This window comes from Symphalangus syndactylus, chromosome 9, assembly GCF_028878055.3.
Source record: "Symphalangus syndactylus isolate Jambi chromosome 9, NHGRI_mSymSyn1-v2.1_pri, whole genome shotgun sequence".
Taxonomy (NCBI): domain Eukaryota; kingdom Metazoa; phylum Chordata; class Mammalia; order Primates; family Hylobatidae; genus Symphalangus; species Symphalangus syndactylus.
Window position 1 is genome coordinate 117,624,061 of NC_072431.2, and position 126,251 is coordinate 117,750,311.

At 39.4% G+C, this 126,251-nt stretch overlaps 4 protein-coding genes, 1 long non-coding RNA gene and 1 pseudogene across 8 annotated transcripts; 3 read left to right on the plus strand and 3 right to left on the minus strand.

Moving 5' to 3' along the window:
* Positions 1-33,672: 33,672 nt before the first annotated feature.
* On the minus strand, positions 33,673-91,621 carry LOC134731463 (uncharacterized). 3 transcript variants are annotated; one of them, XR_010113754.1, is made up of 10 exons: positions 90,961-91,260; positions 90,649-90,762; positions 90,129-90,206; positions 74,984-75,077; positions 64,800-64,867; positions 48,736-48,795; positions 40,548-40,697; positions 39,925-40,108; positions 38,224-38,338; positions 33,673-33,859 (listed from the first exon to the last, which is right to left on the minus strand). It is a non-coding gene; the product is annotated as an uncharacterized lncRNA (long non-coding RNA). The 3 variants fall into 3 exon arrangements; XR_010113755.1 differs by lacking the exons at positions 48,736-48,795; positions 64,800-64,867; positions 74,984-75,077; positions 90,961-91,260 and adding an exon at positions 91,415-91,621; XR_010113753.1 differs by lacking the exons at positions 48,736-48,795; positions 64,800-64,867; positions 74,984-75,077; positions 90,129-90,206; positions 90,961-91,260 and adding an exon at positions 91,415-91,621.
* Positions 72,754-75,422, minus strand: LOC129490316 (ubiquitin-like; annotated as a pseudogene).
* CDKN2B (cyclin dependent kinase inhibitor 2B) lies at positions 76,170-81,892 on the plus strand. The gene is made up of 2 exons (XM_055294076.2): positions 76,170-76,874; positions 79,451-81,892. Exons 1-2 carry the CDS (start codon positions 76,719-76,721, stop codon positions 79,709-79,711), a joined length of 417 nt encoding a protein of 138 aa, XP_055150051.1. The 5' UTR covers positions 76,170-76,718; the 3' UTR covers positions 79,712-81,892.
* On the plus strand, positions 91,351-97,571 carry LOC129490317 (tumor suppressor ARF-like). Its single transcript, XM_055294078.2, is given in 3 exon segments — positions 91,351-91,435; positions 91,438-91,665; positions 95,819-97,571. Coding segments are annotated over 3 exon segments (339 nt in total). The 3' UTR covers positions 95,845-97,571.
* Positions 97,572-110,729: 13,158 nt separating this feature from the next.
* LOC129490314 (cyclin-dependent kinase inhibitor 2A) lies at positions 110,730-117,751 on the plus strand. The gene is made up of 3 exons (XM_055294074.2): positions 110,730-111,092; positions 114,534-114,840; positions 117,502-117,751. Exons 1-3 carry the CDS (start codon positions 110,967-110,969, stop codon positions 117,513-117,515), a joined length of 447 nt encoding a protein of 148 aa, XP_055150049.1. The 5' UTR covers positions 110,730-110,966; the 3' UTR covers positions 117,516-117,751.
* A 232-nt stretch (positions 117,752-117,983) lies between these two features.
* LOC129490318 (putative uncharacterized protein CDKN2A-AS1) lies at positions 117,984-120,819 on the minus strand. 2 transcript variants are annotated; one of them, XM_063609831.1, is made up of 2 exons: positions 120,808-120,819; positions 117,984-118,600 (listed from the first exon to the last, which is right to left on the minus strand). In XM_063609831.1, exon 2 carries the CDS (start codon positions 118,546-118,548, stop codon positions 118,309-118,311), a length of 240 nt encoding a protein of 79 aa, XP_063465901.1. In that variant the 5' UTR covers positions 118,549-118,600; positions 120,808-120,819; the 3' UTR covers positions 117,984-118,308. The 2 variants fall into 2 exon arrangements, with proteins under 2 accessions (XP_063465901.1, XP_055150054.2); XM_055294079.2 differs by lacking the exon at positions 120,808-120,819 and adding an exon at positions 120,626-120,758.
* Positions 120,820-126,251: the final 5,432 nt, after the last annotated feature.

Sequence of the window (126,251 nt, forward strand, 5' to 3'; positions counted from 1 at the left end):
TGAAAGCATCTTTAAAAAACTAAGGATTATTTCCTGATTGTTCCAGGGTAGATTCAGTCAATGGTTCAATGTCATCAGGGATCCGGTTTCTTGCTACAGTGTCCTCTGCCACCAGTAGCATGTAATTGTGTCCTCAGACTTGTCCCCTCATGGCCTCAAGATGGCTTCCATAGCACCAACTCTTCACCCAACAGTGACCAGAGTCAAGAAAGTATAAACCACAACTTGTTGGTCCCTTTCAAGGGGAAAGAAAACTTACCTCAAAGTTTTCCATATTTGCCCTCCCATTTCATAAGCAAGGTTGCACCTCTTCTCCATATCCAAATCAAACATTTCCAAGAAAAAGGGGAGTTACCACGATGGCCTTAGCCTAATCCTGATTCACCTACGGGGCTAAGGAGGGGCTAAAGAACATCATGTGACTAGTAACTGACCAATAATGGGGTTCTCTTGGCAAGGAAGTATGAAGAAAACTTCCTTGGGTAGGCAATTCACATGGCTTGCCATAGTGTGCATTAACATAGGTTGTAACAATTCTGGGGGGACACAGAGAGGCTGATAATTAATGTTGGAAAAAATATTATTCAGAATCACAAATAAGTAATACAAATCTGGGCCATATTGATAAAATACACACAGTAGATAGAGTTTGGAAACTAATCTTTTTTTAAGGTTCCAGATAAAATATGATCTCAAAATAAATAAATGGATAGATAAATAAATAATCTCCGGGGTTCAAAAAATATTGATTGGCTGGTAATCCTTCTCCCCTATCCCAGCTGCCTCAGACCCTGTGAGCAGGAGAAAGATACGATAGGGCAAACCAGGGCAATAAAAATGTGGGTTAGTGTTATTGTTTTTAAGAATTTCATATTTTCTAAAAGCTTCAGAGAAGTCATGGGAAAAAAAGAATATTCTTGAACTCTAGTAGACATTTTCACTTTTTAACTTTTAACTTACATGTGAGATAAGTGGAGGGGCATCTTCATCTCACATGTGCATGGGACTCGTAAATGTTTTAATCTGGCCCTGACAGGTAAATTTCTCTCCAAAAAAACCTGAGATTAGATATAAACCTCTAACTCACCTTTCTCAAATTACTTGTGTTTTAAATACTTTTAATTATGCTACTTTTTAAGCATAATTCTTGGTTTTATTCCCTACTCCAAAAGGAACAGAATAAAATAAATGGCTGAGTAGGATCTGAACTGAGATATGAGAAGACAGGAAGGGCCATTAAACAAATACTGATCAAGCTCCTTGGGGCTATCAAGTTCTTCGTATCTATTCTGATTTTCATCTCAATAATAACTCTACCACACTGAGATTTTTATTCCAATTTTAAATATGTAGAATTAAGGGATAGAGTAGGAGAGTGATTTGATAAAGTTTATAAATCTAGTAATAGTAGAACGAAGATTTAAATTCTGGAAGTTTAAATCTTCTGACCCCCAAGGTTCATCTTCTTTCTGTTGAACTATCCTGCCTTTCAAGGGTTTGTGTTGCCAAATACTTAAGGACAAAATCAAGAGATTGTGAAATTGAATCAAAGAAATGGGCTGTGAGATGCAAAGAAATAAAAAAACAAGTCAAAACCTAATCCAGGCAACAAATAGACATTTAGCACAGGATACCTGGACACTTGTCTAGACATGGTCAGAGAAAGGAGGGAGGTCAAGGATCAGTAGTGACTCCAAGATACCCTGAGATCTAAAGAGAGGGACCTTTTTTTTTTTTTTTGAGACGGAGTCTCGCTCTGTTGCCCAGGCTGGAGTGCAGTGGCATGATCTCGGCTCACTGCAAGCTCCTCCTCCCGAGTTCACGCCATTCTCCTGCCTCAGCCTCCCGAGTAGCTGGGACTACAGGGGCCCACCACCACGCCTGACTAATTTTTTGTATTTTATAGTAGAGACGGGGTTTCACCATGTTAGCCAGGGTGGACTTGATCTCCAACCTCGTGATCCGCCTGCCTCGGCCTCCCAAAATGCTGGGAATTACAGGAGTGAGCCACCGTGCCCGGCCAGAGAGGGACTTTTATATGTTCCTTGGTGTGGGGCCAGAACAAGATGTAGGTGTGGCTAGGTCCGTGGGATAAACAGGCACACCTGAGGAATAAGGAATGCCCTTGGCAGGGTAGGGTTGGGATAAGCATACCTTGAGGGTAAGCTTGCTTTTTCCCAGTTAGGTGAGATTTCCTTTACCTCATACAAATTAACCTCTGGGCAAACTAGCTACCTAACTCTTAATTAACTGATAAACTTTTTTCTCCTTGATCATAACCCAAGTATTTCCATGTTTTATACATGGAAATGTATAAACAAGTTCTTTATAGATAGAAGTTCTTTTTGTCATGCATTTTAGTAACCACAGTTTATTGGGGATTATCAAAGCTAGGAGAGTGTTACCATATTTGAGTTCTCTGCAGAAAAATGTTCACTCTACTAACATTTCTCCTCTTCTCATACCAAAACACTGTGCTGGTGTTGCCTGAGTTGTCGTCTGAGTGTTCGTATTATCTTAGATATCTGTCACTTATGGAGATTAAGTATCATATTATAGCTGCTGGCCCAGATGATTCCACAATTTCAGCTGTATGACTCAGCTTGTGGAAAAGAATGCAATTTCTTTAGTGTATCAGTTTTAACCAGCCAGTCTTCATAATGAATGCCCTGTGCATTTTTCATAGCCCTACTCATTCTTACAGTGCTACCAAGAAGACATGGCAAATGTCTGTATTTACCTAAACCTGAAGATAAACAATGTTACTGCTGAGACATATTTTCAATCTGGGATTACCAATAACCCATTTTAGTTTCAACCCAAAGTTGGATATGCCCCACAAAACAAGTTGGGAGGTCAAATCATGCAACAGAACTCCCAGAGACAAAAACCAATATCACACCCCTGCCCACCCCCTTTCTCTGAGAGTAAAAAAAATGTAGCCTACCCACATGCTGTTAGACAAAGGCTGAAAGGTGCTTTGATCAGGCCAATACTCTGCTCCCTGGGAAGTACACAGACTCTTTCATTAAATATAATGTACTACATACATGGCCAATTTCTGAAGAGAAATTCAACTGAGTTTTAAATAAACTTTTCTGTATTTAAACATAATATAAAATTAACCTGCAAAATTTAATAGTGGTAGATTATATTGCTTCTTTTACAAAGGTAGTATAGAAGTTGTCACGCCTGACCTAGGAACAGTCCTTTTGTGAAATAGCCCAAAAGCTCTAAGCCTAGAGTCAGAAAGAGACTTGGGCTCAAATCCTGGCTCGATTATTTGACTATATTACCTTGTGTGTGTTACACAACCTGCCTAAATCTCTTCATCTAAAACATAGGAAAAATAAATTTTACTTTAACAATTGTTGATTTGAATCCAATGAGATGGTGCAAGTAAGTACTTATAACAATGCATGACTCTTAAGGAACTGTCAAGAAAGGTAATGTAAATTTTAAAAGCAAAAGTTTCAATCAATGGTCAGAAAGAGATTTAAGATCACAAAGACATAAAGTGATTAATTATTGAGGGAAAACTGAAGTTTTGAGTAGTTTGAAAATTCCATGTAATATATAGAGCAATCACCACCCAAACACCAGTGTCCTCCATATCTAAATCTACAGCCTTGACCTCTGTTCTAAGCGTTAGACTCTAATATCCAACTAAATCCAAAGGACCAGTCCATCTCAACACATCCAAAACTGAACTCAGCATCTTACCTACCCTCCAAAAACTTCACTGAGTCACAAAATTCAGAAACCTGGATGCCACCCTAAAATCTTTTCTTTCTCTCACGCTCCACCCCAAACATCTAAATATAGGCCGATCGAGCTGTGGTTCTTGAAACTGGCAGAGCTTCAGCATCACCTAGGGTGCTTTATAAGAATACCAAGTTGTATTCCAGAGATTCTGATTCAGAAGATTCAAGGTATGCCATGGGAATCTTCATTCAAAAATAAATAAACAAAACCTCCATGAGAATTGGCTACTCATTGAGATTTGGGAGCCACTGTTGTAGTATACCTTCTTACCATATCTCATATACCTTTCTCTCTGTCCCAGCGGCAGCATTCTTACCACTGACCCTCCTGTCTCTCTTGAATGAAATCATTCCGTAAGTGGACACTCTGCATCCCCTACACTCTATCCCATTAATTCATCCTTCCCAGTGCTTCCAGATCCATTTATCTAAACCCAGGCTTCAGAGAAAAATACATCTAAATTCAAATCCCTGCTTTGCTAATTACCAGGTCTATAGCCTTGAGCAAGTTAGTTCATCTCTGTATGATGCAATTTTCTCATGAGAAAAAGGGAATCTATTAAATGTGATTTAGATGGGATGACATATGTATAGTTCTTAGTACAGGGCATGGCATATAACAAGCTATTAGTGTTATTATCATTATTGTTTTTGTTATTATGACACAAATCTAATCATGTAATTCATGTTACATGTCCTCTTCCGGCTACCAGCCTTCTTTTCCGTGACAGAATCCCAGGATTAGGCCTTCTTGATTCCAATTGGCTTTCTCAAGCCTGAACCTCTAATGATCACTGTCATGAGCCATCTTCTAATGTTGCACCTGTCTTTCCAGATTTCTTTCCGTGGCTTACACCTGATTATATGGCTTAGTCAAATGGAAATAGTCTAATTTGGTTTATCCCCTGCCCAGGTCTGACTTACCTAACTACCAGCAAGCTAGAGTCGGGTATCCTGACTCTACATGAAGTTGGTAAACACAATCCTCTACATGTTTTCTATAGTTCCCAATTTACTACAGGTATAAAACATACATAATTATATGCTCCTCCTTAAAAATAAAGTTCTGACTAATTCCTAGCCAGTACTTAAAGCTTAAGCTCTGATAGCAGTAAAGTACTGGCTAGGAATTAGTCAGAACATCAAAATCATGATACGTTTATCTATTCGTTCATTCAACAAATTTTGGAGTGCAGTGGGATTGAGATATAATGGACTCAGTTCCAGGTCTGGCTCTGTAGCTTTCCACATGTGTGATCTTGGGCAAGTTACCTAATGTCACTGGGCCTCTATATCATGATCAATAAAAGGAGGAAATAACATAATGAAATTGATGTGAATAGTGAGCCACTAGCACACTTTATGCCTTGTACAAGAAATCAAAACACAGTTATGCTGCTACTGTTATATAAAGAGTAATCATGAAGGTGATGACAATGTCATAACATATCACTGCTTTCAAGACCTGCTGTAACTAGCAGACCAGCAAAAAGAGAAAAGTACAACCAGACCAACAGGCCCAAAATTATAAAAATCAACTCTGCAGTAAGACTGGCCTGTAAGGGAAGTGATTAATCTTGTGAATTAAAATGTTAGGGAAAACAAGTGACCTGGGGACCAGTTTAAAGAGATGTCATTTTCTTAGGTATAGGTAGGTCTGGAGGATGAGACCAACAAGAGGTCAGTATCTTTATCAGGGAGTAAAACTTTTGGGTTTCAGAAAGGTGCATGGTGGTTGAAGCAAGACCCCAGCCACAGGCTGGGGGCATACGAAGGAAAAGAGGAGACAGAGTAAAAAAAACTCCTGGGAAAATACATTTGTAGAACACAACATCAAAAATGATGATGATAGCTAACTTTCACTGAGTGTCCATTATGGATTGGGTGCCATGTTCTTCCTTTCTACATCTTCTCTATTTTTCACAACACTGTAAAAGATTGTGTGCCAGATGGAGAAACTGAGTCAGGGGAAAAAGTATTAAGAGATTTTTCCAAGATTACACAACTAATAGACAAGCTTCCTAGGCAGGAGTCTAATCATGAAAGCACTTGAAGGGGGAGTTTCCGCTCACTGATCATGGGCCTGTCCCAGGGGCTGTGTTGAATTAATTTGCATGCTGTGCTCAGACCCACAACTTGTTCCCATTTCTGTCATCCCTAAAATCTCTTTTCCTTGGATCAGGCCAGGCAGGGCCAAGCCTCTGGAGTAGAGAAGAACTTAGGTGGCTCAAGTGTCAACTTTGGGTTGGTAATACCTAGCCTAAACAACTCTATCTTTCCAAATCAGACAAGAGTTCACTCATAAATCTACTAGACTCTGTCCATCACTTCAAAGTGAATAACCTCCCTGAGAATCAATTCTAGAGAGTTAATTCAAAATACTCAAGACACATTGCCTCATTAGTTATAATGCAAAAAAAAAAAAAAAGCTAAAGAACAAAATATCTGACAACATGGGAATGAATTAGTAACTTGGGGCGCAACCCCATAAAAACAGCCATTAAAAACTTGTATGACAAAATGTACAGGACAACTTCAAAACAACGTGAAACAGACTTATGATATAAGCTACAGTTTTAAAAGGAGTCAAAATTATATTGCCATATGGACATAATTATATTTTTATTTAAAGCATAGAAAAGAACTAAAAGAAAGAAATGTACTGCAGTATGAACAAGGGTTGACTCTAGGTAGTGGGAGTGCAGATTAAACTGTTTATTTTTCTACTAGCTGGCATTTTATGATATTTTTAAGAAGCATAGGCTAATTCTCTTGCAAAAAAAACCACAAAATATTTCAAATAAAAAGAACTAGCTTTCTAAAAAGTCATAGTACGTTTAGAATAGTTTCTGAGTTTGGCTCAGCCCACCCTCCTATTTTCTTTGTCATGTAACTATAATTCCATGAACCAGCAGTCTGGTGGCCTGTGGTCATCAGAACTATCAAGTAATTTCCCTTAAGTTTTAAAGGTTTTGTCATTTTCTCCACTACCTTACAAAAAGCCTTCAGCAGGTTTTTGGCTCTGTAAACTGTCGGAAATACAGTCTGCCTTCCAACAGCCCATTTCCATAGAGTGATGTGGTAAAACACAGGACCACACAGGCAAAACCTGGTTTTAATTGTTAAACATTTCCCATTGTGTTTGATTTTCTTCTCCCTGATGGGCTCCACTGGAACTCATCTGTAAAGCTCTCCTTAAGGACTCTCAACCCAAATAGGGCTGCCTCCGCTGCCCTTCCACAGTGTATTCTGAACAGAAGTAGCTAGGTCACAAGCTCACATCAGCCAATGATAGCTCAGAATCTTTAGCTCAGAAGGAAACAGATGCCAGCTTGATCATAGTGAACACGGAAAATATCAAAGGACCCTTGTTACTCTCTTCTAGTGGTCGGTACATTTCTAAGTTTCTGTTCCAAAATACTTTGGCAGCCATTTTACTCCAGGGAGCCAGGGAGGGGAAAGTCTGTTCTTGCAACATTACCAAACAGCTTGGGGAAAACCCAGTCCTTTCACACATAAACAGGGCTGGCTACATCTGACTGCAGAGAGCCAGCCAAACTGGGATTCCTTAACAGCTCACGCCTTTGGTGATTATTCATTCAGTACCATCTGAGATTTAGTCAAGAGCACAAGACACCCCAAAAGGCTTCATTGAGACTGGTGTGGGACACACCTGGTTTTTCTCACCTCCTATCTGGCCTCCTTTGATGAACAGACGGATTCTGTAAAATTCATTTTCATAAGGCATTGCTGCTCTGTATGACTCTACCGAAACCACACCAAAGGCATGGGGGGAGAGGTATCTGGATTACTAGAAAGACACTTTGACAAACAGTAGGTTTTCAAAGAAGTGTGACAAATGCAATGTGAGCTAGATGAACACAAGAAGATTAAGAAGAAAACAAGCTATGCCAGTGGAGAAGGGACATGGGCATCCGAGGTGACTGTCGATCAAGGATGATGAAGGAATCAAGAGAAGAGTAAGAAAATCTGGAGTAAAGTCCTATTCTGAAAAAAAGGAAACACTCACTTTTTACCTCACTTTTGGTCTGTATCTCAGAGTGTAAACAGTATTGAGGAGCCCCAAACATTCCGATAAGCCTCAATTCACTTTTCCACAGGTTGTTCCCTCATCCAGGACAGGACCCAGCACACCCTTCAGCTTTTCTTTTTTTTCTTTCCTTTTTTTTTTTTAGATGGTGTTTCGCTCTGTCACACTCTGTCTTGCTCTGTCACCCAAGCTGGAGTACAGAGGCACAGTCTCGGCTTACTGCAACCTCCACTTCCTGCATTCAAGTAAGTCTCCTGCCTCAGCCTCCCCAGTAGCCGGAACTACAGGCACGTGCCACCACGCCCAACTAATTTTTGTATTTATTTTTAGTAGAGATGGGTTTTCACCATGTTGGCCAGGCTGGTCTCGAACTCCTGACCTCAGGTGATCCACCCGCCTTGGCTTCCCAAAGTGCTGGGATTACAGGCGTGAGCCACTGCACCCAGCCTGTTTTCAGCCTTTCTATCCTTTCCAGCCTCCAATGAAATTAAATGATCTCCAATATTTATGTTTTTCATTTGTTTCTTTTTAATTGTGATAAACTGAATTAGAACTGAGGAAAATAGAAATGAAATATAAGGCCAAATAGAAAAATATTTTTCAGATATTGACAACTGCTTTGGGGTGAGTTGTCCCCATCTCTCTGATAAGGCTTCCATAATGGTGACGTTTTTCAGTTCTCTGGGGGGTCCAAACAAACTCAGTAAAAGTGAGCGCCATTTAGTAATGCTCCTCATGTTACCAGACAGTGGGGAAACCCAAAAGAAGATCATACATGGCTCCTTCTCTTAAGCAAATAAGAGTTTCAAAACTCTGCATACCCAAACCTCAGCTAAGATTATAGAAGAAATCAGAGCTGATTTACAGAGTGAAAAGATGTATATTTTACTACAAATGAAGAAGATGTTGAAGGGAAATCAGTTATTTTAAAAACCTTTCAGACAGTCTAAGAATTTGTTGCTCAAAACATAATCCATAGAAACTTACTAGAAATGTAAAATCTTGCCTACTCCAGACCTGCTGAATCCGAATTTAGCATTTTAACAAGATCTCCTGCAGATCTGTTGTTTGTTTGCTAAAGCTTGAGACGCACTTCCCTAAGATTTCTCAAGCCTTTTTATTCCTCTTGTTCAAATTGAATGCAACACTGCTTAAAATGTTGGAAAGAGTAAGTAAAGGCCTAACTGCCTCAAATAATATAGACACAGAATGAATGGCATTTGTTATTTTTTTTTTTTTTTGGTCAAAAACAAGTGAGAAACATTTCAGAAAGCGCAACAAAACTAGTCAAATAAAAGTACAGGAAGAGGGAAAATGGGGGTTTTAGTTACTGATAAGTTTGATACGAGTCAAGTAACTGTGGTTACCAAAATCTGAAAAAAAAAAAAAAATTGATAGCAAGCAAATACAAAACTAGCAACTGCATTAATAGAAGGATAGCATCTAGTCTAGACCAAAGAAGATGACCGCCCTATTCTATCTTACGCTAGTCAAGTCATATCGTAAGTACAATCAGTTCAAGACATTAAAAGAAATATAGACACAAACAAAACATATTCAATAGAAAGGGACCAGGATAGTAAAGTTGAAGTCATGTCTGAGGCAGAAAAAAAGTTTCAGGGCTTGGAGATGGTAAAACAAAATATTTGGTGAAAAAAAACCTTAAAAATATGAAGCAGTGTCATGTGGGGAAAAATAACGGTCTATAGTTAAGCATTTGAGAATCACTGGTCAAGATATCTGAGGACCATTTGAGCCACAGAGATCTATTGTTTACAGATTTTATTGAACTTTCAATACATCATCTGTAAAACCCAACAAGATAGAGAAGCAGGTATCATTCGCCTCAAATTACAGTAGAGACAAATATAATACAGCTAATCAGTGATGGATCCTGGTATATAATGAAGCTATCTGTGTTTTTGTCCAATGTGCTTTTATCACCCAACTTCATAGGAAATTCCTAGCTCTGTAATCATCCTAGAAGAAAAGGAGCTAAAAGTGGCCAAGAAAAAATTATTTTGATTTTTTTTTTCTCTTTCCTATGATCCAAAAGGATTGTCACTAGCCTCAGGTGACTATTCTGCTCCTGAACCATGGCTAATGGAACCAAAGAACTGAAATTTTATTTTCATTTACCCTAAATGTTTATATTAAACTGATAAACTGATATTTAATTCAGTTATTGGAAAACTTTAAGTACGTTGAGAGCAACTTGGATACATGTATCTACTTTTTCAACTGCAAATGTTATAAAATCTAAATATTATTTCCATTGGCAATTTAATGTCCTAAATGGCATGTACTATAACATATACCCCAAATTTAAGTATTTACATGAAAAAAGTGCAAAACATTTCAATATTTTTACACTTATTATATGTTAAAATACTTTAAATATATCGAGTTAAATGAAGTATATTATTTAAATTATATTAAGTAAAATATGCCAGATACAAAAAGAAAACTATTGCATTATTTTACATATATGTAGAATTTTTTAAAAAGTCAAATATACAGAAATAGAGAATAAAATAGTGATTACCAGAGGTAGGGTGGGTGGAGGAAATGGGGAGATGTACCTCAAAGGATACAAAGTAGCAAATATGCAGGATGAACAACTCTGGAGATCTAATGCCCAACCTGCCAACTATAGTTAATATTAGTGCATTGTAAGCCAGGCATGATGGCTCATGCCTGTAATCCCAGCACTTTGGGAGGCTAAGGTGGGCAGATCACTTAAGCCCAAGGAGTTCGAGACCAGCCTGAGCAACATGGTGAAACCCTGTCTCTACAAAAATTAGCCAAATGTGATGGCCCGTGCCTGTGGTCCCAGCTACTCGCAAGGCTCAGGTGAGAGGATCACTTGAGCCTGGGAGGTGGAGGTTGCAGTGAGCCAAGATCGCGCCACTGCACTCCAGCCTGGGTGACAGAGTGAGACCTTGTCTCAAAAAAATAAATTTAAAAAATAATAAAAATGGTGTATTGTGTTCAGGATTTTTGCTAAATGAGTAAATTATAGCTGCTCTTGCAATGAGGGGTTTGGAGTGGGAAGGGAAGCAGGTAACTATGTGAGATGATGGAGATGTTAATTTGTTTCACTATAATAACCATTTTACTCATAGCATCATGTTGTATACCTTAAAATATATTTTTAAAATTAAATTAAATTAATTTCACCTGTTTCTTTTTACTTTTGTAATGTGGCTATTAAAAATAAGTAGTTATAGATATTGATTAGACAACCCTGTTCTTTGCTATTTTGAGAGATTATATTATTTTTAATTCTTTGTTTATGTTAAACTCAGGCCAGGTGTGGTGGCTAACACCTGTAATCCCACACTTTGGGAGGCCCAGGCAGGTGGATCACCTGAGGTCAGGAGTTCAAGACCAGCCAGGCCAACATGGTGAAATCCTGTCTCTACTAAAAATACAAAAATTAAGATGGGCATGGTGGCAGGTGCCTGTAATCCAACTACTTGGGAGGTTGAGACAGGAGAATTGCTTGAACCCAAGAGGCAGAGGTTGCAGTGAGCTGAAATCGTGGCATTGCACTCCAGCCTGGATGACAAGAGCAAGACTCCATTAAAAAAAAAAAAAAACCTCTCCAATCTGAGGATGCCAGTACTTGACTTTCCTATCAATCATACCTGACTTTAAAAGGACAGACACAAACTCTTCCAAAAAGAGCAAGATCACCACTGCTTCCTGCCCTCACCCTTCTTTGTACTGTAGTACAAAGATTTGAGCAGAGCCCCCATTCTTAGAAATATATAGTTTCTCTGCTCTAACAGTCCCAGAAAATAAAGTGGTTCATTTCTGGGATGTATTAAATACAAAGGGGCATTTCTTCTCATCCCTGCTTCATTTCATGTGAACAGTTGTCCCTTAGGTGTCCCACCTCCTTTGCTGTTGCACCCATAAGTGCAACTGATCATACAGGCACCATCACCCTTTCCTTTCTTCTTTTGCAGAGGAAATTGTAAATGTCAAGTTGCATGCACTTGAAAGCCCGTGTCAGCAAAGAAGTCACAGATAGACTGGTGCTTCCCATCCCCACCAAATTAAGACCTAGAGCTCACAGTTTGGGGGTTGTGGTTTTAAGAAACAAACTTGGCGTATGTCATTCTTCTCCTCCTTTTTTCCACAGGATAATTCCTGTTCATCCTTTGAAGCCCAGTTAAGAATTTGTTTTTACAGGAAACCCTCCTACATCCCAATCGCTGAGTCTCAAAGTCTTCTCTACTTTGGTCATATACTATGACTCTTTCTTTCATATTCACCACCACTCTTTAAGTTAAAGGTCTCCTACAATCTCCTGAGGTGTGATTCCTCATCATTGCCTGACATTCTTAAGGTAAAGGCCAACAGGCAAAGACATCCTGACTCTTGAGAGAATTCAATTAGTTAACTGGCCTGGGGATAGGCCGGGAGCTAGGCTAGAGTCTATAACATTGCAGTGCTTTCTAAACCTCACTACTCACATGTCACCTTCATGTTTTTTGTCATGCCTGAGTTTCTCCAGAAGTCTTATTAATATTTCTCTTTAAATCAACTCACATTTTTAAGTACATATATTTAAAGAAGAAACTGTATATTGCTACCATGAATGGAAAACATTTTTCTCATATGAATTAAAAATACATGACAATCATAATAAAAACATTTGTCTATGTACCACCTAAAATTCTCTCTTCCACCACCAATGGTATACTCATTCATTACTTGGAGAAACAATAGTCTAGAATGTCAGTAGCAGACCAGTTGGAAGTCTAAAGTGTGGACCAGACCCTATGAAAGCCTTCATGGCAAGCTTGTCTGTCTGGCTTAGGAGAAACCAGATAGAGCTTTCCAGGACAAAGGCTTTCACTTAACCATAGTCCACAGATATGCATCTCACTTGCCTGGAATCAGTGCCCAGGAGAGGTAGTGGGTGGGGAAGAACAGGAACCTAGTAAAGTGCAAGAAAAGCAGAATAGTCCCAAGAAAGTCACTCCCCAGCCCACTCTACCCTCAGCTTCCACCTCTCAGCAGTGGCATCTACATGAGCAGTGTACTGTGATTGTCAGCTTGGATAAAGATTTTCAACAGGGAAACAAAAGGAAACAAATATGTGAAGTCTGAAGTTTACTTGGATATGTATATTTATGTGAATGTGTTATGTATTTGAGAGTGACCAGATGCATCTCTGAAGTACTCCCTACATCTCCCTATGTCCTCTTCATCAAAGAATTTATGTGGTGGTAGTTTTATAATCCCCCTTAAACCAAGTCCTGCAGATAAAATAAATTGGGCTTGACTTTTTCTTCTAGTCAAGGGACTAGACTACTAGGGACTAGTAGGCCCTCTTTCTTATTTGGGACTACTAGTTTTACCAAAACAATATAGTTGCTCATTGTCCATGCATTTGAAATGAAGCAAAACTCCTTCCTTTGGAAATGTGATCTTAAAATTATAGGACCTCAAATTTTATCGAAATCCTCTAGGTGCCAAGCACAGTGGTTCACACCTGTAATCCTTCTCATTTGGGAGGCCAAGGTGAGCAGATCACTTGACCCTAGGATTTTGAGACCACCCTGGGCAACATAGCAAAACCCCATCTTTACAAAAATACAAAAATTAGCCAGGTGTGGTGGCACACACTTGTAGTCCCAACTACTAGGGTGGCTGAGGTGGGAGAATCACCTGAGTCTGGGAGGCAGAGGTTGCAGTAAGCTATGATCATAACACTGCTCTCCAGCCTGGGAGACAGAGCAAGATCCTGCCTCAAAAAAAAAAAAATTGTCTAGGTATGTACAGTGACTTTAGATTTAGATTGCATTGTATTTTTATTTACATGATCTTATTTCAACCAACTCTCAAATAGAAATAGTAAGAACAGTCAAAGGAACACTGGTTTTAAAAATAAATCTGAACTAAAATAAACAGATACTGCCTAATTTATCCATAGGGATTTAGGCAGTTAAGGTAGTAAATAGAGTTCCTAGTAGCTAAATGGGTCAAAACAACAGGCAGTTTCTTCATATCAAATAAAACTAAGGGTGCTGCAAAACAGGTTATTTTGGAGGGCAGATTTCCACGAACTGTCAATCACTCTCAGTTAACAGAAAATTACACCCATATATTCTTAGAAATCTCTCTGTCTCACCTCACTCATAGTGCTAGGGCGGTAATGCTCCTCTTTGAGGTGGTGTATATTAAATACACATGGCTTGGTGTGAAAATTCTAGGGGATTTTTGCTAATTTTGCATACTTCCCAGCCTAGATGCACAGTGCTTTTAGAAATATTTCGCAGGGGTCAGTTATGGTTGGACACATGCTCAGATAATCTTTTTGAATCGTGAAAATATTGCTCTAAACAGTAACAGTTCTTTATAGAGAGGGAATTATTTTCTTGGTAGTAAAAATATTGACAATAGCCATCTATTTTCAAGAGTATACCTATTCCTTTTTACTCTTTAGCCCAAAACATTAGACAAATATTGATTTCCTAGGTCCCTTTATAAAAGTATGAAGACAGTATTACTCTCATAGAAATTAATAAGAGAAAATAATATTTTAATATGTGACGGGGCCAATATGGATATAAAACAATTTTCACTGTGCAAAAAAGGAATGGCCTGTAATATTAACTTTCAACATCAATTGTGCCATAATAGCATGAACTTTCACACTCATGATTTCTACTCTCATAAATGCTGTCATACTTATCTCTTTCAATTTCTACGAAATAAGAAAGGAATATTATTCCCGATTTAACCATGAAGAAATAGAAGTCTGGAGAGCTTAAATATTTCCCCAAAGACATAAAGTTAAGACAGTAGTCAACCAGGGACAAATTCTACCACTTATTCTTCTAGTCAACTGAAATTCTAAATCTGTTGTGCATCTTCACACTGTACATCAACTCACAAGTTAGGCTGTCTTGTGCTCCTAGCATTTTGCTTCTTTGGAGTCTAATATGTCACTAAAACATGGTCCAAGGAAAACCTGACTGAGACTATATTATCTAATAACATTTATTCTGGCTGTGCTATAAATAACCACCATGTTGTACAACCCTTGGAGGCGATATCACTATTCCCCTTTGATTGATGACAAAACTAACTAAGGCTTAGATAGCTTAAGCTATATGTGGAGGCTCACACAGGCAAAAATTATTAGAGATGAAATGGAACCTGGCTTTAGTAAACTGCATAACTAGTGTCTCTGTCTGTCCCCTGGACTCTTCAAATGAGATTGAAAAGCTCCAGGATCATTTTCCAGCAATGGAACTACTCAAATGTAGACAAGCTAAGAAATAGGCCAGATCTGGTCTTTATATAAACTAGAAATTTACTTTGGTGAATCAAATTAATTGCTTCATTATAAAAATATTATCTAAAAGAAACTATCAAGGAATTAAGTGCTTATGATAATGTCATTTAGAGAAAATTGCTAGCAAATTTTTGTTTCCCTCAGAGGCAAGTACTCTAAATGGGCCCAAGTTACCCACAGTGATGGTACAGATCTTCTCAAGGCCTATGATCCAAATGCAATGATATTTAGGCATGAATGTGCTTTTGTAGGCATATTTAGTTCTTAATCCACCTGCACTGCTCAGGACTTTCCTCTGTCCCTTCCTCTGGCTGCCGAACACTTATGGTATTGCCTCTCAGAATGATGCAAAGTGGCGGTCTAAAACTCTTTGTAATTCTGCTCTTATTTGAAGATTCCACATGTCCTAGATTAAAAGGCATTGTTTAATGCTTTGGAACTACAAACAATATCAAACTGCACTATGGAATACAAAAGTAAGTAAGTAATACTGACTAGAAATAACTATTCACTTTTACATCACCTAGCTCATAACTGGTGTTCAGTAAATATTTGTAAAGTTGAACTAATTAATATAAAAATAATTCAGAAGGAAGATTTTCTCAGGATACATAGCAGTACATAAAATCCACAATGGATACTTGAAAATTGAGTGTACTTTTTTTTTATTTTATTATTATTATACTTTAAGTTTTAGGGTACATGTGCACAATGTGCAGGTTTGTTACATATGTATATATGTGCCATGTTGGTGTACTGCACCCATTAACTCATCATTTAGCATTAGGTATATCTCCTAATTGAGTGTAGTTCTATTTAGAATCATAGAAGTTGAAGAAGATTTAGAGATACTCATATCCAATGAACAGAGTCCCAGAAAGAAATACCCAGGGTCACAAAAATAATTAGTGGCAAAAGTGAGCTATGAACGCAGAATGCGAGATTCTTGATTCAATGCAATGCTCTTTTGACAGCACTACCACTTAGAAATGTCATCTTTAAACTAAACTCAGTCACGCTATCAAATATATAGTTGCTGCAAAATAGATTTCTAGGTACTTGTATACTTAGGCCCTCACATGTAGATGCTTTAAAAATTTGCAGTGAGCCAAGATCGTGCCACTGCACTCCAGCCTGGTCGACAGAGCAAGACTCCATCTTCAAATAAATAAATAAATAAATAAATAAATAAATAAATAAATAAAGCAAGCTAGATATTTCTAAGCCTGGCCTCTGAGTCATTAGATCTGGGTCCTAGTCTCAGTTTTTAACCAGCCATTTGGTGGCAAGTCACTTTGTCATATTAGATATTAGTCTCCTAGGCTGTAAAATGAAGAGGCCTGATGTATCTCCTAAGTTGCAATTGAATTTTTTAAAAACTGACTTAAGCAAATAATTCAAACTAACTTATCTCTTATAACTGAAGAGTACAGAAATAGACGTTTCAGATGTGGCTTAATCCAGTGGTTTGAATCACATCACCAGGACCTAATCTTCCCCCATTGGTCCGCTGTGTCCCTCTACCTTGCTTCTAATACCCATGTTTCCCAAGATAACTGACAGCTACTCCAGGCTTACATCTTCCCAAATTCAAATCCTTTGGGTCAGGCAAAATCAATAACTATGCTGAACAAAATGTCTCTTAGGTCACTTACATTTGCATTAATTGATTCTATGAGCTTCTGTTAATGTCTATCTTAATTTATAAAATATATGAACTATTTTGAGGAACCTTAATATCTTGCTGTGCATCAGAGGCAGGCATTTGTTACACTACTGCCATAGCTGGGACCAGTAACTAGCACTTCACCATGTGCCAACATTTCAGCTCTGCCTGATGGTAGTTTCCTTCATGTACGGTGTTGTCTTATGTCACTTGGCCTTTGTACTATCCTTCCTTGTCTCTCTGTAAAATGCTTACTTATTTGCCCAAGCATCACTTTCCCTGGGAAATCTTCCCTGATCATTGCCCTTCCCTGAAGTGAAATTGACCACTCAATTGTACTTAGACCTTCCTACCTACCTTGACTGGACTATGTATCACTTTATATTCATTGTTTACATGTCTTTTCCAAGGACTGCTGACATTTGGAGGGAAAAAACTATTTTATTAATTTATAATAAAATTATATATTATTTATCTGTGTTTTCCCAGGACCAAATACAGTGTCTGAAACAGCAGTCTTTCAATAAATTTGACTGAATCTAATCAATCAATTAACCAATTAACTCTAATTCCTCCAAACTGGAACATTACTGACTCCTGTTCTGTCATCTAAAACACAATTTAAAATAATGCATCTTTCTCTCAACTCCATTCCAACCACTTGGCAATAATAAATGGTTTTATAGTCATATTTTCATGAAGTTGAGCTGATCTTGCTTTCTAACCATTGCGAGGATAGTGTTTGTTTGCTTTTCATAAAATGAGTGAGATTTACCACCATTAAATCTGAGGCACCTGAGTATTAGATAATGCACTTTCCCAAAGAATAGAAAGAATCACTTGAACCTGGGAGGCGGAGGTAGCAGTGAGCCAAGATTGTGCACTGCACTCCAGTCTGGGCGGCAGAGCAAGACTCCGCAAAAAGAAAAAAAAAAAAAAAGGAATAGAACAGTGGTTACCAGAGACTGGGGAAGCAAGAAGGAAGGGGAAGAAGATGGGGAGAGGTTGGTCGATAGGTACAAAGTTACAATTCAATAGGGGGAATAAATTCTAGCATTCTACTGCACAGTAGAGTGACTATGATTAACAGTAAGATATTGATATTATGAAAGAGCTAGAAGAGAGGCTTTTGAATGTTCTCATCAAAAAGGAATAATAAATGCATGAAGTGATGAACACACTAAACATACCTTAATTGGATTATTATACAACATAAAAATGTATCGAAACATCAAATTGTATCCCATAATTATGTATAACTATAATGTCTATTAAATAAACAAATAAAAAGCAAAAAAGAAAGACTGTTTCTCAATACTTACACAGTAATATATCTCTCAGTGAATCATTTTCCTAGGAGTTCTTTCACGGGAATACCAAAACACTTTTAACGGAGTTTGTTGAGTGCACAATTTTGTCACTAATCTATATTCCTCAGCCATAGTGGTTAATTCGAGAAAAAAATTTCTATGTACTTTGGGTATTTGTTAGCTAATCATAATATTCCTGCTACTCCTCCATTCCCCACGGGTTTTGCTACTCCTCTATTACCCAAGGGTTTGCCAGAGGTTATTATGCCAGAGGAGTGCCAGGCGCAAAACTTTACTTAGGGAGCTGCAAGACAGGGGCCCAGAAATGAAATTATCGCTCTGCATGACCTACCCATTTCCCACTCATTATTTTCACACAGGAAAAGTAATAATGTAAAAGAGGCATCTGAAAAAGCCTAGAAAATGGAAAGAAAGCTAACATGCAATGACAAGGGACTAACTATTGCCCTTATCTTGGTTATAAGAGTGTGCAAATGAGTTTCTGATGGCATCTATAGCTGCCAGCAAGGATGAGTCCCCAAGGCATAGGTCCCTGGGGTAATTCCCATGATTCACTGTAGTCCAGGGGCCCTGATTGCCTGTACTGTTGACTTGGATGTGGCTACTACTTGTTAAAGCCCATTGAATAGGTTGACCATCAGTTTACTGTCAGTCTTACTTAAGACCAAGGAAATTAGTGGAAGATACTATCCAAGCTTGATTATGTTTCATTTGCTTGATTCACTGTTTATGACTTGGAAAAACAAACAAACAAATAGATTCAGAAAGCATGTATCCACATTTACTAAAGGAGCTCGTTCAGTAATGCAATGCTGATGTTATTATCATTGCAAAGCCAGTTAAAGACCACACACTACGTCACTGGAAAAGAGTTCAATAGAGGCCTCCTACGAGGAACACCCTTACACTTGTGCTACGGAAACTACACCTTTTAGATTCCTTCTGTAAACCATGCTCTCTGTCAAACTAGGGCTTGGTACATAGTGTCTCATCTGCCGGGACACTCTTCTCCGACTGACTCCCTGATCCTTCAATTTCCCCTAGTCAAATCTTATTTTTCTTTCAGTTCCAAATTCCCCAGTGATATTTCCCATGATCTCCTAAATTAGATTGTATTCCCTTGCATTCTGAGTTTTCCTGCCCTAACACTTATCACACCGGACATTATATGTTCAATGTTTGCGTTCCCAGATTGATTGTAAAGTCCTTGAGGTCCAGGACCTTTTCTGTCTTGTTCATGGCTGTGAACAAAGATGTATGTATGTGGAGTTGTCTGATTAAACTGGGAGAGAATGAAAAGAAAGCTTTCTTCATGCTTATACAAATAGGGGAAAAGGGAGGTCTCTGAGAAAGAGAAAAAAGTGAGGACAAAACTAACAATTAAGTGTAGAGTAAGCCCCTCTTATGTGTCAGATATTGAACTATGGAGCTTGGGGGCTACGCAGACCCACAAGTCATGGCTTGTGCTCAATAAATTATTGTTGTTATCTTGAGTCAGAGAACAAAAGATTGATGAAACAGGACATTTGGATTCCTGAAATAGGGAGAAGAGAATGAGAGAAAGACAATTTTAAGAGAAAAGGCAAATTTGGAAAGCTTTTACAATTTCATTGATTCCTTTGCCTTCCTCACGTGAACCCTAATGTACAGATTGCCTTCAAATTTGTGTTTTGCTGAATTGGAACATAAAGGTCTACCTAAGATTTATGAAAACACTTTAGGCTCTTTGCTTCTACATTATTGCTTTCAAAAAAAAGACTTTAATCAACAAGCATTTATGAAACCCCTGCTATGTGGCCAGCTCTGTGCTAACCACTGTAGGCTCTATACTTTGAAAGAGATGCTTTGTTTTGCCTTCATATTTCAACTCTCCACATCCTTCCTAGACATGTAGCTACACATGTGTGTGCATGTGCACATGTGTGTGTGTGTGTGTGTTCTTTTTATTTTTCTTTAAATCAGCACTCTGTAATGACAATAACACATTTTGGTGCTAAGTTAGGTGAGGAAGCTGAAACATTGCTTACATGACTCAACCCTGCTCTTGTTCTATGAAGCTTCATTTATTTGACATCCTATCCTCATTCTGAACACACAGCCTTAGCAGCACTAAGTACTAAAGATAACAGTGATTAAGTCCAGTCTTCTGAATAAAAGATACAACATTCTGATCTGCTCTTTTATAAGAAAAATCATACTTAGTCTCCATCTGAATACTAGAGATTGTGCAGTTTTTTTTGTTTGTTTTATTATTATACTTTAAGTTCTAGGGTACATGTGCACAACGTGCAGCTTTATTACATATGTATACATGTGCCATGTTGGTGTGCTGCACCCATTAACTCATCATTTACATTAGGTATTTCTCCTAATGCTATCCCTCCCTCCTCTCCCCACCCCATGACAGGCCCTGGTGTGTGATGTTCCCCACCCTGTGTCCAAGTGTTCTCATTGTTCAATTCCCACCTATGAGTGAGAACATCAGTGTTTGGTTTTCTGTCCTTGCGATAGTTTGCTCAGAATGATGGTTTCCAGCTTCATCCATGTCCCTACAAAGGACATGAACTCATCCTTTTTTATGGCTGCATAGTATTCCATGGTGTATATGTGCCACATTTTCTTAATCCAGTCTATCACTGATGGACATTTGGGTTGGTTCCAAGTCTTTGCTATTGTGAATACATTTTCTGCCTTAGTAATGCTGCTTTCCTAGCTTCTGAGAATTTCTAAGACCCGATGGTAAGTGTATGCTAAAATTAAAATACAAATGTTCTTTTTAAAACTGCACAATCTCTTTGCTATTGTATGTTTATTGAGGCACTATTGACAATAGCAAAGAGATTGTGCAGTTTTAAAAAGGACATTCGTATTTTAATTTTAGCATAGAGTTACCATCAGGTCTTAGAAATTCTCAGAAGCTAGGAAAGCAGCATTACTAAGGCAGAAAATGTAATTTGAACAAGAGTTTTTGGCTTAGTGCAGTGGCTCATGTCTGTAATCCCAGCACTTTGGAAGGCTGAGGCGGGTGGATCTCTGGAGGCCCTGAATTTGATATGAGCCTGGGCAACATAGTGAGACCCCCTATCTAAAAAAAAAAAATTAAAAACTAACCATGCATGGTGGTGCACCTGTAGTCCCAGCTGCTCAGGTTTGAGCCTGGGAGTTCAAGGTCGCAGTGAGCTGTAATCATGCCAATACACTCCAGCCTGGGTCACAGAGTGAGACCCTGTCTTAAAAATAAAAAAAATAGAATTTTTAAAAAGCTAATGTTTACCTAGAAAATTTCAGCTCTTCATCACCCACATTGTCCTCACTCTAGGACAAAGTAAAAGAAACTTGCAGGTAATTCAAATGGATATAATCAGACAGAGGGAGATAATTCAATATGAGCTATTAGAGAAAGAAGGCACCAAGGTTAATCAGCCTTCCAGGGGAACATGAAGGATTAAACAAAATCAATGCTAATTCAAAGAACTTCTGTGTCCAGGGAGTGCTTCTGAGGCAGAGTTTCCACCTGAAGCCAAAAGGTCACATTTATGCTCAGAACAAAGAGCTAAGGGTACAAAAACATGCTGAATAGAAAAGAATACATCACAGTACGTTGTAAATCAAGTGAGTAAAAAGAACATATAGCATAGATTTGTTTCTCCCAAGACTGACTCACATTTTCTAAAAATAATGTGCGCACCTCTTAATAGCTGACCTGGAGTATCATACTGCACTGAATAATTGAGGTAGGTGTAGCTCATTCTCCAAGACTGCAGAAAAGCAGTCTCCATGTCCCAGGCCTTGAAAGGAAAAAAATCACTATCAGTAGAAAAGTGATAATAGAACAAAGCTACTGAAACTGCTTGGGAGCTACCTTAACAAAAAGTTTGTTCAATCACAGAAGCTTCCTTCCCCCTTCCAAGAAATTGTAACATCTCAAGTACAGTCTCAGTTACATTTCAAAGGAAGTAGGAGGTATTAATACATCTTGGTTAGAATCATATTTGCCTATCTTCTTGAAAGTCTGGAAGACTCTGGACAATGTAAAACTGCAATTCTCAAAGTCTAGTGGTTACTTTATTGTCGAGTCAAGGAGAACCTGGAAAACCAGACCAGGCTGGCAATCTTTGCTTAGGGCATGTCAGTCCACTCCATCTCACAAATGAGCCAGGAGCTAAAGATGTCCTTAAGACTGGAAAGAGGAACCTGGTGGGTGGCCTAGATGGGAGTCTGGGCTTTGTAATAGAAAAACACAGAGATGGAACTTCTGGACGGGAGAAGCTGCTGAGGGAGGTACTCAAACTCCAGGGAAGAATGCCAGTCCACATCAAAACTACATAATCACTAGAGAGAATCAGCCCAGGTGCCAGCTTACCACTATAAATAAAGAGTCTTGGCTTTGTTAAAGGGTAGCCCTAATTATCCTAGGGAATGTATTACAGATACAGTGAAGAGTACAAAGAGAAATACATCAAAGTTGTGGGTAACAATAAAACCTAGCATATATATCGTAATTTAGAGTTGTTAAAGTGCTTTCCCACAAACAATTGCATTAAATCCTCACAACTCCAAGGATGGGAGAAATGCAGATGTTTTATTAACATTATTGTTATGCCCACCTTTTAGGTTTGTTGTTAGGCTAGAAATGAGATGTTAAATGAAAACCATTGTGTGTTTGGCCACTCAGCTGATCGTGAGTCCACCCCAGGGAGAACAGGCCAGATGTCTCCACCGTGCACACAGGAGGCAGCCCATGTTCAGATCCTCAAGACCCCAGGCTCCACACAGTGAACCTACCCATACATGACTGGGCCAAATCCTACTTCAGACCCTCAGACCCTCAGGTATCTCTGTCTCTAACTGATTCACTCTATCTTTGGAATATTTGTGGTCAATTAATTCCAATTAAGGTTTCCATTCCTATAATCCTCATATGCTGAAAAAAAGTCAATTCGCCTCCCCTCATTCTTAACCCTTTATTGACCTTCTTCCCTTTGGCTTCTCCTCTTTTCATACCACTATGCCTTCTGAAATCTTCTTCCTTTATGGGAAAGACCCCATCCCCAATAAGCTCAACATTTTCTGCCCACACTATGCTGTGTATTTCATCTGACACAGAGCTAAGAGTAGGAATGACAATTTATTGGCTCCTTAATGCCACTTTAGGACCACCACACTTCCACCTTGGTACTCATGCCATCTGACTATACCAGTGTGTATACTTCTATGTTTGTGTCATTAGAAATACCTCCTGATCACATTCTTCAAGACACAATAGAACTCTTCTCCCCCTCAACTCCAATTTCTGTCATCATGCTAGAAAACCCAGTGTCTTAGTGGGCAATCCACCCAACACCCTCAATCTGTTCCTAGACTTTAAATACTCAATAACAAATCTCTTTCTACTCAACTTATACCCCCTGCCACCTCCAGGGATACATCCTGTGTACCTCCAGTGTCATCTCCAAGGTGGCCACAGGCAACATCACCAGTGGTTTCGTGGCAAAATAAAAAGCCTCCATCACCTATGGGAATAATAAAAAAAATACATACTGAGCTTCACTGTCACCAAAAATAGCTCCACACCCAATATCATAACTGCAAATAACACACTCTCTGCCTCAGCCGCCTGTCCTCCAGTGCTCACAAAACCCTCACTTGCACACGTCTGCTCTCCAAACTCTTTGAGTCCTCCAGCTCTGGGGTCTTCATTTCCTCACAGGCCACTAGCCTTTCCCAAAACAGACAGTTGAAGTTGAAGAAAGAGTTGAAGAAAGAGTAGTTGTCATCTGAACTGGTCACTGATCAGCAACCTCAAATCCCTTCATGTCTCTCTCACTATTGCACACACCTGGCAAACTCCCAACACAGGATCAATGCGATCTTGGTACCTACAAGGCTAAATACTCCTAAACACATTGTTACAATAATTCAGATTATTGTCACAACAAACATATGGTCTCTGATGTTAAGATTTCAATTAATCTCTTCAACTTTTTAGTTGATCAGTTCTATCTCCTACTCCTGTAGGTATTTTAAACCTCTATATTTCTATTAAGGAATCCCACCAACACCTGCCTTCCTTACTTTAAGCAGACAACATAATTTTCTTCTTCATTAAAAAAATGGTGTCTCAAGAGGTAAGAGTAAAATCAGGGGAATGTGGTGTCACAAAACTGAACTTTTTGTGAAGAATCCTCCATCCCCTCTATGAGGACACTAAATAGCAAAGTTCTCAGAGCTACCCTAGGCTTTCTTCTTTCCTCATCTTTACAGGTGTGCCTCATCTGCTCCTATAGCTTCAGTTATCCTCTTGATGTAAAGGCCTTTGGAATCTCTATTATCAGTTCAGATCTCTCTCCTAAGCACCATTAAAACTTCAACTGAACATTTACACTTATGCATCGAGAAAAGTGCCTTGAAACCATATGTCCAAAATTCATAAATCTCTCTCTCTCTGTATATATATATATATATATATATATGTGTGTGTGTGTGTGTGTGTGTGTCTGTGTGTCTGTCTTTCACATACACACACACACACACAAGTCACTTTTCTTATCTCCTCAAAGGCATCATCACCCACTTGTTTGAGACAGAAACAAAGGTAGTCAACCTTGCCCCCTCCCTCTGTTCGCCCAATTCATCAACAATATCTACTAATATTATCTCCATTCCTTCTCTCAAGCACAATTTTTAACCCTGTTCAAATAAGGAAACTAAAGCTGAGAAAGGTTTAAAAAAAAAACTACACAATGTTACCCAACTGGTAGGTGGTGGAGACAACCCAGACACCCCTCAGCTTCCAAAACCCATGCATGAGATAACAGAATATCACCTCACTTAGGGGAAATTTTAGAGTCAACGATATCTCCAAGAAACACAGAGACTACCTCAGAACCCCAGAGAAAGACTCGTGGAATCATGTAAGGAAATGTCTTGCTCATGTAGCCCCAGTAAGGGCTGCCAAGTCACAAGTGACACAGCCCACAGCCCTGGCTCTAAAAGAAAAGAGAATAATGTTTCCAGCAGAGCTAGCCCAAAACATAACCCCAACCTAAATTTTCCTCAGATTAAACACAAACTATAGCTTCATATCAAGCTGTGCCCAGAAATGAGGTATTAGTGCCAGGGACCTGCATGCTGTAAAGATTTCCTTTTCAAGAATGTAGTATCTTCAATTGTATACCTAAAGACCCTTTTGAAAACTATTAACTTTTTGTAAGCCAAACAAAAATAAATTCATTCATCACGCTAATAATAGCATGGTGCATTTTTATTGTCCAGAGGTTATGGAGGCTTCACTTGAACTAGCTCTAGAACTGACAGGGAGCCAGCAGAGATATAGAAATATCATGGTCCTCTGCAAACACTGGCCCAGTTCCACCTATATCTTCCCTTCACCGACCCATTTCACTCACAACGTCAGTAACAGATGTCTAGAGACTCTAAAAAATTGTTCCAAAATTTGTTATCTTGTGAAAAGACTATCTTCTTTTAATTTATGAGTTCTTTGTAGGCTTTTGTTTAAATTATGAATGTGTCATATCTGATAATAATATGAGGATAAAAATAATAGCTAGTGTTTTTTAGTATTTAATGTCAGGCACAAGCCTAAATATTTTACATACATATATAAGTGCATCTATAGATATAGATATATATCTATATATGTACAAATTTAATCTTCACAACAAAAGTAAAATCAGGTGCTATTATTGCCTCCCCCTTTTTATAAAGAAGAAAACTTAGGCATACAGAGGAGAAATACCTTAACCATTACCACATACCTTGTAAGGGCTGGGACAAATAAACACATGTATTTTCAAATATATTAATAATAATATTCTGAGTATTAATTCCTGTTTCCAAATAGATTACTCCTTTAAACACAGCACTACTACTTACCTAATGAAATGTAGTTGCTATTAATGGATGAGTTTTGCATCTAACAGGCTTGATTATGATTATGCATTTTAAATGTCATTCAGATATATTAATAATGATCTATGTTTGTAGCTAATAGGCCCAATTATATACTTTTTAAAGATCTTTATATTTTTCTTCATGATGCTCAACCCTCACTTTCTTATAAACATACAATTGGTTATCAAACTTAAAAGTATAAATGGGAGGGAATTGAGTTTATTTGCTTATTGTTCTCCCTTTTGGCTAGTAAAGGAAAAAATGTCATCAGATTTTGGCTAGTAAAGGAAAAGATGTCATCAGATTTCTGGATTGTTGTTCTCAGAGTTCCAGAAATGGGAGGCCTGGGGAAGGAGTTCCAGACTGAGAACTTCCAGCTGTGATGGTCATGCTGTTTGCCAAATATTTCAGTTCTCCCCCAATGTTGGCTTGGTGGGGCCATCTAGCTGGTTTCTGGCCAATCAGTTGCAAGAAAAAGAAATTTGCTTCACTTCCAGACCAGATATTAATTATCAGTACAAGATTCTCAAAAGTTTGGTTTTTTAAAAAAAACTTGTGGTATAGTAATATGGTTTGCCTGTGTCCCCACCAAATCTCAACTTGAATTGTATCTCCCAGAATTCCCACGTCTTGTGGGAGGGACCCAGGGGGAGGTAAATGAATAGTGAGGGCCGATCTTTCTCATGCTATTCTCCTGATAGTGAAATAAGTCTCATGAGATCTGATGGGTTTATCAGGGGTTTCCACTTTTGCTTCCTCCTCATTTTACTCTTGCCACTGCCATGTGAGAAGTGCCTTTCACCTCCTGCCATGATTCTGAGGCCTCTCCAGCCACGTGGAACTGTAAGTCCAATGAAACCTCTTTTTGTTCCTAGTTTCAGGTATGTCTTTATCAGCAGCATGAAAACGGACTAATATAGTAAATTGGTACCAGTAGAGTGGGGCTTTGCTGAAAAGATACCCGAAAATGTGGAAGTGACTTCGGAACTGAGTAACAGGCAGAGATTGGAACAGTTTGAAGGGCTCGGAAGAAGACAGGAAAATGTGGGAATGCTTAGAATTTCCTAGAGATTTGTTTAATGGCTTTGTCCAAAATGCCAATAGTGATATAGACAATAAAATCCAGGCTGAGGTGGCCTCAGATGGAGATGAGGAACTTGTTGGGAACCGGAGCAAAGGTGACTCTTGTTATGTTTTAGCAAAGATAATGGTGGCATTTTGCCTCTGCCCTAGAGATTTGTGGAACTTTGAACTTGAGAGAGATGATTTAGGGTATTTGGCGGAAGAAATTTCTAAGCAGCAAAGCATTCAAGATGTGACTTGGGTACTGTTAAAGGCATTCAGTTTTAAAAGTGAAACAGAGTTCAGAAAATTTGCAGCCTGACTATGCAATAGAAAAGAAAAACCCATTTTCTGGGGAGAAATTCAAGCTAGCTGCAGAAATTTGCATAAGTAGCATGGGGCCTAATGTTAATCCCCAAGACCATGGGGAAAATGTCCCCAGGCCATGTCAGAGACCTTCATGGCAGCCCCTCCCATCACAGGCCCAGAGGCCCAGGAGGAAAAAGTGGTTTCATGGACCGGACCCAGGGTCCCTGCACCATGGGCAGCCTAGGGATTTAGTGCCCTGTGTCCCAGCTGCTCCAGCTGTGGCTGAAAGAGGCCAATGTATAGCTCAGGCTGTGGCTTCCGAGGGTGGAAGCCCCAAGCCTTGGCAGCTTCCATGTGGTATTGACCCTGTGGGTGCCCAGAAGTCAAGAATTGAGGTTTGGTAACCTCCACTTAGATTTCAGAAGATGTATGGAAATGCCTGAATGCCCAGGCAAAAGTTTGCTGCTGCGGTGGAGCCCTCATGGAGAACCTCTGCTAGGGCAGTGCAGAAGAGAAATGTGAGGTTAGAGCCCCCACACACAGTCCCTAGGCACTGCCTAGTGGAGCTGTGAGAAGAGGGCCACCGTCCTCCAGATCCCAGAATGGTAGATCCACCAATAGCTTACACTATTCATCTGGAAAAGCCACAGACACTCAACACCAGCCCGTGAAAGCAGACTGGAAAGAGGCTGTACCCTGCAAAGCCACAGGGACAGAGCTGCCCAAGACCATGGCAACCCACCTCTTGCACCAGCATAACCTGGATATGAGACCTGGAGTCACAAGAGATCATTTTGGAGCTTCAAAGTTTGACTGCCTCGCTGGATTTTGGACTTGCATGGGCCCTGTAACCCTTTTGCTTTGGCCAATTTCTCCCATTTGGAACAGCTGTATTTACCCAATACTGGTACCACCATTGTATCTAGGAAGTAACTAGCTTGCTTTGATTTTACAGGCTCATAGGCAGAAGGGACTAGCCTTGTCTCAGATGAGAATTTGGACTGTGGATTTTCGGATTAATGCTGAAATGAGTTAAGACTTTGGGTGACTATTGGGAAGGCATGGTTGGTTTTGAAATGTGAGGACATGAGATTTGGAAGGGCCAGGGGTGAAATAACATGGTTTGGCTGCATCCCCACCAAATCTCAACTTGAATTGTTTCTCCCAGAATTCCCACATGTTGAGGGAGGGACCCAGAGGGAGGTAATTAAATTATGGGGGCCAGTCTTTCCCATGCTATTCTCTTGATGGTGAAATAAGTCTCATGAGACCTGACGGGTGTATCAGAGGTTTCTGCTTTTGCTTCTTCCTCATTTTCTCTTGCTGCCACCATATAAGAAGTGCCTTTTGCCTCCCACCATGATTCTGAGGCCTCCTCAGCCATGCGGAACTGTAAGTCTGGTTAAACTTCTTTTTGTTCCCAGTTTTGGGTCTTTATCAGCAGGGTGAAAACAGATTAATACATATAGTGACCAAAAAGTGTCAGTTCCATCAGTCCAAGTTCCTAAGTGACTTCAGTGAGCAGATCCCCTGCAGATGATTGATGGATATGTGCCATGAGTAGGAATAATTCTGTATATTTTAAGCCAATGAGATTTTGAAGTTGTTTGTTACCACAGCATAATTGGGTTTATCGTGACTGATTCAACCTCTTTCTGTTTACATTTGGACTTATATGATAGGCTCATTTTCAAACCTAGAAAGAAGCAAAGATTCAAATGGCAACAGAATAGTGTTCTTCTGCTAGAAAATGTTTCTAATAATTCCATTTGTCCTGTGTTAGGTCTATGTTTTCCCCTGGTGTGTCTCTTCACGCTTTGGATATCAGTGAAGGCGTTCATTGGAGACACTGAGAAGTAATGAATGTAAGGGAAAAAAGTAAATAAATGGAAATTTGTCAGTACCCACCAAAATAAACTTATCTTGAAAATTACATAAGAATAGACCATGAAGCAAGGGAGAGGCAATCTATTTTCAATACTGGTTTTCACTGGGTTTGTTTGTTTTGTTTCGTTTTTGAGATGGAGTTTTGCTCTTGTTGCCAGGCTGAAGTGCAATGACGCAATCTCGGCTCACTGCAGCCTCTGCCTCCCGGATTCAAGCAAATCTCCTGCCTCAGCCTCTCCGGTAGCTGGGATTACAGGTGCCCACCACCACACCTGGCTAATTTTTTATATTTTTAGTAGAGACAGGGTTTCACCATGTTGGCCAGGCTAGTTGCAAACTCCTGACCTCAGGTGATCCACCCGCCTTGGCCTCTCAAACTGCTAGAATTACAGGCATAAGCCACCTTGCCCAGCCTATCATTGGGTTGTTTTTTTTTTTTTAAGACAGGGTCTCACTCTATCACCCAGGCTGGAATGCAGTGGCACTATCTCAGCTCACTGCAACATCCACCTCGCAGGCTCAAGCAATCCTCCACCTCTACCTCCTGAGTAGCTGAGACTCAGGTGCCCACCATCACACCTGGCTAATTTTTGTATTTTGTAGAGATGGGGTTTACACCATGTTGCCCAAGCTGGCCTCGAACTCCTGAGCTCAAGCAATCTGCCCACCTTGGCCTCCCAAAGTGCTGGAATTACAGGTGTGAGCCACCACACCTGGCCAAAACTATATCACTTTCTACAACTATATTTTTATGTCTTCCTGAGTGTGGCCAGCAGAAATATCCTTTTGACTAGATGCTACATCTACCTTTATTCTTTGGCTTAGAATATTTAATTAATTTTGATTAAAAATATGAGCTTTGGAAGATCACAATCATAATTGTTATGTTCACTACATAATAGATATACAGGAACATGTACTTGTGTATCTAATCCACAGCATCTGAGTCTGCAAGCCAAGAGAATGTGAAGGCTCTTTTGGAAGATGGAACAAAATTATAACATATTGAAGAATACATAGCTCTGCTGAACAACTTATGAGTTAACTTTTGGAAAGAAATCAAGAGACAATTCCTGTAAAATTAATATTTTAAAAATAATATTTATTTTTATCAAAATAATTCACATACACTCAGAGGCAAATATTACTATCTTATAACAAAAACAGCAGTTACCTATTTGGGGTTGGGTAGAGGTAAACTCAGAATAATACGTTATTATATGGCAAGAGTAAGAAAAATGACTAAATCTAGATTAATCCCTAGTTTTGAGGACTAAGCTACTAGGTGAATGTCAGGTTCATTAATTAAGATGGGGAAGACTGGTAAGAACAGGATTTCCAGGAGAGAGGGAAAGCAAAGAATCAAGAATTCTAAATTGGACATAGAGATTTAGACATCAAAAGTGAAGATGTTGAGTAGACAGTTTTATATACAATCTGGAGCTGAGGAGATGGGTCATGGGTAAAATTACTGGTTTAGAGGTCACTTCGATGTAGATGATATTTAAAGATATTTAAATGATAGCAACTTAAGAGAAGAGAGGTTAAGAAAACTGAAGCTGACATCACTCAACACGTAGCATTCAGGCCAACGAAGAGAAGCCAGAAAAGAAGACTGAGAAACCGTGGCCAAGAAGATTGGCAGAAAGCCAGGAGAGGTGGTGACTCTGGAGTAAGCAGGGGTTCAAAAAGGAAAAAACAGTCACCTGTGTCCATGCGGCTCACTGTTCACTATATAAACTTAGCCGTCCTTTATTTTTCTGCCTCTAATCTATGTGGCAATTTTCACAGTTCCCCTCCAATTTCTCACCACTGTGCTTTTGCTCCTATTATTCTTCTGCATTGGAATACCTCCTCACCTGTCAAAATTCTCTCTATCCGCCGGGCACGGTGGCTCACACCTGTAATCCCAGCACTTTGGGAGGCCGAGGCGAGTGAATCACGAGGTCAGGAGTTCAAGACCAGTCTGGCCAACATGGTGAAACCCCGTCTCTACTAAAAAATATATATATATACAAAAAAAGATTAGCTGGATGTGGTGGCAGGAACCCATAATCCGAGCTACTCAGGAGGCTGAGGCAGGAGAGTCACTTGAACCTGGGAGGCGAGATTGCACCACTGCACTCCAGCCCGGGCGACAGTGCAAGACTCCGTCTCAAAAAAAAAAAGAAAAAAAAATCTATCTATCCTTCAAGACCCATCAAGAATGCCATCAACTTTGTAACATATTTGCTAGCTCCACTAATAAAATATGCTCTCTTTCTCCATACCATCTGATAGCCCATTGCATGCCAAATTTTATTCTGATTTGTACTATAATTGTTTGTATTCTTTATTCATCCTCCCTATATGACAATATAGGCCCCCCAAACCTCTCATAATGTAGCTGAGTGTCTGGTATGCAGTAGGTCCTCAATAAAAATTTTCACTAAATCAAATCCAAAAATATAAAACCCAAGCCAGGAAAAGTATCTTCAAAGGACAACCTCTTTTGTCCCTTTAGATTTCTGTCTGCCAGCACGTGGATCACCTGCACCCAAGCCCAAGAATCATTTACTCATATTCCTGGCCCTCTATAAAAAATAGTGAAAGAGATCAATCACAGAAAACAAAGGTTTCTTAAAAGTTATCTTTTTTAAAAAGACTGTGGCAAAAAAACAAAAACAAAAAACAACCAACCTACCTACAGGAGAATGCTGGCAAAACTACTTATCCTGCCTGGGCTGAATATGTCTTGAGCTAATGGCTATTTTAAAAACCATTTAAACTAATTTTTCCCCCAGATCTTCATTATGAAAATGGCAAGTTGCAAAAGCCTAGAGGATAAAACAACTTTTGTTATCCCTGAACCTAAAACTAAGCTACAAAGGCTGTCCTAATCCAAGCCTTGGGTTAAAAGTCAAACAGCAGAATATTAAAAATTGCTAAGAGAGTAGATCATAAATGTTCTCACCACAAAAATATGGCATGCATATGAGGTGACAGATATCTTAGTTTGATTTAACCATTTCACAATGTATACATATATCAAAACATTCCACTGTACACAATAAATATATAGAATTTTTATTTGTTAACTATACCTTAATAAAAATAAATTTTTAAAAAATAAAGTGGCAGAGGCATCTGATAAATAATAAATATGAGTTTAATAATTTTAAAAAGTCAGGCAGGCCAGGCACGGTGGCTCATGCCTGTAAATCCCAGCACTTTGGGAGGCCAAGGCAGGCAGATGACTTGAGGTCAGGAGTTTGAGACCAGCCTGGCCAACATGGTGAAACCCCATATCTATTAAAAATACAAAAGTGAGCCAGGCATGGTGGCAGGTTCCTGTAATCCTAGCTCCTTGGGAGGCAGAGGCAGGAGAATTGCTTGAACCCGGGAGGCAGAAGTTGCAGTGAGCTGAGACAGAGTGAGATTCTGTCTCAAGAAAAAAACACCAGCAACAACAAATAAAGTAAAATAAATAAAAATAAAAAGGCAGCAGGGCAGAAAGAACACAGGTTTTCACATAGGAAGGATATGGATTTGATTTTCAGTCCTATCATTTGATATTTTTGTAATCCTAAACAAATTTGTCAGCTTTTTTGAGCCTGTTTTCTCACTAGAAAAATAAAAATAAGAATAAATCTCTTGAATAATGACTGAATTACTACGAAAAGAAGTGCCTGACACAAGGTACGCTCATAATCAGTTATAACTATTAGTATTATCACAAATCCTAAGAAATTGTTTATGGCCTTTCAAGTATTGCCTGGTGATCATTTATAGTCTGATTTAGTAATAGATACCACTAACTGAGCACCTCCTATGTGTCTTATGTGTTTCAGATTTGTAGACAAATGTAGCGACTAAGAGCATGCACTCTGGCGTCAAACTGCAGAGATTTACATTCCAGCTCCATCATATGGTAGCTGTGCGACCTTGAGAAAGTTACTTAACTTCACTTTTTATATCTGGATTCTTCATCTGTAAAATAGAAATGATAATAGTACCTATCTCACAGGATTGTTGTGAGGATTAAATGAGATAGTGTGTATAAATTATCACCAGCTTATAGTATGTGCACAATAAATGCTAGCTAAGGTTATTATTATAATTTCCGTTTTACAGATTAGGACCCTCAGCCCTAAAGAGGGTCAGTAACTTATCCCAGGTCACACAGTTAGTTATGAGTTAACTTTTTTTTTTTTTAATTCAAGGCTGCCTTATTGCAAAGCCTATGCTTTTTTGCTAAACCATCTCTTTTTCTGTTATGTATGTCCTAAGTAAAAATCCTTATTTTTTCCTTCGATGGCTATAACAATTAGCTAGTGACAGTCTACAAGACATCAAGGAGGACCTAAGGAATAAAAGACAGCAATCAGGTCTAAAACAAACATACGTTGTTATTTCTTCTTTGTATGCACCATAGTAGTATACTGTATTTCCATTAGAAGTTACGTTAATAAGAAAATTTTTGAATGTTCTTGCTCCAAACATCAGCATATACTTGCATTCTCTTACACTGGGAAGAAAGAAAGTGGTAGAAAGAAGTCATCTGGAAGGTAGCTGTGGCTACGAATTGGAGGAAAAGGGAAGAAAGAGAGAGAAAAACAAGTTATCAATGGTACACATAGTCAGGGCCAAAACTTTATAAACCAAATAGAATTTCCACAGACCTAATGATCACTGAGAATTCTCTGCCAAGCTGCTAGGTGAAACATGCTGAAAAACAGCCTGGGCCTATGGCAAACATGTTCAGCTTCATGATTTTCTTCATCCCCTCTTCTGTCTTGCACAATGTTGCCCCCAACTGTCTTCTAAAACTAATCACTCTCTCATGGTCGATGGAAACTTAGAAACCTAGATTCTCAAACTTTTGCTAAAAAAGCCCAGGTCTTTCTAGACATCTGTAGATAGATAAATAACCTAGTGATAAAGAATATACATTCTGTTCAGGTCCATACTCCAGCTCCATCCCATATTAATTGTGTGATAATCCAAACTGGTTGTTTTGTGCTAAGATTCCTACTTCCTGCACTTTCAGACTCATATACTCAGAGCTAGAAAACTTTTGAGAGTACAAGTTGATAACTACTGCAAATTCACAGAAGATTACATAAGTATAAATAATCAATCTAACCTCCCTCTTCCTCTAACATTTTCTCACAAAACTAAAAAGTTTGGAAACTCCTTTTCTTAACGCTGGCGCCAGTTCAGCCACACTCTACAAGGTATTGGTTTCATGAACTACAATATGGAATCGTCAGAATAAAGGGGCAGGATGAGAAAAAAATGACAGCATGGGCCTTTGTGGTGTATAGATTTAGTTGCTCATACAAGAACCTGGGAGGGGGAACCCCCCAAAAGATTAGTCACTTCATTTTATGTTGCAGAACTCAATTCAGGTTAACAAAGTGTTGCCAACAAAGGAGATGAGAGAATGGCAGCATTCACTTGCTCTGGACTGAATAAACAAATGCGGGATTTGTGGGCTGACTAATGTCCTGGGATAAACCAGGCAGTCAGCCAAATTCTACGAGTTTTGATGAAAAGACAGCAAGCCCACACTTTTCTTCATGAAGAGTGCTCTGTGGGAGTATTGATGTCCACATGGGCAGCCTGGGTCTTCAACTTGCCTTAAAGATTCGCCCTTATCCAGCCACAGGAAATTCTCAATGCTTCTGTAATTGAAAACCTAGATCAAATGACAAAAGCTAAATTCCTTCTTCTAGAGAAGTGTTATCTCACGCATCTCTTTGTAGAAACGTGTTATCATTGTCCTTTTATAAACACTACATTACTCTGAAAATATACAGTTAGGTCACTAAAATGTGACTCTAGCTTTTCATTCATTCAGTTCATTCAGTGAATGCCTACTATGCTCTAGGGACATAGAACACTTAATGAGTCAGACATTGAAGCCCCCCATCCAGCCTTAAAATTTCAAGGGCACTGAAAAAAGTAATATAGTGCTTGTAATTTCACTGGGGGAAACTATTAAAATTTGCAATATTTTGGTGAGAGAGGCAATAAGTTTTTCAATTAAGATCTTAATACAAGTTTGTAGGGAAGTCAGAAATGAGAATGTGGAGTTTCTTTAATCTGGCCACCAGGATCCCCCCACCATGATGTGAGGACCACAATCATCATTTAACCTCAGGCTAAAATAGATTTTATTACAAACCGTGCAGCTAGTGAAATGTCAAGGGTTGTTTCACAGGATCTTAACTAACACAAGAAAAACTTCCTAGCAGCAGCTGATGCAAACTCCTTCAAATGTATACGTCTAGTTTATCTATCCAGATAATAAATATACGTGGTATATGCAGGCTGAAAACAAAATCCCTGGAGTGTTTCGATGTGAGTATAATATACCTAGAAGCAAAAACTTCACTGATATAAAGGATGCATTTTATGAGTCTCCACAAAAATCTCCAACTTTTTATGAAATGTAAGGCCTTCTTAAGTAGTGTTCACTACATAGAGCTTTCATAGTTCCTATATGAATACCTACTTTCCATGATTTATCAACCCTCTAGAGTCCCAGTAGGATGCTGCCAAATTGCAAATTTAGAGAATTAGTTTTAAGAAACATTGTATATAACTGCCTTTGGAAGAAAATTCAGGTAGATTAGCAAAGATTTTAAGCAAGTCCTTTCACAAAAACCTGCAGAATTTCAAGGAGTCTGGGGTTTATGAAATCATCAAATCAATACCAAGTTTAACACATTTACGTTATTCTTATAAGCATAACTCTTTGGGAATAAAGGTATTACAAAAACAAGATTTGGAAAAGGAGGCTAGCTCTTGTTTAATTGCTGTGAAGAGCAGAGAATTGAAAGAAAAACTACACACTAGTTGGAAAAGTGCTACTTGGGTTTGAAAAATAGGAAAAGAAAACCTGAGATTGGGATTGGATGATAAGCAGGTAGCAGAAGCAACAAAAAGTCTCTTTCATTTTCAGCTCAGGGGGCCCCTTAAAGGAGCAGGCTGAAATGTACAGCCCACAAACCAGAGGAAGGCCTGCACAGGAAGTAGAGTGGAAATTACAGTTGAATGGACTCTGAAACAGGATGAAGCCAGTCCATGTGAGGTTCATGAAAACCAAGTAGACAATATGAACATCCAAGTGTTTCCTTGTGTCATTAACTCAATATTACATTCTGATTTCAAACACCATGGAACCACAGTAAAAAAGATGCAAAAACGGTAGCCGTTTTTTCAAAACTTCTTTCTGCTGTTTGCTTGTCAGAGCCGATCAGACTCTTCCCTGAGCACTTTGCAGGGCACACACTGGATCCCACTGAGGTGAACTATTTGAAGGGTGATATCAGATTTCCCAGCAAAATTAGATAAGCAGATTGACATGACAAGAAGCATGAGGTAGCATAAGGAGCTTCCCTAGACAGTGCCAGCGAATTAGGTGCCAAAAGCCTGAGGTGGTTATTAGAAAATGATTACCACCTCCAATTGTCTTAGTACAGACTTTTCACCGCCAGAAAACTGCTACAGCAGAAGCTAGCCAAAGCAATCACTGCTCCCCTAGGAAGCATTCACTGGGAGCTCTTGCTAACATCCCCACTGTTTGAAAGTGGCTAGACAGGACAGTGACAGCAATTCCTGTTGTCAGTTAAGGAGAAATTGCCCAACGAGATTTTAACTGTTAATTGGATTTCAGCCATGCTGCTCCCAAATACTCCTTCCCTTTGGTTACCTTTCAGCTGGGACTTCCTTGGCAGCCAAAGAAGTATTTCACTTCCACAGTCATCACAGCAGTACAGAGGAAGAAAAACTGAAAAGGGGTCAGGACTCCCTGGCTCTATACGTAATCAATTGCAAGGCCTCTGGCCAAGCCAGGCTGCTTTTCTGTGTTCCCTTCTCCCTTAATCATACAATAGGATAATATAAAACCTACCTCACAGGATTATAGAAAAAGTCATAGGAAAGAACAGATGAGCTAAGTGCTATCAAAGGTATATACACATTTATGTACTTTAGTCTATGTGTGTACATGTATGTGTACAGTATATACACTCAACTTTTTAATGTTTCCCAATTGCATAAAAGAGAAATACAGACTTAGCAATTAGCTGGTTAAGTGATATGGACAATCTGGATATTTTAGAATAAAAATTCACCCCTTGGTTTGAGGAAAAAAAGGCAATGTCTAAATTGTTCAGTCCATTTTTAATTCTGCAAGTCCTAGCCATGGAGTCTACACAAGACAAAATTTTATGATTGCTAGGAAGGCAGAAAAAAATATTTTAAGGAAAAATAATAATAGCTACTAATTATTAAATGTTTACTATATGCTGGCCAATCTATGAAATGCTTTACAGATATTATTTTGCTTCCACTTAGTTACAGTCTTGTAAAGTGTCTTTTTAACAATACTATACATGATGTCTTAAGTGTGTAAACAAATTTATTGTTGGAATTGAGATTCAGACTCAGGTCTGTCTTACTTCAGGGCCCTTGATCTTAATGTGAGTCATGCTAGCTCTCTGAAGAATGCCATTTTTCTCATCTGCCCCTACTCTAGGATTTAGCATTTTCTTTTGCTGTTAAAAGTTGGCCCATGTGCCCTGGCTGGTGTGTGGGCCAGTCCCTGTGGGGCCCCTTGTGTAAGAGCAGATGTACTGGAGGGTGACATAAAGGATGCAGTGTGCAGAAAGAGTTCTAAAAGCAGAGCACAAAAGAAGCTTCATGAGGAAAGCACCTTTGGGACTTATACCCAGCTTTAAAGGACTGCATTTCTTTGATAAATGTCACAGAGGCTTGTGTTTAGACAGAGTAGGAAAGAACTCTTCCTGTACTCTCCAGCCATTCCATTTAGACTAAAACTCTTCTTCAGATGTTTGGGAATAGCTGTTTGGCAACTGTTATTCAATTAGAGTTCATATCTAAAAGGTTGTTTCATATCCCTCACCTATTACCTCTGATGGTTTCTTTGGAGTAGATACATTCCAAATAGATCTCCCCAGTTTTGTTCTAGAAAGCAGTACTGACTCGGGAAAGGATTCCAGCACACCTAACAATAATGCTTGAACCCTAGAAGAACCACATAGTGTATTAGCCTAGTCATTAGATATTATTTAGAAACACCACTGGAAAATATTTAAATAATAGAATTTTAGAATTAAGATTGATACTAATAGGTAAAAAGCGAATATTTGTTGAGCTCTTAAAGAATGGCAAGCATAGTACTATACCTCTTACATGGATTATTTCATTTGTCTCACACTATCCCTATGAGGCAAGAACTGTTACGATTTCCATTCTCAAATTAGAAGACTAAGTTTGCCATTAAATATTTCTCATTGTCAAAACAGCCACCAACATGACAAGGAAGAGTAGATCTCAGGCAAGAGTAATATAAATTTTCACAGAGCCATCCCTCCTTAACCTCCCCACTTCTCCTGTGTTCTCCCAAATGTCTTACTCCATCATCCAAGATGGTTACAAATTTCATTCATTTGTTGTACTTTCCCCCTGACATGGATTGGATTGGTGACTGGTTATCTCCCACGAAACTCGAAAAAAAAGAAAGTAAGACCTTAAAAGAAGAAATGAAAGATATTTAACTCTAAAAAGACCTGAGAATGAACTATGACTCCAAGAAAAGTATGTATGTATATGTATGAAACTGATTGCAAAATGAAAAAATCCAGTGGAGACCTCTTAACTGCCAGACTAACCCCATGAACAGCCTCTTCCATGCAATTCAATGGAAATTATCCCATGGGAGTTATGTGAAAGAGAAGAAGAAAAAGTTTTGTTGAGAAATGCAGGATTGGGAGAGTTAGGCCAGCATGATGAGGAGCTTTGTTTGGTATGAACACTTTAACCAGATCTCTCCCTTTCAGAGCCTGCCCCAGCTGAGATATTTCATACCAGCATCCACCTTAGAGGCACACACTTCTGCTGAGTGCATGGGCAATGGCATTAGGACAGAAAGACATTTACAGGATGACAGTGTTGAAAAGTTGTTGAAATCCAGCTCTAAAATATACCAATTATTTATGTCATATTTTGGGTTTCCAACTCAATATTTTCTCATCCAGGTCAGGCGCACTGACTCACGCCTGTAATCTCAGCACTTTGAGAGGCTGAGGCAGGTGGATACCTTGAGCCTAGGAGCTCGAGACCAGCCTAGGCAACATGTTGAAAACCCATCTCTACAAAAAAAAAAAATACAAAAATTAGCCGGGCATGGGAGTGCACACCAAGTAGTCCCAGCTACTCAGAAGACTGAGGCAGGAGGATGACTATAGCCCAAGAGGTTGAGGCTGCAATGAGCCATGATTGTGCCACTGCATTACAGCCTGGGCAACAGAATGATTCCCTGTCTAAACAAAAAAAAAAAAAGAAAGAAAAAAAAGTTTTCTCATCAACAGTGTCTAACCACGCAAAGCTGGATTGCAAAACCTCCTTAAAGGGAAAATATTTAGAAAAGAGTTATTTGGTTCTATATTCTTTGTATCTAATTAGCTAAGTTTTGTTATGTATATGTGTAACATCTTCATAAAATGATGGAAGGAATTTTGTACAGTATAAATGAGCTATAAGAATCATAATAAATAATAATTAATATATTTCAGCATTTGTAATGTACTATAATGTTATAGATTACTCACTTCATAATTTTTGCTTGACTAATCCATCACAAGTGCTAAGTTCTTCAGCTCATTAGTTCTTGGAAGCACGGAGTTACCAATAGTAGTGAAAGGGTGCCTCTTTAATGCTCAGGATGAAATTAAATCACAGAAATAGTTGCTTCTTTCTCACCAAATCACCAGCATCTGGTATTTCCCTCTGAAACTTGTGAGGATGAAATATTTATATCAGCATATAAATGGATGCAAATAATGAGTGTCTCCTTTATACATTTTGCTGCAACAATATACCTATACATAGTTTTAAGGCTTGGGAAAAGCTATTGGGTACAGACAAAATAAAGAGGAGAAAAGAAAAAGGAAGGGAAAGGAGGTGAGAAGAGCAGAGCAATGCTTGAGCAAAGGAGGGAGATGAAAGACTATTTGTTTCATGTCTATTATTGTCATGAGTTTACCTGTATCACATGGATTTAATCTTTATTACTACTCCAGATGCAATTTAGATCACCTTCATTTTCAGAAAAATAAACTAGGGCTCAAAGAAATGAAGTAGGCTACATTACTAAAAAGTGTTAATCGTAGGATTTGATCCTAGGTCTCTGTGATTTAAAGAATCTCCATTCTCTTTCACTGTATCTCATTACCTCTCCTTCCAAGAGAATTCTCCTTTGATGTGTGTTTTTCAATTCTTTAAGCACAGATAACATATATCTGGTGGCCAGAAAACAGAAGTCTTTTCTTTGATCTCTGCTGTTGAATCAGAATGAGGCTTACTCTTCTCATCAAAAGGGAGACTGGATGTAGAACAAAAAAGAGGCAAACGTTAATTAATCCTTTGGTTGGACTATGACCCAAACACAGCAGATATTTCCTGATCCCTCTTCATAAACACTTTTATTACCTTGGATAGCGTATGAAGCAGAGAAATACATTGAATATGGTATACCTACACTCAATAAATAGAACACAATAATAGTCCCACCTTTCAATTCTAGTGCAGATGTCAATGCCTGATTTAAACCTATGCCCCAGATCCTCCTGCCTTTTTTCTCTCTTCAAACAACTATCTATACACAGTCAAGACTCTATGACAACCTTAGCAGTTCCTCGACAGGGCAGGCAGGTAGTCCAGTGGTTAAGTACACAAGCTCAAATTCTGGCTTCATCATTGATGTGGTCTTTGACAGGAAAACTATTTAACTTCTCTCTTTCTGTGGTTTCTCAATATCTGAAATAGTGATTTATCATGATGATTTATTTCATGAAGTTGCTATTAAAATCAAACAAAATGATATGCATAAAGTTCCTAGCATAGTGCCTAAGACATAATGGGAGTCGCTGCATTTTTCTTGAATTATGGCTAGATATAGCCCTCTACTTTGTGAAGTAGACAAATTACAGTACTTTGAGGTAGCTAGGGAATCATTTGGATGGCTTCCATTTGATACAGAGAAATTTATTTGGAGGAAAAGAAGCTGAAGGGTTTCTCAAGAGACCTCAACTATTCAGGTTGTCCCAAATTTTCTTCTTATATTCTAAGTCCAGTGCAAACAAAGTTTCTGCCTACTTAATGTTTAATATTTAATATAGCAAGTGAATTCATTTAAGGTCCAATTTGTTTAGTATAGTATTGTATTATTATAGGTACATATAAAATATTGTTTAATAAATGCACCTTCTGATTTATGAGCATTTTGAAGAGCTCGGACCACAATCTTGAACAATTTACTTTATGGTAGAATTTTATAGTGCTATATCTTCACTTTTATAGCATACTGCTAAGTCTATATGTTTGTTTAGTTTTCGGTGAAGAATATGACCCCCAGGATAACTTTAGACTTTAAGTGATCTACTTTTTGACCTTCATTGTGACAAAAAGCATGAGCAGCCTATGCATTGCACCACTTCCTCCATCAGCACCACAGCTGCCACCAATACAACTACTGTTCCCCCAGCCCATTTTGCTTCCTAAGCATTGATGTTTAGAAAAAAAAAATTGACTAGTTTAGTGAAGCTAAACTATTTGTACATTTGCTGAGATAATACTATGCATTTCCATTAATAATGAATACTTGTGCCAAAAGCAAACTATAAGGGTTATAGTGATGATGTGCTGGATGAGAAAACCAGAGGATTCAAATTCTACTTTCACCAGTAATTAGCAGTGTGGAGTTGAGTAAATAAACCTCTCTAAGTCTCAGTTTCTACATCTACTAAATCTAAACAAATTCAAAACAGTGACTATTTCATTAGATTATATATTTTGATTAGTGTTAAATGTCTAATATATAATAAACACTCAACAGGTAGTAGCTATTCTATGTTAGAATACAAGCAATTCATTTTTACCTTATCATGATGCTCATATTTCCCCTTCTCCTATTTTTCCTTTATCCTCTTAATCCTATTGCTTCTGTTTATAAAATCAAATCCTTTGTGTAGGGAGACCACATATTAAAAGAAAATAAATACATACACACACACACACACACAAATAAATAATATTTTTCCAAAAGAAAAATACTTCTCCTCAAAGAAAAAAGTTATAAAATAAGTATTGATCATGTGAAATGTATGCATGGTGGAAATGGATCATTTAGCCCTTTATAACTTGAATATAGAGTAGTATTCTCAGGAGAAAGTCAAAAAGGTTGTGTCAGCATCCTAGTGAAACATATTCAGGTACCTTTTGCCTTCAAACTTCTTTCCCAGCCAAGATGACAAATGTGGGTTAAACATTTCCTCTCTTACTGACTCATTTGGCAGAAAAAGAAGTCCAGATACCAAGAGGAATAGAAAAAAAAATGGTGGGGATACAGGCACAGGAAGGAGGGGGAGGGAGGAGAAGCATGTCATATTTCATCAAGCTATACAAAACCAATGCAGAGGATTAAAAGAAGGATGCATTGACTTTCACAGGTAAAAACCAGGTTCTGGAAATATAACAATTTTAATGTGAATTTCACACCAAAGAATATTAATAACTAAAGTGTTTTTTACAGAATCACTACTATAATTCAGTATTTACAGGATAATAACAAAAATATATATATGAACTTACACAGGAAAGCCAAAGATCAAATCTCCAGAGCATTCACACTCATGTATACTAACAGACCCAAAGTTACACTTTAATTGAACTACTGTGAAAAATAATCATAGTAATTGTTTGATAACTTAATTATAGGATATTCTAGGATATCCTACTAGGATATTCTACTCTGTTTCTAGGCATTTTACAATCTTTAACTAATTTGTCCCATAATAATTGCTAAAAGTAATTATGTTAATCTGCCACCATCACATCCAAATTTTTGTAAAATAGTCAGGTGTGAAATCTGAGCCGACTAAAAATAAAGTACAAATACTAAAACATCTTGTCATGTTAGTTATAGCTGACCTAGGCCAAAAAAAAAGTTTGACTTCCACTGTTCCTTCTTTCCTGCCCTTTTGCCTCATATTTATCTGATATTCATGCCTAAAATTTGTTGTGAAGATAAAATAAGATAAAATTAAATGACATACGTAAAGTCCTCAATAAATAATAGCTCTTATTACCATTGCTATGGTTACTATCATTATTTCTGTATTTTCTTTTGCCATTCCTCACGCTTGAAGGTGAATCTCATGGATAGAGTTTCCCAAAGCATGATAGGTGTAGTGCTACTAAAGACAAGATTTGGGGTGCATACAGACAAAAAAATAATTTAGTAGTAACATATTTATATTAAAGTATATTTAAAAATTTTTAACTAGCACATCAACCTAGCGATGTAACAGATATTGTTATTATTAAACAAATTTAATTAAGTTGAAAATCATAGTATATTTTCAGAAGCATAATAATACAGATGGTATGTGAATAGCACAATCATGAAGATGGTACATAAATAACTAAAGTTTGGAAAACAATGAAATAAAGCATAAACAACTGCTTTCACAACCTAAGGAGTGGGGAAGTAGAGTCACATTTTGAAAGAAGCAAATCTTTCACCTGCTAGATTACAAATTCCTGAGGACACATAGTCTTCATCTAAGCAAGTGTATTAATATGTGCCCAAGAACTGAACACTGGATATATTTGAAGAAAATCAAAACAGTGCCTGTGTGTCTGTGTGTGTGTGAATGGATTCTGATGAAGAAAAATAATCTTATAAAGGCAGCGAATGTGGAAAAGCCTTAATTTGTAATTCATACCTTATTCAACATCATATGTTTCTTACTGTAGAAAAAAATCTATGAGTATAAAACAGCCTTTACCAGTAACTAAAATCCATGGAGAAAAAAACTCTCAAATTACTAATAAAAGTGGAAAAGTTTTAGCCAATTATCCTTCACAACATTGGAAAAATCTAAGCACATAGTAGCATTCAGTACATGTTTGCTAAATGAATAATTGATATGCCTATTATAACTACAAATAACCTAAAACTTCAAAACCAAATAAAATACAGACCTGATAGCTCCTTACAGTTTGGGGGATGGAGAGAAAAGACGCTAAAAATAAAAACAGATAGAATTGCAATTCCTGCATAAACAGTGTTACAATGACAGCCTGTTAATAGGAATATCATAAAACTCTATTGTGAATAGATTTTCCAAACATGTATACATTTCATAGTCATGAAAACACATCACTCAGTCATACATATTAAGGATATAATTGACTAGAAGGGTTTAAGTATAGCCATTCTTGTGTGATTGTGTGACAAGAGTCAGAATTCAAGAAACTTTTGCAGGAATGTAAGGTTTTTTTGAGAAGTAAATTCAGTGATATCTGTTTTGCTTTCTTTAACATAATAATGTGAAGGTTAATATTATGGACAATTTTTAAAATCTTACTGTTGGGTCTGAGTACTTGTGAAACAACATTCTGAAGACATCCAAAGACAGCACGAATGAAGACCCCCTGGACTGGTGCTTCCATTGGGCCACAGTGGTGGCCATGGGGCAAGGTGGAGTCTGAGTACTTCAGGGATGATGGGATTTATTCTTGACTCACAACCAAACAGATGAACCAGTCTTCATGCATTCCTTAATTTTATCTGTTGCAATGCATAAATACATTTCTATGCCATCCTCTTTTAAGAGCATTTTTCACTTTCTGCTTTTTAAAGACAGAAATAATAAGGATTTGGATTACTGAGCTCTGTGAATTGTAATATTTTTCAGAATATTATAATTGTTCATAGACCCTTGAAGGCAGAAAATGTCTAGTTCACTATTATATTTCTAGTGCCCAGTGCCTGAAACATGGTTGGTAAATATTTGTTGAATTAGTTAATAAAGGTATGAATAAATGTTTTGGCCCCTAGATAGCTGGTAGAAGAAAGGGTTTAGGAAAGAAAATAGGAAAGAGAACTTCTGAAGCCCAAATTCACATTATTTATTTCTTGGCCTCTTGTGCCTACCAGGCCCAGCAGTGAATGAGCTAGCAGTGATCTCACCCGTAGAACCTGCTCGGCTAGTCCTTCAGCAAGTGAGGTGAGTCTGTCAACTCATGTAAAACATAGTAAACTTGGCTAACATATTCCCAGAACAGTGTGACTGCTCTCACCATCCAAATCTGCCCTGGTAAGCTAGATCTAATTATCCACCATGGAATTTGGCCAATTACACAGAGATTATGGTATGTTGAGAAATATGAACTTTAGCTACCCATAAATAAAAGAACAGGAATCAAGGCCACTCCCTATTGCTTCGGTGATTTCTGAATTTTTTTTCAAAACAGACAACAGTTGCTTTGGAGTCTGTGAGTTTCCTTCTCAAGTAGATGAAAACATAAGTCAAATTGCTTTAGATTTTTATGTAAAGTATCTTCAAATGTAAAGAAAATACAGTCTGTAGTGTTTTTTCAGTAAGATTTCAACCGAAGTTCAAAGCCCTAAGAAAGTGTTTTCACCTTTCAGCAGTAGATTCAGAGAGCTTAACTCTTTCCATTTACAACAGAAGGTCACCATGCACATTATCACATGTTTATGCAGTAGAACTAGACAAAGTTTAATGTTCCCTTTTATGTTTTCCTGGTAAACAAAAATTGTCTCAGGGTTATTATGCATGTGTGATATTGTCAAGAAACTTTCGGGGTACAGTGGGGCAAAGTCTTCTCCATAAATAAGCTAGGGTTGATTGGAGTTTTCACTTCGAAAAATATCGCACAGTAGGATCTCAACAGCTAGACAATTTCCACAGTACATTTTATTTTTGTTCATTGTTGTTATACACAACTCTTCAGGATCACACCTACTGAAGAGGTTCAGGTACATCTGTAGCATTTGCTCTTCTCACCACTTCAGATTGTCTATTTTTCTCTCTTTTCTTTTACTCCCAATATACTTTTCTGTTGCATTAAAGGACACCACTTTCCAACACATTTTCTCTTTATCCCAGTTTTATCTCTTATACTATCAACATTTCTGGTACATTTGTTTTCTGTTTTCATGGAAATTTTTACTTTCGCAGGCAGTTATTTAGTGAGAGAGGGAGTGGTACAAAACCACAGAAGTGACTAAGAAAAGTCAGAGAAATCAAATCTGATTCTACAGGCAGTGAGCAATAGTATAATGAATGCTGGGTTGAGATGAGAAAGCCTAGAGATACATTCTGGCACCAAAGCTTACCGTGTGGCCTGGGAAGTCAGGGAACCTCTTGAGTATTTCAGTTTCCACATTTATATAATTAAGATGCTAACACTTAATTTCTGTCTGTCTGACAGAAATGCCAATAAGATGAAATCAGACTGCATGAGAGTTTTACGTTACATTAATTTGTAAATTGTATATCTCTATATTCATGTGAGTGTGGCTATCATGATGTTAGACATCCAGCTACAAAAGAGGCATTCGTGCACACACAGTCTCCAATCTTCTGTTTACCTTCTGTTTACTCTTGCCTAAATGGGACTAACTCAGGAATATCAAGGAGTTCATTCCTCAGAAGACGGAATCCATATACATGAACAATCTGACCATCTCTACTGTACCTTGCACAGCTGCTTGGCTTCATAAAACCTCTCCCAGTCTGCTTCATTGACAGTCTGATGTTGATTATGATCTCCTTCTAAACCCACCACCCACATCTCCACTATAGTCTGGTTGTTTGTGAACATCTGGATTGAACTAGAATTGAGTAGAGTAATGATGTTTTGGAGTCAAATTGACTTGTGTTCAAACAGTGGCATTATAATGAAATAGCCATGACACCTTGAACTTGTCATTTAATTTCTATGAGGCTCCATTTCCTAATTTGTATATAGATGGCACTAATATCTACACCATAGAATGCTGATAAGGAATAAGCAAGATAATACATGATCACAGGCTCTTGCCTTGATCAACAGTTAGAGTGGTGCGTTAGTCGGCTAGGACTGCTGTACAAAGTGCCACAAACTGAGTGGCCTAAAAAGAGAAATTGTCTCACAGCTCTGGAAGCTAGACGACTGAGATTAGCAGTTGGCAGGGCCATCCTCTCCCTCAAGGCTACAGGGAAGAATTTATTCAAGGTCTCTTCCCTAGCTTCTGTTAATTTTGTGACTTTTAGCAGCATAACTCCAGTTTTCAGACAGCATTCTCCCAGTGCATGTTTCTATGGCCAAAATTCTCCTTTTTATAAGGACACCATGATTAGGAGCTTCTCCTATGTCAGCAAGATTGCATCTTAATTAATTATATTTGTAATGACCATGTTTCCAAATAAGGTCACATTCTGAAGCACTAGGAGTTAGAACTTCAACATAGTCATTTCGGGGGAACACAATTCAGCCCATAACAAATGGAATGAAAAAATTTTGAGGGCCTGAAGTTTCAGTAAAGTTTATTTAGGAGCTGAGAGGTCAGAAAAACCATGCAGAGTGCGATAGCTAATTGCTCAGCCACTTCTTACTATAATCTGTTTTTTTAAGAGACTATATAAATTATTCAAATATCTACTATCAGCTGCCATTCTACTTTGATTGTGGTGATCTGTATTTTCTCATTCCAAAAATGGAGAAAATAATGCTGGCCTCCACCTCCTGGAAGCTTACAGTCAAAATATTACAACAACAATGCTATCCACACAGATGTTAAAACACAGAGTAAACAGATGTTGCACAATTAAGACACAGCTAAAACAGTGGCTGAGTATTTATACATGGAGAATTGACTCTTGTTGCCACAGGAAGGTGAAGGACAAGAGCAAAAAGAAAAATTATACCGGTTTCATAAAGACAGGACTGCTGAGGGATTTGAGGTGGTCCTTGCAGGGAGAGAACATGGGAAGCTCACAGGAAATTAAACCGCTAAGTTGACATGGCTTCCCCTGACTGAGATATTAATGATTCTAGTTCCACCCAGCAACAAAGTCTAAAGTTTTGGATCTCTTTTTAATGATTCTTGGCCTTAAAAAATTAGATGTCGTTTTAAGTTTTTGTCATTTTGAATATTTTTAAGGTACTGTTCCCTAGAATTATTTAGTAAAGAAATTTCTAAATCCCTAAACCCATCTTCTAAAATTCTAAACCCACTAAGAATAACTATTGACAAGGAAAAAATTTCCATGTCCTAATTGGAAATTTTCTCAGATAAATGAATGTTAGGATCTCTTCCAGAGTAAGTTCCACTCCAATATAATCAAGTCAACAATGAAATTACTACTTCTAGAATACTTACTATGCATACACTATACCAGATATTGCTTGTAATACAAAAGGAGATAATTGTTTTTTAACTTTAAAAATACTTGAAACAAAGGAATACATATGCATACTTTGTTTTTACCAAATAATGGATTTTTTTTCTAGACATTATCTCCGTCATTAAAAATGCATCAGCATTGTTGGTCTCTATCACTAACCTATTATCCTGTGGGTTCCTTGACAGAAGAAATTACATCTTGTCCATATCCAACTTGTTTCTTAAACATTAAAAAAGAAAAAGTTAAAGGACTGAATTAGTACAAAAGAATAAAGTTTTATTATAGTGCAAGAGCTCAAAGCAATATCCATCCCAAGTATGGATATTTAGAATTGTTCAGATATTTGTGCTATACTCTCTTAAAAGTAAAAGATTTTTCAAAGAGGCAGCTGAGCAATTAAAGTAAGATGCACTTTGTGGTTTCTTTGAGCCCATAAATCTTGAACAGATTTATCAAATCTGCGCTCGCAAAATAGTTAAGCTTGGTTGATAATTATTTTTGAATAATTAAATGAGTAAATAATTAAATAAATTAATGAATTATACTAAAGAAATTGGAGAAAAGTTGAATTTCACCTCTCTCCTCTAGGTGGCAAACTCATACCTCCTAAGTGTTTCACATTTCCTGTCTCCTAGAACTGACATATGAAAATTGCATTAAAAAAAATCCATAATTTTATGTCTGTTGTAGTGTAGAAGTATGCAAATATAAAGTATTTTCTCCCAAAAGTGCTTCCTTCAGTTTTGCATCTTTAAGCTTCTTGTCAAGAACATTGTTTATAGCAAGTCATTATGAAATATGATTGTGTAAGTACTATAAAGAAATAAAATTGTGCAAGAGGCTTTTCAAAGTACTTGTGCAAGACTGCTTTGAGTACCTTCAGATTTTCATTGCCTACTCTTAGGAAAACATTATTTTCCCTAACATTTATTATTATTCTCTAGGGTATTCATTTTCCCCTAAATATGAAAGCTAAGCCCCAGATATATTTTTTTCCAGATTCACTGTGACCATAACAGATAAAATTGAATAAAAGCTTAATGTGTTATCCTCTAAATTGAATATAGAACCAAATGAGGTAAGTTAATCCAAATACCTTGCTTTAATTTCCATTCACACTAAAATATGAGTTCCCTGAATGAATTAAATTATGCCCCCAATCTCCACTTCCCTTTGTGGTGACATAGCCTGTATTTTCTTATACAGGAAATATGACTGGAAAATGTCTTGAAGTGTCATGAAAGCTGAAGAGCAAAGCTAAAATTAATCTAAGAGCACACCAAACAGGAACAGCAAGTATTGAAGATGCCTGCCCTGTTTCCAAAAGTAAGAGGAGATAAGTAAAAAGAACAATGACATGTTATAGCCCAAGAGCTAAAATTAAATGCATATAAACAATTCTTGTGGAAACTAGAAGCCGATGTAGATTACGCAAACCAGGTAGAGTCTTGCCAGAACATGCCAGGAGAGAGTCACCCAGCATTGAGACATGGCTAGAGATAGAAGTGAGGTTAACACTGGGAAACTACAGAGGATTCTGCACTTGGATGGCAGCTGTTAAATTCTACATTAATACTGAATAGTATGTACTTTAAACCCCATTTTTCTTCTTTATCCCACTGAAGAAGCTGAAAGTTAGTTGTTCAGATACAGGAATCCAAATAAGAATTTCTAGTTTATGTATGATTTCTCTAACACACATTTCTTGAACAACCACTTTAGGCCAGGCCCCATAATAGAACCCAGAGTAGAATCCTTGAATAACGCAAATATGAATAAGGCATGCATGATCCTTGCCATCAGCGTAGTGACGAAACCAGACATGTACACAAACAATTATATGAGGATGGTAAAGGGAGAAGGGGAGAAAGAATGCACAGAGCCAAATTGGTACATTGATGTCAGGCTGTGGAAGAACCACCTTTCAATCCCATCCTACATCTGGATTAATGGCAACTTGTTTGACCAGAATCTAACCACAGTATTAGTTTTGGTGGATTTTGAGTTACACCTATACAGCTGGGCCTCTAATGCAGCTAAGTCATGGAAATAGGCACAAAGTAGATATGATCACCTATAATACCTCTCCAAAGGCATTTTAGCCTTGTTTCAAGAGATCATTCTCAAAGGTTTGCATGAAAGCAGAGGAGTTACACAAGAAAACACCACCTGTTAAATGGACACATGACTCCTAACTTTGACATTAGAAGGCAAACATAAATCTTTTTAAGTAAACTAATAAGCTAAAAATATATTAATAGGGGAATACAAATAAATTATAGAATATCTCATAATTTTAAAAGAATGAGGTAGCTCTAGCATGGAAGTAAAAAAATACGCATAGAAGTGAAAAAAGCAGGACAAAACAATTTAGGCTGTAGACTAACTTTTCTATTTGATGCAACTTATACACTGTTATTATACCTCTAGAATTATAATGACAATTTTTTTAATAATTTTGGGGGGCTTAGATTTGCTATTTAACCTATCAACAAATTGTGTCTTACAGTATTGTTCAAATGTAGTGTGTAAAGACTTATACTATTGGTCCTAAGCACTACTGGTTGTTTTAGGCTTTTTCTCTTTCTCTGTAGCTACTTTGCAAGCATTATGTTCATGTTTACAGCATTCAATCCAATTAGCCCATGCACAATATAATTTCAATTCAAAAGGAGAAAAGTGAATTTTGACCCACCTTTTGTTATTAAATGGATTCCCTGCCCCATATCAGCCTAAGGTAGATCTGTTATCATTTGTCTTTATTCTTCACGATAAGAAAGGAGAGAGAAAAAGAAAGGTGAAAAACGGGGCTCAAGAAAATAGAGGAGGGAAGGACTGACCATACCTTCCAATAGTGGAAACTGAAAGTTGTCTGTTAACTGTAGCCCTTACATCTGTGGCTAAGCCAACACCCCAGGCCCTGTCCTGTGGCATCTCCTTCACTGTGATTGATGCAATTCTCCTTTAGTCAAAAAATTCTCTTTTAATTCAGTACATGTCTACAATGACTCAGGATCCTCAGATGTGATCATGGCCTCTTCTCCATCTAGAAAAATCTATAATGATAAAAAGCCAGAGTCTGACTTCTATGAGGCAAACTTATCTCTAGAAACACCACAGAAAGAAAGCCAGTGTGGCATGCACAGGATGTGGCATAAACAGCCCAATAGCTCAAATGAGCCAGTGACCTTTCACAAAGAAGACAAAGGCAAATACTCAGAGAAGCAGCCACTATATTGGTGCCAACATTCCACAAGTAGAACAGGTGCATCCAAACCCTCCTGGAACCACAGACCAAGCTAGACACACCTAGACTTTCCCACTCACGGGGCCACCAGGACTAGTCTGAATTCAAATCAATAGAAGCTTATTGCCATGGGGATAGGTGAGACCCATGTTTGACGCCAAGCAACATATTCACGATTACCCAACAAGGAAGATAAACACATGCACCCATATCTATGTAATTCTTTTCAAAAGAACTTGAAGTAGAGCAATAAGAACTGAGAGAGAATGGTATTAGTTCTCTCGTAGTTCTTGTTGCTCTACTTCAAATTCTTTTCAAAAGAATTAGTTTCATAATTATGAAATAAGCACCAACAAGAACTAGAATTTCAGTGATGAACCGGCAAAACAGTTCCAGCTGCCCTCAGCAGCACTTATTTTCTCTAAATACATTAGTTAGACAACAAACAACCTAAAAAAAAACTAAGATAAATGTTTCAAATAATACAGCAATGATAAGAATCATTGTAGTCACCATTTATTAGGCATCTATTAGATGCCAGATATTTTGCTATATTTAGCTACCTAGCTTACTCTTCATAGTAGTCTTGTGAAGCAGGTTTTATTATCCCCATTTTACATATAAGAAAACTACATCAAATCTAAATTAAATAGCTTTCCTAAAACTACCCAACTAGAATGTCACAGCCATAATCAAACTGTAGTTGAACTCCTTTCACTATACCACAGGTCAGCAAATTACAACCTTTATGTCAAATCAGTCTTGCTGCCTAATTTTATTTTTAAAAGTCTTATTGGAACATAGATACTCATTTATTCACGTATTGTCTGTGGGTGAGTCTTTATTACAACAGCAGAGATGAGTAGTTGTGACAGAAATTCGATGGCCCTCAAAAGCGAAACAAGCTACTATCAGGACCTCTATAGAAAAAGTTTGCCAACCTCTACACTGCAGTATGCCTTAAGGATTTTTAGAAGATTGAGTATGATAAACACTTTCAAAGAATGATGAAATTCTGAGAAATGGGAGTTGTCATCAATTTCTTTGTTAACAGCTACCCTAAGACATTCTGTCCAAAACCAAGTTGGAGAAAGAATAGTTGCATTTCAGAATACAAGAATTTGAATTTTATTGACTATTTCATCTCTTCCCCAATCCTAACTCGGGCTTCTTTTCACCTCAATTTCTCCCAGGATATCTCACCAAAGTAAACACCTAAGGCAGAAAGTCAGGGAGGAACACAATGAAAAAGTAGTGCTATAGCTTCACAAAACTTTTAATTCCATTTTCATTCCCACCACCTATCATAGAGGCACCCTGAAAAAAGGACATGCCAAATTTCAGGGTTTAATTAGTTTAGGCAAGCCTGGGTGGGTGACTTTATAGACCAGAATAATAGAATTTTAATATGGAAAGCACATAAAGTAATAACCAATTGAGAACCAGGTAACAACAAAGAAGAACCTTCTCTTATCTATCCCACCACATGTTCAACATGATCTGGCCTAAGGCCACATTGTATCTATTCACCAGCTTTCATATATTCATTAACTTCATATCTTTTATACTTTTTTAAAAAGCATGGTTTGGGGAATCAAGCATACTTGGGTTCAAACCCTGCTGTAGCCACCTACTACTTGTATAATCTTAAGCAAGTCAGTAAACCACTTTAAGCCTCAGTGCAATATAAATGTAGTTGGTTTTTCATTGAGTATAAAGAAACTGGAATGAGATAGCACATTCAGTGCCAACAAAGCATCTGGCACGTAGTAGGCACTCTGTCAATAGATGGCAAACACCAGTGTTGTTCTTACAAAACAGGTGAAATTGCATCACCTCAGTCTCTTCTTGGACCAAAGTCAGCAGGTGTTGATTGTTGGAGCAAGTGGCATCTCACTACTCAAACTATGGATGATAATCTGCTGGCTGCATACTGTATAGGAAAAGCACTTTTACCTGAGAAAGATAACTTTCAACTTTCTAATCTAGCCTTGTACCAGTTGCAAATAATTGTTATTATATGTTATGCTTTATAGACAGCCTTGTTTTTAATTATGAGGTTTTTATTGGAGTGGCAGGTTTCGGGGTAAGTCTGCCATCTGACTTGCCAGTACTTGTTAAAAGTTTTTATAGTGTGACTCATTTACATATGCATGTGTATGTTTAGGTGCTATTATTAAATTTTGCTGGCATACAGTGAGGAAATTGTGATTCAGATTTGTCTGTATGTACTCCTCCCCCACCATCTGCTCTGCCCCTCCATTTACCAGAAGGCTAGCTTTAGCTACTTGTGCATGTAAAACAGAAGCAAGCAACACTGTGAAAGTGAAAATCTTTTAGGTAGTGTAGTGCAGCGGTGGTCCCCAACCTTTTTGGCACCAGGGACTGGTTTTGTAAAAGTCAATTCTTCTGCAGGTGGGTGGGGGGTGCTCTGGGTTGAAACTGTTTCACCTCAGATCATCAGCCATTAGTTAGATTCTCATAAGGGGCATACAACCCAGATCCCTTGCGTGTGCAGTTCACAATAGGGTTTGTGCTCCTATGAGAATCTTATGCCGCTGCTGATCTGACAGGAGGCGGAACTCAAGCAGTAATGCTTGCTCACCTGCTGCCCACCTGCTGTGCAGCCTAGTTTCTAACAAGCCACAGACCAGTACAAAATTAAAAACACTGGGCATGAGGAAATAATATTCATGCTTTAAATTGTCTTTTCTATTCACTACACTAGCGCCACAGTCTGTGTCCTAGTGGTTGGGGACCCCTGGTGTAGTGAATAGAAAAGATAATTTAAAGCATGAATATTATTTCCTCATGCCCAGTGTTTTTAATTTTGTGGAGGGAATCCCTGCAGGAAAAATCATCTTCACATCCAAGACAGCAAGTGGTATTGATGACAGATTAGTGCTATAAATAGCCTGTGGAGGAAAAGAGAGAGAGAGAAAATGAGTATACAAACAAAGCTCTTTAAAAGAATAAAGACACTTCCATAAATAAAAAAATGAAAACTCAAAATGGCATGGACAACAATGAATAAACTCCACAGTGATTCAATAATACCAACAGCCAAGGCTTTGTTGAGCACCTTCTACAGATGCACCTCAGGCATGAAGCCCTAGGCAGCGCATTGTGGATACAAAGTATAAATAATGACATTTTGTAGATACAGACATTGCTTTTGTGTTTCCAAATGCTCTATTGATTAAAAGTACGTGAAAAAAGTAGAAGGAATAAAGGGAAGGAAGGGAGGAAAAGGGGAAAGGAGAAAAATGCGAGAATAAGAGAGAAAGAAAAGGTGTCCAGTGTTAGAAGTCACAATTCTATCAGAACTCCAAGTACCTGGGGCTCACAGCCACATGATTCTACCTCCACTGAATCACTTCTGGAATGACTTTTGGAGACTTATGTATAGCTGAATCACAAATGACCACTCTCCCCCTAAAAAAAATCTCATAGCTTAAAACACCCATGAATTCTGAGAATAGCTCTGCTTCACAATCTCTCACAAGACTGCAATCAAGGTGTTTACCAAGGCTGGGGCCTCATCTGAAATCTCCCTTAGGGAAAGATTTGCTTCCCAGCTAACACAACTGACTGTTGGCAAGATTCATTTCTTTGAGGGATGTTGAACTGAGGGCATCTGTTTACTGCTTGCTGTTGGCCAGAGGCTGCCCTCAGGTCCCTGCCATGTGAGCCTCTATGGCAGCCTGCTTCATCAAAACCAGCAAGAGAGGAAGTACTTTGGCAAGAACGAGGTCGCAATCTTCTGTAAACTTATCAGAGAGGTGACGTCTACTCTACTACCATATTCTATTGGAAGGAGCAAGTTACTCAAGTGGAGGGGATTACACAAAGCTGTGAATAGTAGAAAGCTGAGAAAACCAAAAGCTATCTTAGGCTAACCTACTGCAACTTGGTGATCTGTTCTCAGTTTCTTTGTTTCCTCTTTTATTTTTTTTCATATTGACCTATATTCAAGTTACCACAAAATAATCAGGTCTAAATACAAAAAATTTTACTTTTAGCTCTAAGTTTCCTTAAAGAATTTGGTATTAATTACAGTAAGAGCATTGGGTTGATCTAAAGAAAGCATGAGTATCAGGACCAATTCTAGCAATTTACTATGAGATTTTATTCATGAACCTGCTTTTCTCATCTTTAAAATGGGTATAGTTATGCCTTCTCTATTCACCTCATATAACTATTATAAAAAATAAGGAGAATAATGTATGTTAGTGTTTTCCAAAGTGCAGTAACAAGCACTGGAGGTACTTGAGATGATTATGGGTGGTATATGGACTGTAGGTGTAACTCTTTTAAGGTATTTGTTTTACAGTGTATTAGAAAAACATAACTTGCACAACAAACCCATGATTTTACAAATTATGTGCTTAAGTGAGACTTCGGTGAAGTTTTTAAAAAGGTGAGTGAATTTGAAGAAAAATGTTAAGAAAATAACATAATAGGTGTCTGAGAATGTGGCATGCATTGTGAAGGTGATACATACAAATGATTGCATAAAAAATAAAATGCCCCACAAATACATTGAATTCTGTTTATTAATTAACGTTCCATGATGCTGGTTTAAGAAGCTAAACAAACATATTCATTGTTACCATAAGAGCAAACCTAACTACACCTGGTGAAAGAAATGACCCCTTGAAAATTCAACTCTAAATTTTTTTGTCCACAAGAATCCATCCCCTCTTATCAATAAGACAGTTAAATCTTTTTTCCCTGATGTGTTTTTCTTTTTTTTTTTTTTTTTTTTTATTATACTTTAGGGTTTTAGGGTACATGTGCACAATGTGCAGGTTTGTTACATATGTATCCATGTGCCATGTTGATTTCCTGCACCCATTAACTCGTCATTTAGCATTGGGTGTATCTCCTAATGCTGTCCCTCCCCCCTCCCCCCACCCCACAACAGTCCCCGGAGCGTGATGTTCCCCTTCCTGTGTCCATGAGTTCTCATTGTTCAATTCCCACCTATGAGTGAGAACATGCGGTGTTTGGTTTTTTGTCCTTGCGATAGTTTACTGAGAATGATGTTTTCCAGTTTCATCCATGTCCCTACAAAGGACACGAACTAGCCATATGTAGAAAGCTGCAACTGGATCCCTTCCTTACACCTTATACAAAAATTAATTCAAGATGGATTAAAGACTTATATGTTAGACCTAAAACCATTAAAATCCTCCAAGAAAACCTAGGCAATACCATTCAGGACATAGGCGTGGGCAAGGACTTCATGTCTAAAACACCAAAAGCAATGGCAACAAAAGCCAAAATCGACAAATGGGATCTCATTAAACTAAAGAGCTTCTGCACAGCAAAAGAAACTATCATCAGAGTGAACAGGCAACCTACAAAATGGGAGAAAATTTTTGCAACCTACTCATCTGACAAAGGGCTAATATCCAGAATCTACAATGAACTCAAACAAATTTACAAAAAAAAACAAACAACCCCATCAAAAAGTGGGCAGAGGACATGAACAGACACTTCTCAAAAGAAGACATTTATGCAGCCAAAAAACACATGAAGAAATGCTCCTCATCACTGGCCATCAGAGAAATGCAAATCAAAACCACAGTGAGATACCATCTCACACCAGTTAGAATGGCCATCATCAAAAAATCAGGAAACAACAGGTGCTGGAGAGGATATGGAGAAATAGGAACACTTTTACACTGTTGGTGGGACTGTAAACTAGTTCAACCATTGTGGAAGTCAGTGTGGCGATTCCTCAGGGATCTAGAACTAGAAATACCATTTGACCCAGCCATCCCATTACTGGGTATATACCCAAAGGACTATAAATCATGCTGCTATAAAGACACATGCACACGTATGTTTATTGCGGCACTATTCACAATAGCAAAGATTTGGAACCAACCCAAATGTCCAACAACGATAGACTGGATTAAGAAAATGTGGCACATATACACCATGGAATACTATGCAGCCATAAAAAATGATGAGTCCCTGATGTGTTTTTCTTTTCCTAGCAATGTATTAATGATAAGTTCCATTTATTAGGGGATCACTGTATGCTAGAATCTACATATACTATTTCAATTAATACTTACCTCATAAGAAAAATAGCATTATTATATCCTATAATGAGGAAACTAAATCTTAAAGAGGACTAAAGTCACTTACCTAGTAAGTTGCAGAGCTAGACTTGAATTTACATTGAGGTCTACTTAATTGAAGCCTGTGTAAAATCTACTCTGCCAGTAGTTTTAAAGGGCTGAACTTCATTCACTATGTCCATACCTCATCTTTTTCCACCTTTTACAATTTTACATTGTGTCATTGTAACATTTCTTCTCTGGCATATGGGAAAATTTTTCCACACCAGGGCAAACAAAGAGAATGAGTCATTTATTGCCAAATACCCAGATAGGAAGTACAAACTAAATAGAATAAAAGAAGCAATCTCTTCCTAGCCCAAACTCTTTTACATTCACCCCCTAAGGGCAAAGGAACAACAGAAAAGATGAAGTTCAGACACTTCCTAAGGTTCCTGGTATTGGCTACATTTTTCACTACTTCCCCTGTATAACTTCCATGCCAATGATAATTCTACAAGCAAAAAGCTGAAATATACACTACAAAAGAGGAAGTGATTGTCTATGTACTCTAAATGTGGTGAGCTGTTTAACTACAGAGAAGTCTCTCCTCAAGAAAAGACAACATCTCCCTTCTGTTTTTCAGTATGACACGTGAGTTTTGACTAAAACCAGATATTTCAAGTTATAAATGTAGCTGAAATGTGCTTCTCTTCAAGAAGAACTTTTAGCTTTATGTCTTTAGATCTAGCAAAATAGACTTAAAATCAATTGTAAGAAAACTGATTAGTAAAGTTATAACTCAATACAGTGGGAATTAGAATTCAGGAGAATACAGAGAGTGAAATAGTCCCATATAGAAAATATTACTTTCTATACTTAAATTATCCACTATCCATTTTGTAAAAGAAAACACATTTTTCCTAATTTAAATCATGTAATATTAATATTACAATACTAACACCTTAGTGATTACAAATACAAGATAAAATAAACTGTCAGAATAAATACATGCAAACGGAAAATTATAAGAAAATATTTGAAAACAGGTCATCAAAATATTTTCTAATAATGCAAAGATTAAATTTGGAAGAGATATTTCCCCATGGCTCTTCTTTCATCACACAGCCCTGAAAGATGATGGTTTCCCAAACAGCACATACAGCAATAGGTGTGGGCCTCAGTGGCACATACCACACCCCAACTACCACAAAGAAAGTCATGGAGGCTAGGACGGAGATCAGATGAGAGGAGCTGAGGAATCATCATAGCATGGACACCAATATTCTCTCTTGGAATCCTTTGAAATGTCATGGCAAATAGTCCTGCAAAACATCCAAAAAATCTGGATTTGTCAGACAAGTCTCTATGTGATTAGATTCAGACTAAACATTCCATCAGGAATCCCATTTAGATAAACTTCAGACCACACATGATCAGGCTCTCCTATTTGATAAAGACAGTAATAGCTTTCTCTCTCTCAAAGCACATTTTCTCTTTTTAATTAATGAATAAATCTATGGAGTGATGTCCTGAGACTATTCTGTTTCCCAACCACTGTCTACCAATGGTTTTGTCACCCTTTGGGGAAGGGGATCAAAATATAGTGATTTTCTAATTCTAAGATTCATTCTATGTATATTAGTTGCTATTCTTCTAGAAAGAAGACTTTCACTACTATCCCTTGGATTATCTTTTTTAATTTTTGTATGGTTTAAATTGCATCATCATTCTTTTTGATGTCCAAATTGTCCCAAATTAAGCCAGTTAGAGAAACAAGTTCATTTTCAAAGATATGGAGATGCTAAATTGTATTATACCATAATCAATCTGTGTTTCATAGTAATATGGTGGTATTGTCACTTATATTTATCATTGTTACTATTATTCTTTAGTAATTTATTTGTATCATGCCAAGGAGAGGAGTGGATATCCTTAACCAATTCAAGTCTGTAATGGCAGAGTTTTCTGAAGTGACACTGCATAAATGTTTCACAAACCATACATAAAGATCAGTCACACTGTTTTATAAGTGAATCTGATACTTTGCTGTTAAGTTTCCAGTACTATTTTGAAACTACAGTGCCAAATTAAACACCTTAAAATTGCCTTCATATTTTTTTCTTAACTTTTGATTTTAATTTGTTTTGAAACTTTCACTTCAGTCCTGCCTAGCTATATAACCACATTAAGTACAAATTTGAGACTAGGGTGTCAACATTAAAATCCTAAAACTGCCATCATGATGATACTGAAGTTTATGATTCTTTTTTTAAACTTTCATTTTAACTATGTCTTGTTTAAAACCCTAGCTAGTATTAGCTACTGAATTTTGAAAATTCATTTAACATGTGAATAGCAAAATTAGAAACCTAACACTGCCTTAATTTTGGTACTAAGTTCTGTATTTTGAAACTTTTATTTCAACTCTGCCAAGGTTTTTCTGAGATGAACAATCACTTTACAATCAGTTTATGATTATTGAGATGGTGGTTTTATTATTGATTCACTCATATAACAAAAAATATTTTAAATGTTTTTATATGTTTTATATTTATAAGAAATCAATATTTTATCAGATGGGAGGAGCTGAGGAATCATCATAGCATAGACACCAATATTATTTCTTGGAATCCTGTGAAATATCCTGACAAATAGTCCTGCAGAACATCCAAAAAATCTGGATTTGTCAGACAAGTCTCTATGTGATTAGATTCAGAGTCATCTAATCTAGATTAGTCTAAATGAAGATATTGATGAAGATATTGATTTCTTAAAAGCCAGATCTTGTATGTTTTATGATATAGTATAAAACATGGAGCATATTCAATAAAACATAGCCTCTTTTATTTTTATTCAATAAAATGTAGCCTCTTTCAATTATTCTCTCACATTTCTTTTTTTATTTCATTTATTTTTCCTTTCCTTACAGCATTAATATTATTTCACATTTCTGTTGTGTGATTAACTTTACAAAAGAAATTGCTATCCCTCCTGGAATGTAAGAGCCATGAACAGGAATCTTTTACTCTTTGTCACTGATGTATTTTAAGGACCGAAAAGAGTGCCTGTGACATAACAGACACTCAATAAATATTTGCTGAATGGCTATTTGATAAATTGAATAAATCAGCATATAACTGTACCCCAAAAACAGTAACCATGAAAAAAGCAGTCTTCATTCAGAAAGGTCATTATTTTTAGATGTTTTTTCTAATACTAATATTGTTTTGTTCATTTTCTACATTTGGTAAGAATGAATAGAGAGAAAAATTTTCGAGAGACTCTTATCGGCGACATTATGTGATAAACGCCTTCTCCTGGCATTTTTTCTGACTGCTTTTATCCTGTCCTCTGAGTTTTTTCCAACAGATTCTTCTGCATTTGAATGTGAATTTTATTCATTTCTTGAGATATGTTCCTTATTAGTCCCAGCTACTCCAGAGGCTGAGGCAGGAGAATAGCGTGAGCCCGGAAGGCGGAGCTTGCAGCGAGCCGAGATCGCGCCACTGCACTCCAGCCTGGGCGACAGAGCGAGATTCCGTCTCAAAAAAAAAAAAAAAAGAGATATGTTCCTTATATAAAAGCAATCCAGGAAGAGCTGGACGTAGAATTTTTAAAATAAAACACCTTAAAAATGTAAAAAATTTTTTTAAAAGTTCAGAATGATTAAATAAATTTAAAGAGAGAAAAGTGGTAGATCAACACGTTATTAATTTTTTTTTTTTTTTGCTGGAAACGTTTAGGGCAGGAGTGGCCAAGATGGCCAACTAGAAGCAGTTAATGTGTGTGACTCTCACAGGGAGGAGAGAAAGGGGTGACTAAATACAGCACCTTCAACTGAAACATTAAGGTACTCTCATTGGAAGTAATCAAGGAAACAACTCAAACCACGGAGACCAGAGCAAATCAAGGCAGGAAGACAGCCCACTTGGGAAAGACATGGAGTCAAGAGAAGCTCCCCTTCCCAGAGAAGTGGTAAGTGAATGCGCAATTCTGGGAACCCACACTGCTCTCACAGATCTTTGCAACCCTCAGATCAGGAGATGCCCTCGTGAACTCACTCCATTAGGGCCTTCAGTCTGACACACACAGCTACGTGGAGTCTCAGCAGAGCAGCCACTCAGGCATGCACGGAGACCCAAGAGCTTTAGATACTCCAGCTTCCTGAGTGTCTGGGCAAAAGTAGCTGCGACTCAGGCAAAGCTGGAGGTTAGACCCCCAAACATACCCCAGGAGGTTAGACTCCCATACATACCCCAGAAAAGAGGCTGAATCCAGCGAGATCAGCAGAGAAGGTCTATAGGCCCCACTTCCACAGCGCCTCACAGGATAAGTCCCACTGGCTTGGAATTCCAGCTAGCCACCAGTAGCAACATTGTGCCTCCCTGGTACAAAGCTCCCAGGAGGAGGGGCAGGTCCCCATCTCTGCTGTTTGGGCAACTTAGCCATTATGGCCTTTGGGCTTTGGAGAGTCCAAACTAACCAGGGGCAAAAGAGATCCCCAAGCATAGCACAGTTTCTCTATTAAAATGTGGCCAGACTGCTGCTTTAAGTGGGTCCCCGATCCCATTCATCCTTACAGGCGGGACCTCCCAACTGGGGCCTCCAGCCACACCTGCCAGTGTTCTCCAGCTGACAGAGATTTGAAAACTCCCTGGGACAGAGCTCCCAGAGGGAGGGGCAGGCTGCCATCTTTGCTGTTTGGGCAACTTACCCATTCCAGCCTTCAGGCTTTGGAGAGCTTAAGCAGGGGTGGAAAGGGTACCCCAGCACAGAACAGCTGCCTGATAAAAATGTGGCCACACTGCTTTTTTTTTTAGCAGGTTCCCCAATCCCGTTCCTCATCACCGGGTAGAGTCTCCCAACTGGGGTCTCCGGCTACCCCAACTGGTGTTCTCTGACTCACAGAGGTTTCAGACTTCCATGTGACCTTTGTCCCAGGGAGAGGAACAGCCCACCATATCTGCTGTTAGAACAACTTAGCCATTCCAGCCTTTGGGCTTCAGAGTGTCTGAGGCAATCAGGGGCTAAAGCACACCCCCAGCATGGCACAACTGCTCTATGAAAATGGGGCAAGACTACTTTTGAAAGCAGGTCCCTGATCCCATTCCTCCTGGCTGGGTGAGGTCTCCCAACTAGTGTCTTCAGCCACGTCCTACCGGTGTGTTTGGGCCAGCAACAGGCCTATATTTCCCAGGAATGGAGCTCCCAGAGAGAAAGGAAGGCCACAGTCTTTGCTGTTTCGCAGCTTTCACTGGTGATACCTCCAGGTACTGGAAAATCTAAAGTGACTAGGGACTGGAGCTGGCCCCCAGCATACTACAGCAGCCCTATGGAAAAGTGAACAGACTGTTATGTGGGTGCCCATTCCCATATCTCCTCAACGAGCAGGTCCTCCAGGCCTGGACCTCTAGCCACACCCCACCAGAGCTATCAAGCCAATAGCAACTCAGCAACTCCCTGGACAGAGCCTCCAGGGACAACTGAAAGCCTGTCTGCCACTACCTCTGCAGTGGAACTGTCCTTGCTACCCTCTGACTAATAAAGGAGCAAGGACCCTAAGTGTCTTATCCACACCTCCAATAAGCAGCAGTTGACCCAAGGAGAGGAGGCCAGTCCATCTCCCACAGGTCCCACCCCACCCCCCAACTGCTCGTCACCAGACAGAGAGCCCCTGGCTTGGGCCCACAGCATAGACTCTCCATCCTGGGCTGATTGAACTGAAGGATTGCTGACCCACATCTCTCTGGGGTGGAGCCCCCAAGAGACAAGCAAAGTGGTAGAGCAGCAAGCCAGCTGATGTGGAGCCCAGAGGGTTTAGTGCAGGAGTGTCTATAGCAGAGCATGGACAGGGATGGCGATCCCTCTAGGCTCAACTTGCTCCCATAATAGACTTTGGCCCTAGGGGAATTTTCAGACCTGATCTCTGCAGAGTGGTCTTGCACATCAGTCAAGACTGGTGCAACCTGAGCACTCCTTGGTCCGCTGGCCTCTTCCAGGGCCATCTTGGGTGCTGTAGTGGCCCACAGAATAGCTTCTGCACCAGTGGGCCATGCCTGACCAGTGGAGAACTCCAGCAAGACAGCCCTTACTGCCGCACACCAGCCTGGGTGTTCGCTCCCCATACTGCAGCTTCCCCTGAGCCCATGGCAACTCCCCACATCACCTTGCAGGCACATGTCTGCACAGGTGGATTTTGCTTTACTTGCCCCACCAGCATACAGGAGTGAAGTATGCCCCTTGACCTCTGTCAACCACCATTGCAGACAGAACCTTAGCGGCACACAGCCAGCAAGCCCTGCTGCTCCAGTGCCTCACTCTTGTGGTAATGCTGCATGGAGAATAGAGGATCCTCCCACACCCTAAGCAATCCCTCCTGCTTGCAGGTGACCAAGAAGGCACTCAGATCTGCACTGGCCAGTGCCTCTCCCCAAACCAACACCATCACCAGTGCAAAAGCACACAGAGTATATAGCAGGAGCCCCCTGTTCCCCACAAAAATGCCTTGCCTTCACTAGCATGGTGAATGCCCGCAGGGAGGCAGGCACCCCTGAATCCGCTAGCGTTCAGCTGGAGCTGCCACACCTTAGTCCTCCAGCAAAGTAGACTCCAAACCTGAAGGAACCAGAGAACAAAGTTGGGGCCCAATACAAGTCATCCAGAGTTAGAGCATGCAGTCCAGGAGTTGGGAGCTGAACGATGGCCTCCCAAAATCTTCCAGATACAAAGCCAGTTGGTTGAATTGACCTTATACCACAATCAAACCCTCAAGGTCATCAAATAGGATAAAAGAAAAAAAAATCCAAATGTCAGCAACCTCAAAGATTGAAGGTAGATAAGCCCACAAAGATAAGAAATAATCAGCACAAGAACACTGAAAACTCAAAAAGCAAGAGTACCTTCTTTCCTCCAAAGGACCACATCACCTCTCTGGCAAGGGTTCAGTACCAGGCTGAGGCTGAGATGGCTGAAATGATAGAAGCAGGATTCAGAATATGGATAGGAATGAAGTTCACAGAGCTATAGGAGTATGTTGTACCAAAATGCAAAGGAACTAAAAATTATAATAAAACATTGGAGGAGCTTACAGATAAAACAGCTAGAGTATAGAAGAATGTAACTGACTTGATAGAGCTAAAAACACGCCACAAAAATGTGTAGGTTTCTTTTTGATACAGAGTCTCAACTAATCCAGGCTGAAGTGCAGTGGCATGATCTCAGCTCACTGCAACCTTCATCTCCCAGGTTCAAGCAATTCTCCTGCCTCAGCCTCCCCAGTAGCTGGGATTATAGGCATGTTCCCCCATGCCCAGCTATGATTTTTTTTTTTTTTGGTATTTTTAGTAGAGGTGGGGTTTCACCACATTATCCAGGCTGGTCTCAAACTCCTGACCTCAAATGATCCACCGGCCTCAGCCTCCCAAAGTGCTGGGATTACAGGTGTGAGCCACCACTCCCAACCCCTAAAATTTCATAATGCAGTCACAAGTATTAATAACAGAATAGACCAAGTGAAGGAGAGAATTTCCAAGCTTGAAGACTACCTTTCCAAAATTAGACAAGCAGACAGGAATAGAGAAAAAAGAATAAAAATGAATAAACGAAACCTCCTAGAAATATAGGATTATATAGAGACCACATCTACAATTCATTGGTGTACCTGAAAAAATGGAAGATAGTGGAACCAACTTGGAAAACATATTTTAAGATATCATCCATGAGAACTTCCCCATCCTAGCCAGAGAGCCCAACATTCAAGTTCAGGAAATGCAGAGAACCTCAGTAAGATACTCCATAATAAGTTCATCCCCAAGACACATAATCATCATATTCTCTAAGGTCAAAATGAAAGAACAAATGTTAAAGGCAGCCAGAGAGAAAGGCCAGGTTACAAAGGGAACCCCATCAGACTAACAACAGACCTCTCAGCTGAAACCCTACAAGCCAGAAGTGATTAGAGGCCAATATTCAACGTTTTTAAAGAAAAAAACTCCAACCCAGAATTTTATATCTGGTCAAACTAAGTTTCACAAGTGAAGGAAAAATAAGATCCTTTGCAGACAAGCAAATGCTGAAGGAATTAGTTACCACCAGACCTGCCTTACAAGAGCTCCTGAAGGAAGCACTAAATGTGGAAAGGAAAGACCATTACCAGCCACTATAAAAACACACTGAAGTGCACGAATCAGTAACACTATAAAGCAACCACAAAAACAAGTCTGCAAAGCAACCAGCTAGCATTATGATGACAGGATCATAACCTTAAATGTAAGTGGGCTAAATGCAACAATTAGAAGACAGAGTGGCAAGCCGAATAAACAGCCAAGACCCATTGGTATGCTGTCTTCAAGAGATCCATCTTACATGCAATGAGATAGGCTCAAAATAAAAGGATGGAGAAAAATATATCAAGCAAATGGAAATCAGAAAAAAGCAGGGTTCCAATCCTAGTTTCTGACAAAACAGACTTTAAACTAACAAGAACAAAAAAGACAAAGAAGGGCATTACATAATGGTAAAGAGTTCAATTCAATGAGAAAATCTAACTATCCTAAATATATATGCACCCAACACAGGAACACCCAGATTCATAATCATGTTCTTACAGACCTTCAAAGAGACTGACTCCCACACAATAATAGTGGGAGACTTTAACACCCCAGTGACAATATTAGACAGATCACCGAGACAGAAAATTAACAAAGATATTCAGGACCTGAACTCTACACTGGATCAAATGAACCTGATAGATATATACAAAACTCTCCAGTGAAAAACAACAGAATATACATTATTCTCATTACCACATGGCACATACTCTAAAATTGATCACATAATTGGAAGAAAAACACTCCTCAGCAAATGCAAAAGAATGGAAATCATAACAGACTGTCTGCCAGACCACAGCACAATCAAATTAGAGATCAATACTAAGAAATTCACTCAAAACCATACAATTACATGGAAAGTGAAACGCCTGCTCCTGAATGACTTTTGGGTAAACAATTAAATTAAGGCAGAAATCAAGAAGTTCTTTGAAACTAATACTTCCAGCATTAGTTTCTATTCAACACTTCTATTCAAGATAGTATTGAATATTCTGGCCAGGGCAATCAGGCAAGAGAAAGAAATAAAGGCATCCAAATAAGAAGAGAGGAAGTCAAACTACCTTTGTTTGCAGGTGACATGATCCTATATCTAGAAGACCCCATTGTCTCAGCCAAAAAGCTTCTTAAGCTGATAAACAACTTCAGCAAAGTCTCAGGATACAAAAAAAAAATCTCTACAAGGAGAACTATAAACTACTACTCAAGGAAATCAGAGATAACACAAACAAATGGAAAAGCATTCTATGCTAATGTATAGGAAGAATAAGTATCGTGAAAATGGCCATGCTGGCCAAAGCAATTTATAGATTCAGTGCCATACCTATGAAACTACCACTGAATCTCTTCATAGAACTAGAAAAAACTATTTTAAAAGTCATATGGAACCAAAAATTGCCCTAATTTTCCAAGCCAATCCTAAGCAGAAAGAACAAAGCTGGAGGCATCACATTACCTGACTTCAAACTATACTACAGGGCTACAGCAACCAAAACAACATGGCACTGGTAAAAATAAATGAATGAATAAATAAATAAATAAATAAATAAAAGTTAAGAAAACAAAAAAAACAGGCACAGACTAAGGGAACAGAATAGAGAATCCAGAAATAAGACTACACACCTCCAACTATCTGATCTTCAACAAACCTGACAAAAACAAGCAATGGCGAACAGATTCCCTATTCAATAAATGGTGCTGGGATAACTGGCTAGCCATATGCAGAAGACTAAATCTGAACCCCTTCCTTACACCATATACAAAAATTAACTCAAGATAGAGTAAAGACTTAAATGTAAAACCCAAAACTATCAAAACCCTGGAAGACAGTCTAGGCAGTACCATTCAGAACATAGGCACAGGCAAAGATTTCATGAGGAAGACACAAAGAGCAATTGCATCAAAAGCAAAAATTGACAAATGGAATCTAATTAAACTAAAAAGCTTCTGCACAGTAAAAGAAACTATCAACAGAGTAAACAGACAACCTACAGAATGGGAGAACATTTCTTTAAACTACGCATCTGACAAAGGTCTAATATCCAGCATCTATAAAGACCTTAAACAAACTTACAAGAATAAAACACCCCTATTAAAAAATGGGCAAAGGACATGAACGGACACTGTTCAAAAGAAGACATACATGTGGCTAACAATCATATGAAGAAAAGTTCAACATCAACTGATCATTAGAAAAATGCAAATCAAAACCGCAATGAGATACTATCTCAGACAAGTCAGAACGGCTATTATTAAAAAGTCAAAAAAAATAACAGATGCTATTGAGGTAGTGGAGAAAAAGGAACACTCAGACACTGTTGGTGGGAGTGTAAATTGGTTCAGCCATTATGGGGGACGGTGTGATGATTCCTTGAAGACCTAAAGACAGAAATACCATTCAACCCAGCAATCCCATTACTGGGTATGTACCCAAAGGAATATAAATCATTCTATTATGAAGACACTTGCATGTGTATGTTCATTGCAATAGTATTCACAATAGCCAAAAAAAATTGAATCAATATAAATGCCCATCAGTAATAAACTGGATAAAGAAAATGTGGTACATATATACCATGGAATACTATGCAGCCATAAAAAAGAACAATAGCATGTCCTTTTGCAGGGACATGGATGGAGCTGGAAGCCATTATCCTTAGCAAACTAATGCAGGAACAGAAAACCAAATACGACATGTTCTCACTTATAAGTGGAGGATAAATTATGAGAACACATGGACATGCAGAGGGGAACAATACACACCGGGGCCTATCAGAAGGTGGAAGGTGGGAGGAGGGAGAAAATCAGGAAAAATAACTAATGAGTACTAGACTTAATACCTGGGTGATGAAACAATCTGTACAACAAACCCCCACGACAGTTTAACCTATGTAACAAACCTGCACATGTACCCCTGAACTTAAAAGTTTTTTTTAAAAGGGTTTGGAATTAATTCCTAGGATTAAATATTATTCTTTATACTTTACTATTCTTTTTCTGAAAAAAGTAAATCTTTCTTCTATATTCAAATGTCTGCTAATTTTCTGTACTCAAATGTCTGCATTTCAGTATAGAGAAAATTGCATTACTACAGCTGTTAGTGTAAATTAGTCTAAATTAGGGATACACACTCCTCTCTGAGCTCTAGACCCCTCTCTCTAACTTTCATTGGATATCTCCACCTTGATAGTTCACCACGCCTCAAGTTCAGGTTTGCTGAACCTGAACTCATAATCTTCACCTTAAACTGCATCCTCATCCAGCATTCCCTATCTTGGTGACCATGATCACAACCTCTCATTGTGAAAACCTGCTTAACAACTTCCCTTCCCTCATCTTCCATCTCCAGTTCATTGCTAAGCGCTGATGTTATTCTTTAAATATGTCTTAAAGCAGTCTACTTCTCTCCATCTTGGCCGGGGTTTCGCCATGTTGGCCAGGCTGGTCTGAACTGCTGACCTCAGGTGATCTGCCCGCCTCGGCCTCCCAAAGTGCTGGGATTACAGGCATGAGCCACCACACCCGGCCCATGGCATATGTTATCAGTAATATGTAAGTATGGCTTCAGTCAAGGCAAGGAAGTTGAAAGTAACAATAAAAAAAAAAGTCATCAGGATCCAAAGCTGTGGAGAAAATTCAACTTGTGCCTCCTGGGTTCAAGCGATTCTCCTGCCTCAGCCTCCTAGGTAGCTCGGATTACAGATGCCTGCCACCACCCCCAGCTAATTTTTGTATTTTTAGTAGAGACAGGGTTTCACCATGTTGGTCAGGCTGGTCTTGAACTCCTGACCTCAGGTGATCCACCCACCTCAGCCTCCCAAAGTGCTGAGATTACAGGTGTGAGCCACTTTTAGAAAATGTTTTCATCTATCTCAATACCTCACTACCCCTCCTGATATTCCATCTATAATAGCAACAGTTGTGAAATGCGCTAGATTCTAACATTAACACTAGATCCATTAAAAACAGAGCAGAAGAGAGTCTGGATACACAAATTTAACAAGTAATTATTGGCTCCATCAACATATCTAATTCAAGCATAAAGCTGTTTCAGCAGTAGCTTAAGTTACTAATGCAACACCTCTTTGCATGCAATGGCCCATTAAATTATCTTCAACTCTAAAAGATTCCTTTGTTTTTAAATGCTTATAATAAACAAATATATACCAATACCTTGGCAGAATTCATTAATTTAATAACTTCAATATGTCGTTCATATAAAAATTTCTGGTAAATGAGAACTGTACATTACTGATGTGACAAGGTACACAAGCCAATGTTGACATAATGTTTTCAAAATGGGGTCTCTGCTGTAACTGAACTATATATAATAACTTTATTCAAGAATGAGTTTCAATGATAGGACAAAACTTGATAAAATGAATAAATAAACTATTATATGCCAGAGTTCAGTAAACCCTGTGTGTACACCTGAAAAAGCTCAAACTTGCCTAGCACATATAGAGTCCGAATTCAGTTGGGTTTGTGTGAAAGGGGTAGGTTGAGCCCTAAAAAAGAGGTGGATAACCCATATAGACAGACTTCCTTATTTTATTTATTTTTTTCTGCTTCAGCTTCCCGAGTAGCTGGGACTACAGGCGTGTGCCACCATGCCTGGCTAATTTTGTTTGTTTTTAGTAGAGATGGGGTTTCACCATATTGGCCAGGCTGGTCTCGAACTCCTGACCTTGTGATCTGCCCACCTCGGCCTCCCAAAGTGCTGAGATTACGGGCGTGAGCCACTGCGCCTGGCTGACTTCCTTATTTTAAATACCATTTCCCACTAAAAATAAAACCAGTAATTCTTTGAAAAATAGTTAATATTATGTATAGGACTGGAAGTGTATAAGATAAAACTGGAATATATTGTCATACCAGAAATCAAAGATTTTGTCAAAGACTAATAGTTCCATGTCAAAAAGATTCAGTAATCAATTTGCAGAGGCTCCCACTGGCCAAAGATAGAGCTTGATCATCAACAGGAATAATAACTATAATGGGTTGAAACATAGCAATTATGTTTAAATCTATAGGTTTATAGTAATAATGTTAAAATCATTAGTCACCTTTGAAAGATGCTAGAGACTCAACTCATTATTTTGAAAATTTATAAATACATTTCAAAATCTAGTGGTTTATCCTGTCTTTCTTATATATACCTGAAAGCGATGAAGTAGATAATGAAGAGAACTTTCTATATAGAAATATTCCAGGCCAGGCACAGTGGCTTATGTCTGTAATCCCAACACTTTGGGAGGCTGAAGCAGGAGGATCACTTGAGCCCAGGAGTTCGAGACCAGCCTGGGCAAAAAAGCAAGACCCTCGTCTCTACAAAAAATTTAAAAATTAGCCAGGTGATGCGTGCCTGTAGTCCTAGCTATTGGGGAAGCTGAGGTGGGAAGATCACTTGAGCCTGGGAGTTGCAGGTTGCAGTGAGCTATGATCACACCACTGCACTCCAGCCTGGGTGACAGTGCAAGACTCTGTTTCAAATAATAAATAAATAAATAAATAAATAAATAAATAAATAATTTAAAAAGACATTCCAGCTAGTAAATGAAGGGATAGTAAAATTAGAATATCACCATTTTGCCATCCCCAGGAAAATAATAATCTATGAAATAATTATCCATGGCTGCTAGAATCATAGAGACAACCATATTATGTGTCTCTTGGTGAAAGTACGTAATACCACTTATTAAATACTTTTGCCCAAATATCAAACCTGAATCACATACAGACTCTAGGCCTAAATAATAAATTATGAGAAATACAAATGACAAAGAAAAATGTTAAGTATCATTATAAAGAAGCATTCGGCAAAATCCAAGCTTTAGAAAACTACAGATAAAGCCAATTTCTGCAATAGATAAATTGAAAGAAAAGAAAAAAAGAAGGTGAAAGGGGGAAACTGTAGATTAAGAGGAAACAAGAGGCTAGGTGCAGTGGTTCACACTTGCAATCCAGTACTTTGGGAGGCTGAGGTGAAAGAATTGTGTGAGCCCAGGAGTTCAAGACCGGCCTGGGCCAGATGGCAAGACTTCATCTCTTCAAAAAAGCAAAAATATTAGCCAGTCACGGTGGCCAACACCTGTAGTCCCAGCTACTCTGGAGGATCCCTTAAGCCCAGGAGTTCGAGGCAGCAGTGACCCTTACTCACAGTACTGCACTCCAGCCTGGTTGACAAGGTGAATGAAACCTGTCCCTTATAAGAAAAAAAAGAGAGAGAGAGAGAGATAAGAGACTGGTAGCAATTTCAACCAATTTCAATGTCCTAGCCTTATTTTAATCCTTATTCAAATGAATAAATTATTAATAACAGTTTTAAAAGAAATGAAAAGTAAAATGTGTAATAATTTAGATGCTGTTGTTATGAGTTAAATTCTGTCACCTCAAAATTTTTATGTTAAAGTCCTAACCCCAATACCTCACAATTTGACTGTATTTGGAAATAGAGCCCTTAAAGAAGTGACTAAGTTAAAATAAGGCTATTGGGGTGGGCCCTAATCCAATCTGACTGGTGTCCTCAAAAGAGGAGGAAATTTGGACACACACAAGAGATCCGGGGGCATGTGTGCACAGAGGGATGACTATGTGAAGAGGCAGCAGCAGGATGGCCATGTGCAAGTCAAAAAGAGAGGCCTCAGGAGAAGTTAAAACTCTGAGAAAATAAATATTTGTTGTTTAAGCTACTCAGTCTGTGGTATTTTGTTATGGCAGCCCTAGCAAACTAATATGGATGCTAAAATGATGAACAAGTCCACCATTTAATTAATCTTGAAAAACACATGGGAATATAGAAGTGGATATACTGTGGATCATGGAGCAATAAATCCCAACTCATAAAATGGAGAAAATCAAACCTCATGGTGGGAAGGTGTGACATAAAAAATTTGAAAAAGCCCCAAAAGTGATTATGAATTTCCTTCTCTTCTCACTTATAAACACTATCTTAGACCTAACCATATGCAAAAGTGCGCATAAATGAGGGCAAGGTTAGGTCACTGTTTCTCTTGGCCAGTCAACTAGTTGTATTCATACTTTTCTTTTTCCACTCAATGAAAGGGACACTTTATTGAGGCTCCAGAGCCATGGGGCCTGGGCAGGAGGCTGCCCTCTGAGGAAGGAAGAGCCTTATTTGACCTTCTTCTTGGGGAGCACGTTGTTGGTGTGGCCACACTTCTTCTTGTGGCAACTGACAGCACAGGGGTGCAGGCGAGCATAGCACTTATGGCAGATCATCTTGTTTCAGTTGTATTTCTAGGCGAGCTGGCAGAGTGAAGGCTCAATAATGCCACCTCACAGGCGCAGCACCAGGTGCGGGGTGGGCTGTTTCTGGATGTTGTAGTCTGAGAGAGTGCGGCCATCCTCCAGCTGTTTGCCAGCAAATATCAGACGCTGCTGGTCAGGTGGGATACCCTCCTTGTCTTGAATTTTGGCATTGACATTCTCAATGATGTCACTGGGCTCGACCTCAAGGGTGATGGTCTTGCCCATGAGGGTCTTCACAAAGATCTGCATCTCTGTGTTTGCAGCTTGGCCGCCTCGCTGAAGAAAAAGAGGATGGCGGATCTATTCATACTTTTATATCAAGGTCATATACAGACAATTTCACCAAGTAGAATATAAAAACATTATTACTAGTGATCTGAGTTACGTGCAACATTGGAATGGATACCACTCATTCCCTTCTACGGACCTCCAAAATTCTATGCCAATTTACCATTAACTTTCTCTTTCTTCTCAATTATAAATTCTCCACCTTATTAAAAGACATGGCTCTGACAATTCCACGTTTCAGCTGCCCAGTGTGTTCCCATCCACTTCACCTTTTAAATGTGTTTAAAGCATTAACAATAGATTGTGTTTCACCCTAGAGACAGCTGGGTTTCAAAGAGAGGTAAAATGTTTCATAATCTCACTCTATTGTCCAAGACAAATGTGCTATTGTATTACATGTGAAATGTCATCTTTGAAGTCTGTTGAGGGTGTGCTGTGAGGTGAGCCATCTGGAAAACACAGTGTAGACCGAAAAATAATTATAAGCCAGTTTATTACTTTTTTCCAGTTAAGCCTACCATGACAGCTGATAAAAAAAAACACTATGTAGTATAAAGGGTAAAAAGACTCTGAAATCGCAAAAGTTATACCCACCTCCAACAATGATTAGCTAGTATACAAGTCACTCAACTTCTCTGATCCTTTTGGCTTGTCTGTAAAATTGAAATATGGACACATGCCACAGAGGAGTTTTATGAGTGTTAAATGAAACAACAGTTGTAGAGCACTTGGTACAGAGTACACAATAAGTTTGATTTCTCTTCTCTTCTTCCAAATATAGACTATAGAATATTCTTTATACAGAGAATATTAGATAAAATCCAATCATATTTGAAAACCAGGTTGAGCAGGTTGGTTTTTCAAAGAAATTCACTGAGCTTCCATAATGTCATTTCTATCTGACGGGAGAAAAGGGGCTTTGGAAGATCAAGTGTGAAGCTTTAGAATTCTGTCTGGAGCTGGTTAGGACCACCCAGGCATGAGTATAAGTAAAGCGCTGTCCGTGGTGCTAGTAAGCGCGAATGCCCCCGGCAACATTTTCCCTACCCAAAGCTGTTTTTCATTCAGTCAACTTGCTTCGCGAAGCTCACACATCTGCCTCGTGGAAGATTCTCAGTCATTCTACTTAGTCATTGGTTCTTTCCCTATCACCATTCTTTATGTCCCCCTCAAAGAAAAACATTATCTTCCATTTCCTTATCAACTCCAAACAGCTTTCATTTTTCAGACATATTTACTACCTAAGAAAATGACTCAGGAATTGGCTCAGATATCTTGTCCTAACTTTTCTGATAAGTTTCAGAGAAACTCAAAGGTCAAAGCAAGAGCATAAGAGTAAAAGGTAGAGAAATTAAGAAACTGAAGACTAGGAAATGGGGGTTGGATGGCAAAGAAAAAGAAATTGTTATTCATGCTACCTGGTTCCCTTCCCTGTCCAGGTGGATTTCAGCTCTGTTGAAGCTCTGTCAGTAGATTTTCAGCCCTAACCACCACTTCCATGGGCCCCACTGCCTTTAAACGAAAGAGATTTCTTTAATTCTACAGGGATTTAGGGGATGAGGAGTCAGAGCCAAGGTATCCTAAAAAAAACATGTGAAGACTCTCATTTTGCAATATACAAGCAATTGCCCTCCTGTTAAGACTTTGTCTTCCTCAGCACTCTGAACCAAAATGATTCTGTAAACAAAAATTGTTCACTTTTAGGAGAGGTCCACTTATGCACTTCCTTACCAAAGTTTTTAGGCAACAAATCCATAACTTGTGGTTCTCTTCCTATCCAAGGTAGCATGCGCTGAAATGTTTTAAATATTTAAAGTAATAAATGTTGATTCAAACTCACCTAGGAAGATTAGGAAGGGGAAAAAAAGCACTTGGCATTTAGATCTTCAGAAGAGAATTTAATGACAGGTTCAGCCTGTTTAATGACAAGCCCAGCACCACACCCCTCTCTTATGATGTCTCATTATTTCCGCATAAATTTCCTTTATTATTCATGATAAATAAAAATAAGATACTTGACAAAGTGGGTTTAAATAGGTAAGAATGCAAACAAAGATTTACTGTACAAATATGATGAAACTCAGATCTCAGATTCTTAAAGTATAATTTTTTTTTTGTCTTATGTAGCCAGGTTGCCACTCTCAATCTCGAACTAGTTTTTTTCTCTTTTAAAGGTTGTATCCATAATGCAAAAATGGAAAGAACTAAAAAGCACATGCAAAACATGATTCTCGGGATTTTTCTCTATTTTTATGGTTGACTAATTCAAATAGAAAGACACATCCAAGAGAAAATTGCTAAGGTTGATACAAGTTATGAAACTTGTGAAGTTCAAGTACTGCCTGGGAATGAATTTAACTTGTATGACAGGTGCAGAGCTGTCGCTTTCAGACATCTGAAGAAAGACGGAGTTATTTTGAATGCCTTTCTCTCGGCCACAAGGGAGCCACCAACGTCTCCACAGTGCAACCAACTGGCCTAAGGCTGAAGGAACAGAAATCCTCTGCTCCGCCTACTGGGGATTAGGAGCTGAGGGCAGTGGTCAACACTCCCAAAATATTAGCCTTGGCTTTACTGGACAGCCAGCAAGCAGTGCAGCCGGCATTTCTGGCGGCTCCCTGGCCCAGTCTCTGGCGCATGCGTCCCAGCACCTTTGGGCAGGCTTCCCCGCCCTCGTGACGCGTCGGCCCGGGCCTGGCCTCCCGGCGAGCACAGCGGACAGGGGGCGGAGCCTAAGGGGGTGGGGAGACGCCGGCCCCTTGGCCCAGCTGAAAACGGAATTCTTTGCCGGCTGGCTCCCCACTCTGCCAGAACGAGGCGGGGCAGTGAGGACTCTGCGACGCGTCCGCACCCTGCGGCCAGAGCGGCTTTGAGCTCGGCTGCGGCCGCGCTAGGCGCTTTTTCCCAGAAGCAATCCAGTCGCGCCCGCTGGTTCTTGAGCGCCAGGAAAAGCCCGGAGCTAACGACCGGCCGCTCGGCCATTGCACGGGGCCCCAAGCCGCAGAAGGACGGCGGGAGGGTAATGAAGCTGAGCCCAGCTCTCCTAGGAAGGGGAGAGTGCGCCGGAGCAGCGTGGGAAAGAAGGGAGGAGTGTCGTTAAGTTTACGGCCAACGGTGGATTATCCGGGCCGCTGCGCGTCTGGGGGCTGCGGAATGCGCGAGGAGAACAAGGGCATGCCCAGTGGGGGCGGCAGCGATGAGGGCCTGGCCAGCGCCGCGGCGCGGGGACTAGTGGAGAAGGTGCGACAGCTCCTGGAAGCCGGCGCGGATCCCAACGGAGTCAACCGCTTCGGGAGGCGCGCGATCCAGGTAGCTGGGGCCCCAGGGCCTCGCCGGCAGGGGGCGCGCGAACGCGGGGCGCCGCCTCGGCGGATCGGGGCTGGAACCTAGATCGCCAATGTAGATTTATACAGGAGCCTCCGTTGGCCGGAGGTGTGCATTCCACGCGTAAAACAGGCTTTTACCCAGCAAAAATCCTAAAGAGAGACATTGAAAAACCCACTGTTTACGCTTTTTTTAGTGGTTTTTGTTCTGCCATCTCATGATCAAGGAATGATGATCTCATGATGCAAGGAATAGACTAAATTGGGGAGAAAAGGAGAAAAGGAAAGGTTATTTAGGGAGGAAGATTATCTTGTCTGTCTGCTTTCAACGATAAAGATAAGTAAACTATAAGTTACACATTCTAGATTGGATTTAAGGAATTCCACAAAATCATAGTACATGGAAAAAAATCAATGTAAACTTCTAAGCTACTATATGAAATCTGTTGTATTGTTTTCTCATAGAGGCTAATTGAATTCAAAGGAATGAGACGGGATTCCTCAACCACAGTACTTAGTATTTTTTATGTTAACAGCGTCTTATGAGTGATGCATAAGAGAAAAAATACATAGTTCTATAGGTTTCTCATTCTTTAATTATCATACTCAGTGCCCATATTACAAAAATATTCCTGCAGCAACTGTTAGGTCCTTTTTGAATGGCAAAGGATCTTCATAAATAATGCATCCTTATCTTCATTGTTAAAATACACTTATTAAATGTTTAACTACGAATCCTGCTTTAATAAGTACTGATATTTTTAATTTCTTTTACAATCTAGGACAATGCTTTTGTACTTTACCGTTGGCTACTGGTCATATTCAGTACTCACCTCACTATCACCCTCCAAAACTAAGCTAATATTAAGGGATCTTGTTAATAGTGTAGATTTTGAAGAAGTGTTCATTTCTTTTGAATTCTTAGAATAATGATATAACAAATAAGGGATTTTTAAAGGAGCAAAAATATTGTAAAGTGCTTCTTAAAAACTTAAAATTCTATTAATTATAAAAACAAGTTATATATGTAATTCACCATTTTCTGAAATACTAAGAACAGCTATTTTCCCCTCTTTTTTCTATGTAAAATATCCTGACATCACTAGTAGATATAACTTACCACGGTTTTTAAGAGATGAAATGAACATTTCTAATATTAATGAAACACGCCAACAAAACATGAGAAGTATACTGCCTTTCAATTAAATGGTATATTTTAGAGTACATAAACCCATAACAAATGACTCGATTTTAGACTTAGACAGTTACCAAAAATTGTCTTATAATTAACTTAAAATATGACAGCAAATGTTTTCATAATGTTCATGTACACAAATGGCTGCTATAGGATTACTCCTGCAAAACATCATTTTTTCTAAGTTATGCATAATCCTGATTGACTGCTAACATCCGAGCTCTATTTATTTATTTATTTATTTATTTAATGTTTTTGAGATGAGGCCTCACTCTGTTGGACAGGCTGGAGTGCAGTGGCGCAATCTCAGCTCACTGCAACGTCTTCCAGGATGCAAGCAATTCTCCTGCCTCAGTCTCCTGAGTTGCTGGGACTACAGGCACGCCCCACCATGCCCAGCTAATTTTTTTTTTTTGTAGTAGAGACGGGATTTCACCATGTTGGCCAGGCTGGTCTCGAACTCCTGACCTCAGGTGATCCGCCTGCTTTGGCCTCCCAAAGTGCTGGGATTACAGGCATAAGCCACTGTGCCTGGCCCAAGCTCTTTTTATATAGCAAAATATTTACTGTTTAACATTTTTAAATCTTAGCTATTATAAAATCCTGTAGTGTATAAATATAGCTTTATGTTACATTAAAAATATTACAGTCTAAATTTAAAATGATAGAACTGTTAAGGAAAAATCATTTATTATAATTTTACAAGATTTTGCATGATTTAATTTACTTTCCCTTCTAATCTCCAACTTTGGCTCAAATTATCACACTACAATCCAGTTATGAGCACAGACACATGACAAACAGAAGCCTTCCACACGGGATTTGCTATGAGAACTAAATAAATTAAAAAAAAAAAAAGAAAAAAACTTAGTTGTTTATTTTCTCCCCTAAACCATTACTCCCAACTTCTAACAAACAGTAGTTGACTACCTAATAAATATTTGTAGACCTGGATTATGGAGAAGGGGTCAGCAAGGCAAATAATTTAAAACTTCAAAAGCCGAATAAATTTAACTCTGCCCATAAGTCATTTAACAAAATAGATTCCCATGTTCCAATGGAAATCAAGATTTGTTTTTCCACAATGATGATCATCACTTTACCATCAACTTTCTTGTCTCTGCACGTTTAGAGAATAAAATGGCATTTAATTTGTACTGAGTAGAGTATAACCTGAAGGTGGGGTGGGAAAGCGGATTGCATCAGCAAATGAAGAAACACCAGACACCAGAGACCTGAACACCTCTGCACTGGGTGAATACTTTACAAATAGGTGTTTCTTTAAATGGCTCCACCTGCCTTGCCCCGGCCGGCATCTCCCATACCTGCCCTCACCCTGGCTCTGACCACTCTGCTCTCTCTGGCAGGTCATGATGATGGGCAGCGCCCGCGTGGCGGAGCTGCTGCTGCTCCACGGCGCGGAGCCCAACTGCGCAGACCCCGCCACTCTCACCCGACCGGTGCATGATGCTGCCCGGGAGGGCTTCCTGGACACGCTGGTGGTGCTGCACAGGGCCGGGGCGCGGCTGGACGTGCGCGATGCCTGGGGTCGTCTGCCCGTGGACCTGGCCGAGGAGCGGGGCCACCGCGACGTTGCAGGGTACCTGCGCGCGGCCACGGGGGACTGACGCCAGGTTCCGCAGCCGCCCACAACGACTTTATTTTCTTACCCAATTTCCCACCCCCACCCACCTAATTCGGTGAAGGCTGCCAACGGGGAGCGGCGGAAAGCCTGTAAGCCTGCAAGCCTGTCTGAGACTCACAGGAAGGAGGAGCCGACCGGGAATAACCTTCCATACATTTTTTTTCTTTGTCTTATCTGGCCCTCGACACTCACCATGAAGCGAAACACGGAGAATCAGATTTCCAGGGATATTTCGGAGTGTGTGACATTCCAGGGGTCGTTTGCTTTTCAGGGTTTTCTGAGGGAAAGTGCATATGAAATCCTTGACCGGCCCTGGTGGCTACGAATCTTCTGATGGATGAATCTCCCACTCCAGCGCTGAGTGGGAGAAGGCAGTGATTAGCACTTGGGTGGGGGCAGTCGATGCATTCACTCCACTGTCTGCTGAGGAGTTATGGTGAACCCACAACTTAGGCCCTGGCAGCAGAAAGGAAAACCTGAAGACTGAGGAGTAAGTGGACGAGGGCCGAGGTGGGCTTCAGTAAGGGCCCGGCGGCGCTTTAGTTTGGGCGCATGGCAAGTCACATGCGAAACGACACTCTGTGGAAGCCCTGGAGACCCGCGCCCAACTCCACCAGATAGCAGAGGGGTAAGACAGGATGTGCAAGCGACGACAGATGCTAAAATCCCTGGATCACGACGCTGCAGAGTACCTATGCACAGGGTGCTGGCCTTTGCTCTTACTACACTGAGGAGAGATTCCCGCGGGTTCCGGAGGCAGACTACACAGGATGAGGTGGTGGAGTGGAGTGAGAGCAATTGTAACGGTTAACTGTAACGTTTTCTTTCATACACACACACACACACACACACACATGCTAGGATGCGGAAATCCCCTTATGACTTGCTACTTTTTGATTTTGTGATATTTTGTACTTTTTAGTTGTTCAGCAACTGTCTTATTTAATGGGGAGATTTTAAGTAATATTATAACTAGTGGCTCTCAGTTAAAATGTGAGGAAGAACTACAGCTCTTAAATGTAGCAATAGCACTGTTGCAAATTCAGTGCAAACGCCTAGATTGCTTTCTTCTTAACCTATTTATTTCTTTGTTAAATTTTTCTGATTGTTTCTTTTATAGAGTGTCTCAGGGTGCAGAGGTCAGACTAAGAAATATTCCAAATGTCTTTTAGAAGATAGATGCACTTATGCAGTAAATTATCTTGGGATATTTCCCAAAAGATTGCTGAAAAAATAGATTGAGTATAAAAACTTGAAAATATATGATGGCTCGTGGGACGTCCTACTATCACTGAACAAACTAAAGGTGCACTGCTTTCGGATTTAATTTCCAGGATTGCTTGATCATTATATCATTGGAACAACTGATACTTCACTGCTTTAATAAAGAATTAACAGAGATTGAACTCCAAGAGGTGGGTAATTTAGTTTAAAAATATATGTTCATGTTAGGAGATATACCTAATGCTAAATGACGAGTTAATGGGTGCAGGAAATCAACATGGCACATGGATACATATGTAACAAACCTGCACATTGTGCACATGTACCCTAAAACCTAAAGTATAATAATAAAAAAATAATTAATTAAAAAAATATATATATATGTTCATGGATTTACCACTAACTCCTGAGAAATGTTAAAGGTTCACAGGGGTTCCCTTCTCTCAACGTTTGTAATAATTGCTCATAAGCAATACCAGCAATTCATAAAAACTGCTTACATATGCCATAGAAAATTAAACACAAAATGTATACATGTATTATGCTTCTAAATGCTCATTCTACTAGATACACATTTAAAAGAGAAAAAAGGAACAGAAACAAGTAATTCGAGAGTGGAGACTTATAAGAAGGAGTACATTTGAGTTGAATACACAAATCTTTACTTCTCTACCAATTCCTATTCCCAAAATGAACATATTACTGGGGAAAGTTAGTTGAGAATCAGAGCATATGTTATTGGGGAAAGGATATGTTTATTGACACATAATCTGTGCCAGGTATGCATTAAAATATATTTGCTAATTTAATATTTAAACCTGAGAGATAAGTATTGTTTCCCAGATGAGGACAATGAGGCAAAGAAATATCAAGTAACTTGCCAAAGGTCACAAGATATTCATTCCATGGATGCACAAAGTAAGTGCATCTAGTTCCAAAGCTGATTATGGTTGTCTTGCTTTTCTTCCCATTGTACCAGCTTGTCATCCAAAATCATGAATGATACACATGAAGATAACTTAAAAAAAAAAAAAGCAGAAATACACAATGATCTTTCTTGTAAGTTCCTAAGGTGGCTTTTCTTTCTCTAACTTCTAGTAAATATAAACAGCTTGTTTGAAAACTATTTTAAAATGTCAACAATATGGAGAATAACCCCCCCCAACACACCTATAAAAACCCAAATTTTTGGAACAAAGATAATGGAACCTCCATTTTCAAACTGAAGCACAGGGACAGAAAATATATTTCTAGTTATCACTTAAGCACTCAATCATTAGAGGCTACAAGAATAATATTTTTAAAGTTACAGTATTTTACAATTACTAGAAAACATTCTATATAAAAGAAGTCAGTTGATAATTTAAAATCTCCTGTTTGGCTTATAAAATCCCTTAATTTGACCTCTATATCTTAAATTCCAAGATATTTAAATTTGCTAGTTGCATTATACTGGGTCATGAAAAATTATCCCTTGAAATAGATATGGAACATGATACTTCATTTCTAGTTTAAATAACTTGTGGAATCTTTCCTAATGACAACCTGATATTAAGGGAAACTAAAGAAAATGTTATTGTGGATCCCACAGTACTATATTACACTTTTTTTGTTTTGTTAGTTTTTTTGATATAAAGCAAACCTAAAACATTATTGGGTATCAATTACCACCTGGTTGTATTGAAATAGTAACTTACCAATGCCATGTAAAAATTAATTCCATTTTCGAAGCCACCTGGCAGACAGGTTTAGCTGTTTCATCAGAAGCCTAATATATACTGTTAAATTTGTTAAGGATTTCACTTTGAAGGATACATGCAAAAACATATGGTTACTATTTTCATGAGTCCTGCTTCTGGCTCCATTGTAGAATTACAGAAAATTAAGTATACCTGTTAAGTTCATATCTAAACCTAAGACATTACCAAGGTTTGTACAAATTCTGCTACCTGACATTTATTCCAACAAGATCTGGAAAGTTAAATAAATTTATAAATTTAATAACATTCATTTGGCTTCATTTTTGTCTTTTATTTTTCACCTAAGTGGATGAATTTTTTAAAGGGTGTTTTGCTGTTAAAGCAAAATCTATGTAAAATTTCCTGTGCCTTAAATGGTTAAAATTAGTAATTTCATAACTAAGGAATGAAATAGTTTCAAGAGGAGAGCTCGAGACTGATAAAACCCCAAACGCCTCTGGGAAAATGTATACTTAGGAATACTTTCATGACATTTTATTTCCCTAGTATGCAAGCACAATACTGTGTCCAGCACCAAATAATTTATTGTATGAAGCTAGGTAACTGACCTTCAGCAAATGCATACAAAAACTAATTTCATTTACACTTATATTGAGATTGCCCTCCCTTTTTTGAAAATATTAACACACTGTGTGCATTGATATGTAATAGTCAGTAGGGTTCTTTTTTTTCTTTTTGCTGATTCTATAATTACTCCCTCAATTATTTTAAACAGTGAAACATAAACTCATTTTCTTTTTATGCTTTACCAGAGACGGATTTTTTAAATCATAGAGCATAATTTTTACAATGTTCAATACATTGCCACTCTCAAAAGTGGAGCAAGTAGAACTCATGATATGCAAAACTTAGAGACATTATCTGAAGAAGCACTCATGTGAACTGCCTTCTGGGGCAAATGTGAAAGCCAGTATCTTCTAAAGTACAACGAGGTCTGCCCTTATGTTTTATGTCAGCAACTAATCATAACCAAATTCTGACACGTTTACTACATTTTCAGTATTAACAGAAACTGTCTAGTTATTTGATGAAAACTTGGAGAATAATGCTTAGGTTGGTGTAGTTCACAGTGTTCAATTACTAAGCTACAAAGAGATACCTAGATACACAATCACATATATGAAAATAAGACAATTTTAATTTTAGAAATTACTTAAAAGGGCAACAACAGTTGAGCCTCAGTACTTTCAATATCTTCCTAGTCTACTTATAACGACAGGAAAGAAAGAGGGAATGAAGAAAAGTGAAACTAGGACTTGACTGGAAGATAGAAGACCTAGATTCCCACATTGGTTCCTTAACTAATTCAATATATGAGTGCTAACTCATGTAACTTTACTACTATCCTTCATACCTGAAAAGTTTCTATAAAACTTTTCTCAATTTCAGCTATCCAAATGAACTTACTCCTTTCTTACCTCTTAAATTCCCTACTCAGAAGATTTTAATGTCATTCCTTGCATAAGGAAAAAAATACTTCATTTTACAGAAACACAGTAACTTTCACATATAGGCCCTATTAATTACATAATAAAAGAAAATTTGAAATAACACTAGTGCCACTAATTAATAATATGCAATTGGCACGGATTGTACATTAAGCACAGTAATGTAAATTAATGTATGGGTCAAAAAGCAACAAGCCTGACTTACTAATTTGCGGTGTGAACTAAATGTAAAACAAAGAGTTTGCTGGAAAAAGAACTAAGAACAATGTATTAAGATGACACGCTGACTACCTCGCAGCTATTCACATTACACTAGAGGTTTACAAAGGACCCCAAACACCTATTAATCCACTTCACACTCAGAAGCCCCTGGCATTAGACTTCCAGTAGATACATGGAGTCAGCTCTGGCACAGAAAATATTTTACAACAGAGTTCCACTCAAAACTTTAAGACCAATTACAGTAAGTAAACCATGTCTTATTTCTTATATTTGGCCTCCTCCCCAAATGCATAATCTATCCTCTCATTATCAATGTTCTCTATTTATCATGTTGTTGGGGCTACTTCCTCTGAACCCTGTCTTATGTGACCTCTGGGTCTCCATTCCATTTTAAACAAATTCCCATCTGCCTTCTATCTGTACACAAATGCTTCCATCCCCTTGGCTAAAACCTTTTAGTCTTGGCTAAAAACTGGGTCTTCCTGATAATTCCATTCCACTTCTTTCTGCACCAGATACTAGGTACTGAGCTATGGATAACAGAGTAGGAGTCAGGACCAAGAATGGGTGTCTGGTATCTAGGTAGCTCTCAATGTAATCCCAAACCAAATATGTAAGGATAATCCAGATTGTTCTTCAGGTTTCTCTCTTCTCTTAGTATAAATAAGATACTTGCATTTTTCTTTAATTAAGCTGCAAGTACTGTTATTGTTTATTATATATTTTAGAATATATTTATAAGCAATAATACACAAACATAAAAGAAGAAACAGTTTCTTCTGTTCACAAACCCACAGACAAGTCAGCAGATTATTGTCAACACAGAGTTTTCTTCTGGAGAGTGACTATTGGAAAGATGTATATGGCATGGCTTCTCATTCCATCTGAGTTCTGAGTTTCTAAGCTCTATCACCTTTCCTAGGGCACAGAGGTACCCTTTCACCATTCTCAGAATCTCCTGCCAAAGTGCCACCTATAATATTTTCTGAAAAACATTTGATCATCCTCTATTATTTGCTAATCTCTGGACTGCCTTTGAGAGTTAGACTTATCATAATAAGACTATTCCAAAATTAGTAGTTTCTAATATGTTTAAATGCCACCATAAACAGAAAGATTTAAGGTTGTCCCCTTTCTAGGGAAGCATACCACTTTATTACACATTTGCTCCCAAATATGTCTTATGTCTACAAGAATGGTGTTTGCCTCAGTAGTCATTTGAGGGCAACAAGTTTAAAACCCCTTCCATTTGAGAAAATTGTTTCTCAATCCTGACTCCATGTCAGAATCACCCATGAGGATGTTTTAACATTTAGACTTGTTGATCAGCTCCAGGTCTACAAAATTAGAATCTCTAGGTTTGAGCCCCAATATTCCTGTGGTTGTTATTTAATAATTCTTGCTCATGGTAAACTTTCAAATAGTCCAGAAAGCAAAAAGTAGTAAGCAAAAATCTGAAATTTTTCCTACCCTCATTCTTACTACCCAAAGGTAACCACTATTACAAATATTTAATCATCCTTCCAGAAATATATGTACATATAATTGCAAACATCTCTCCCCCAGCATGCATATTTGGAAAACATGAATGGGATCATACTATTCTGTCATTTGCTTTCTTTAATTAGCAATAGATCTTTGACAACTTCCATTGTCAATGCATATAGATGTACTTCATTATTTTTTATGGCTGCACAGTTTTGTATTTTATGAATGAGCCCTAACAACAACAACAACAAAAACAGTCTCCTCACAAGCATGTCAATCGTTTTTCTCTTTCTTGCAGTTTGTTTGCTAATACACACTGCTATAAAGAAACATTTCTGCATACTTATACAAGTTATCTGTAGCAATTTATATAGGAGTGAATTGCTTTAGCTGAAGTTACATATCTAAATGTGTCTGTGGGTGTAAAATCTATCCATATATACATATGTATCCATACATAAAATACATATACACATATGTATGTATATATATGTGTACATATGTGTGTACATCTTCCCATACTTACAGATATGTGTGTACATATGTGTATATAAACATATGTATTATATATGTTTCATACATGAGTTATAGGAATAGAATTGCTGAGTCAAAGGGTGTATATAAGTATATAGATATATACACAAACATATACATATGAACTATATATACTATATAATATATATGTGTATATATATTTCCATACATTATTTGTGTATGTCTTTACATACTTAAAATAGTGGAATAGCTGAGTCAAAGGGTACATATATGCACATACAGTTTAGATAGATATCTTAATGCTGCCTTTCAAAACAATTATGCCAGTTGTAATAGTAAGAGTGATTGTTTCCTGACAACTTTGTCAAAGTAGTCTTTTTTCTTTTTGCCACACTTGTGGTTATATGCCATTGTTTCTATTTACATTTGTTTATTAATGAGGAAGATTATCTTTTCATTTATTTTTTACCATTTGCACATATTCTACTATAAATTATTATATCCTTTGCCTTTTTTAATGGATTGTTGTTTTACTGGATTATGTGTTTATTTATATAGTCTAGTAATTAATCTTTTGACATATATGATCAAATAATTGTTTTTTATTCTTGCTTATGGTATCTTTTTTCTTATGACTTTGGGGTTTTGAGCTTGAGCATGTGCAATGTTAGGAAAGTTTCTCATGAAATTTGGATAATCAAGAGTTACCTAAGGGATAAAGCTAGCGTCATAGGACATTAAGTTGGGGGAGGAGGAGAACAAGACAAGGGATATTCAGTAAGATTTTTCTCTCCTATCTCTGCCTATGCAATGAATTTGCTGATCTAAAACAGAAAATTGTTTACCCCTGTTAAAAAAAAAGCTCAAAATTAACTCAGGTTTTTAGGCCAGTGGAAGAGAACCCCAAAAACTTCCAATATTCAGTGATTTTGTCTGCATAAGTGACCCACGATAACTCACTCCCCCGTTGACCCTGGCCTTTGGGACAACAGAAAAGGCACAAGGCTTGTAGCCCAAAGGCCTGCCTGATGATTCCAGCCCTGGCTCTTGCTGGCCATGAAGTGTTCAAGATTGGAGCCTTTCTAGGCCTCATTCTTTTCACCTGTAAAACAGGAGTAATAATCCCAATTTTGAAAGGCCACTGTGAGGATAAAATAAGTAATATAAGTGAAAGTACATGCTCAGTTCTTCATTATTAATTTTTTGAAGAGCACATAGCCAAAAGTCACTCTGAATTCCAAAAGTATTTGGAATACCACATACCCATTGTTATGCTAGAGAGTCATCTTCACCATTGTATTTTGCTGAGACTAATATTAAACTTAGAATTCCTCTGCATACTGCAACTGAAAGAGAACAGGTATTGGGCAGTGGCAGTGGGGGAAACCAAGATGGAATTTAGATGTTCAAATTTTAATATTTACATTTTTTGAACAGAGAGCTTACTATGTAATTATCCTCTTATTCAGATGGCATTCCTCTGAAATAAGCAATTACCCTTATCCCTAGGTCTAGTTCCTTTGGGGAGAAAATGATTATACTTTGAGCTATATGGGTCCAATAAATAAAGATAGATCCCTCAATTTAAATTTGATCCTCAGAAAACTGAGGGTCAGAGAGCCCCTCAGGCATGATGGGATAATGTGACGGTTAATTTGGTATGCCAACTTGGCTAGGCTGTGGTACCCAGTGTTTGAGTCAAACACCAGTCTAAATATTGCTGTGGAGGTACTTTTTAGATGTGATTAACATTTAAGTCAGTAGAGTTTAAAAAGCAGATTATCCTCAATAATATGGGCGGCCCTCATCCAAGCAGTTGAAGAGCTTAAGAGAAATGACTGAGGTCCCTCAAGGGAGAAGAAATTCTGCTTCCAGATTGCCTTTGGATTCAACAACTCTTCCCTGGGTCTCCAATTTGTCAACCCCCACCATCTTCTGTGATAATTCCTTAAAATAAGTATTTTCTCTCTTTCTCTTTCTCTCTCCCTCCCTCTCTTTCTCTCCCCCACATATGTGTGTGTAGACATATAATGTATGTGTATATAAAATTGTATACACACACACAGTCATGTGCTGGATAACGATGCTTCAGTCAACCACAGTCACATATTGGTGGTGTCCCATAAGATTATAATGGAGGTGAAAAATTCCTATTCCCTAGTGATGTCATAGCTGTCCTAACGTTGTAGCACAACATACTACCTTTTCTATGTTTAGATATAAAACTACATTTTGTTACAATTATCTACAGTATTCAGTATAGTAACATGTTGTACAGGTTTGTAGCCTAGGAGCAATAGACCATACCATACAGCCTAGATGTATAATAGACTATACCATCTAGGTTTGTATGTGATGTTTGCACAACAATGAAATCGCCTAAAGATACATGTCTGAGAATATATCCCTGTTGTTAAGCAACCCCATGACTGTGTGTATATACATATACATATGTGTGGCACGCACACACACACAATTGGTTCTGTTTCCCTGGAGAACTGACTGATATAGATAGCGACTTCAAAAGATGTTTAATAAGTGTCTTTTCTCCTTTCCCCACCATGCTTTATTGCAAAAACTAGTTACATTGTCTAGGCCCAAGAAACTCCTCACCGCCCCCACTCCATTCCTCCAGTATCTTTAAATGACACTATGCTGGCATCCGACATCGTTTTTCTTCCAGGATGAACTAACCCTTTCTAAAGCGCCCTTCCTCTGTGGGACAGAAAACTTAATGCCCTCCTACAGAGGCGGAGGCCGGGTGAAGGTGGTGGTAGGAGGGGAATGCTGGGGGCGTGGCATAGGTGCACAGGAAGACATAAAAGGATCTGGTTCCCATGGAGCTGACATTCTACACAACAAACAAGTAAACAAATACATAACTAAAATAATCTCTTCATCCTAAGTGCTATAAAGGAAAAAATCACGGTGGTATGAGGGTGCCTGAAAAGGGAAGCATTTCTGAGGAGGGGCTACTTCAGAAGAGACCTGAAGGAAAAAGAGCTAGATTTGTGAAGAGGGAGAAAGAGCAGCCATACTATACAGACAGGTGGCATGTGGCCCCAGCACAAAGCACGGTGTTGGGTAAATTCTGAGTGAACTCTACCTACCTGGGAGATGAATTTGTAAATATCTAGATAGGTACTTAGAATGGCTACCTAAGAGTGATCGCTAAATCTCACTTTTTCCAAAGGGCCCCGTTTTGTCTTGGGTTTGTACCGAGGTCCGGCAGCAACGTCAAGTGATGGGGCGGCGGATGGGGAAAGAGAAGTCTGCCGCTCCTCTAGGCTACCGCACCGCCTTAAGTGGGTGGCTCACCCAGTGCAGGCCTCACTTTCCTCCCCTGTAAGGTCGGGGGGCTTGACGTCTGATCTGTAAGGCCCTGTCGGCTCACGCTGTGGTTCCACTTCTTCAACTAGGCCACTAGGCCCAAGCGCATGAACAGGAAGCCACTGAGAAGCGGGCCACATTTCCAGGTTCCCGGAGCTGGGCCTAGTCCCGTATCCTCTGGCACACACCCAGCCACTCAGGCCGCGGGTCCAGCCTGCGAGGTTTAGGACAGATTCAGGCAGACCACAGGCTCCGGGTCGGGGCACCGGGTCAGCGCGCCGGCCTGAAGGCGGCGTCCTGGGCTCGACTTCCCGCGCGCGGAGAGCCGGCGAGCCCGCGTCCGAGTTCCTGGACGAGAGCCGAGCCTCGCTTAGACCGCGCTCAGGACCCGGCTCCTCCGCATTCTCGGGCTGCCCCTGTGTCCTCGACTCACCCCTCCTTTCTGCCGCTCCTTCCTTTCCTTGCCCTGCTTTTACTGTTCTCAAACAGGACCGCTTTTCCTGTCTCCCAGCTGGAAAGGAGGAAAGGAGAGAGTCCAGAAAGGATCGGTGATGTGGAAGAAAAGGGGAGGAGGGGACATGGAGGGGGAGACCGGAGAGACAACGTACGCCGAGGAGTCAGGCGGCGGGATCAAGGGGTGTCGGGGTGTCTGGGCGCGGGGCAGAGCGTGGAGGCGGCTGCGGCCAACGGTCGCCAAGACAACCATTCTACGCGAGGACGCGGCGACAGGAGGGGAGCGGCCCGCGGGGGAGGAGAGCGCGGGGGGAAGAGGAAAGAGGAAGAAGCGCTCAGATGCTCCGCGGCTGTCGTGAAGGTTAAAACCGAAAATAAAAATGGGCTAGACACAAAGGACTCGGTTCTTGTCCCAGCCAGGCGCTCTCGGCGACGCGGGCAGCTGGGAGGGGAAGGGGCGCCCGGACCCAGCTGGGACCCCAGGGTGCGACTCCACCTACCTAGTCCGGTGCCAGGCCGGGCCCGCAGCTCCGGCGGCGCCAGCGCCACGCCGTGTCCAGATGTCGCGTTAGAGGCGTGCAGCGGTTTCGTTTAATTTCGCTTGTTTTCCAAATCTAGAAGAGGAGCGGAGCGGCTTTTAGTTCAAAACTGACATTCAGCTTCCTGATTGGCGGACAGAGCAATGAGATGACCTCGCTTTCCTTTCTTCCTTTTTCATTTTTAAATAATCTAGTTTGAAGAATGGAAGACTTTCGACGAGGGGAGCCAGGAATAAAATAAGGGGAATAGGGGAGCGGGGACGCGAGCAGCACCAGAATCCGCGGGAGCGCGGCTGTTCCTGGTAGGGCCGTGTCAGGTGACGGATGTAGCTAGGGGGCGAGCTGCCTGGAGTTGCGTTCCAGGCGTCCGGCCCCTGGGCCGTCACCGCGGGGCGCCGGCGCTGAGGGTGGGAAGATGGTGGTGGGGGTGGGGGCGCACACAGGGCGGGAAAGTGGCGGTAGGCGGGAGGGAGAGGAACGCGGGCCCTGAGCCGCCCGCGCGCGCGCCTCCCTACGGGCGCCTCCGGCAGCCCTTCCCGCGTGCGCAGGGCTCAGAGCCGTTCCGAGATCTTGGAGGTCCGGGTGGGAGTGGGGGTGGGGGTGGGGGTGAAGGTGGGGGGCGGGCGCGCTCAGGGAAGGCGGGTGCGCGCCTGCGGGGCGGAGATGGGCAGGGGGCGGTGCGTGGGTCCCAGTCTGCAGTTAGGGGGGCAGGAGCGGCGCTGCTCACCTCTGGTGCCAAAGGGCGGCGCAGCGCTGCCGAGCTCAGCAGTGGAGGCGGCGAGAACATGGTGCGCAGGTTCTTGGTGACCCTCCGGATTCGGCGCGCGTGCGGCCCGCCACGAGTGAGGGTTTTCGTGGTTCACATCCCGCGGCTCGCGGGGGAGTGGGCAGCGCCAGGGGCGCCCGCCGCTGTGGCCCTCGTGCTGATGCTACTGAGGAGCCAGCGTCTAGGGCAGCAGCCGCTTCCTAGAAGACCAGGTAGGAAAGGCCCTCGAAAAGTCCGGGGCGCATTCGGCACTTGTTTTGTTTGGTGTGATTTCGTAAACCGATAATACGTCTCTAGCCCAGACTAGGAGGAGGAGGAGATAACCGGCGGTGGAGGCTTCCCCATTCGGGTTACAACGACTTAGACATGTGGTTCTCGCAATACCATTGAACCTGGACCTGCCTTCACACAGCCCCTCAATCGTGGGAAACTGAGGCCAACAGAGCTTCTAAACCCACCTCAGAAGTCAGTGACTCCCGAATATCCTGGGTGGGAATGACTAAGACACACACACACACACACACACACACACACACACACACACACACAGTAGGAAAGGTGTATTTCAAGCACACTTTCTTTCTCCTTGGGGAGAATTGTTGCTAACCATCTAAATTTTCTGGAGGAGGCCTTTTTTCTCCCCAGCCTCCCGGCGAGGTCACCCTCTCCCACCTTCCAGGAGAGTGGAGGACCTGCGAGAGAAGGGGCACGCAGGCAGCGACTTCCTGAAATGCTAACAAGGATCGTAGGATCAGTTACTGCTGCGAGGAGCAAGCACTTGCTTCTTGGGGGAGTTTTGCAGCCAACAGGGAAATGGGCTTTCTTTGTGAGTTAGAGGTAGAGGTCCGGCGGTCTGAGTGATTGAAACTGCTCGGGACAATGCTCGTATGTTTAGCAAACGACAGAACTGTAGAACTGTTCCTGAGAAATCCCAACTGATAGTATTTTAGTCATCTCAGACGACAGTTAGCACAGTTTAAAAATGAGGCCTACTTCTTGAAAAACAGAATCCGAGGTAGTTTTGTCCTCACATTGACAAATGTTGACACAACCAGTGTAATTTCCTATAACCAGGAAAACTGAAAGAATATATATACAGTTAAAATATGTACAATGCTAATTAAAACTTGTATAATAAGTGTAAAAGTAATTTAATGAGGCTTCACTTTTATGACCGTCCTTGTGGTATGCTTCGCCAGGAATATATAGCTTCAAAAAGGAAAGGCCAGCGGAGGGGTAATTATTTTTTTACTGCAATGTTAATTGTCTCTTTGACATGGAAATATAAACCTGTTAAAACTATCAGTGTTTAATTTAGTGTCTCAATTTCTATTAGCAAAAATTTATAATCTATAGGATAAATGCACATTTTATTTTTTACTTTTCATATTATGCAAGTTAATTTTTTTTAATTTAGTCAAGGAGCTTATAAAGGATTTCGGGGCCTGTTGCTGGATTTGATTTTAATTCATTTTGAAACATTGACAAGACCCTGGTTGTTGTTGTTTTTAACAGTGGTTTATCCGTATCAGCAAAAGTTTAGCCACTGTGATCCGTAACTCTATGAATATAGTTCTTAATATTATTGTCTATATAAAAATATTTGTTACTCTAGTTAGTATTATTCTATATAAAATCATTTTGTTTAAATTATTAAGTTGCCTCTGAAAATCTATAGTAACAAAGTAGAACATGTCAAAGTATATAAATGCCATAATTATGTATTTTTTAGTTTAGGCCTATAAAACATAACATTGTGGTGATTTTAAGTTAGAGAAAATATTTTATAGTATGTTAATGTATATGCATGAAATGCAAAAATATTTAAATGATATTGAAATAGATCATTTTTTGTTGTTTAGGTATAAATCAATTTTCAGGACGTATGTGAAAAGTCCAATCTTCAGGAAGTTTCTGAAGATAGAACACACAGCTTGGATAGAATGTTTGTCTAGAAATATATGCGATTTTCCAATTTCATATGTAAAATGATACACATAATATAAAATCTAGCAGTGTTAATTATAATGATATGTAATTATATATTTCACATTAATATATTTTATGCCCATGGTTATATTGATTTGGCAATATATATGGATACTAACTATGTTAGGGTTCATACAATTCCTTGAGAGGCACACGTGCTAAAAATTACTTGTGTGAATTATTTACTATCATTGCAAATAAGATGTTATTTTAACTTTTTTTAAGTTTCTGCAAATATGTTTATTATGACTTTTTATTTTTAGATGATTGGAAATATGTATACTAAAATTCCACGTTACCAGTTTCTTAACCACAGAAACCTGATAAATTGCCTCAGTTGATTTGTTACTTCTACCTTGGTGCATTTACAAAATAGTCATATTTTTATTATGAGGTTAAATATTCATTTGTTTATAGCTACTTCAGAAGGCTCAGATTTTTTTTTCTTTAATAGCATAGAGTCCTCTCAAGGGTAAGCACTGTGCAGTTAGTATAAACCATTATTGCCAATGTGTACATTATTCACAGTTTGTATTGTGTTCCAAGTGAACCATAGCCCTTTCAGAAATCAAGAGTTAATATTCATTTTACTTCTTTTAGTACTCTTGAATTTTAGGAAGTCCATTATGATCCTAAGGTAGCAACAACATAGCCTATTACCGTCTATGATGGTTTACAGATTATTATTCCATGTTAGTTCATCACTATCAACTACCGTGATAGTTAAGCTAAACCGTTTTCCCAACATATGAACAGCTCCTATTAGTAAAGTGATACAAATGGTATCAAAAATACTTTTTTACAGCAAGGTTCAACATCAACAGTGGGCCCAGTGCTTTTACACTTTTTCAAAAGTCCTTGGAGAAACAGAGAAAATCTCACTTGCCTTCTGTACTGAAACATTCTAGGCCGAACTAAAACTGAAACTTCATAGTAGAACACTGTAGGCCAGGGATGTTCAATCTTTTACCTTCCCTGGGCCACATAGGAAGAAGAAGAATTGTCTTGGTACACACATTAAATACATTAACACTAACAATAGCTGATGAGCTTAAAAAAAAAAAAACTCATGATACTTTAAGAAAATGTATGAATTTGTGTTGGGCGGCATTCAAAACCATCCTGGGCTGCATGTGACCCTCGGGCCCACAGGTTGGACAAGCTTGCCCTAGCCCCTCTATCTGCTGCAAAGCCAAGCCTGATAAAAAAACCAACCTGATAAAAAGTCTTTGTGGTGCTTTATTTCGGCAGTTTAAGTTATATAAACAATGGGTACAGTTTCATTTTCTAAATATAAAATTATTACATTGAATATGAATTTTTAAGACAAATTATCTGAATTCTGATTCTCATATACCTAACTACTAATATCTTCTCTATTTGTTGCCCAATGAGATTAATCCACCTCTTAAACACCTCACCATCAAGAAAAACAATTTTGTATTTTAAAATGAACCCATTCACTTTCATTCAGCTATTTTATATTCAGGCATCATCCTAAGGAAAGAAAGGTTCTGAGAAAGATTAATACACATGGATAAGTAGTAGCAAGAAATCAAAGACTGAATAAAATTCTAGCAATAAAGTGTTAAATTATGGTACAGTTACATTCTGGATCATCAGGTATCTGAAGAATATTTCATAGACTGTTAAATGATTGCATTATAAAGTCAGGTTTTTTTAAAGCAAGATTCAAAACAGTGAAGTTTCTCTCTCTCTCTCTCTCTCTCTTTCTCTTTCTTTACCAAATTAGTTATAATGGTTTCCTCAGGATGAGAGGGGTTGGGGAAAAGGTTGGTGATACTTATTTTCTTCGTTTCACTTTTGAGTTTTTCAAAGTGCTATGACCATCACCAGTAAAATATACATTTCCAAAGCCTTTGACACGGTAACAATCCTACGCAGTGGATGAACTAAGAGCTTCTCTAGCCTTAGGTGGGTAGGGAGGGAGGAAAGACAAGGAAACTGAGTTGTTTAAGTGTCATACACGAGAACGTGGCTTTAAGGTCTGGGAAAACCTGCGAGGGCTGTGACTTCAGACTGTGTAATGCACGCTATGTCCATTCACCAAGACGTTCCATTTTAAAACCCATAAATCCGTAGCTATACCTGTTTCCAAGGTTCCTCGTGTTAGGCCTCTGGTCACAGCACTTGGCGCCCTTCTTGAGATCCCTTCTCTCCGCCCCCACTACCCCACCCCACAAGCACACTCTAGTCCCCTCCAATCAATTTCAGGCAGGTCTTGCCTCCTCCGGAGCCACGCTGGGGGTGCAAGGGCCCTGGACGACAAGAGATGAGATGCACGCTGCTCCTCCACTCCTCAGCCCCCACCATCCTCCTCCTCAATCCTAACTTCCCCACTCTCTCAATTCCTAGAGACGCTGCGGATCCCAGAGGCTTAACTGGCAGCTGGAACGAGGTCCTCCATCAAGAATTTAGACGCTTGGTCCAATTATCACTCCACCGCGCGCACTTTCCGCAGGAGCGATGTGATCCGTTATCGTAACTGCGGACCTGGGGTTCCACGTGGAAGACGATTGGGATTTCACTGGCCGCGGTGGGGGTGGGAGCAGGCAGAGTCTGAGTGGGGTTAGTGGACTCGGAACGAAAGGCAGGACATGACAGAAAGCAACTCTGGGTCACCTCTCCAGCTTGAAACACTGGCTAGGCCTCGTTTTGGAGGGGATGGGTAGATGAGAAGTGAATCAGGGTTACTCGGAGGAACCACGAGGAAAGTGCGCTTCTGAGACTCTTGACAGCCATTTCGTTCCCTTCCAAGCCAGATGGAGACCCAAGAGTGTTGAAAGGCCACGGCTTCCCTCAGTTTCTCCATCTGGGGGTGCAGGATGGTATAGAGAGTGGCCCGTAGTATTTTTCCAGTGATGATGTCTCTCCACTGTTTTCTTCTTATATTGCAGCTTTCCCCATGTTTGAAAATTTTCTTTTCAAATGAAATCATTGATTAGAATTTAATGTCAGTAGCTATTAAAACAAGATCAATTTCCATGACAGTAAGCCAACCGATGGAGAAAACCTTGGGAATGAATAAATGAAGGATTTGTCTGGTAGATGATAAAAGGTCCTTTTAAAGGGTCTGACTCTTCCTAGAAAAACCCACCAACTTGGGACCTCAACAGATTCACCATATCCTAATTCATGCTATTTTAATGGGATTCAGCAAACCCACATGTGTTTACAATTGTCGAAGCTACCAAATGTCAGTAGCCTTTTTTTTCTATTTGTTGAATGTGAATCTCATGTACGAAGCCATCTAAACAGAAGAAATTACAAGAATGATTTTAAATCACATACAAAACCAATAGTATTGCTAGAGGAGAAATAGTCAAGGACGGCATTATGAAGAAAGTGAGGGAGAATTTCCAAAGAGCAGAAAGATAGGGCTTGGTGGACCAACGAACGTTTCCATCTAAAAGGAATGGAAAATACTTAGAGTCTCTGAACCCACTGAGTCTTGAACTGTTTAACTAATATTTGTAGTTCCAGATATAGCACAGTGCCTTGTACATAGTTGTATTTTTAAAAATATAGTGCCTCGTAGATTTTTTTTCAACTTTTATTTTAGGAGGAGGGGGCACATGTGCAGGTTAATTACAAAGGTATATTGCACCATGCTGAGGTTTCGAGTACGACTGAATCTGTCACTCAAGTAGTGAGCACAGTACCCACAGTAGGTAGTATTTCAGCCCTTGCTCATTCCCTTTCTCCTCCATCTAGTAGTCCCCAATGTCTATTGTTCTCATCTTTATGTACAGTTAGCATTTGTTTTTTTAAAAAGGGTGGTTGAAGAAATTCTCAGTGCTTGTCAGTGTCTCTCAGTGCATTCATTTAATTCACGAGCCCTGGAATGATGGTTGCATTTCGGCAGAACTACACAATCAAAAAGAAGTAATAAAAGGAAAAAAAAAGTGAAAGCCATCAACTACAGGATTGAAATTCCCAAAGCATCAGAGGGCCTTTCAAAAAATAGTATGTTGATTTTTAATTTTTATGACATATTGGCTTTGTTCATGAAAATATAAACATGTTATCACAAAGGAGTTTTTAATTCTTCAACTATTTCTCAGTTTTCTCTTTCCCCTTCAAAATAAAATATCATAAATTATTTAAACGGTTGTGAAGGCAGTAGGATTTTTTTAAGAGCGAAAGGTTTTATAGAGGTTCAGAATTACATGAACAAAGACATGTAATCTCTTAAGCAAATTAAAACTAATAAAATCATACAATCGAGGTAACGTAAATAAAAAAGCCTTTGCTTTCTTAATTGAATTATGTGAGTAACTGGAAATTTTAAAAGTATGGCAAAGGTTAACAACAACATTATTACTTGGGCTGCCTTTAAAAATACATATTTCTGGGGTTCACGTTCAGAAAATTTGATTCAGATTTGCTGTGGGTCCCAGAAATCTGCATTTTAAATAAACACTTGAAGGAGATACTATTACAAGTGGCCCATTGGGACATAATTTGACAAATATGACCAATTTTACTTTTTAAACCTTATTTCTGCTTATTTATCTTTGAACTGAGGTCCAGGATTTTAGGTAAGATTTTAAGTTTAGAGTCAGTTTACTGGATCCCAGGGAGGGGAGTCTGAGTAATCAGTGGAGGAGTTATTTCACCAAATGAAGGAGACCCTTTATTATTATGTGACCCTTTGTCTGAATTGGAAAAGAATGTCTTTTAGATACCACATTTTTACAATCAGAACATAGTTTGAGAGAAAAAAATATAACAAGATATATTTGTGTTTTAAAGCTTACAGAACCAGACAGAAAATTTCCACATAGGCTATATAAGATACATTGTCTTTTTAAAACACTATATACACTTACTTCTGTTTGTGCAGGATGAATGGATCTCTCTCTCTCTCTTTCTCTGTGTGTGTGTGTGTGTGTGTGTGTGTGTCTGTGTGTGTGTGTATGTGTGTGTGTTGTAGTAAGGGGTTTCTTTCATTTTATGATCCAGACCAGGCTCGTAATAAACATGACAACCTAAAATTATGTAAGAAAGAAAAATCAAAGCACAAGTGTTTCACAGGTTTAACTTGTGCTTATCTAAGATCAGGGTAAGATTGCATGAAAATGTAGCCATAACAGAATAAAGCATTTATGGACAAAATGATGGGTCTTTATGTCTCTGTAAAAGCACAGTGATGAGGGGGGAAATATAGATGAAAAATATAAGCTAAAAAGTAACAATTATAAGAAAAACTAAAATAACATGCCTTTCAAATGATCATTTTTCTGCTTTTAAGCTACAATTTGTTTAATATTACACCAGTGACTTTGCTGATGTATTAGGAAAAAGCTTGTTTTGCTTTCTTTTCTCGAGTGCCACCATTTTCTTGCTCTCATTCTCTTTCAGGCTGCCAGATCATCTGACTCAGCAATTGTATAACTCTCTCACCCAATTTAAAGAAACAGCAGCTATCTAGAGAACAATGACTCCCCCAATTGAAAATCTAATTGTTAAATGTCCAACATTGGACACTTTGAATTTTACTCCATGCGATTTACATGCTGAATAGTTGAAGTTGAATATATTGTATTTAACATTTAATTTTTAAAAGAAGCTTATTGAAACTTCCTAAATCACATGGTAAAGTTATCGTTTTCTTCAAAAACAATTAGGAGGAGCTTAACAATAATAGAACACTTCAACTTCCATTATCTAATTTAATTATCACAATATCCTTATGTTTTCGATGTTTCATTTTTTCATTTCGTAGATCTGGAGACTGAGGCTCAGATAGGTGGCATGGCCTGCCAAAAGTCATTGACTAGTAATTCATATACAGTTGAACTTGGTTGCCCATGGAGTGCTATAAATATGTATATGGTTTCAGTTCCATCTCTTTTAGTTAATCATTATTTTGAAAGTAACTTAACCCCTTTGGGCCTCTACTATACTCAAGCATCAGCCGTATAAGTCACAGTAAATATTTATTGGTTGAAAGGAGGTTAACATCTTTCAAAAATTTATTGTTTGACCAAAATAAAACCAATGAAAAATTCTCATATGACTATACATATAAATTACTTATTCCTACCTTAATTTAAAAGCAATAAATGGGATATCTATTCACCAGCACAGGAACCACTTGAAGCATGCAGTTGAAAGATTACTTTCTTTAGCATTCACATGACCTGTGAGCAGATTCTATTTCTTTTACTTATTAGCTGTCATGGTACCAGAATGAAGTATGAAAAACTCTCAGTGCTTTCATGTTCTCATCTGTAGACCTGAGACCCTATGGTAGTCCCGTAATAAGAGGTAGATAAAATAGTACGTGTGAAGATTCACTGTAAACTTTTAAACAGCGTATGTTTGTCAGTTATTATAGTGCCTAATTAAACTATGCCCTTAAGAAAGCACATTAGTTTTTTACAGTAAATACCTACTTCATTATAATTTTTCAGTGTAACTAGAAATTTCTAAACTCCACTTAAAAATATACATATCATAATAAAAATATATTTATGTATTCAGACTCCTGGTATGTTCCAAGGTGTTAGGTAAAATCAGTGTAAATTTGCATACTTTTAAATTCACATCTGTACAGAAGCTCTATATGGTGGCCTTTAGGGTATGCCTCTAAGCTCTTCTAGTATTTATAATCATTAAAGAGATATTAAGCAGTGTTTGTGAACCCCTGTTTTCTAAGGCAGGAAATCAAGGTAGCTTTAGAAAACTGGAAAAAAGTTATTAGTCTATCTATCTAATAACCCAGAATAATAATTTCCAAAGGAATCACTGAAGATAACTGGATTTTTAATTCCTTCAGGATGGTTGTCACAGTCTGAATATCTGAATCAACAGTTTTGACCAAAACAATTTTCTAAAAATTCTTTAGTATAAAAAATTATGTGTGTGTGTGTCTGTGTGATGAAAGGAACAATAGGCAGAAACATTACTGTCATCCTTAAGACATTCAAAATGCCTACCTTGGAGGGTGAACTTCAGTTATTTTTATGCAAATGTGAAGAAGTTATTTAGAAGTAGGATATCAAAGAATAACACAAAATACACTAAATAGTATGCTTTCTTAAGGCTAAATTGACTTGGGGGTTTTAAATCAGTAGAGAGTAAACATACAGTATATTCTGTTATCATTGCCTTTTTGAAAAATTAATTATGGAAGTTATCATCTTAACCGTAACAACACAAAAGATAAAACTCTACCCTCAACCCAGAGACTCAAAGGAAAACATGAGTGGAAATGTTAAATCTGTATGTGAAAAGTGCTAAAACATGAATAGGAAGCATTTAACTTATTTAATCAAAGTTGATTACATTTCATCAAGAAGTTGATTCCCTTGAGTGGAGTTGAATCACATATCAGGTGAAGAATGTGATTTGGGGAAGAATGGTCTAACACAAGAAAATTTTCGTGCAATCTTTAATATCAGAGGGGAGATTGGCTTCAGAACTCTCCTAAGTTCAGGAAAGGACACAGAAAATTGAACATAACAGTAAGACTATAGAGTCCCAAGAAAGCAAGCTATTTTTAAAGGATAGTGTTTTAGAGGGGCAAAAGGGGGACAACCATTCTCCATTTGATGAGAAAAGCTTCCTTGTAGATGGTCCGCCTGAAATTAGAGTATCCTAAACCATTGTTAAACCTATCAGTGAAACATGAATATTAAACTTCCACTCCCAGGAGTGAAAACCGAATGCATTATTATTTATCTGTGACTTTCAACATTATCTCAGAACTCTAACAGCACATACATACATCAGCAGCATAAGCAGAAATGAGATATTATATATGCTTGTGTTAGCAATTAAAAAGGACAGCAAGTTTGAGAGGGGAAAATCTGTCCTATCAAGAATGAAAAAAGGGAGGTTAGGAAAAGTAGTTTAGAGAAAGTAAATTTTGCAATTCCTCAGTTTTAACTGTAGTTTCTCCATTGTACCTTCCACTTGAAATGCACTCCAAGCAGTGGCGGTGGGTAGCAATGAATGCAGAGGAAACACTGAACACAGTGAGTGTCACTTCTCATGGTTTAATGAGGGTTTTTTTTTTGGAAATTTTTCTGTCATAACATGGGAAACTTTGTTACAAAGAAGCTGTTTTTTCAGAGGGTTAGAATTCAGAGGTAGCATCATACCTTTTAGAAGAGAATTTGCTTGTTGAAACCACAGATACCTGCTAGAATGTACAGGAATTAATGAAAAATTTCTCAAAAGGACATTTATTTTGATGACCTAAATGAATAACTTGATAATAAATGTCATATATATTCTCAAAAAAATTAAAAAGCACCATTTATTGAGAGCCTACTGTGCACCCGGATTTTTATATATCTGACATTCTTTATTCCTCACAGTAACCTTATGGGGTAAATTTTATTTTCCCCACTTTGTGAGGTGAGGAAATAAAGGCTCAGAAAGTTTACATAACTTATTCAAGCCCACAGAGCTGGCAAATGAGAGGTCAGTTCTATCTGAGTTTAAAGACTAGGCTTGTCCCACTTGCATATGTGTCATTTCCAAAATTATGATTAAGGATATGGTTGGCATTTCCCACCACCCACATTAAGTCCAATTAAGTAGCTGTGGCCATAGAAAGAATGGAGAATGGAGAGAGGAACTGAGTTCAACAGCTACAGCAAACATTTATTAGCTGAGTAACCATAGCTACATAGTTCCTCAATATGTACCACTCCTCCATTTTGTTATCTATAAATCAAAATGGTGGCTTTTTAAAAAGCAGTTTTGCAATATATTCAAGAGCCTTCTACCCTTTGAAAAACTGCAATACTATTTTTAGTAGCAATTAGAAACACCTTAAATATCTGACAACAGGGACATCATTAAGTAAATTATAACTATTTTTCCAGTGGGATGTGTTACAGCTGTTAAAAGTGGCATTTATGAAGTGTTTTTGGAGAAGTTTGGAAAATGCTGTAATAAGTTAGAAAAAGCTCATTTCAAAATTGCATAATATTCACAATGTAAAGATTAAGCAAAGAAAAAGGAAGAAGTATTTCAAAATGTTAATAATTATTGCTTTGTGTGGGGTAGTTTTTCATTTTCTATGTGCAGCTAATTCCTTAATTATCTTTACATATGTGAGCTTTAATCAGGAAAGCAAATCATTCAAAAATGAGGGGACTGAATTAAGTGACTTTCAGGGGACTTTGCGTGTCTTTGAGTTCCAAATTTCTATCACTAGGTATTACTACTGAAGAATAATCGTAGAAGCACAGTAGTTTCTGAAAATGGAGAGTCAGTAATCTTGGCCCAGGTTTTGCAACTTGCTCTAGAGCAGAGTCCTCAAAGAAAGGGAAGCATTGATGAGTTGTCCACAATGTACTGGATAAATTATCATTAGGAAAACAGGTATTGTAGTAGGGAGAGTGAGGACCTCTCAAACAGAACGGAGAACCTTAAGTTTGAACTTTATCTTCTTTTCCTTATTACTCAATAAATTAAAAAAGGCACTCTGAGCCTTTTTTTTGTCTGCATTATGAAGAAAAAATAATACTCTCTATCCCATGGGACAGCTGTGGAATTATAAATTACACATATAAAACTGCTCAGTGCTTGTCACATAGTTGGGGTTGAAAAAATGATAGCCATTATTTTCTTGGCAACTTTTAATGAATTTTTTATTATCTCTATTTCTTTCTGCCTATCTCCTCTAATTATGTTTATTATTTGTTTTGTTCCTCAGGATGAGGCCAATTCTCAATATCTGTGCTGTACATAATAAACATATATACCAAATATGTGCATATAGTATGTACATACATACATACTGTGCTAATCTTTTAGTGTTCTCAGCTGATCAAATAGCTACAAATAGATATAAGTAATTCGCCACAAGTAATTTATCAACATAAAAAATATTTACAAAAAAGTTAAGGAATAATTGTTTTCATGAGCTGCAAAGAGTCCTCATTTCACAAGAGTATACCGAAGAGATATTTTAATAGTAAGTTTCTCACATAGATTTAAAATCACATTTGTTTTGCACATAATTTAGAAAAGACACCTGCTATATAATAAGTAATATACTTTTAAGTTTCCTTCAAAATATTCTTGGGAAGATGATAATAGGTACTGCTAATTCTATACCCAGTTAACATTTTGGAAACTAAGGTTGAAAATTGTGACTTAACTGTAATTATGCATTAAATCTACAACACATCAAAGAATTTTGCATTTTGTACTCCTTACTAAGATCCAGTTTGAGTAGAAGATAAATTTTACAGTAACTCTGAATGAGCGAAGGTAGCATAGAGTTTCTAAAAGAGTACCTTCCTTATAGCAAATACTAAATAATTGTGCTATATTGAATTTAATTAAATAGAGAATAGTAAAAGGGAGAAAGAAACATCCTCTATCTTGAAACTTCTAGAGGTCTACTCCCAGGGACACATTGTTTTTTCCTAGCAAATCTGTTTGGAGGTCTGCTATACTTTCTCAGAGGTCTCCCTTTCATGCTGAAGCTATCTTTTTTCCTTGTGGAACATAAACAATTAAATACCTTGCAATTATTTACCTAAGAAAGTGCTTCTTTCCCATTTAAAATGCTCTTACCACCCACATTGGACCTTGATTATCAGAATTTTTATCCGGGGCAGCTTCAGGAGCACTTTGGCACTTCGGGGCTAAACCACAATCTGTTTTTACATGTTTGTGATTATACCCATTTTGTAGATCAAGACATTGAAGCTAGTAAAAAAAAAAAAAAAGTCATTTTTTCAGGGTAACAAAGTAGGTTGTAGAGCTAGGACAGGGACTCTAATTTCCTTACATTATTGCTTTTCTAAATTAAAGGGATGCATGGAATTATTCCTCCATTGCCTTTGCCTTCAAATAATTATCTATTGCACCCAACATCCTATTCTAGAACTCATTTATGAAGGCTTAACACAGCTGTACCTGGGAGCTCCATTACAGGGCATATATCTCGCTCTCATAAGCTACTTCCTAAGGAATTCTCTTTAATTATGGGATCTTCTCCAGACTCTGAAATCTTTTTCTCCTGGTAACTAACACAAGTGTGAGGTGTCATTTATCAGAATGCATCACACCAGTCTTCCCTCCTCAAATGATTACTGTAGGCTCCACTCGAGAGCTCATCCCAGTTCAAGACCACCTTCCTCCTCCAGAGAAGCAAATATATAAATATATTTATATATATTTTATATATGTGTAAAATATATATATAATATGTTATATATGTATAAAATATATATGTATAAAATATATATGTATAAAATATATATAATATATTATATATGTATAAAATATATATGTATAAAATATATATAATATATTATATATGTATAATATATATGTATAAAATAAATAAATATATATATATATATTTTTTTTTGAGACAGAGTCTCGCTCTGTTGCCCAGGCTGGAGTGCAGTGGTGCGATCTCGGCTCACTGCAAGCTCCGCCTCCTGGGTTCACGCCATTCTCCTTCCTCAGCCTCCGGGGTAGCTGGGACTACATGCGCCCGCCACCTCGCCTGGCTAATTTTTTGTATCTTTAGTAGAGATGGGGTTTCACTGTGTTAGCTAGGATGGTCTCGATCTCCTGACCTCGTGATCCGCCCGCCTCGGCCTCCCAAAGTTCTGGGATTACAGGCGTGAGCCACCGCTCCTGGCAGAGAAGCAAATATATTGATGGTTGTTACCAATACATGCTCTTGACTAAGAAACCTTCTTTCTTAATTAATATTGACAACTTTAAGCCAAGTGCCTGACATATATTAGGTACTCAGTTACTCTTTTTCAAATAAAGTTATGAATGATGATTCAAATAAAAGTAACTCTTATTTGTCTACTAGTTTTATTATGTTTATTTAATTCATTAGAAAGGCCATGTACATAGTACAAAATTCAAACAATACAAATCATGGAATGTGAAAAGTAAGTCACATGCCCATCCCAGTTCTTCATTTCCTGACCTCACAGGTAACAGCTTTTCCTGTATCTCCCCAGAGATATTCTATATATATTTTGTTTTTAACACCAAGCTATATTTAAAACAATTATCTTTAATAATAATGTTAATATTGAAACTGGTAAAGAAATATGTGTGTATTATCTCACCTCAAGCGTAAAGAATAGAACAAGAGAGAGCCCATTTTGAAAATTATGGACAGTGAATCTAGAAATAATCTCAAAAGATTTCGCAGTCAAAAATTAGTTCATTAGATACACGAGAACTGTCACTTGATCTCAGTGTAGAGCTATTGCCTCAACTCCCTTTATTTTCCTAACAAAATCATCTTGCTTATCCCATGAAATATGTGCATATCGTACCTTGCCAATCCTACAATGCCGCGTCAGAACCAGAACCCAACTCTGGAACACTACCTTCTCAAGTATCTTTCTGTCTCTTTCTGGTAATATGTTGAATTAATATTCACATCTAGTATGACTAGTCTTTGATTTATAGGGTTGCTGAAATAGTAGCACCACTGCAGGGCTTTCTTTAGTTTAAAGAAAGTAATCAGGTGTCCCTACTGTGTCATGATCTCCACCCTCAGCTGGGTTCTCCAGTCTGATTTTAAAGAACAAAACAAAAGGCTTCTCTGTCTGAGTCTTACTCAACCCATCCTCTCTACTCATAAGAGGTATTCTAAACCTTTATGATTCTCAAACTTCCTAACCCACCATCTTATTTTCACTCTGCAAACAAGCTAACCTCCTCATTCATAGAAGGAAGTGCCTCAACTTCCTCCCCGTTCTGACCTTTTCTCCCTCCCAAATCTATGTATCTCTTGTGACAAAATCTATAACCACTGCTGTACTTTGAGTTCTATTTCTTCATTACTTTTGAGGGACCTCGGGTCCTCAAAAATATCCTATCTTGCCTGTGTACTTAACTTTTCTTTTATTCTCTTCTAACTTTCCCTTCTCTTCACTTGGCACTTGCCCTTCCAGGTATGTGTGTGCTCAGGTCTCTTCCACCTTCCATCTGCCTCACTTCATGGCATAGGGCCTTGAACTATCACAACCAAGCTATGAAAGAGTAGTCAACACAGTGTCCCCACTTCTTTGCCATCCCATTATCCTAGTTTTTCTTTTGACTCTCTGAGTCGTCCTTCACAGGCTGTTTTTCAGGAATAAGTCTAAATGAATTACTTTCAGTTTTCCTAAACTTCTATGCCTTTGCACATCCTCTTACCTCTGCCTAGTATATCTTTCTCCTTCTTTTCCATCTTTAAACTCTCACATCATTCTTCAAGACTGGGATCAGCTCTCAGCATCCGGAAGCCTTTGCCTGCTAGAGACAAATGAGAATCAGTTTGGTCCCCTTTTCATTTTCTTGTATCATTCTGTGCTTTATTTTGGTCTTCTAAGAGCATTACATGCCTCATTTAATCCCTAAACAACTATTTGAGGCAAGTACAATTATTATCCTAATCATGCAAATGAGAGTAACTTTGATAAAAGTTAAAGAACCAATAAGTGGAACAGTTGAGGTTTGAACCCTGGCAGTCTGACTCTAGAGATATTATGTTTGACCTACTCCCCTCTACCCCCACCCTATGTCTGCCCTTAGTTTCTGAGCTTATTGAATGAATGAACAGGTGGTAGTCTTTTTTTGTGATAAGACTGATCAGAATTAAGACAGGTTTAAATTTCACAGTGTAGAATTTTCAAAACTGCCAAGGCAGTGCAAATCTAAACAAAGAATGGCATTCTCAGGAAAGAGGAAAAGTAAGTGTGAGAATAATAATAACAATAACCAACAAACTTTAGTAAATTCTAGTAAATGTAGTAAATTTTTACATTAAAAGCTTCTGGACATACATTATCATATTTTATGGCCACATGAAATATATTATAATCCCATTTTGTACATAGGAAATCTGAGGCTGGCATAAGGAGCACCAAGATCCAGGACTTTATATTTTCATTCTTCTAGGGTTTTGCACCTCAGGTCGATATGTATGAGTAAACTGAGAGCATGGTGGGCTCTTTAACAGAAAAACTAGGAATGTTTTCCCACTATTATTAACTATTTACAAAAGACTTTATTTTATTTTATTATTATTATACTTTAAGTTTTAGAGTACATGTGCACAACATGCAGGTTTGTTACATATGTATACATGTGCCATGTTGGTGTGCTGCACCCATTAACTTGTCATTTAGCATTAGGTATATCTCCTAATGCTATCCCTCCCCCCTCCACTACATAAGATTTATAATAGATAATGGACTTCAATTTCTAGAGCAAAATGGCCCCACCCAAGGATGCCATAATCCTTCCAGAGCTCTACTGCAAGATATGAGATATACATATCTAAAACTTGTTCCTGGTATTTCCAAAGCAGTCGACTTTTATACCTGTTTATAATGCATCCAAATGTTGTTTTTATGTGGTTGCATCTCCCATCTTCTTCACCAATAGCTATATATATTTTTCACAAGAGCTGAAAGAGTTCTTGATGTAGGAATCCATGGTAGAGTTTCAGAGAAATCCCGGAATTCCCTGAAAGTTTTATCTAGAAATACATGTGCAAGTGAACACATCTTTTTTAAAAAAATCATTACATACTTTCTTTTTTGAGAAGGTATTTCAACAGACTCTTGAAGGAGCCTACTCTTCCCACTCTCCCACCCCCATTAAGAACCACTGTAGGCCAGGTACGATGGCTCATGCCTGTAATCCCAGCACTTTGGGAGGCTGAGGTGGGTAGATCACCTGAGGTCAGGAGTTCGAGACCAGCCTAGCCAACATAGTGAAACCTCGTCTCTACTAATAATACAAAAATTAGCTGGGTGTGGCAGCATGCGCCTGTAATCCCAGCTACTCGGGAGGCTGAGGTAGGAGAATTGCTCGAACCCGGGAGGTGGAAGTTGCCGTGAACCGAGATCCTGCAGTGCCATTTCACTCCAGCCTGGGCAACAGAACGAAACTCCATCTCAAAAAAACACAAAACAAACAAACAAACAAATGAAAAGAACCATTGTATTAGTGATGGAAATGTGTTCCCTCCCTCCCATCCTGGCAACCACTCTTTCTTCCTCCTCCATCATAAAATACCATAAACTAAACTAAAAGAATTTTATTTATCGATAGTTTGAATTTTCCATATCATTGCTACACAGCTAATTGAGAGGTACCCCGAGGAAAATATAAATGGTACAGTAATGCATTGTAGATTTTAATAACATACTTGACATCCTAAATTGTTTTCATTGGCTTCATTTTAAAAACTACATGTTTTAAAATCAAGCAGACACTAAAAGTACAAGATATACTGGGTCTACAAGGTTTAAGTCAACCAGGGATTGGAAAATAACTTTTAAACAGAGCTGGATTATCCAGTAGGCAGGTTAAGCATGTGCTTAAGGCATCAGTAAAATCTGAGCAATCCATTTTTTAAAACATAATACAGGCCGGGTGCGGTGGCTCACGCCTGTAATCCCAGCACTTTGGGAGGCCGAGGCGGGCGGATTTTGAAAAGCTTAAAAAGTAGTAGTCACAGGAAAAATTAGAACTTTTACCTCCTTGTGCTTGTTATACTCTTTAGGGGTGTTCAACTTTTCTTTGTAAATGAGGGTGGTGGAGGGTGCCCATAATCTTTTCAGGGAGTAGGGTCTTCTTGGTCTTTCTTTTTTTCTTGAGACCGAGTTTCGCTCTTGTCTCCCAGGCTGGAGTGCAATGGCGCGATCTCGGCTCACTGCAACCTCCGCCTCCTCCTGGGTTCAAGCGATTCTCCTACATCAGCCTCCCGAGTAGCTGGGATTACAGGCATGCGCCACCAAGCCCAGCTAATTTTGTATTTTTTAGTAGAGACAGGGTTTCACCATGTTGATCAGGCTTGTCTCGAACTCCTGGCCTCAGGTGATCCGCCTGTCTCGGCCTCCCAGAACGCTGGGATTATAGACGTGAGCCACCGCGTCCGGACTTTCTTTTTATGTAATAGTGATAATTCTATCCAAAGCATGTTTTTTTGTTTTTTTTGAGTCGGAGTCTCATTCTGTCACCCAGGCTGGAGGGCGGTGGCGCGATCTCGGCTTACTGCAACCTCTGCCTCCCGGGTTCAAGTGATTCTCCTGCCTTAGCCTCCTGAGTAGCTGGAATTACACACGTGCGCCACCATGGCCAGCTAATTTTTGTATTTTTAGTAGAGACAGGGTGTCACCATTTTGGCCAAGCTGGCCTCGAACTCCTGACCTCAGGTAATCTGCCCGCCTCGGCTTCCCAAAGTGCTGGGATTACAGGTGTGAGCCACCGCGTCCTGCTCCAAAGCATTTTCTTTCTATGCCTCAAAACAAGATTGCAAGCCAATCCTCAAAGCGGATAATTCAAGAGCTAACAGGTATTAGCTTAGGATGTGTGGCACTGTTCTTAAGGCTTATATGTATTAATACATCATTTGAAGTAACAACAACCCCTATAAAGCAGGGGGCACTCATATTCTCTTCCCCCTTTATAATTAAGAAAAATGCCAGGTATTTTCAGTAGGAAAGAGAAATGTGAGAAGTGTGAAGGAGACAGGACAGTGTGTAAAGCTGGTCTTTGGATCACTGTGCAACTCTGCTTCTAGAACACTGAGCACTTTTTCTGGTCTAGGAATTATGACTTTAAGAATGGAGTCCGTCCTTCCAATGACTCCCTCCCCATTTTCCTATCTGCCTACAGGCAGAATTCTCCCCCGTCCGTATTAAATAAACCACATCTTTTCAGAGTCTGCTCTTATACCAGGCAATGTACACGTCTGAAAAACCCTTGCCCCAGACAGCCGTTTTACACGCAGGAGGGGAAGGAGGCGGGGAAGGAGAGAGCAGGCCGACTCTCCAAAAGGAATCCTTTGAACTAGGGTTTCTGACTTAGTGAACCCCGCGCTCTCGAAAATCAAGGGTTGAGGGGGTAGGGGGACGCTTTCTAGTCGTACAGGTGATTTCGATTCTCGGTGGGGCTCTCACAACTAGGAAAGAATAGTTTTGCTTTTTCTTATGATTAAAAGAAGAAGCCATACTTTCCCTATGACACCAAACACCCCGATTCAATTTGGCAGTTAGGAAGGTTGTATCGCGGAGGAAGGAAACGGGGCTGGGGGGAGGATTTCTTTTTAACAGAGTGAACTCACTGAAACACGCCTTTGCTGGCAGGCGGGGGAGCGCGGCTGGGAGCAGGGAGGCGGGAGGCGGTGTGGGGGGCAGGTGGGGAGGAGCCCAGCCCTCCTTCCTTGCCAACGCTGGCTCTGGCGAGGGCTGCTTCCGGCTGGTGCCCCCGGGGGAGACCCACCCTGGGGCGACTTCAGGGGTGCCACATTCGCTAAGTGCTCGGAGTTAATAGCACCTCCTCCGAGCACTCGCTCACGGCGCCCCCTGCCTGGAAAGATACCGCGGTCCCTCCAGAGGAGTTGAGGGACAGGGTCGGAGGGGGCTCTTCCGCCAGCACCGGAGGAAGAAAGAGGAGGGGCTGGCTGGTCACCAGAGGGTGGGGCGGACCGCGTGCGCTCGGCAGCTGCGGAGAGGGGGAGAACAGGGAGCTAGCGGCGGGGAGCAGCATGGAGCCTTCGGCTGACTGGCTGGCCACGGCCGCGGCCCGGGGTCGGGTAGAGGAGGTGCGGGCGCTGCTCGAGGCGGGGGCGCTGCCCAACGCACCGAATAGTTACGGTCGGAGGCCGATCCAGGTGGGTAGAGGGTCTGCAGCGGGAGCAGGGGATGGCGGGCGACTCTGGAGGACGAAGTTTGCAGGGGAATCGGAATCAGGTAGCGCTTCGATTCTCTGGAAAAAGGGGAGGCTTCCTGGGGAGTTTTCAGAAGGGGTTTGTAATCACAGACCTCCTCCTGGCGACGCCCTGGGGGCTTGGGAAGCCAAGGAAGAAGAATGAGGAGCCACACGCGTGCAGATCTCTCGAATGCTGCGAAGATCTGAAGTGGGGAACATATTTGTATTAGATGGAAGTATGCTCTTTATCAGATACAAAATTTACGAACGTTTGAGATAAAAAGGGAGTCTTAAAGAAATGTAAGATGTGCTGGGACTACTTAGCCCCCAATTCGCAGATACCTGGATGGAGCTTATCTTTCTTACTAGGAGGGATTATCAGTGGAAATTTGTGGTGTATGTTGGAATAAATAGCGAATATAAATTTTGATCGAAATTATTCAGAAGCGGCCGGGCGCAGCGCCTCACGCCTTGTAATCCCTTCACTTTGGGAGATCAAGGCGGGGGGGAATCACCTGAGGTCGTGAGTTCGAGACCAGCCTGGCTAACAGGTGAAACCTCGCCTCTACTAAAAATACAAAAAGTAGCCGGGGGTGCTGGCAGGCGCTTGTAATCCCAGCTACTCGGGAGGTTGAGGCAGGAGACTCGCTTGAACCCGGGAGGCTGATATTGCAGTGAACAGCGAGAGGGAGCCACTTCACTCCAGCCTGGGTGACAGAGTAATACTTTGTCGAAAGAAAGAAAGAGAGAAAGAGAGAGAGAGAGAGAAATTATTCAGAAGCAACTACATATTGTGTTTATTTTTAACTGAGTAGGGCAAATAAATATATGTTTGCTGTAGGAACTTAGGAAATAATGAGCCACATTCATGTGATCGTGCCAGAAGTAATATGTAGTTACCATTTGGGGAATATCTGCTAAAATTTTTGCTCTTTTGCTATCTTTAGCTTACTTGATATAGTTTATTTGTGATGGAGTTTTCAATTCCTCATTTTTGAACAGTGGTGTTTCTCCTCTCCCTACTCCTGTTTTGTGAGGGAGTTAGGGGAGGATTTAAAAGTAATTAATGCGTGGGTAACTTAGCATCTCTAAAATTTTGCCAACAGCTTGGACCCGGGAGTTTGGCTTTGTACTCCTACAATATCTTAGAAGAGACCTTATTTGTTTAAAAACAGAAAGGAAAAGGAAAAGTGGATAGTTTTGACAATTTTTAATGGAGAAGGGAGAAGAACATGTAGAAAAGGGGAAATGAGGTTGGCTTAGAATCCTAACTACATTGGTGTTTAATATAGGAACACTTATTTATATAACAGTTTTAAGTACTAAATTCGTATTAATATATTATCAAATGGGTTTAAGCATCCTACACAGTTTAATTCAATTGATTCATTTTCCTTTTGCTTTGGATTTCTATCATGATTTAAATATTTACATATGGGTTACTTTTTAGATTTTTCATACTATGAAATATGAGAAAAACCTTTAAGGCTAGTTTTATGACCAAGACGAAGGACTTCATTGAATACACAAAACAATAAATATACTGCAACATTTTGTCTTTCTTTTTGTAGCTGCAATTTGGTTTGCTTATATTTTCTCTTTGTCTCTTTGAAAACTGAGTCAGTTTCACTTTCCCAGGACAGGATTTAATAACCATATATAATTTAGTATAATTCCTTGATTTAGGCAAATTATGCAATTTGTGTTTAGTATGAAATGTACCTAAAAATAAGTAACTCCTCTTTAACACCACCATCCTCAAACTAATATAACAAACAACAGTTATCCTAAAATAAATTGTCTACTTCCACCATGCAACACTCAAATTTTCAGGTTGCTATGACTGCAGACAGTATTTTAAAATTCCTCTCTGGAAATGGCTTTGTTTCCAAGATGATTTAGAAACCAAAGAGGGGACCATCTCTTGTTTAATGAACTCTTAAATCATAAACTTGGAAAGTGTTTTAGTTTCCTACTGCTGCTGTTACAAATTATCACAAATGTGTTAGCTAAAACAAACACAAAATTATTATTTTACAGTTCTAGAGATCAGAAGTCAAAAATGGGTCCATAGGGTTTCATTCCTTTTGGAAACTCTAAGGAGCAATCTGTTTCCTTGTCTTTTCCAGCTCCTAGTGACCATCAAATTCCTTGGCTCATAGTCCCTGTATTTTCTCTGTGGCCTGTGCTTCCATTCTTATATCTTCTCTCTGACTGTGACCCTCTAATAAAAACACTTGGGGTTATGTTGGGCCCACCCTGAAAATTCTGGATAATCTCCCTCAAGACCATTAATTAAATCACATCTGCAAAGCCTCTTTTGCCACATAAGTTAATATATTAACAGTTTTTGAGGATTAGGACATAGACATTGGGGGGCATTATTCAGCCTACCACAGGAAGGAATTTTAGGGCTAATTAGACTAGCCTTCTTATTTTACACTTGAAGAAATTGAAGTTTTGGAATTGGAGAGCATTATGCTAAATGAAATAAGCCAAACACAGAAAGACAAATATCACATGTTCTCACTTATCTGTGAAATATAAAACAATTACATTCTTAGCAGTAAAGAGTAGAATGGTGGTTACTGGAGCTGGGGGGTGGGAGGAATGGGGAGATGGTAATCAAGATACAAAGCCTCAGTTAAGATGGGAGGAATAAGTTTGTTTTTTTTTGAGATGTGTTTCACAGCATGATGAATATAGCTAAATAGTAAATCCCAAATGCTCTCATTTGACAAAAATGTCAAATATTTGAGGTGATGGATAGGTTACTTAGCTTGACTTAATTCCCCATTGTGTTCAAAGATCATAACTTCACATTGTACCACATAAATATATACAACTGTACTATGCCAATATATAATTTTAAAACTAATATAATGAAAAAGAAATTGAAGTTCAACATTCCCAGAAGCTAAGGGTAACTTAAAAGTTTTGTGAGAATTTGTTTTAACAAACAAACAAGTTTTCTCTTTTTAACAATTACGACATTCTGCGCTTGGATATACAGCAGTGAACAACAACAACAAAAAATCTCCAGGCCTAACATAATTTCAGGAAGAAATTTCAGTAGTTGTATCTCAGGGGAAATACAGGAAGTTAGCCTAGAGTAAAAGTCAGTTTATCCCTGCCCCTTTGCTATTTTGCCCGTGCCTCACAGTGCTCTCTGCCTGTGACGACAGCTCCGCAGAAGTTCGGAGGATATAATGGAATTCATTGTGTACTGAAGAATGGATAGAGAACTCGAGAAGGAAATTGGAAACTGGAAGCAAATGTAGGGGTAATTAGACACCTGGGGCTCGTGTGGGGGTCTGCTTGGCGGTGAGGGGGCTTCACACAAACTTCCTTTCCGTCATGCCGGCCCCTACCCTGGCTCTGACCACTCTGCTCTCTCTGGCAGGTCATGATGATGGGCTGCGCCCGTGTGGCGGAGCTGCTGCTGCTCCACGGCGCAGAGCCCAACTGCGCCGACCCCGCCACTCTCACCCGACCCGTGCACGACGCTGCCCGGGAGGGCTTCCTGGACACGCTGGCGGTGCTGCACCGGGCCGGGGCGCGGCTGGACGTGCGCGATGCCTGGGGCCGTCTGCCCGTGGATCTGGCTGAGGAGCGGGGCCATCGCGATGTCTCACAGTACCTGCGCGCGGCTGCGGGGGGCACCAGAGGCAGTAATCATGCCCGCAGAGATGCCGCGGAAGGTCCCTCAGGTGAGGACTGATGATCTGAGAATTTGTACCCTGAGGGCTTCCAAAGCTCAGAGCATTCATTTTCCAGCACAGAAAGTTCAGCCCGGGAGACCAGTCTCCGGTCTTGCCTCAGCTCACGCGCCAATCAGTGGGACGGCCTGAGTCTCCCTATCTCTCTGCCCTGCCAGGGCCGCAAATGGGAAATAACCCCGAAATGGACTTGCGCACGTGAAAGCCCATTCTGTACATTATACTTCCCAAAGCATACCACCACCCAAACACCTACCCTCTGCTAGTTCATGGCCTAGACTGCGGAGCAATGAAGTCTCAAGAGGCTAGAGGTCTAGTGCCCCCTCTTCCTCCAAACTAGGGCCAGTTGCATCCACTTACCAGGTCTGTTTCCTCATTTGCATACCAAGCTGGCTGGACCAACCTCAGGATTTCCAAACCCAACTGTGCGTGGCATCATCTGGAGATCTCTCGATCTCGGCTCTTCTGCACAACTCAAATAATCTGACCCTCCTCAACTAATCTGACCCTCCGCTTTATGCGGTAGAGTTTTCCAGAGCTGCCCCGGGGGGTTCTGAGGACATCCGGACCAAGACTTCGCTGACCCTGGCAGTCTGTGCACCGGAGTTTGCAGCACTCTATGGCAGACAGAGGCCCTCTCCTTTCCCTCTTAAACTTGTGCAAGAGATCGCTGAGCGATGAAGGTAGAATTATGGTCCTCCTTGCCCTTGCCTTTCCTTTTTGTGATCTCAAAACATCCTCCCTCCGCCCCCATTCCATGGCCCCGGTTCCCTACCCCCACAGCTGTCTGCTGAAAGTGCCAACATTACTCAATTGTTTCTGGGAGAGGAACACTTTTTTTTAAAACAAAATAGATATATGAAGCAATACACGGGAATTAACACGAATATTTAAGGTAAAACATGACCTTGAAGATTATGAAATCCATCTTATTTTGGCCCAGAACGGGGGCACTGGGCTCCTTGGACCATAGGGGAGCCGGGGAGGACAGGGTGGAGAGTTAGCTCTAAGCCCTCTGCTTGGAGATGCTGTAAATACAGAACGCAAAATCACCTTCGAAGTTAAAGACGCGAAGTTCTTCTTTACTCGGCCCCTCCTCCCCCCCAATTCCCTCCAGTTACAGCTAGCATCCAGGTCCCGGCGAAGGAGACTTAGGCTCCAGTTACACCTAGCATCCGGGTTCCGATTTAGAAGGAGCTGCCAATTACAGCGCGGTTCCAGGGCTGAGCAAAAAGCCAGAGGAGCCAAGTGGGAGAGGGAGTAAAACTATTGAATTGGGCCACAAGCAAATGAATAAACTGAACGACTCTTAACCAAACCTAACATATTTAATCCAAGCACACAAGTCTTTCATTTCTTCCTTCCTCCCTTCCTTCTCTTACTCCCCAACACCCCCTCTTCAAGCACAATTAATTATATGGTTAGATTCTACTGCGTGATCAGCCCTGTTCTAGGTGGTGGGCACGCCAAGGTGAATGAGACCAAACTAGAGTCTTGCCCTCATGGGATTTACATTTGGAGACAGGGCCAATCTGTTGCCCAACCTGGAGTGCAGTGGCGCGATCACAGCTCACTGCAGCCTCAACCTCTCTGGCTCAAGGGGTTCTCCCACCTGAGCCTCCCGACTAGCTGGAACCACAGGTGCACGCCACGATGCCTGGGTTTGTTTGTTTAATAGAAACGAAGGTCTCACCATGTTATCTGGGCTCAAGCGATCATCCCCTCTCCTCCTCCTAAAGTACTGGGATTACAGTCCCAAGCTATCGTGCCCGACCTGGGAAACAGACGTTAAGGAAGACAACAATCTATTTTCAGAGAGCGAGTTTATAAAACCAATGCAATGGGTAAATATGAAGTGTGAATAGGAGGAGAAGCTAAAGAGTGGTCGGAGAATCTAATGAAAGCTACAAGAGGAAGAAACTCAAGTGCAAATGCTGCCTCAGGAATAAACGTAAAAAGAGACTCTCAAGCGCAACTGCTGCCTCAGGAATAAAATAATCTTGAGACTCTCAAGTGTAAATACTGCTTCGGGAGAACCGAATGGCGAGCTGGAGCCCGTATGCAACGAGATTAGAGAGGAAGGCAGAAGCCAGATCATATGAATAAATGAGCATCCATTTTGTTTCAGAAATGATCAGAAACCATTTGTGGGTTTGTAGAAGCAGGCATGCATAGGGAAGCTACGGGATTCCGCCGAGGAGCGCCAGAGCCGGAGGCGCCCTTTGGTTATCGCAAGCTGGCTGGCTCATTCCACACCAGGTGCAAAAGATGCCTGGGGATGCGGGAAGGGAAAGGCCACATCTTCACGCCTTCGCGCCTGGCATTGTAAGCAACCACTGAGACTCATAACACTCGTTTTCTTCTTGTAACCCTGCGGGCCACGCGGTCGCGCTTTCCCTGCCCTCGGCCGGGTGGACCTGGAGCGCTTGAGCTGTCGGCGCGCCTGGAGCAGCCAGGCGGGCAGTGGAGTAGCTGCTAGACCAGGGAGGTGTGGGAGAGCGGTGGCGGCGGGTACATGTACGTGAAGCCATTGCGAGAACCTTGTCCATAAGTACTTCAATGCCGGTAGGGACGGCAAGAGAGGAGGGCGGGATGCGCCACACATCTTTGACCTCTGGTTTCTAACGCCTGTTTTCTTTCTGCCCTCTGCAGACATCCCCGATTGAAAGAACCACAGAGGCTCTGAGACACCTCCGGAAACTTAGATCATCAGTCACCGAAGGTCCTACAGGGCCTCAACTGCCCCCACCACAACCCACCCCGCTTTCGTAGTTTTAATTTAGAAAACAGAGCTTTTAAAAATGCCCTGCCTTTTAACGTAGATACATGCCTTCCCTCACTACCGTAAATTTCCATTTATATCATTTTTTATATATTCTTATAAAAATGTAAAAAAGAAAAACACCGCTTCTGCGTTTTCATTGTGTTGGAGTTTTCGGGAGTGAGCCCTCACGCCCTAAGAGCACATTTTTGTGGGCACTTCTTGCTAGCCTCGCAGCCTCCGGAAGCTGTCGACTTCATGACAGGCATGTTGTGAACTAGGGAAGCTCAGGGGGGTTACTGGCTTCTCTTGAGTCACACTGGTAGCAAATGGCAGAACCAAAGCTCAAATAAAAATAAAATAATTTTCATTCATTCACTCATTTATTGTCAACATTTATTGAGCACCTATTACAACAATTTCATTGCATGGAAGACAGCATCGTTTCTGACACTCACTGTTGTTTCATGTATCTCTTAGGAAAATGCTGCTGTTAGACATCTAACACTATTTATCTTGAGGTGATAAAATATCAAAAGCCGTGTCTCAAGATCGATGAAATGCGGTTAAAATGATGAATAGAAACTCTAAGGGGACCTCATATCGATAGACTCTAGACTGGCACATCTGGAGATCCGTATTTATCCGGCTTCCGCTTCCAAATCACGCGAGGTTTGGGATATTTTGCTCACTAGGCCTCAGCCAGGTAACTGAATCCAGCCAAATCTGGCCCACAGTCTCGGAATCCGACTCGGCTCCCAGTCCCCACCTCGGCGTTCCGAGACCCTCAGTCTGAGGTTCCAGAGGGCTGTGAGGTTGCGAATGACTGCTGCCAAACCGGAAGGAACTCTGCGGTTCTCTGCCACAGTGGGATTGTTACAGGCACGCGGCTCAGACTTCACTGCGATTGGGAGATGCTCCTGTCCACGCTGCCTCATCCCATGCTGGAGCACTGCGCCTCTATTTTTTTTTTTTTTTTGAGGGTACACGCTACATAACATAAAATTAAAAATTTTAAAGAGTAGAATTCAGTGGCATTTAGTACAATGTTATGCAACCATCACTCTTATCTAGCTCAAAACCTTTTCGTCAACTGCATAGGAGGCCCCATTAAGCATACCTGTTAAACCCTTCTTGCCTCCAACTCCTGGCAACTAGAAATCTCCTTTTGTCTCTACGGATTTACCTATTCTGAATATTTCTTATAAATAAGATCATACAATATGTGACCTTCCGTGTCTGGCTTCTTCACCAAGTGTAGTGTTTTGGGGGTTCATTCCTGCTGCAGCATGTATCGGTACCTCATTTTATTTTATGGCTGAATCATATTCCATTGTATGAATATACTGGAAATTGCTCATCTACTCATCCAGTGATGAACATCGAGTTGTTTTTTGGCTTAAAATTATTCATAGTGTTCTCATATAAATATAAATATGTAATTATTATTTTTATTCATATTTATTACATTATTTATTATTTATATATTTATATTTTATTGTATTATAATATAATAATTTTATAATATTATTATACTATGATAATATAACAGACCGACTCCTATGGTCTGTCGGTGTGCTCTTCCACTGGCGTGCTCCCTTCCGCTGGGGTGCCCCGCTCCACGTCCAGTTCCTCCAGTGAGTTCCTCTGGACATAGAGCCGCTTGTGTGTCTGCCTGCTAGGGTCTCAGGGTTTTCATAGGCAAAGGATGGGGGCGGGGCGGGACAGGGTGGTCTTGGGATATGCAACATTTGGGCATGAAGGAAGGAGTGCCTGCCCTCACCTAGGTCCAGTGGGCACAGGCCCAGGCGAGGGCCCTTACCTGGGACCCGCCTTTGTCTACCCAACACTTCCCTGCCCCTCTTCCCTATCATTGCGTTTCAGTTACCTTTGCCTTGGTTCAGCACTCACTTGGTTGTTGTAAACTTTCTGTTTCCCAGAGTTCCCACGAAGTCAATTCTGGCAACTTTTGCTTATTTTTCTGTTTCTATACAGGAATGGGTCCTACGAGCTCACTACTGTACCACTTTTGCTAATTTTCCTGTTTCTACACAGGAATGGGTCCTACGAGCTCACTACTGTACCACTTTTGCTATTATCTTTTGTTGTTGTTCAATTTGTTTTGTTTTAGGGCAGGATGGTCAAACGCTTATGATGTGCCAATTTCCTGCCTCCATATATCTCCTGTGCCTGGTACGCAGTGCCCATGCCCGGCATCCTCACTTTCTGGGCATCTGTCCATCAACATTTCTCTGAAGCTCGCTAGCTCTACCACGCAGCTGCCCCCCGGGAAATTTTCAACACCTTCCCCCGCAGCTGTAGGAAGCTCACCTTCCTCCTTACCCTTGCTCAACCCCACTCTTGTTCTCTCCCTTTTTCCCCCTTCCACCCACATTTCCCCGACTTCTGCTGGGGGTGGGAGGGATAACCGATTCACAGACATTTCCCTCCCCCTCGCCGCTTCTCGGGCGATTGCTACTTCGCAGTCCTACGCTCCACTCGCCAGCAGGCTCCGCTGTGGTGTGAGCACCTCGGGGAGCGCAAAGGCGTCCGCTTTGAGGCACTGGGCCTCGGGCCAGGCAGAGGCTATCTCCAGGACCCTTTTATGGAGATCTGCTGTTAAAGCCCACGCGTGTTTCCCGAGCATACCGAGCACACGCATACTGGGCCTGACGACTCCAGGGAGGGACCAGCCCCGGAACCGCGGACTAGACCCGGGTCCCAGAACTACCCGTGGGGGAGGCCGCAGTAACCTCCGAAGCAGGCTGAGAGACTCGGGTGGGCTTTCTCCAGTGAAAAAAAAGGAAGCCAGAGGGGAAGGGTGGATGGAGCAGGAAAGAAGGACGGATTCTAAGCATGGCTGTTCGAGGCCCTGAGGCTGCAGAATTGACTGCGGGACTGCGGTTTGGAGGCGGGGACTTTCCATAACCACGGACGAAAGAAACCTCCGAACCAACCGATTGAGCACCGGGGCTGTGGAGCAGAAGGGGAATAAAAGGTCCTGCCCACCGAAACCTGTAAAAGCTTCCTTTGGGGCGCGCGTCACGAGCGAGGGTGACGAGGCCTAGGCGCGCCCGGGTGCGGCGACTTCGGAGCCCGCGGGACGGGAGAGCGGCCCTTCTGTGGCCGGGCCTCCAGCACCAAAACTCGCTGGGATCCTTCCTGGGGCCCACGCCAGTGCCACACACCCCACGTACTCTGGACGCAGGCCAGGTGGGAGGGTCTTCACTTCACCTCCACCTCCTTCCAGATCTCACGTGTCTTATTTACGTAACAAAGTTCAGGAAATAGCAGAACACAACTTTTTTTTTTTTTTTTTTTTTTTTTTTTTTTTTTTTTGAGACGGAGTCTTTCTCCGTTGTCCAGGCTGGAGTGCAGTAGCGCGATCTCGGCTCACTGCAACCTCCGCCTCGCGGGTTCAAGCGATTCTCCCGCCTCAGCCTCCTGAGTAGCTGGAATTACAGGCGCCTGCCACAACACCTTTTTAGTAGAGACAGATTTTCACCATTTTGGCCAGGCTGATCTCGAACTCCTGACCTCAAGTGGTCCGCCCTCCCCGGCCTCCCAAAGTGTTGGGATTACAGGCCTTAGCCACCGTGCCGGTCCGGAAAAGCACATTTAAAAACTACAGATTGATATCCTTGTTGGGCATTGATGCTAAAATCCTTAATAAAATACTAGCTAACAGAATCCAACAACATACCAAAAAATAATCCACCATGACATGATCAAGTGGGTTTCATACCAGGAATGTAGGGATGGTTAAACATATGTGATACACCACGAAAACAGAATTAAAAACAAAACATCACATGATCATCTCAATAGACGCAGAAAAAGCATTTGACAAAATTCAGCATCCCGTTATGATTAAAACTCTCAGCAAAATTGGCATACAAGGGACATAACTTAATGTAATAAAAGCCATCTATGAAAACCCACAGCCAACATAATACTGAATGGGAAAAGTTGAAAGCATTTCCTCTGCAAACTGGAACAAGGATGCCCACTCTCACCACTCCTCTTCAACATAGTACTGGAAGTCCTAGCCAGAGCAATCAGACGAGACAGAAAAATAAAGGGTATCCAAATCGGTAAAAAGGAAGTCAAACTGTCACTGTTTGCTGATGATATGATCGTTTACCTTGAAAACCCTAAGGACTCCTCCAGAAAGCTACTAGAATTGATAAAAGAATTCAGCAAAGTTTCTGGATACAAGATTAATGTATACAAATCAGTAGCTCTTCTATACACAAACAGCGACCAAGCAGAAAATCAAATTAAGAACTTAACCCCTTTTACAATAGCAGCAAAAAAAAATATCAAATCAAATCAAATACTTAGGAATATGCATTACCAGGGAGTCAAAAGACCTCTACAAGAAAAACTACAAAACACTGCTGAAAGAAATAATAGACAACATACAAATGGAAACATATCCCATGCTCATGGATGAGTAGAATCAATATTGTGAAAATGACCATACCGCCAAAAAAATCTACAAATTCAATGCAATCCCCATCAAAATACCACCATCATTCTTCACAGAATTAGAAGAAATAATTCTAAAATTCATATGAAACCAAAAAAGAGCCTGTATAGCCAAAGTAAGACTAAGCAAAAAGAACAAATGTGGAGGCATCATGCTACCTGCTTTCAAACTATACTATAAAGGCATAGTCACCAAAACAGCATGTACTAGTATAAAAATAGGCATATAGACTAATGGAACAGAACAGAGAACTCAGAAATAAACCCAAATACTTACAGCCAACTGATGTTTGACACAGCAAACAAAAATATAAAATGGGGAAAGGACACCCTTTTAAACAAATGGTGCTGGGATAATTGGCTAGCCACATATAGGAGAATGAAACTGGATCCTCCTCTCTCACCTTATACAAAAATCAAGTCAAGATGGATTAAGGACTTAAACCTAAGACCTGAAACTACAAAAATTCTAAACGATAGCATTGGAAAACCCCTTCTAGACATTGACTAGGCAAGATTTCATGACCAAGAACCAAAATGCAAATGCAATAAAATCAAAAGTACATAGCTGGGACCCAATCAAACTAAAGAGTTTTTCCACAGCAAAAGGAACAGTCAGCAGAGTAAATAGACAACCCACAGAGTGGGAGAAAACCTTCGCAATCTATGCATCTGACAAAGGACTGATATCCAGAATCTACAAAGAACTCAAACAAATCTGCAAGAAAAAAAACAAACAATTCCATCAAAAAGTGGGCTAAGGACATGAAAAGACAATTCTCAAAAGAAGATATACAACTGACCAACAAACATATGAAAAAATGCTCAACATCACTAATGATCAGAGAAATGCAAATCAAAATCACAATGCTATACTCCTGCAAGAATGGCCATAATCAAAAAATCAAAAAACAGTAGATGTTGGCATGGGTGTGGTGAGCAGGGAACACCTTTACACCACTGGTGGGAATGTAAACTAGTACAGCCCCTATGGAAAACAGTCTGGAGATTCCTTAAAGAACTAAAAGTAGAACCACCATTTGATCCAGCAATCCCACTACTGGGTTTCTACCCAAAGGAAAAGGAATCATTATTTGGAAAAGATACTTGCACACACATGTTTATAGCAGCACAATTCGCAATAGCAAAATTGTGGAACTAACCCAAAAGCCCATCAATCAATGAGTGGATAAAGAAACTGTGGTATATATATATATATATATATATATATATATATATATATATATAATTACACAGCCATAAAAATGTATGAATTAACAGCATTTGCAGTGGCCTGGATGAGAATGGAGACTATTATTCTAAGTGAACTACCTCAGGAATGGAAAACCAAGCACTGTATGTTCTCACTGATATGTGGGAGCTAAGCTATGGGATGCAAAGGCATAAGAATGATACAATGGACTTTGGAGACTTAGGGGGAAGAGATGGAGGGGGCGAGGGATAAAAGACTACAAATATGGTGCAGTGTATGCTGCTCAGGTGAAGGGTGCACCAAAATCTCACAAATCACCACTAAAGAACTTACTCATGTAAACAAACACCACCTGTACCCCAATAACTTATGGAAAAATAAATAAATAAATAAATGGGCAGCATTTGCTATCCTTTGAAATTGGAAAAAATATAACAAAATAAATGAGTACATCATCATTTCCCTTTTCCACTATTTGAACTGTTCTTTGAGTGAGTTGTCTTACAACATTTCAGTAATTTTCTGAATTCTCAACTGTCTCTCAAATAGCTAACATCATAATTGACTGTTGCTACAATTCTATCTATAGACTGTTTGGTCTTAGGGAACTATTTCTCTAGGGAATAGAAGCCAAAGAACAGATCACAGGACATTGCTGTTACATTTTCTGTCTATGGATTGCTATTTGAGATTATTTAAGTTGTTACCTCCATTAATATATTTAAGGCATTTCTGAAGAAATTGAAAATAAGCATTGCCAAATCCCTGTCTCCATTCAGAAGGATAATGTAGCTGCCCCAGATCCTGTTTGTACTCATTACTAAAAAAAGATATATGAAATCTGGAAGGAAGTAATGCGCAGAGCTCTAAATCTGTAAGTAATATTCTCATTCCTTACTTCATTCAAGAAATAATCAGTGGCCACCTACTGTGTGCCAGGTATTGTGCTAAGTAATAGCAGTAAAGGACTAAATGTCTATCTCAAAGGGAAGATAAAACAAAAGTATGAAGTACTGGTGGTGTTCATAAACTTTTCAATGTTCTGTTCTAGATGCTACCTTCTGAGAGAGTCTTCCCCATGGCATGGAGAAAATTTTATTAACAGACTAAATCCCTCCTGTTCCCCTAAGATGAGCCTTCGTGATTTGGTAGAGTGCCAAAAAGATTTAAAAAACAAATTGGGCTGGACGCGGTGGTTCACACCTGTAATCCCAGCACTTTGGAAGGCAGAGGCGGGTGGATCACATGAGGTCAGGAGTTCGAGACCAGCCTGACTAACATGGTGAAACCCCATCTCTACTAAAAATACAAAAATTAGCTGGGCGTAGTGGCACTTGCCTGTAATCTCAGTTACTCCAGAAGCTGAGGCAGGAGACTCGCTTGAACCTGGGAGGTGGAGGTTGCAGTGAGCAGATATTGCAGCATTGCACTCCAGCCTAGGTAATAAGAGTGAAACTCCATCTGAAAAAAAAAAAAAAAAAATTGAATAGCTCTACCCAGAAAAAGCTGGGGATAAGTATTTTCTCATAATTGGAGGTGGGGAGAAAGAGAAATAGTACTCTCCCAATTATAAATCATTTAATAAAACAATTTTTGATGTTAATGACTTAAGTGAGAAAACTGTTGATACAGATGAGATTTGAAGTTAGCAGCCCAGGAATTAAATTTTAGGATCCTTCTACCTGTCAACCTCTAAGTCATCAAGACTGATTAACTGCTATCTTCTTTTAAAGCTAACGTTAAAGCTAATTTAACATGTAGAATGTTTTTATTGATTACCATACTTTCAAGCTTTAGATAGGAATAGTAAAGCAAAACAGATTTGACCTCTAAATCAAAGACTTTATGGATGGGGAACTGAAGAAATAAGTATTATAAAGCTAAATAATAATCAAAAAAAGTGTTTTCTAAGGGCCATTGAAATAAGATTGATGAAAAGAGCAAGGAGAGAAATGGAATGTATTTCACGTTGTTAGGGAAAATACCTCAAGTAAGTAGTTTACAGGAAAGCGAGGTTGTCCACTGGGTACTACCACAGGACCAAAGATGAATACTTCAAGAAAGCGCCGTCAGAAAGTGACCCAGGGTTGCAAGAGGCCAGTCTGCTTGGAGGCAAATTTGCATAATACACAGATGAGCAGAATGAATAGTCTCCATCCCAGTCATATACAAAGTAGGCCAGTATTGCATAAAATAGGAAAGAAAGAATGTGGTCTCACAGCTTCAGTTGGAAAGTAGTATTAATATTATTCCAGGAAATGGGGATGGTGAGGGTAGGGTTGACTGAAATGCATAAGTTCTGGGCAAGGAAAAAAAAAAAAAAATCTTCAGGTGCCTATAGGCAAATTAGATTGATTTTTCTTTCTTTCTTTTTCTCTTGTACAAGAAAGTGTTCCTTTAGTATTGGAAAGGGTATGGATAAACGTTGCTGAGGGAAGTATATTTGTATAACATCTATGGATAAAAATTAGCAATATCTATGAAAAGTTTAAAGACTCTTTGCCTTTAAATTTGACTCAGCAACTCTACCTCTCGAAATTTATTCTGCAGATACATTTGCACATGTGCAAAATGGCCCATTTATAAGAATGGTCACTGAAGCTTTGTAATAACAAAAGATATGAAACAACAATCATAAATGAGTAGGGATTTGAATAAATTTTGAGGCTTTCCTACAACAAATAACATATAGCTATTAAAAGAAATTCAGCAGATCTAGTAATATATAATGATTTTCAAGATATATTGTTAAGTGAAAAAAAAGAAAGATTTGGAGTATGTAAAATACTCCAAATTAAATTTTAGAAATATTCGTATATGTGTTGCATATACATAAAATATTTCTGTAAAGACACACAAGGAGTCGCTGACTGTTGCCTGAGGGTAGTGTGTGAAGGAAGATTTACTTTGTACTAAATACAATTTGCTACCAGTTTT

Bases quoted from the DNA above. Each gene is read 5' to 3' on its own strand.
- LOC129490318 (XM_063609831.1), bottom strand. From the start codon at position 118,548: ATGAGGCAGCGTGGACAGGAGCATCTCCCAATCGCAGTGAAGTCTGAG.
- LOC129490314 (XM_055294074.2), top strand. From the start codon at position 110,967: ATGGAGCCTTCGGCTGACTGGCTGGCCACGGCCGCGGCCCGGGGTCGG. The intron at 111,093-114,533 runs GTGGGTAGAGGG...TCTCTCTGGCAG, and splicing joins ACGGTCGGAGGCCGATCCAG to GTCATGATGATGGGCTGCGC.
- CDKN2B (XM_055294076.2), top strand. From the start codon at position 76,719: ATGCGCGAGGAGAACAAGGGCATGCCCAGTGGGGGCGGCAGCGATGAG. The intron at 76,875-79,450 runs GTAGCTGGGGCC...TCTCTCTGGCAG, and splicing joins TCGGGAGGCGCGCGATCCAG to GTCATGATGATGGGCAGCGC.